Source organism: Heterodontus francisci, chromosome 7 (genome assembly GCF_036365525.1).
Source record: "Heterodontus francisci isolate sHetFra1 chromosome 7, sHetFra1.hap1, whole genome shotgun sequence".
Taxonomy (NCBI): Eukaryota; Metazoa; Chordata; class Chondrichthyes; order Heterodontiformes; family Heterodontidae; genus Heterodontus; species Heterodontus francisci.
This window is the reverse complement of record NC_090377.1, coordinates 8,949,620-9,086,353: the sequence shown is the minus strand read 5'-3', so window position 1 is coordinate 9,086,353 and position 136,734 is coordinate 8,949,620. Positions and strand designations below refer to the sequence as shown.

At 42.0% G+C, this 136,734-nt stretch overlaps 1 protein-coding gene across 1 annotated transcript; it reads left to right on the top strand.

Annotated features, from left to right (window-relative positions):
- The first annotated feature begins 36,001 nt into the window (after positions 1 to 36,001).
- Positions 36,002 to 136,422, top strand: si:ch211-67e16.11 (uncharacterized). Its single transcript, XM_068034459.1, has 7 exons — positions 36,002 to 36,669; positions 41,917 to 42,189; positions 44,569 to 44,739; positions 46,573 to 46,704; positions 118,356 to 118,528; positions 126,757 to 127,011; positions 133,676 to 136,422. The coding sequence occupies exons 1-7, from the start codon at positions 36,261 to 36,263 to the stop codon at positions 133,874 to 133,876; spliced, it is 1,614 nt and encodes a 537-aa protein (XP_067890560.1). The 5' UTR covers positions 36,002 to 36,260; the 3' UTR covers positions 133,877 to 136,422.
- The last annotated feature ends 312 nt before the right edge of the window (positions 136,423 to 136,734 follow it).

The window sequence follows — 136,734 nt, the reverse complement described above, 5'->3', positions numbered from 1 at the left end:
ATCCTTATTATTCATTCTATCCATAATCCTTATTATTCCTTCTATCCATAATCCTCAGTATGTCATTCTATCCATAATCCTTATTATTCATTCTATCCATAATCCTATTATTCATTCTATCCATAATCCTCATTATTCATGCTATCCATAATCCTATTATTCATTCTATCCATAATCCTCATTATTCATTCTATCCATAATCCTATTATTCATTCTACCATAATCCTTATTATTCATTCTATCCAGAATCCTGTATTATTCAGTCTATCCATAATCCTCATTATTCATTCTATCATAATCCTTATTATTCATTCTATCCATAATCCTCATTATTCTTCTATCCATAATCCTCATTTATTCTATCCAGAATCCTTATTATGTCATTCTATCCATAATCCTCAGTATTCATTCTATCCATAATCCTTATGATTCATTCTATCCATAATCCTTATTATTCATTCTATCCATAATCCTCATTATTCATTCTATCCATAATCCTTATTATTCATTCTATCCATAATCCTCATTATTCATTCTATCCATAATCCTTAATATTCCTTCTATCCATAATCCTCATTATTCATTCTATCCATAATCCTCAGTAGTCATTCTATCCATAATCCTTATTCCTTCTATCCTTAATCCTCATTATTCATTCTATCCATAATCCTATTATTCATTCTATCCATAATCCTATTATTCATTCTATCCATAATCCTCATGATTAGTCATCTATCCATAATCCTTAATATTCCTTCTATCCAGTAATCCTCATTATTCATTCTATCCATAATCCTCATTATTCATTCTATCCATAATCCTAGTTATTCATTCTATCCATAATCCTATTATTCATTCTATTCCATAATCCTCATTATTCATTCTATCCATAATCCTATTATTCATTCTATCCATAATCCTATTGTCATGCTATCCATAATCCTTTAGTCATCATCCAGAATCCCTATTATTCATTCTATCCATAATCCTTAATATTCCTTCTATCCATAATCCCTATTATTCATTCTATCCATAATCCTTTATTCAGTCTATCCATAATCCCTATTATTCATTCTATCCATAATCCTCAGTATTCATTCTTTCCATAAGCCTTATTAGTCATTCTATCCATAATCCTTATTATTCATTCTATCTATAATCCTTATTATTCATTCTATCCATAATCCTGAATATTCCTTCTATCCATAATCCTCATGATTCATTCTATCCATAATCCTCATTATTCATTCTATCCATAATCCTCATTCCTCATTGTTATCCATAATCCTTAGGCACACACACCCCCCCCCCCCCTGCTGCTTCTGCCCCGCTCTCTCACCCCCAACCCCCAACCCCCCCACAGCCCACAACCCCAACCCACCCACCCCCCACAACCCCCAACCCACCCTCCCCCCACAACCCCAACCCACCGACCCCCCCCAACCCCCAACCCACCCACCCCCCCAACCCCCACCCACCACCCCCCCAACCCCAACCCACCCACCGCCCCCAACCCCCATCCACCCTCCCCCCACCACCAACCCACCCACCCCCCAAACCCCAACCCACCACCCCCCCCAACCCCCTACCCACCCACCCCCCCAAACCCCCAACCCACCGACCCCCCAACCCCAACCCTCCCACCCCCCTAACCCCAACCAGCCCACCCCCCCAACCCCCAACCCACCCTCCCCCCCTAACCCCAACCACCCACCCCCCCAAACCCAACCACCAACCCCCCTCAACCCCAACCCTCCCACCCCCCAATCCACATCCCTCCCTCCCCCCCATCCCCAATCCCTCCCACCCCCTCAACCCCTACCACCCCCCCACATCACCAACCCTCCGTCCCCAACCTTCAACCTTCACTCCTTCCACCACTTCCCCATCCCACCACCACCCATTCACCATCCCACCACCCCCCCTCACCCTTCCACCCACCCCATCTACCCCTTCACTCGTCCACCACCTTCACATCCACCATCCACCATCTTCACCCATCACCCATCCCCACATCCACATTCCACCGTCCCCACCTCAACATCACTCCTCCACCACTTCAACATTCACACCCTCCACCACCATTCCACCTTCCTCCATCCCCCACATCACCATCACTCCACCCCCACCATCACACTCCTCACCACCCCCATCACCATCCCACCCACCCCCTCATCCACATTCACACCATCCACCACTTTCACCCATCACTCCCCCACCCACCATCTCAACATTCACTCCCTCCACCATCTTCAACATTCACTCCATCCACCACCTTCACAATCACTCCATCCACCATCTTCAACATTCACTCCGTCCCAACCTTCACATTCACTCCATCCACCACCTTCAACACTTACTCCATCCACCACCTTCAACATTCACTCCAACCACCACTTCAACATTCACTCCGTCCACAACCTTCACATTCACTCCATCCACCATCTTCAACATTCACTCCATCCACCACTTTCAACATTCACTCCATCCACCACCTTCAACATTCACTCCACCACCATCTTCAACATTCACTCCGTCCACAACCTTCAACATTCACTCCATCCACCACCTTCAACACTTACTCCATCCACCACCTTCAACATTCACTCCATCCACCATCTTCAACATTCACTCCATCCACCACTTTCAACATTCACTCCAACCACCATCTTCAACATTCACTCCCTCCACCATCTTCAACATTCACTCCATCCACCACCTTCAACATTCACTCCAACCACCATCTTCAACATTCACTCCGTCCACACCTCAACATTCACTCCATCCACCACCTTCAACATTCACTCCAACCACCATCTTCAACATTCACTCCGTCCACAACCTTCAACATTCACTCCAACCACCATCTTCAACATTCACTCCATCCACCATCTTCAACATTCACTCCATCCACCATCTTCAACATTCACTCCGTCCACAACCTTCAACATTCAATCCATCCACCATCTTCAACATTCACTCCCTCCACCATCTTCAACATTCACTCCATCCACCACTTGCAACATTCACTCCATCCACAACCTTCAACATTCACTCCCTCCACCACCTTCAACATTCACTCCATCCGCCATCTTCAACATTCACTCCATCCACAACCTTCAACATTCACTCCCTCCACCATCTTCAACATTCACTCCATCCACCACCTTCAACATTCACTCCATCCACAACCTTCAACATTCACTCCCTCCACCACCTTCAACATTCACTCCATCCACCATCTTCAACATTCACTCCGTCCACAACCTTCAACATTCACTCCATCCACCATCTTCAACATTCACTCCCTCCACCATCTTCAACATTCACTCCATCCACCACCTTCAACATTCACTCCCTCCACATCTTCAACATTCACCCCATCCACCAACTTCAACATTCACCCCATCCGCCACCTTCAACATTTACTCCATCCACAACCTTCAACATTCACTCCCTCCACCACCTTCAACAATCACTCCCTCCACCACCTTCAACATTCACCCCATCCACCACCTTCAACATTCACTCCATCCACCATCTTCAACATTCACTCCGTCCACAACCTTCAACATTCACTCCATCCACCATCTTCAACATTCACTCCTCCACCACCTTCAACATTCACTCCATCCACCACCTTCAACATTCACCCCATCCACAACCTTCAACATTCACTCCTCCACCACCTTCAACATTCACTCCATCCACAACCTTCAACATTCACTCCCTCCACCACCTTCAACATTCACTCCATCCACAACCTTCAACATTCACTCCCTCCACCACCTTCAACATTCTCTCCATCCACAACCTTCAACATTCACTCCCTCCACCACCTTCAACATTCACTCCATCCACCACCTTCAGCATTCACTCCATCCACCACCTTCAACATTCACTCCATCCACAACCTTCAACATTCACTCCCTCCACCATCTTCAACATTCACTCCATCCACCACCTTCAACAATCACTCCATCCACCACCTTCAACACTTACTCCATCCACCACCTTCAACATTCACTCCAACCACCATCTTCAACGTTCACTCCGTCCACAACCTTCAACATTCACTCCATCCACCACCTTCAACACTTACTCCATCCACCACCTTCAACATTCACTCCAACCACCATCTTCAACATTCACTCCATCCACCACCTTCAACAATCACTCCATCCACCACCTTCAACACTTACTCCATCCACCACCTTCAACATTCACTCCAACCACCATCTTCAACATTCACTCCGTCCACAACCTTCAACATTCACTCCAACCACCATCTTCAACATTCACTCCATCCACCATCTTCAACATTCACTCCATCCACCATCTTCAACATTCACTCCATCCACAACCTTCAACATTCACTCCATCCACCATCTTCAACATTCACTCCCTCCACCATCTTCAACATTCACTCCATCCACCACTTGCAACATTCACTCCATCCACAACCTTCAACATTCACTCCCTCCACCACCTTCAACATTCACTCCATCCGCCATCTTCAACATTCACTCCATCCACAACCTTCAACATTCACTCCCTCCACCATCTTCAACATTCACTCCATCCACCACCTTCAACATTCACTCCATCCACAACCTTCAACATTCAATCCCTCCACCACCTTCAACATTCACTCCATCCACCATCTTCAACATTCACTCCGTCCACAACCTTCAACATTCACTCCATCCACCATCTTCAACATTCACTCCCTCCACCATCTTCAACATTCACTCCATCCACCACCTTCAACATTCACTCCCTCCACATCTTCAACATTCACCTCATCCACCAACTTCAACATTCACCCATCCGCCACCTTCAACATTCACTCCATCCACCATCTTCAACATTCACTCCATCCACCACTTTCAACATTCACTCCATCCACCACCTTCAACATTCACTCCATCCACCACTTTCAACATTCACTCCGTCCACAACCTTCAACATTCACTCCATCCACCACTTTCAACATTTACTCCATCCACCACCTTCACATTCACTCCATCCACCACTTTCAACATTCACTCCATCCACCACTTTCAACATTCACTCCATCCACCATCTTCAACATTCACTCCATCCACCACTTTCAACATTCACTCCATCCACCACCTTCAACATTCACTCCATCCACCATCTTCAACATTCACTCCAACCACCATCTTCAACATTCACTCCGTCCACAACCTTCAACATTCACTCATTCCACCATCTTCAACATTCACTCCATCCACCACTTTCAACATTCACTCCATCCACCACCTTCAACATTCACTCCATCCACCATCTTCAACCTTCACTCCGTCCACAACCTTCAACATTCACTCCATCCAACATCTTCAACATTCACTCCATCCACCATCTTCAACATTCACTCCTTCCACAACCTTCAACATTCACTCCATCCACCATCTTCAACATTCACTCCATCCACCACCTTCAACACTTACTCCATCCACCATCTTCAACATTCACTCCATCCACCACCTTCAACAATCACTCCATCCACCACCTTCAACATTCACTCCATCCACCATCTTCAACATTCACTCCATCCACCACTTTCAACATTCACTCCAACCACCATCTTCAACATTCACTCCCTCCACCATCTTCAACATTCACTCCATCCACCACCTTCAACAATCACTCCATCCACCATCTTCAACATTCACTCCGTCCACAACCTTCAACATTCACTCCATCCACCACCTTCAACACTTACTCCATCCACCACCTTCAACATTCACTCCAACCACCATCTTCAACATTCACTCCGTCCACAACCTTCAACATTCACTCCATCCACCATCTTCAACATTCACTCCATCCACCACTTTCAACATTCACTCCATCCACCACCTTCAACACTTACTCCATCCACCACCTTCAACATTCACTCCAACCACCATCTTCAACAATCACTCCATCCACCACTTTCAACATTCACTCCAACCACCATCTTCAACATTCACTCCGTCCACAACCTTCAACATTCACTCCATCCACCACCTTCAACACTTACTCCATCCACCACCTTCAACATTCACTCCATCCACCATCTTCAACATTCACTCCATCCACCACTTTCAACATTCACTCCAACCACCATCTTCAACATTCACTCCGTCCACAACCTTCAACATTCACTCCATCCACCACCTTCAACATTCACTCCAACCACCATCTTCAACATTCACTCCGTCCACAACCTTCAACATTCACTCCAACCACCATCTTCAACATTCACTCCATCCACCATCTTCAACATTCACTCCATCCACCATCTTCAACATTCACTCCGTCCACAACCTTCAACATTCACTCCATCCACCATCTTCAACATTCACTCCCTCCACCATCTTCAACATTCACTCCATCCACCACTTGCAACATTCACTCCACCCACAACCTTCAACATTCACTCCCTCCACCACCTTCAACATTCACTCCATCCGCCATCTTCAACATTCACTCCATCCACAACCTTCAACATTCACTCCCTCCACCATCTTCAACATTCACTCCATCCACCACCTTCAACATTCACTCCATCCACAACCTTCAACATTCACTCCCTCCACCACCTTCAACATTCACTCCATCCACCATCTTCAACATTCACTCCGTCCACAACTTCAACATTCACTCCATCCACCATCTTCAACATTCACTCCCTCCACCATCTTCAACATTCACTCCATCCACCACCTTCAACATTCACTCCCTCCACATCTTCAACATTCACCCCATCCACCAACTTCAACATTCACCCCATCCGCCACCTTCAACATTTACTCCATCCACAACCTTCAACATTCACTCCCTCCACCACCTTCAACAATCACTCCCTCCACCACCTTCAACATTCACCCCATCCACCACCTTCAACATTCACTCCATCCACCATCTTCAACATTCACTCCGTCCACAACCTTCAACATTCACTCCATCCACCATCTTCAACATTCACTCCCTCCACCACCTTCAACATTCACTCCATCCACCACCTTCAACATTCACCCCATCCACAACCTTCAACATTCACTCCCTCCACCACCTTCAACATTCACTCCATCCACAACCTTCAACATTCACTCCCTCCACCACCTTCAACATTCACTCCATCCACAACCTTCAACATTCACTCCCTCCACCACCTTCAACATTCTCTCCATCCACAACCTTCAACATTCACTCCCTCCACCACCTTCAACATTCACTCCATCCACCACCTTCAGCATTCACTCCATCCACCACCTTCAACATTCACTCCATCCACAACCTTCAACATTCACTCCCTCCACCATCTTCAACATTCACTCCATCCACCACCTTCAACAATCACTCCATCCACCACCTTCAACACTTACTCCATCCACCACCTTCAACATTCACTCCAACCACCATCTTCAACATTCACTCCGTCCACAACCTTCAACATTCACTCCATCCACCACCTTCAACACTTACTCCATCCACCACCTTCAACATTCACTCCAACCACCATCTTCAACATTCACTCCATCCACCACCTTCAACAATCACTCCATCCACCACCTTCAACACTTACTCCATCCACCACCTTCAACATTCACTCCAACCACCATCTTCAACATTCACTCCGTCCACAACCTTCAACATTCACTCCAACCACCATCTTCAACATTCACTCCATCCACCATCTTCAACATTCACTCCATCCACCATCTTCAACATTCACTCCATCCACAACCTTCAACATTCACTCCATCCACCATCTTCAACATTCACTCCCTCCACCATCTTCAACATTCACTCCATCCACCACTTGCAACATTCACTCCATCCACAACCTTCAACATTCACTCCCTCCACCACCTTCAACATTCACGCCATCCGCCATCTTCAACATTCACTCCATCCACAACCTTCAACATTCACTCCCTCCACCATCTTCAACATTCACTCCATCCACCACCTTCAACATTCACTCCATCCACAACCTTCAACATTCACTCCCTCCACCACCTTCAACATTCACTCCATCCACCATCTTCAACATTCACTCCGTCCACAACCTTCAACATTCACTCCATCCACCATCTTCAACATTCACTCCCTCCACCATCTTCAACATTCACTCCATCCACCACCTTCAACATTCACTCCCTCCACATCTTCAACATTCACCCCATCCACCAACTTCAACATTCACCCCATCCGCCACCTTCAACATTTACTCCATCCACAACCTTCAACATTCACTCCCTCCACCACCTTCAACAATCACTCCATCCACCACCTTCAACATTCACCCCATCCACCACCTTCAACATTCACTCCATCCACCATCTTCAACATTCACTCCGTCCACAACCTTCAACATTCACCCCATCCACCACCTTCAACATTCACTCCATCCACCATCTTCAACATTCACTCCGTCCACAACCTTCAACATTCACTCCATCCACCACCTTCAACATTCACTCCATCCACAACCTTCAACATTCACTCCATCCACCACCTTCAACATTCACTCCATCCACAACCTTCAACATTCACTCCCTCCACCACCTTCAACATTCACTCCATCCACAACCTTCAACATTCACTCCCTCCACCACCTTCAACAGTCTCTCCATCCACAACCTTCAACATTCACTCCCTCCACCACCTTCAACATTCACTCCATCCACCACCTTCAGCATTCACTCCATCCACCACCTTCAACATTCACTCCATCCACAACCTTCAACATTCACTCCCTCCACCACCTTCAACATTCACTCCATCCACAACCTTCAACATTCACTCCCTCCACCACCTTCAACATTTACTCCATCCACAACCTTCAACATTCACTCCATCCACCACCTTCAACATTCACTCCCTCCACCACCGACGCACAGTGGCAGCAGTGTGTACCATCTACAAAATGCACTGGCAGCAACGCACCAAGGCTCCTTAGACAGCACCTTCCAAATCTGTGACCTCTACCAACTAGAAGGACAAGGGCAGCAGATGCACGGGAACAACACCACCTGCAAGTTCCCCTCCAAATCACACACCATCCTGACTTGCAACTACATTGCTGTTCCTTCACTGTCACTGGGGCAAAATCCTGGAAATCCCTTCCTAACAGCACTGTGGGTGTATCTACCCCACATGGACTGCAGCGATTCAAGAAGGCAGCTCACCACCACTTTCTCATGGGCAATTTGGGATGGGCAATAAATGCTGGCCTGGCCAGTGATGGCCACATCCCCCAAAAGAATAAAAAAAAGGTTCTGATGAAAGGTCACTGACCTGAAACGTTAACTCTGCTTCTCTCTCCACAGATGCTGCCAGACCTGCTGAGTATTTCCAGCATTTCTTGTTTTCTGCTCCTGCACACCCTTAGGAATTGTATCCTTTATTTTATATTGCCTCTCCTCATTCTTCCTACCAAAATATATCACTTCGCACTTCTCTACATCAAATTTCATCTGCCTGCCCATTCCACCAGCCTATGTCCTCTTGAAGTCTATCACTATCATAGAGTCATAGAGTCACTTATGGCACAGAAGGAGGCCATTTGGCCTGCTCTCAATTCACTATACTTCCAAGTTTTGTGTCATCTGCCGGTTTTTAAATTATTCCCAGTACACCCAAGTGTAAGTCACTCACCAATATAGAACAGGAACAGCAGGGATCCTACTACAGACCATTGGGAAACTCCACTATATACCATCCTCCAGTCTGAAAGATAACTCTTCACCACTACTCGCTGTTTTCTGTCACTCAGCCAACTTTATAGCCATTTGTCACAGCCCATTGGTTAGCACCGCAGCCTCACAGCTCCAGCGACCCGGGTTCAATTCTGGGTACTGCCTGTGTGGAGTTTGCAAGTTCTCCCTGTGTCTGCGTGGGTTTCCTCCGGGTGCTCCGGTTTCCTCCCACAGCCAAAAAAGACTTGCAAGTTGATAGGTAAATTGGCCATTATAAATTGCCCCTTGTATAGGTAGGTGGTAGGGGAATATAGGGACAGGTGAGGATGTGGTAGGGATATGGGATTAGTGTAGGATTAGTATAAATGGGTGGTTAATGGTCGGCACAGACTCGGTGGGCCGAAGGGCCAGTTTCAGTGCTGTATCTCTAAATCTAAATCTAAATAATTTTATTCCATGGGCTTCAACTTTGCTGACAAGCAAATGTTCTAATTCTAAAAAAAAAGCCTGTTATGTGACACTTCATCAAACGCCTTCTGGAAGTCCATGTACACCACATCAACCCCATTACCCTCATTGACCCTCTCTGTTACCTCAGCAAAAACTCAGTCAAGTTAGTTAAACATGATTTTCCTTTCACAAAATCATGCTGAATTTTCTTAGTTAATCCACAATTTTTCAAGTGACTGTTAGTTTTGCCCCGAAGTTAAACTGATTGGCCTGTAGTTGCTGGGCTTATCGTTACATCCTTTTTTCAAGGGTGTAATATTTGCAATTCTCCAGTCCTCTGGTATCAACCTCATAGCTAAGGAGGATTGAAAGATTATGGTCGGTATCTTCACAATTTCCACCCTTACTTCCCTCAGGTACATCCCATCTGCTCCTGGTTCCTTATCAACTTTAAATGCATTAAGTTACTCCCCTTGATATATTTTTAAGTTCCCTTGTACTGCTGGTATTTTGTCCTCTTCCTCCACTGTGAAAACAGATATAAAGTTTTCATTTCCTGCTATTTACTTATTCTCCATTAGTGTCGCTTGCATCTATCTTTTCATTACCACTCTCTTGCTCTTAATATGTTGAGAAAGACTTTTGGTGTTTGCTTCAGTGACCTTTGCCGGTTTTTTTTTTCAGATTCCTTTTTCTATCTATCACTTTCCTCATATTCCTTTGTTGCTTTTTATAAATCTCCCCGCCCACTGGATTTCCACTTCTGTTTGCATTTGGGGAAGTCTTTTCTTTTATCTTGATGCTGTCTCTTACCTCATTTGTTGACTGTGGTTGCTTAACTACAGAAGTGGAACTTTTTAGGTGCGTTTTCTGCTTTTGTTTTGTACCAAATAATTCTCTGAATACTTCCCATTGTTAGACTGTAGGTGTGTTCATTAACACATCAGCTCAATTAACTGCAGTCAATTCTCTCCCTCAAACCCAATATCAAGTTCACTCATATTATGACAAAAGCAAAATACTGCAGATGCTGGAAATCTGAAATAAAAACAAAAGGTGCTGAAAATACTCAGCAGGTCTGGCAGCATCCGTGGAGAGAGAAACAGAGTTCACATTTCAGTCAGTGACCTTTCATCAGAACTGGCAAAGGTTAGAAATGCAAATATTAAGCAAATTAAGTGGGGTTGGGGCAAAAGAGAACTTCTGCCCAAGGGCTTTCATTATTCTGTCATTTAGCACCCTCTCTGCACTAACGCTTTGTCTTTCACCACACCATTAACACACTCTTTGCCTTTGCCCCATGACCTCCTTGTCAGTTATTCTCTGTGACCCTCTGTCCTATCAAAACCTTCCCTTTTGTTCTCTTTTGAATTTGTCTTTGGAATTTTCTTCCTCAAAAGGTGGTTGAAGCAGAGTCTAGATAGATTCTTGATAAGCAAGAGGGTGGAAGGTTATTGGGAGTAATGTGGAGTAATCAGTTCAGCCATGAACTTATTGAATAGCGGAGCAGGCTCGAAGGGCCGAGTGGCCTACTCCTGCTCCTAATTCGTATGTTCGCATGTTCATATGTTTGCATGTTTTGCCCCTTCATATGTTTGCCCCACCCCTGCTTTGTTTGTTTAAAACCTATTCCATTTCTAACCTTTGCCAATTCTGATGAAAGGTCACAGTCCTGAAACGTTAACTCTGTTTCTCTCTCCACAGATGCTGCCAGACCTGCTGAGTATTTCCAGCACTTGTTTTGTTTTTATCACTCTTATTATGGTTGCTATTCACACGATGCTCCCTTAGTATCAGAGTGTTAACTAATTCCAGGGTTGTTACTCATCACTGAATCCAGTAAGATCTGTTTTGTCAGTTCTAAAACATATTGTTCAAGAAAACTGTCCCTAAACGTTTTCGAAACTCATTGGCTTCACTACTTAAGCTCTTCTGCTTCTCCCAGTCTATGCGAGAATTAAAATCTCCCAGGTGAAAATCCACCTTACTGGGTGTATTGTCCTCACACTACCCCTCCACCTCATTTATCTTTTCCTCAAGGATACCGATATAGAAAAATGCTCCCTCTACATTGTGTGTACAACAGTGTGTGTGTGTATCCTGTTTGTGTATATGGGTATGCGTGTGTGCCTGAGCGTGTCTGTCTATGTGAGTGTGTAAGTGAGTGATCAGGTTTGGTCTTTATGTGATGCGAGGGTTTATTAGTCCTGGATGTGCAGAACTAATTCAGTCTCAACCTTAGCATACTTTTATGTTTCCCACACCCAAACCGAACCAGTATCTATTGGTCAAACCCCACCACCAGCGCTGCCCCCCTCACCCACTCCCGGCTGCAACAATATAGCTTCCGGCTCCCTGGCCATGCCCATCTTTGCAGCCATACCCACCTTGCTCCCGGTACAATGAGGTTTAGGTTGACTTACGCAGTGATGACTCCGTTTGCCAATCCCTGCACAGTCCGATAATCTTTCCACATGTTCTCAGCTGACCTCATTGGATACTTTTCCTTGTGACGTAAAACCAGTTCTATTAAGCTGCTGTCTGCCACATTCACCATTTCTCCCGTTCTCCAAACTGTCCCAAACTTACCGAGTTCTATTATCTAATAAGACAAATGTTGACAATTAGTTTCTCAAACAGAACTTTGGCCCCTAATATTTTGCTCAACTTCATGTTACATTACTACACAACAAGGGGACCCTTGGGTACACCCTTATATTGAATCCCCTTTCCCTGCCTCAGTCTTGCATTTAGATAGCACTTTTCACGACCACTGGAGATCTCAAAGCGCTTTACAACCAATGAAGTACTTTTGAAGTGCAGTCACTGTTGTACTGTCAGAAATGTGGTAACTAATTTGTACACAGACACCTCCCACAAACAGCAAGGTTAAAATAATCAGATAATCTGTTTTGATGTTGATTGAGGGATAAATATTGGCCAAGATGCCAGGGGAATCCCCTGCTCTTCTTCAAAATAGTACCATGGGATAATTTACATCCACCCGAGCAAGCAGACGAGCCTCAGCTGAACATCCAAAAGACAGCAACTTAAACAGTGCAGCACTTCCTCATTACTGCACTGGACTGTCAGCCTTGATTTTTGGACTTAAACCTTGCAACTCAGAGGCAAGAGTGCGATCAACTGAGCCACAGGTGACATGCATAAATCCCTGAATCCCTTCACCTGTCCCAGGTAAATCCCCGAACCCCTCCACCTGCCCCGGGTAAATCCCTGATCCTCTCCACCTGCCCCGGGTAAATCCCTGATCCTCTCCACCTGCCCCAGGTAAATCCCTGAACTCCTCCACCTGCCCCAGGTAAATCCCTGATCCCCTCCACCTGCCCCGGGTAAATCCCTGATCCTCTCCACCTGCCCCGGGTAAATCCCTGATCCCCCGCCACCTGCCCCAGGTAAATCCCTGACCCCCTTCACCTGCGCCAGGTAAATCCCTGATTCCCCTCCACCTGCCCCGGGTAAATCCCTGATCTCCCTCCACCTGCCCCAGGTAAATCCCTGATCCTCTCCACCTGCCCCAGGTAAATCCCTGATCCCCTTCACCTGCCCCAGGTAAATCCCTGATCCTCTCCACCTGCCCCAGGTAAATCCCTGAACCCCTTCACCTGCCCCGGGTAAATCACTGATCCCCTCCACCTGCCCCAGGTAAATCCCTGATCCCCCTCCACCTGCCCCAGGTAAATCCCTGATCCTCTCCACCTGCCCCAGGTAAATCCCTGATCCCCTTCACCTGCCCCAGGTAAATCCCTGATCCTCTCCACCTGCCCCAGGTAAATCCCTGAACCCCTTCACCTGCCCCGGGTAAATCACTGATCCCCTCCACCTGCCCCAGGTAAATCCCTGATCCCCCTCCACCTGCCCCAGGCAAATCCCTGATCCCCTTCACCTGCCCCAGGTAAATCCCTGATCCCCCTCCATCTGCGCCAGGTAAATCCCTGATCCCCCTCCACCTGCCCCGGGTAAATCCCTGATCCCCCTGCACCAGCCCCAGGTAAATCCCTGATCCCCCTCCACCTGCCCCAGGTAAATCCCCGAACCCCTCCACCTGCCCCGGGTAAATCCCTGATCTCCCTCCACCTGCCCCGGGTAAATCCCTGATCCCCCTCCACCTGCGCCAGGTAAATCCCTGATCCCCCTCCACCTGCCCCGGGTAAATCCCTGATCCCCCTCCACCTGCCCCAGGTAAATCCCTGATCCCCTTCACCTGCCCCAGGTAAATCCCTGATCCCCCTCCACCTGCCCCGGGTAAATCCCTGATCCCCTTCACCTGCCCCAGGTATATCCCTGATCCCCTCCACCTGCCCCAGGTAAATCCCCGAACCCCTCCACCTGCCCCGGGTAAATCCCTGATCCCCCTCCACCTGCGCCAGGTAAATCCCTGATCCCCTCCACCTGCCCCAGGTAAATCCCTGGTCCCCCTCCATCTGCGCCAGGTAAATCCCTGATCTCCTCCACCAGTCCCGGGTAAATCCCTGATCCCCCTCCACCAGCCCCGGGTAAATCCCTGAACCCCTTCACCTGCCCCAGATAAATCCCTGATCCCCTCCACCTGCCCCAGATAAATCCCTGAACCCCTTCACCTGCCCCGGGTAAATCCCTGATCCCCTCCACCTGCCCCGGGTAAATCCCTGAACCCCCTCCACCTGCCTTGGATAAATCCCCGAACCCCTTCACCTGCCCCAGGTAAATCCCTGATCCCCTCCACCAGTCCCGGGTAAATCCCTGATCCCCCTCCACCTGCCTTGGATAAATCCCCAATCCTCTCCACCTGCCCCATGTAAATCCCTGACCCCCCTTCACCTGCTCCGTGAGCTTCCTTTCCCCATTTACCTGCAACAGATGCAATTTGTGGAAGTAGCCCTTTATGAAGAGCCAGTAGATTGTAGCCCAAATACTGCGTCCTGGCATTGCCTGCAAGGGTTTGTATCTGACGGCTGAGCTGTCTATGGGTTCAGGTGTATTTGAAGAGAACCTGGTGTCAGGGCAGTAAAAGATTGCAAGATGACAGCCCATTCCCCCTGCACCTTCCTTCCTCACAGGGAACACCCTTGTCAGCTGAGCTCTCATCGTGGAAAACATTTTCGAGCTTTGAAGAAAAGCAATAAAATGCTGAACCTTTCACGTGACATTAAACTTTAAGCTGATCTACACACACTGTCTGCTCCAGGGTCCTAGAGCTCAAAGGCTTAGTGTGGTTATTCAGGAATGAAGATTTGCAACCTTTTCAAGACTTTGCAAGACTTTTCTCCTTCTAAACCCTCCCCCAACCCAATATTGTCCTATGCTGGCTGCAATTGTCAGCTGTGGCTCATTGGGTAGAACTCTTGCATCTAAATCAGAAGATTGTGGGTTGAAGTCCTCCTCCAGAGTCTTGAACCCATTATCCTAGCTGACAGTACAGTACTGAGGGAGTGCTGCATTGTTAGAGGGGCAGAGGTGCTGTCTTTCTGATGAGATAATAAACTGAGGCTCTGTCTGCCATCTCATTCAATGGAACTATTTTGAAGAATAACAGCAAAGATCTGGACCAATATTTATCCCTCAATCAACAACATCACTGAGACAAAAATGTTTGTGGGAGCTTGCTGTGCGCAAATTGGCTGCTGCATCCCCTGCATTACAACAGTAATTTACAACAGCTTTAAAAGTACTTTATTAGCTGTAAACCACTTTGGGTGGTCCTGAGGTTGTGAAAGGTGCTATATAAATGCAGGTCTTTCCTTTTTAAAGGTGGACTCTTGCTGGGTTACAGTTCCATAGGTACCAGCATCTTTCTTGTGGGTCTGAACAGTGAGTGCTGACAGGATATTTAATTAATTCATGCCTGATCCTGTTACATATCCACTTTCTAGCATGGTCACCATGTAGCAACCAGGAGCAGGGATCCTGCCTGATGGTGTCCACTCCCTAAGGCCAGAGACGTTGCCCCAGCTGAGAACAAACAGCGCAGGCGAGGGGAATTAAACTTGAGACTGGATTATACAGCGGTAAAAAAAGAATGTCAACTGACACCACTTTGTTAGCCAATGACATGGAGGTTTTTTAAAATTTGTTTGTGGGCATCACTGGCTAGGTCAGCATTTATTGCTCATCCCTAATTGCCCTGAACTGAATGGCTTGTTAGACGATTTCAAAGTTGACCACATTGCTGTGAGTCTGGAGTTACATGTAAGCCAGACCAGGTAAGGATAGAAACATAGAAAATAGGAGCAGGAGTAGGCCATTCGGCCCTTCGAGCCTGCTCCGTCATTCATTATGATCATGGCTGATCATCCAACTCAGTAACCTGTTCCCACTTTCGCCCCATATCCTTTGATCCCTTTAGACCCAAGAGCCATATCTAACTCCTTCTTGAAAACATACAATGCTTTGGCCTCAACTGCTTTCTGTGGTAGTGAATTCCACAGGCTCACCACTCTCTGGGTGAAGATATTTCTCCTCATCTCAGTCCTGAAAGGTTTATCCCGTATCCTTAGACTATGACCCCTGGTTCTGGACTCCCCCACCATCGGGAACATCCTTCCTGCATCTACCCTGTCAAGTCCTGTTAGAATTTTATAGGTTTCTATGAGATTCCCCCTCACTCTTCTGAACTCCAGCAAATATAATCCTAACCAACTCAATCTCTCCTCATACGTCAGTCCCGCCATCCCAGGAATCAGTCTGGTAAATCTTCGCTGCTCTCCCTCTATAGCAAGAACATCCTTCCTCAGATAAGGAGACCATAACTGCACACAATATTCCAGGTGTGGCCTCACCAAGGTCCTGTATAATTGCAGCAAGACATCCCTGCTCCTGTACTCGAATCCTCTCGCTATGAAGGCCAACATACCATTTGCCTTTTTTACCGCCTTTTGCACCTGCATGCTTACCTTCAGCGGCTGGTGTACGAGAACACCCAGGTCTCGTCGCATACTCCCCTCTCTCAGTTTATAGCCATTCAGATAATAATCTGCCTTCCTGTTTTTGCTACCAAAGTGGATAACCTCACATTTATCTACATTATACAACAAAGTCTCCCGATAAAAGCAGGGTGATTTCACCAGCAAAATGCAGTGAGTGTAGAAAAGTTACAAAATACAAATAATGTCACTTATTGGAGTGGAGTCTCCAGGCATGATTGACAGGGAAATTATCCATTCACTTCCATTCCGGCCAGGAATAGTGGTATCATCATAAGCAGCCATTAAAGATTTGTGCCTGCCGTAGCTACATTCTAGAATCAGAGATGTAAGCCGCTCCCATACGCAGAAGTGGCTCATACGATCCAAGATCTACTTAGATGATAGCGTAACCCTGGGTATTAAAGGGCGGCACAGTGGCGCAGTGGTTAGCACTGCAGCCTCACAGCTCCAGCGACCCGGGTTCGATTCTGGGTACTGCCTGTGTGGAGTTTGCAAGTTCTCCCTGTGACCGCGTGGGTTTCCTCCGGGTGCTCCGGTTTCCTCCCACAAGCCAAAAGACTTGCAGGTTGGTAGGTAAATTGGCCATTATAAATTGCCCCTAGTATAGGTAGGTGGTAGGGAAATATAGGGACAGGTGGAATATGGGATTAGTGTACGATTAGTATAAAAAATGGGTGGTTGATGGTCGGCACAGACTCGGTGGGCCGAAGGGCCTGTTTCAGTGCTGTATCTCTAAACTAAAACTAAACTAATCAATGCATCTCAGTCAACATATGATGTGGAAATTGTATTTTTAGAAATGCCCACATGTGCTTCTCCAATATCAGTGAGGGTAGACTGAAATACCATTTGGCGAGACAATACTGGATTGGTAAGGTTCTGAATTTCTCAGCAAGTGAACTGTTATGAACCAAAACAAGAAATACTGGAAATACTCAGCAGGTCTGGCAGCATCTGTGGAGAGAGAAGCAGAGTTAACGTTTCAGTTCAGTGACCTTTCATCAGAACTGGCAAAGGTTAGAAATGTAATAGGTTTTAAGCAAATAAAGCGGGGGTGGAGCAACAGATAACAAAAGGGAAGGTGTTGATAGGACAGGGTCACAGACAATAACTGACCAGAAGGTCATGGAGCAAAGGCAAATGGTATGTTAATGGTGTGGTGAAAGACAAAGCGTTAGTGCAGAGAGGGTGTGAATTGACAGAAAAATGAACAGACCTGGCCCAAAGCAAAACATGAAAAAACACAGTGGGCAGGCACAGTAGAAACAAACTAAATAAACTAAAATAAAATAAACAAATAAAAAAGAAAAAAGAACTAACAAAAAAATATAAAGGGGAGCCCATCAAGTCTGAAATTATTGAACTCAATGTTCAGTCCGGCAGGCTGTAGTGTGCCTAATCGGTAGATGAGATGCTGTTCCTCGAGCTTGTGTTGATGCTCACTGGAACACTGCAGTAATCCCAGGACAGAGATGTGAAAATGAGAACAGGGGGGTGTGTTGAAATGGCCAGCAACGGGAAGCTCGGGGTCCTGCTTTCAGACTGAGCAGAGGTGTTCTGCAAAGTGGTCACCCAGTCTCCGTTTGGTCTGCCCAATGTAGAGGAGACCACATTGTGAGCAGCGAATACAGTATACATAATTGAAAGAAATACAAGTAAATCACTGCTTCAGCTGAAAGGAGTGTTTGGGGCCTGGGATAGTGAGGAGAGAGGAGGTAAATGGGCAGGTATTACACCTCCTGGGATTGCAGGGGAAGGTGCAGTGGGAAGGGGATGAGATGGTGGGGGTAATGGAGGAGTGGGCCAGGGTGTCGCGGAGGGAATGATCCCTTCGGAATGCTGACAGGGGAAGGGAGGGGAAGATGTGTTTGGTAGTGGCATCTCGCTGGATGTGGCAGAAATGGCGGAGGATGATCTTTTGGATGTGGAGGCTGGTGGGGTGGAAAGTGAGGACAAGGGGAACCCTGTCACAGTATGTTATGAACCAATTCATTTAGTTCAATTGCATAGTGAAACAAAATAAAGAACACACTGTGCTCCCCACATCAGTAGGTCATCTTATGTAAAACAGGAGGAGGCCATTCAGCCCTGCCAACCTGTTACATAGGAACGGATTAGGCCATTCAGCCCCTCGGGCCATTCTATTAGATCATGGTTGATCTGTATCTCGACTCCATTTATCCGCCATGATCTTTATCCTTTAATACCTTTATCCAACTATCTATCAATCTCAGTCTTGAAAGCTCCAATTGACCTGCCAGCATCCACAGCCTTTTGGAGAAGTGTAAGACTAAGAGGGTTTCAGGACTTCTATCATTTAGGCAATTAGCATAAGAGTCAACTGTGACTCAGTGGGGAGCTTGCCTGTCTCTTAGTCCAAACATTGAGGGTTCAAGTTCTAGACTGATACACCCCTGCAGTAGTGAGGGAGTGCTGCACTGTTGTAGGTGCTCTCTTTTGGATGAAACATTGAAACAAGACACCTTCTCAGGTGGATGTTAAAGATCTCATGGCACTATTTCCGAAGAAGAGCAGGGGAGTTCTCCCGGTGTCCTGGACCAATATTTATCCCTCAATCAACATCACAAAAAACAGATTATCTGGTCAATGACACATTGTTACTTGTGGGATCTTTCTGTGCACTAACTGGCTGCTGCATTACCCACAGTACAACAGTGACTACATTTTTAAAAGTTTTTCATTGGCTGTAAAGCACTTTGGGATGTCCTGAAATTGCTAAAGACAAGTCTTTTTTAAGTGATATAGGTTTGAGAATTAGATCCCATCACTATTGTTAACTGGCCCTGCGCAAGATATTGGTTTGATGTTAGATCTGTGGTCAAAATATTGTAGTTTTACCTGTTGAGCTTGTTTGCTGCCTGGACTGCAGAATTATTGGCACTAATCTTAGCCTTTCAGGTTCTGCTGATCTTCAGAAGGAGCAGTACCTTCCACTGTTCAGACAAGTCGGTCCACTTTTTCCCCTGTCACTGCCACAACATTAATAGCAAAGCAGTGACCTTAACTGTCAGACTTGGCTTAGTGGATCGTACTGTCCCCTTTGAGGCAGAAGGTGATGGGTTTGAGCCCCATTCCAGAGACTCAAGCACAAAATCCAGGCTGACGTTCCCAGTGCAATACTGGATGAATGCTGCACTGTTGGAGGGGCAGTACTGAGGGAGTGCTGCACTGTTGGGGGTGCAGTACTGAGGGAGTTCTGCACTGTTGGGGGTGCAGTACTGAGGGAGTTCTGCACTGTTGGGGGTGCAATACTGAGGGAGTGCCCCACTGTTGGGGGTGCAGTACTGAGGGAGTGCTGCACTGTTGGGGGTGCAGTACTGAGGGAGTGCTGCACTGTTGGGGGTGCAGTACTGAGGGAGTTCTGCACTGTTGGGGGTGCAATACTGAGGGAGTGCCCCACTGTTGGGGGTGCAGTACTGAGGGAGTGCTGCACTGTTGGGGGTGCAGTACTGAGGGAGTGCTGCACTGTTGGGGGTGCAGTACTGAGGGAGTGCCCCACTGTTGGGGGTGCAGTACTGAGGGAGTGCCCCAATGTTGGGGGTGCCATCCTCTGGATGAGATGTTAAATTAATGCCCACCTGCCCTTTCAGGTGGATGTAAAAGATTCCACAGCAACATTTCGAAGAAGGGTAGGGGAGTCCTTACCAATATTTATCCCTCAACCTGTTCCTATATTCCAATGGAGACTACACTTTGAAAGTACTTCATGGGCTGCAAATTGCTTTGGGATGTTGGCAAAGGAGCTACATAAATGCAAGATCTGTCTTCTCTTAAGTGTTGCTGCCTTGCGCAGATTTTCTGCTCCCTGGAAATGTGCTCTCTGGGCTGATGCTTCATGAGATGATAGCTTTACCAAACTCTGAGGCGAGGTCAGGGGAAAGCTACCTGCGAACATCCCCCTGATGCACTGTGCAACTGTTCACTTTCCCCATCATTGTGGCGTCGAATACCTTGGTTGTGGAATTTCTCATGCACTTGGACTTACTCTGACTCTGACAGATTCTCAGGAAACCCAACCTTCTCTTTGCTTTCTCTCTTTTTTAAAAAAATGGTCAAATGCCTTTTAAACAAAATTCTTGCTGCTTGCCCTCTTCCCCTTTGTTCCCTGAACCAGTTTCGAAGGATATCAAAAGCGCCTGACAAAAATGTATTGGCGTCACATTAAAGAGACAGCGTTAAATGCCATCTTTTCAACACTCACCGATTTACATGGGGGATGGGGGAAGGTCAGCATTCTTGCCAGTTAAGAAAAAGGGTAGTGCTCCTTTAACAAAGGCAATGCCAACTGGTTTACTGGCTGGGACAAGGCTCCTTTTGTCTGCTGATGTAAACGATTGTCAAAGTGAGATCGCTGAGGATGGGAGATTGACGTGGGATGTGTTTCTGCTTTTGTTTTTCAGTCTGCATCTGTCGTGAAAAGGCATCAGTGACTTCAGAGAGTGGAATTAAGTTCAAAGGGACTGGCTGGTGCTGAGATGGGAGGGGGGGGGGTCACCATTTGGGGGCAAAAGAGTGCAAGTAACCAGTGAGTGCTTCTGCATAGCCATGGAGCTGTTACTGTGAGCATTTTCATTAATAGCATGGTGGAAGTTAAGCTGCTTTCTTGACATTGGAGCAGCTATGAATAGACTCTGCTGAACTGGGGTTGTATTCCCCGGAATTTTATATCCCATTCCCCTCGCAATAAATGACAACATTCCAAATGCCTTCCTAATCACCTGCTGTACCTGCTCTCATTGCCACAGTATTTTATGTGCTGTGCATCTAGAGTCACATGTAGGCCAGACCAGGTAAGAATGGCCGATTTGCTTCCCTTAAGGGCATTAGTGAACTAGATAGGTTTTTAAGCCAATCCAAGTAGCTTCATTTCCACCATTACTGCTATTCCAGATTTAGATTCCACAAGCTGCATTGGTGAGATTATCAACTGGTATTTCTGCAGCATTAGTCCAGTCTTCTGGATTACTAGTCCCATAACATGATAATGTTGCTGCTATTAATGTTCCCATTTCTGCATCCTTTCATGCTCATTTTATGCTCCTTTGATAGTCATTACTTATTCCACAACTCTATTACCCTTTGGATGACAATGTTTTTCTGACTAACCCCCTCACTCCGATATTCCTGATTTGTAATTTATGTCCCCTGAGATTTGAATACTATGTGACAGTGGGAAAAGTTGCTCGGATCAAGTTTCTCAATTTCTTTAATCATTTTGAAAACTTCAATTGGATCTCCTCAAAGTCCCTTTTCCAACGTCTTTAACGTTTCCTCATAATTTAAATCCCTGATATCTAGAAACCGCACCCTAGTTGCACTGTTCAAATGGTTAATTAGCCATTGCGATCACTTCAACCACATGACCCAGCAATCACATGACTAATTGAACCACATGATCAATCTAATCATGTGATCAATCCATGTGCCTAATCCACTGTAAATCTGATTCAACCACATCAAGCAATACAACCAAATGTTCAATTGAACAATGTACCCAAATCAATCAGGTGTGCAATGTAACCACATGTCCAAATCAATCACATAACTAACCTAACCTAACCACATGACCTGCCCAATCATATAATCACAAAAGCAAACTACTGTAGGTGCTGGAAACACTGAAACAAAAACAGAAAATGCTGGAAATACTCAGCAGGTCAGGCAGCATCTGTGGAGAGGGAAACAGAGTTAATATTTCAGGTTGATGACCTGGAAGATGCAAGAGATTAAAAGCTTTCAAACAAATATGGAGCCATGGTAAAGGAGGGCAGGAAAAGAACACAAGGGAAGGCCTGTGAAAGAGTGGAAGGCAGGAGAGATTAAATGACAAAAGGGATGATGGTGCAAGGCAAAAGCAGATGATAATGGGACAAGCAAAGAAACAATAGATGAGTCCGGAGGAGCTGTAAGCGGTCACAACAGAATAGCAGAGGGAGAAGGAAGAATGGAAAATCTGTGGCCTGGGAATGTGGCCGAGAAAGGCTGTTCGACCTCGGAGGTGCTGACCATCCCACCAACCATGTATTGATAGGGGATCCCCATTCCATGTCTCAGCCTACACCTCCCCACTCCCAGTGCCTTTGCTGGAGCCATCCTCCAATATCAGCACCTGTTGTCTGAGAGTGGTAGTCAAGATATCAACTCTTGAGTTTGGAAGGTTGTAAAGTGCTTATTAGAAAGATGAGGTGCTGTCCCTTGGACTTGTGTTCTGATGTTTAGAAGCGCATGCAAGCTCAATTTCAGACTAAAACGTTTGATTTTTTTTATCACAGTCACATTATTAGCTCTTATATAATCGAAACTGCTACCAACCACTGAAAAACTGCACAATTGTTTAAGAAAGGTGTGAGAGAGCAAACCAGGAAATTATACTTCTGTTAGTCTAAAACCTGTGGTGAGTATGTTACTAGATTCTATAATTAAGGACAGAGTGACTGAGCACTTAGAGAAATTTGAGCTTATTGGCGAGCCAACATGAACATGTCTAAGGAACCTAATTGAATTTGTTGAGGAAGTGGCTGCAGTCATAGGCAGGGGACTGTTGACGGATGTAGTTTATATGGACAAAATAAGGTAGAATGTCTAGATTGGAAGAGGGCTAATTTCAACGTGTTGAGAAGGGATCTAGCCAGTGTATAACGCAACCACAGACTGACAGTAAGAGCTGTATCGGAACAATGTATTATCTTTAAGGAAGAGATGCTTCAGGTACAGGCTAGGTACATTCCAACAAGAGTGAATGGTAAAGGAACCAAAAACAGGGCATGTTGGATGATGAGGGAGATAGAGATGATAATGAAACAAAAAAAGAGGGTGTATGATGCATGTCAGGTGAATTCGTCCAGTGGGAACCAGGCCGTATACAATAGGTTGAGAGTGGAGGTGAAGAGGAATATTAAACTGACAAAGAGAGAATACGAGAATAGAATGGTAGTCAACATAAACGGGAACCCAAAAATCTTCCACCTGCATGTAAATAGTAAGTGGGTAGTAAGAGTGGGGCCTATTAGGAACAAAGAGGGTAAATATGCTTAGAGGCACAGGGCAAGGCTAATATAAATGAGAACTTTGTATTAGTGTTCACTGAGGATGTGGAATGTGACTGTAGAAGTGGAGAGAGTTGAGGCAATGGATAGGGTAAAAATTGAGAGGTGAGAAAGTACTAAAAAGACTGGCTATGCTTAGGGCAGATAAATCACCTGGTCCAGATGGCTTGCATCCCAGGTTGCTAAAGGAAGTGGGGGGGGAGATAGCAGAAGGGCTCGCCAAATCCTTCAATCTTCCTTGGATATGGGGGAGATACCAGAGGATTGGAGAGTGGCAAATGTGACACTCTTATTCAAGAAGGGATTTAAGGACAGTCCTAGAAACTACAGGCCAGTTAGTTTAATATCAGTGTTAGGTAAGGTTTTAGAAACAATAATCAGGGAAAAAATCAACACACATTTGGAGAGGTTCGAGTTAATGAAGGAGAGCCAGCACAGATTTGTAAAAGGCAGATCATGTTTGACTAATCTAATTGAAATTTTTGATGAAGTAACAGTGAAGGTTAATGAAGTGTTATGACCAGGTGAGAAAGGGGTCTAGGGGTTCCCTCTCAGCCTTTGCCTGGTTTGACCGTAACAGGGTTTAATTTTTAAAACACCGTGTTTTTAGCTGCCCCTTAGTGAATCCTTGTTCACTGCTCTCCAATTGTAAGGCAAAGAAATCAACCAGACAGGTTTTCTTAGATTTAAACAAGAAAGGTGGAAGTTTATTAACCTTAAAACTCTTATTCGGTTAAAACTAATATGAATACACGATGCGACCACACTAGCATGCACACGCGATAAACACACACGCAGATAGAGACAGATAAGGAGAAAGAATAAAGGGGAAAAGTTTAAAGCAATAGCTGGAGGTTATTTACTGTCCTTTGAGTTCAATGTAGAGTCTTTGATTGCAGTTAAATCTTTCCATTTTGTTGGGGCCCAGTGCACGCTTTCAAACTTGTTTCGATGTAGGAGTCTTCTCTCTTGAGGTTTAAGTGCCTTCAGTGGATTTGGAAATTCACTACAGAGAGAGACCTCCCTTCTCTGTCGTCTTCCAAGCAGTCTCTGACCTCAACCTGCCCTGTGAGCACAATACAAACCTCCAAGTTGGCCAGCAGGTTAGTCATGTGACTAGGTTTTTTCAGCAAACTCTTCTGCGTTTTTATGGATTCCTTTCATCTTAGCAAACACCCGCAGTGGGAGGGGCAGGGGGTGGGGGAATGGAATGCTGGCTTGTTCCACCTTCAATGTCTGGTGATCAAAATCCATTTGGGTTAATTGGATCATGGAGCCGTTTTATTGTCTTTCCAGGCAACTGTCTCTTAGTACGCAAATTTTTCCAGCCACTGCTGAGCTCTTTAAACAATTCTTCTCTTCAGTCCAGCAACAACTTAAAATTAATGTTTATATGACAAAATTAATATACCTCATTCTTGACAGAAGGGAATGTGGTGGATGTTGTTTATATGCTTTTTAAGAAAGCATTTGATAAGGTACCACATAAAAGGGTGGTTAACAAAATTGAGGCTCATGGAATAGGAGGGTCAGTGTCCAATTGGATAAAAAAATTGGCGTAAGGACAGAAAACAGCGAGTCATAGTAATTGGTTGTTTTTCGGACTGGGGGATGGTAGACAGTGGTGTTTCCCAAGGGTCAGTGCAGGGACCACTGCTTTTCTTTGCTATATATAAATGAATTGGATATTGGAATACAGAGTAGAATCTCAAAATTTGCTGATGACACCAAACGTCGAGGTGCAGCAGATGGTAATGACCTAGAACTCGCTGCCCACAAGGTGGTGGAAGCAGAGACAATCAATGACTTCAAAAGGAAATTGGATGGGCACTTATAGGAAATAGACTTGCAGGGCTACGGGGATCGAGCGGGGGAGTGGCACTGACTGAATAGCTCTGTGGAGAGTCCACATGGACTTGAGGGGCTGAATGGCCTCCTTCTGTGCTGTAAATGACTCTATGACTTCCAGAGAGCATTCAATAAGGTTCCACATAAGAGACTGTTAGCTAAAATTGAAGGGCATGGAATTGAAGGCAAATCATTGACCTGGTTCGGAGATTTGTTAGGCAGTAGAGGACAGAGATTGGAATAATGCATATACACTCATATTGGAAGGAAGTCGCTCGTGATTTGTCCTGAGGCCTCAACATTTCACTATATTTATTAATGAATTAGATAACGCAATAGAGAGCTATTTTCCAAGTTTGTCAATAACTTGGCAAATAGATTGGTGACACAGTAAGTAGTTGGACAGGAGTATAAAATTACGAAGAGACATTGACAGAGATTAAGTAACACTGTGGCAGATGGATTTCAATGCAGGTAAGTGTGAGGTCATCTGTTTTTGCCCATAAAAGGATTGTTCTGAGTATTGTGTGTGTGTGTAACCTGAGCTGATTAGAGAGAGCCAGCATGAATTTGAAAGGGTAACTCATGTCTAATGAACTTAATCGAATTTGATATTTTTGAGCATGTAACCAAAGTAGTAGGCAGGAAAATGTGTATTAATGTAGTCTGTGTGTATTTGTATATGTTTGTCTTTGTGTATGTGTCTCTCCATCTCTGTGTCTGTCTACATGTATATCTCTCTATCTCTCTGTGTGTGCCGCGTGCCTGTGTGTGTCTCTATCTCTGCATGTTTGTCTATTTATGTGCCTCTCTCTCTCTCTCTCTCTCTCTCTCTCTGTGTATGTGTGTGTGTGTGTGTGTGGAGCAGGATGGAACCCAGCAGTCAGAGGGTTAATTTGATAATTGGGGTCTTTAAGAAAATATGGGCTGGAGGTTTTCTTGTTTACTCAGTGGGTTTATAGTTGATAATGTAAACTGAATCGATGTTTGATGTCCAGACAAGGACTAAACAGCAGCTTGAGGATGAATGTGCCAATCTGTTCCTGTCCACAGATGTTTGTGTTTGGAATCACAGGAAGTCCTGATCTGAGTTGGTGAACTCTATGTTCAAGCCCTTTATTTATTTAGCCTTTGGATAAAAGGCTACATGTGTAACTGGAGCAACTTTGTGTTTTTAATGTTGGGACCATTTAATCTGCTTCCAAACCTCAGAGGCATTTTCTCTTTGAATAGGGCTGACTTTTTGTGCCTTACAACATGCATTTACTTAACCAAAGCCAACACCTCACAGTGAAAGAATCTTGCTGGCAGTCATGTCACTCCCTGGTAATCTGAATAGATCAAATGAGCTTCCGACCACAAGTCTGCTCCATCACCAGGACTGCCTACTTCGACCTCCCTAGCATTGCCTGACTCACCCCTACCTCAGCTCATCTGGTGCTGAAACCCTCATCCATGCCTTTGTCAACTCTAAAATTGACTATTCCAATGGTCTCCTAGCAGGCCTGCTACCTTCCGCCTTCCGTAAACTTAAAGTCATCTAAAATGCTACTGCGCCGTAGCCTAACACCAAGTCCTGTTCATCCATCACCTCTGTGTTTGCTGGCTTACAGCAGTTCCAGGTCCGCCAACACCTCAATATTAAAATTCCCATTCTTGTTTTCAAATCCCTCCATGGCCTTGCCTCTCCCTATAACCTCCTCCAGCCTACAACCCTCCAAGATCTCTGCAATCCTCTAATTTTGGCCTCTTGCACATCCCCAATTTTAATCGCTCCATCATTGGCGGCCGTGCCTTCAGCTGCTTGGGTTCTAAGTTCTGGAATTCCCTCCCTAAACCTCTCCTCCTCTCTCTCCTCCTTTAAGAAGCTCTTTAAAACCTACTTCTTTGACCAAACTTTTGGTCATCTGACCAAATATCTTCTTAGTATCAAATTATCTGATTTTCTGAAGTGCTTTGGGATGTTTTAGTATGTTGAAGGTGCTGTATAAATGCAAGTTGTTGTTGGTGTGATCATTCGTAGGGCTGAAAATTTTAATAGAGAACTTTTGCTACTGCTATGAATGCTGGGATTGCCCTGCCTCCACAGCCTCTCTTGTTTTCAGCAAGATTATTAATCAATTGCTGTGACATCATTCACAAGTATCATTTCTGCTTGATTACACTCCTAAAAGTCTGTCTGCTTTTTGCGGAAATGTTTCAATATTCTGTAGAACTGATGAGGGACGAGGTGAGAGTGGAGAAGCGGGGTTGTTTTCCTTGGAGCAGAGACGGTTAAGAGGAGATTTAATTGAGGTGTTCAAAATCATGAATGGTTTTGATTGAGTAAATAGGGAGAAATAATTTCCACTGGCATGAGGGTTGATCACCAGATGAGAAAGATTTAAGATAATGCACTGCCTGAAAGGGCGGTGGAAGCAGATTCAATAGTAACTTTCAAAAGGGAATTGGATAAATACTTGAAGGAGAAAAATTTGCAGGGTTATCGGGAAGAAGCAAGGGTGTGGGACGAATTGGATAGCTCTTTCAAAGAGCCAGCACAGGCACGATGGGCTGAATGACCTCCTCCTGTGTTGCATCATTCTATGGTTTTATGATTCCAAGTCAACACCATCCAAACTTGGACGTGTACCAGCCACTCCTTCATTGTTGCATCAAAATCTTGGAACTCCGTCCTTAACAGCACAGTGGGAGTACCATTACAACACTGGCTGCAGCAGCTCAAAAGAAAAAGCTCACCACTGCCTCCTCTAGTGGTGAGAAATAAATGGGTGGACCAATGATTCCCACGTCCTGAAAAGGAATTGTGTAAAAAAAAAGAGAAATTTAGAGGTAGAAATGGAAATACAGACAGAGAGAGAGAGAGGGAAAGAGGCAAGAGCAGACAGGAAATGAAAGACCCAATTTTGAGAATGACAGAATGAAAGATAGAGAGAAACAGCGGATCGTGTGCCAGTGAACAGACCAAGGGCCTGAGCTCTTGCAATACACTGAGTTCTTTTTTTTTCAAAAATATACTTTATTCATAAAAATTTGTAAAAAATACATTACAAAACAGTACCAAGTTGACATTCCAACAACTGCAAAGGAAATCAGTTTTCTTCAGTACGGGAGTTAGTTGCCTCACAACCCTTCCATTCCATTTTACATACAATGTACATTTTACAGCTAAACCATATTTAGTGTATACAGCCTGAGGGGTTTCCCTTGGATCCAGCCCCTCGGTTCACTATGGCATGAGGACCTTACACAGTGGTCTTTCCCCATTGAGGCTTTGCGGCAGCTGCCCCAAGCTTTAGTGCGTCCCTCAGCACGTAGTCCTGGACCTTGGAATGTGCCAGTCTGCAACATTCGGTCGTGGACAACTCTTTGCACTGGAAGACCAGCAAGTTTCGGGCAGACCAGAGAGAGTCTTTCACCGAATTGATGGTCCTCCAGCAGCAGTTGATGTCTATCTTGGTGTGCGTCCCTGGGAACAGCCCATAGAGCACAGACTCCTGTGTTACAGAGCTACTTGGGATGAACCTTATCCAAAAACAACTGCATCTCTTTTCACACCTGCTTTGCAAAGACACATTCCAGAAGGAGGTGGGCAACTGTCTCTTCCCCACCACAGCCACCTCGAGGGCAACGTGTGGAGGGGGCGAGACTTCGAGCGTGCAGGAAGGATCAGATGGGGAGGGCCCATCTCTCCAACAGCCAAGCTACATCCTGGTGTTTGTTTGAAAGTTCTGGTGATGAGGCATTCTGCCAATTGACTTTGGCGGTCTGCTCAGGGAACCATCCGACAGGATCCACCATCTCCTTTTCCCGTAGGGCCTTGAGGACATTCCGTGCAGACCACTGCCTGATAAATTGGTGGTCAAAGGTGTTTTTCCGCAAAAACATTTCCACGAAGGATAGGTGGTATGATATGGTCCAACTGGATGGAGTGTTCCGCGGCAATGTGACCAGACCCATCCTTTGCAACACCGGGGACAGATAGAACCTCAGCACGTAGTGACACTTGGTATTTGCGTACTGGGGCTCTACACACAGTTTGATGCAGCCGCGCACAAAGGTGGTCATCAGGATGAGGGCGACGTTGGGAACGTTTTTTCTGCCCTTATCCAGAGGTTTGAACATCATGTCCCTCCGGACCCGGTCCATTTTGGATCTCCAGATAAAGCGGAAAATGGCTCGGATGACCGCCACGGTGCAGGAGTGGGATATGGGCCAGACCTTTAGTTTAGTTTTAGTTTAGTTTAGAGATACAGCACTGAAACAGGCCCTTCGGCCCACCGAGTCTGTGCCGACCATCAACCACCCATTTATACTAATGCTACACTAATCCCATATTCCTACCACATCCCCACCTGTCCCTATATTCCCCTACCACCTACCTATACTAGGGGCAATTTATAATGACCAATTTACCTACCAACCTGCAAGTCGTTTGGCTGTGGGAGGAAACCGGAGCACCCAGAGAAAACCCACGCAGACACAGGGAAAACTTGCAAACTCCACACAGGCAGTACCCAGAATTGAACCCGGGTCGCTGGAGCTGTGAAGCTGCGGTGCTAACCACTGCGCCACCTGTGTCACATACAGCCACAACTTGAGCGCCTCGCACCTGATGACCAGGTTCTTACCCACAATGGAGAGAGATTGCTGCTCCCACATGCTCAGCTTATGGTGTACCATGGCTACTCACTCCTTCCAGGTTTTGGCGCACGCCCGGCCCTTCGGAACCAGATCCCCAGCACCTTCAGGTAGTCTGACCTGATGGTGAAGGGGGCAAAGGATCGGTCAGCCCAGTTCTCAAAGAGCATGGCCTCGCTCTTGCCATGATTTACTTTGGCTCCCGAGGAACTGGTCGCAGATGCTCATTAGTCTGCGAATGGACAGCGGGTCCGAGCAGAAGAGGGCGACGTCGTCCATGTACAGAGAGGCTTTGACCCGAGTGGCTCGCTGCCTGGGATTGTCACTCCTCTAATGCCCGCATCCTTCCTAATGGACTCAGAAGGTTCTATACAGCAAACAAACAAGATGGGAGAGAGGACAGCCCTGCCTGACTTCAGATTGGATCGGGAAACTCTCTGATTCCCACCCATTGATTGAGACTACACTACTGATGTAATACACTAAGTTCAACCCTCCTCTTGGTGGCGCTCGCACTCTGTCGAAGAATGAAGTTAGTGGCTGGAGAATTAAATCATTACAGACAGAGGACACATCAAGGTGATGTGATGTGAGTAAATGTACATTACCTACTATTTAACTTTCTCTCTGCAAAAATGGAACTAGTGCATTCGGACTTAACATTAGAGGGAGTTGTGTGTGAATCAATCCATGTGACTCTGTCTGTCCATATGGAAGTTTGAATCCGTCTTCAGCCTCACTACACTTCAGGAAGGATGTGAGGGTCCTTGGGAGGGTGCAGAGGAGATTTACCAGAATGGTTCCAGGGATGGAGGATTTTATTTACAAGGTTAGATTGGAAAAGCTGGGTTTGTTCTTAGAACAACGGAGTTGTAATAGAAGTGTACAAGATTATGACAGACTTAGATAAGTTAGGCAAGGAAAACCTATTCCCAAAAACTAATGATACAAGGACTAGGGGACACAGATTGAAGGTTTTGGGGCAAGAGATGCAGGGGGAATATGAGGAAGGACTTTTTTACACAGCGGGTGCTAATGAGCTGGAATTCGCTGCCCACAAGGGTGGTGGAAGTGAAGATGATCAATTACTTCAAAAGGAAGTTGGATGGCCACCTGAGAGAAATAGACTTTCAGGGCTATGCGGATCGAGCAGGGGAGTGGGACTGACTGCACAGCTCTGTGGAGAGCTGGCATGGTCTCAATAAGCTGAATGGCCTCCTTCTGTGCTGTAAAATGACTCTATGATCCTGAAGCTAGACAACTAGCTCCAGGAAGCTGAGTCTCTGGGCAAAGCTTTCTGTGTGTTTGCCTCCTCTGTTATTGCAGTTTCTAAAAGCCCTCTTGCACCTCCTTCATTATCTCTTTGCTCCTCTGCCTCCTCTTCACTCCAGTAGACTGCAGTTAAAACAGCTCCCATAATCAGATTTGCCAAAATACAGCCCAAAGCAAGCAGTGAACACAACCAACAGGGAAGTGAAGGGGCAGCTGTGAAGCAGCATGTTTACTTACACTGCAACTCCGTTACATTCAGTGCACGAATCAGTTAGCACCCAATCCAAGGGTTCCCCTGTAACCTTGCTGACCTGCACTGCACCAGTTCAGATCAGATCGGGTCCTAATTACACTCACAGATATTCATGCACCTTCCCCCTCTCAGAATGGAGACACATCAATCCTGATACCAACCACTGTTAAAATTGCAGTGCAGAACACAGTGGGACGGGGGTGGGATTACTGTTTCTGGGATATTAACTACTCGCCTAACTCATTCCTGCCCGTTGTGGTAAGGGTGAGGTTAAATCGAGGCCAGAGTATCTTGACAGGCCGAGGAGTTGTCTGTTACTCAATCCAACTGTCACTCTGACTTCCCCCCTCCACTCAGCCTAGCTGCTATTCAATCCATATTACAAACTGACTGCGTTCAACAGGTACTTTCTCAGGCTAATGCAAAAGCGAAACACTGCAGATGATGGAAAATCTGAAATCAAAACAGAAAGTGCTGGAAATACTCAGCAGGTCAGGCAGCATCTGTGCAGACAGAAACAGAGTTAACGTTTCAGGTCTGTGACCTTTCATCAGAACTGGCCTTTCTCGGGCTGAGCAACATGCACAGGTGACTGACTTTATCAAACTGTTGAACTGTATCTCGACATCTGCACCCCACACAGACATCCCACCACCCCGGTGTAACCTGTGGCCACACTGTGGGTTGCCGATGGTTAGCTAAGATGGCAATAATCCTGTGTTGTATTTCAGAAGGATGAGGTCATTCAATCCCACTGAGACACCCAGTCAAAGACTGTGAGGGGAGGGACTGAAAATCTGGGAGCAAGGATTTCCGGCAACCCAAAGGCTGGACTGTGAGATGTTGCTGTGATTTCCACACACACACCTTTATTCACATCAGAGAATCAACCGAGGCCCACTCTTGGGGGGAAATAAATGATCCCAAGGTATTATTTTAAAAAGAGAGCAGGGAAGTTCTCCCCAGTTTTCGGGACAATATTTATCCCTCACCCAATCTCAGTAAAAAAAAAAGTTTGATTATCTGTCATTTATCTCATTGTTATTTGTGAGATCTTGCTCTGTGCAAATTAGCTCCCTTGTTTTCCTACATTACACCACTGACTTTGAAAGTACTTCATTGGCTGGAAAGCACTTTGCGACCTCCTGAATTTGTGAAAGGTGCTTTGGAAATGGGGGTTCAGCATGACAGGCCCATGGAAAAACATGCATTAATCCTCTGTTCTGGGCATCTGCTTGAGCTGTTGAAGGTTTGTTCTGCTGAATCCTGGGATCCTGATAAATCCCATTGATCCTGATAAATCCTTGGTATCCTGATGACTCCCCAGTTCCTCAAAAACTCCCAGTATCCTGATAAATCCCACTCCCACATCATTACCTCTGATGTCCCCACAAGGATCTATCTTCAACCCCCCCCTCCTATTTCTCATCCACATGCTGCCCCTCGGCGACATCATTCAAAAATACGGTGTTGGTTACCACATGTATGCTAATGACAGCAAGCTCTACCTCACCACCACCTCTCTCAATACCCCACCTACACAGAAATTGTCACATTGCTGGTCTGATGTCTAACATTGAATCAGCAGAAATTTCTTCCAACTAAGAACTAAGAAGACCTTAAGAAATCGCCTTCAGTCCCCTCTACAAACTTTGTTCCCTGCCACAAACTCCATTCCTCTCCCTGGTAACTGTCCGAAGCTGAACCAGACTTGGTATCCTGATAAATCTCCAGTTCTTCATGGTTTCATTTTTGACCTCGGGATGAGCTTCCAAACATGTATCCGCACCATCACTAAGACTGCCTATTTCCACCTGTTTTTATATTCGTTCTTGGGATGTGAGTCTCACTGGCAAGGTCAGCATTTATTGTCCATCCCTAACTGCACTTGAATTGGTGGTGGTGAGCCACATACAACTGAGTGGCTGCTGGGCCATTTCAGAGGGCAATTAAGAATCAACTACATTGGTATGGGTCATGTAGGTCAGACTAGGTAAGGAGGGCAGATATCCTCCCCTGAAGGACATTAGTGAACCACATGGAACATAGGACTTAGGAGCAGGAGTAGGCCATTCGGCCCTTTGCATCTGCTCCGCCTTTTGATAAGATCATGGCTGATCTGGTTGTGGTCTCAAACTCCACTTTCCTGTCTGTTCCCCATAACCTTTGACTCCCTTGTCTATCAAAAATCTATCCAGCTCAGCCTTGAATAAATAGATTGTTACGACAATCCGGTAGTTTCATGATCACCATTACTGAGACCAGCATTTTATTCCAGATTTATTAATTAATTGAATTGAAATTCCTTCAGCTGCTGTGGTGGGATTTGAACTCGTGCCTCTGGAGCATTAGTCTGGGTCTCCAGATTACTAGTCCATTTAACATTAATGCTGTGGTACCGTACTCCTCTCGAATATCAGCTGACTCCACCCCTACCTCAGCTCATCTGCTGCTGAAACCGTCATCCAAGCCTTTGTTACCTCTAGACTCGATTATTTCAATGCTCTACTGGCTGCACCCCACCCCCCCCCCCCACCACATTCAACCCTCTGTAAACTCGAGGTCATCCAAAACTCTGCTGTCCGTGTACTAACTCCAAAGTATTGTTCATCCATCACCCCTGTGCTCACTGACCTGCATTATCTCCCAGTTCAGCAATCCTCAATTTCAAAATTCTCATCCTTGTTTTCAAATCCCTCCATGGTCTCACCCCTCCCTATCTCTGTAACCTCCTCCAGCTCCACAACCCTCCCTATCTCTGTAACCTCCTCCAGCTCCACAACCCTCCCTATCTCTGTAACCTCCTCCAGCCCCTACAACCCTCCCTATCTCTGTAACCTCCTCCAGCCCCACAACCCTCCCTATCTCTGTAACCTCCTCCAGCTCCACAACCCTCCCTATCTCTGTAACCTCCTCCAGCTCCACAACCCTCCCTATCTCTGTAACCTCCTCCAGCCCCACAACCCTCCCTATCTCTGTAACCTCCTCCAGCTCCACAACCCTCCCTATCTCTGTAATCTCCTCCAGCCCCACAACCCTCCCTGTCTGTAACCTCCTCCAGCCCCTACAACCCTCCGAGATCTCTGTAACCTTCTCCAGCCCCTACAACCCTCCCTATCTCTGAAACCTCCTCCAGCCCCACAACCCTCCCTATCTCTGTAATCTCCTCCAGGCCCACAACCCTCCCTATCTCTGTAATCTCCTCCAGCCCCACAACCCTCCCTGTCTCTGTAACCTCCTCCAGCCCCACAACCCTCCCTGTCTCTGTAATCCCCTCCAGCCCCACAACCCTCCCTGTCTCTGTAATCTCCTCCAGCCCCACAACCCTCCGAGATCTCTGTGCTCCTCTAATTCTGGCCTCTTTACAACTCCGATTTTCATTGCGTTGGCAGCTGTGCCTTCTCTTTGACACAGCTTTCCGTCACCTGTCCTAATATCTCCATGTGTGGCTCCGTGCCAAATGTTGTTCCATAACGCTCCTGTGAAGCATCTTGGGTTAAAGGCGGTATATAAATGCAAGTTGCTGTTGTTTTAAATCCTCAGAATTCTGATAAATGCCTGGGATCCTAGACTCTCTGTGTGATGACTGTGGGAATAGTTTCAGACTGGATTTGAGTGTGTATTTGTGTGTATGTATGAGGGAGCGTCTGTGTGTGTGTGTGTGTGAGGGACTCTCTCTCTCTCTCTCTCTGTGAGGGAGCCTCTGGCTGCTAGCTTCTGCCGTGGGGCTGATACTGTGAGCTGAGTTGAGAGATGAGAGGCTACCAAGTCCCGCCCAGCTGCTGGTGTCAGGCTGTGGAGGGTGGAGTCGGAACCAGTATTTTGTAGAACTGACTTCAAGCTGCTCTGGTGTCTCCCCACAGTTTGAAGCAGTCAGTTCTGCAGCCTGTTCCCTCCTAAGGTGCTGCTGAGTGTGTGTGTGTGTGTCTTCAGCTCACTGACTGAGGAGACTGCAGGGACTCTGCGTGTGTGTCTGACTCTGCATCTCTGGAAGATTGACTTTGACCAGTTTTTTTAAAGCAGTATCACCAGTGTGTGGGATTCCTCTCCCCCTCTCCCGGGGACCCTGTGCTGTCTGGTGATCCCGGTCATGAGCTGGCGCTGGGAATGGCTGCTGTCCATGGCGATTCTCGTCGAACTGTTGGGGGCCGAGGGGTCGCAGTTCAAGGCTGCCCGGCTGCATCGCTGGTCCATGGCCAGCCTAGGCTACCTTAAATCCAGCCTGTGTCAGCGGGTCTCCTTTCTGTCGGACTCTGAGTGCAAGCGACTGGCAGAGATCCCGCAGACGGCCGTGGCGGTCTATGCCGCCGAGCCCCGGGCTGGGGAGAAGCTGCTGACCATCCTTCCGGACTCCGGCCTCAGCTTGGGATCTCCCCATGACGCTGTCATCACCCTCGACCCCAGCCCAGAGCTAAGCTTTGGCCACCCGGTCACTGTCTTCTACATCGACTTCAACGTGAATGAGCGGAGGTGTGGGACCCGGGAGGGACTGTATTTAGGTAAGGATCAGAGGGGTCTTCTCTTGCATCACTACTACATCCCTTGATTTCCTTCGTTCTAACATTCGTGGCTGTGCCTTCAGCTGCCTGGGCCCTAAGCTCCAAAATTCCTTCCCTAAACCTCTCCACCTCTCTCTCCTCCTTCAAGACATTCTTTAAAAAACTACCTCTTTAGCTAAGCTTGTCACCTGTCCTAATATCTCCTATGTGTCCTCGGTGTCGATTAGTTGTCTAATAATGCTCCTGTGAAACATCTCGTGACCTTTTTTTAACTAGGTTAAAGATGCTATATTAATGTAAATTGTTGTTGTGTAATGTTGGATTAATTCTGTTGCTGTTGACTGAACTAAGGTTAGAGGTTAAGTGACTGCATGGCTGGGGACTGATTCGAGATAACCAGAGGAGAATTAGACAGTATGAGCCACAGGGAGTGGGGAGGACAGAGAGACTGAAAAATAAATGGAAAGAAAGAGCAAAACAATATTGAGAATATAGGATGAAAAGTCAAGGCTAAATGTGGAGTGATGAAAAGAGTTCTAACAGATTCAAACTCAAAATGAAATGTGAAGGTAAAATAGTCAGAACACAGACAATGATCCTGAGAACAACAACAATTCATTAATTTTTAATATTAATATTTTAATCAACTGTGGTCTGCGATTTGGTTTAACTGGATTTCTTGTATAAAGTTAGGGGTCAGAGAAAGCAAAATAAAAACATAACAGAAGAGAAATAAGATTGGAAGCGATTGGATGAGAGGCAGTGACTGTGTCCATCAGTGTGGGAGTCTGTGGGACCGTTTCTGATTGTGTGGGAGTCTGTGTCTGACTGTGTGGGAGTCTGTGTCTGACTGTGGGAGTCTATCTCTGACTGTGTGGGAGTCGGTGTCTGACTGTGTGGGAGTCTATCTCTGACTGTGTGGGAGTCTGTGTCTGACTGTGTGGGAGTCTGTGTCTGACTGTGGGAGTCTATCTCTGACTGTGTGGGAGTCTGTGTCTGACTGTGTGGGAGTCTGTGTCTGACTGTGGGAGTCTATCTCTGACTGTGGGAGTCTATCTCTGACTGTGTGGGAGTCTATGTCTGACTGTGTGGGAGTCTATCTCTGACTGTGTGGGAGTCTGTGTCTGACTGCGTGGGAGTCTGTGTCTGACTGTGGGAGTCTATCTCTGACTGTGTGGGAGTCTGTGTCTGACTGTGTGGGAGTCTGTCTCTGACTGTGTGGGGGTCTGTCTCTGACTGTGTGGGGGTCTGTCTCTGACTGCGGGAGTCTATCTCTGACTGTGTGGGAGTCTGTGTCTGACTGTGTGCGAGTCTGTGTCTGACTTTGTGCGAGTCTGTGTCTGACTGTGTGCGAGTCTGTATCTGACTATATGGGAGTTTGTGTCTGACTGTGTGGGAGTCTGTGTCTGACTTTGTAGGACTCTGTGTCTGACTGTGTGGGAGTCTGTATCTGACTGTATTGGTCTGTGTCTGACTGTGTGGGAGTCTGTATCTGACTGTGTTGGTCTGTGTCTGACTGTGTTGGTCTGTGTCTGACTGTGTGGGAGTCTGTATCTGACTGTGTGGGAGTCTGTATCTGACTGTGTTGGTCTGTGTCTGACTGTGTTGGTCTGTGTCTGACTGTGTGGGAGTCTGTATCTGACTATGTGGGAGTCTGTGTCTGACTGTGTGGGAGTCTGTATCTGACTGTGTTGGTCTGTGTCTGACTATGTGGGAGTCTGTGTCTGACTATGTGGGAGTCTGTGTCTGACTGTGTGCGAGTCTGTATCTGACTGTGTTGGTCTGTGTCTGACTATTTGGGAGTCTGTGTCTGACTGTGTGGGAGTCTGTATCTGACTGTGTTGATGTGTCTGACTATGTGGGAGTCTGTGTCTGACTGTGTGGGAGTCTGTATCTGACTGTATTGGTCTGTGTCTGACTGTGTGGGAGTCTGTATCTGACTGTGTTGGTCTGTGTCTGACTGTGTTGGTCTGTGTCTGACTGTGTGGGAGTCTGTATCTGACTGTGTGGGAGTCTGTATCTGACTGTGTGGGAGTCTGTATCTGACTGTGTTGGTCTGTGTCTGACTGTGTGGGAGTCTGTATCTGACTGTGTGGGAGTCTGTATCTGACTGTGTTGGTCTGTGTCTGACTATGTGGGAGTCTGTGTCTGACTATGTGGGAGTCTGTGTCTGACTGTGTGCGAGTCTGTATCTGACTGTGTTGGTCTGTGTCTGACTATTTGGGAGTCTGTGTCTGACTGTGTGGGAGTCTGTATCTGACTGTGTTGATGTGTCTGACTGTGTGGGAGTCTGTATCTGACTGTGTGGGAGTCTGTATCTGACTGTGTTGGTCTGTGTCTGACTATTTGGGAGTCTGTGTCTGACTGTGTGGGAGTCTGTATCTGACTGTGTTGATGTGTCTGACTATGTGGGAGTCTGTATCTGACTGTGTTGGTCTGTGTCTGACTATGTGGGAGTCTGTGTCTGACTATGTGGGAGTCTGTGTCTGACTGTGTGCGAGTCTGTATCTGACTGTGTTGGTCTGTGTCTGACTATTTGGGAGTCTGTGTCTGACTGTGTGGGAGTCTGTATCTGACTGTGTTGATGTGTCTGACTATTTGGGAGTCTGTGTCTGACTGTGTGCGAGTCTGTATCTGACTGTGTTGATGTGTCTGACTATGTGGGAGTCTGTGTCTGACTGTGTTGGTGTGTATCTGACTGTGTGGGAGTCTGTATCTGACTATGTGGGAGTCTGTGTCTGACTGTGTGGGAGTCTGTATCTGACTGTGTTGGTCTGTGTCTAGATTCAGTCCCCAGTACTGGGTTTGAGTTTGGTTCTTGTAATCGGCAGAGTTGGATTGGGTTTTTTATGTGCTTTTGGATTTCTGAAATACTTTGGGAGTTTGGGAGCTCGTAGAATTGGGCGTTTTGTGCCTATTTTTTACATGTGTGTGTCAGTGAATATTTCTGTGTTTACATACTGATGGTTATATGTTGTTGGGTTTAGTTATATATTGATAGTTATTGCTGGTTATATATGGTTATATTTTCTTGGTTAATGTTATATGTTGACAGTTATTTCTGGCCATTGTTATATAGTGTTTATTATGGTTTTATATTCCTGGTTATGGTTATAATTTTGATTTTTATTTGTACTCCTGATGTTGATGGAACCTCAGCGGGAAACAGAGAAAACTGAGTGAGAGGAAGTGACAGTATTCCGTGATGCTCTCATGTTTGATCAGGTTACATGGAGTTGAACAGATGCTGAGGGTTTAGACATCACCTCCCCTCACTCCTTCCCAGGGGCACTGACCCTCCCTGGGGCAAAGAATCCCACGGGAGCCAGCTGCTCTCTAATATCTCAGCCCTTCTAAGAGTACAGTAGCATAGTGGTTATGTTACTAGACTAGTAATCCAGAGGCCTGGACTAATGAACAGGAAACATGAGTTTAAATCCCACCACAGCAGCTGGGGAATTTAAATTAAATAAATCTGGAATAAAAAGCTAGTATCAGTAATGGTGACCATGTAACTACTGGATTGTCCTAAAATCTTATCTGCTTCCCTAATGAGATTTTGGGAAGGAAATCCACTGTCTTTATCTGGTTTATATATAACGCCAGATCCACAGCAATGTGGTTGACTCTTAATTGCCCTCTGAAATGACACAACAAGCCACTCAGTTAAGGGCAATTAGGCATGTACAGCAAATGCCGGTCTTGCCCACATCCTGTAAATAAATTTTTAAAAATTGTGAGCTTAGACATTGAGTGTTAGCTGTCTATTCCACCATGTGGGGCACCACAGCTGAGCCTAAAGAAGCCCACAACCCACATTCACACCGGCAGCCTCACTGGATACAATCAGGAGGGAAATCCTGGCTGAATTTCCATACCTGCCCACCACCCCAGCCCCTGCCAATAGCCCGAAGAAATGGAGGCCAAATACAAGAAAGTACAACCACGGGACCTCCCAAATAACCGCAGTACCTTTTGAATGCACATCAGTGCAGTACCAACGGAGTGCTGCACTGTCAGAGGTGCCGTCTTTCAGATGAGCGTTAAACCGTGGCCCCATGTGCTGTTTCAGGTGGATGTAGAAGATCCCATGACACTGTTTGGAAAGAGTAGGGGAATTCTCTCTGGTGTCCTCGTTCAATATTTACATCTCAACTAACAACACTAAAAAAACAGATCAACTGGTTACCCAATTAATTAATTTGTTGTCCGTGTGGGATCTTGCTGTGCACAAATTGATTGCCATGTTTCACATCTTCTAAAGCTGTGAAGCACTCTGGGATGTCCCGAGGATGTGAAAGAAATTAGAGAATTAGGAGATTGTTTACCTTGTAGCTAAACACAGCAGGTTACAGTTTACAGACTACAAGGTCACAGAGACAGTGAATGGTGCTTTTAAGGTTCAGGGAATCTATGTTTGCCAATATGGTCATTGGAATTGAACATTGTGGGTTTCATAAATAAGGACACGGAGCACAAGAGTAAAGAAAGAATGATTCATATGTACAACAACTCACATTTATATCGTGACTTTAAGGCCGAATGGCCTCCGTCTGCACTGTAACGATTCTGTGATAATGTGAAATGTCTCAAAGGCATTTCACAGGAGCTTTATCAAACAGAATTTTACACCAAACTACATAATGAGGAGAGGTGACCAAAAGCTTGGTCAAAGTGGCAGGTTTGAAGAGGCATCTTAAAGGAGGAGGGAGAGGTGGAGAGGTTTAGGAAGGGAATTCCAGAGCAACTAAAGGCACAGCAGCCAATGGTAGAACGATTAAAATTGGAGATGCGCAAGAGAGCAGAATTAGAGGAACGCAGAGATCTCGGAGGGTTTAGGGCTGGAAGAGATTGCAGAGATAGGGAGGGATGAGGCTATGGGGGGATTTGAAAACAAGGATGAGAATTTTAAAATCTATGTAGGGCAACGAGCACAGCCGGGGGGTGGGGGGAACGGGGGTGGTGATGGGGGAATAGACACGGCATAAATTAAAGATCATCCACCAATAGAATAAAGGCAGGAAACAGGAGCTAATTTTCTTCTGCAGAAATTGATGCTCAGCTAGAAAGAGATAACAGAATCCAAAAGGGCTTTTTAAAGGGAAGTTAATAAATACATGATGAAGATTTAAAAGGGGGTGGGAGAAGGCAGGGGTGATGGGCTGAATGGCCTCCTGTGCTGTGGATAAGGTGAGCAGTATGTTGACATGATTCAGTCTCCTTTGATGAAGATGATCTGCTCCCCAGGTAACTATGAGTGCATGACCCTGGCCCTGAAGAGCCGCTGTGAGAATCTGTTGAAAAGGAGGACCAGTCGTAACGAGCGACACAACGCCAAAGATCGAGCAAGGAAGAGACTGAAGGCCCAGGCTGCCAAGGACAGTCTGAAGAAGGAGGTCCATAATTCTGGGGGTCGGTCCCGCAGAGAGGAGCGGCTTGTGGGACTGTGCGAGATACATTTTATACCTCTGGTGGTGGGGCAGAAGGACGGGCACAAAGAGCAGAGACTCCGGTGTGTAGGTTGGTGTTTTCCTTAACTCTTACCTTCATCGTCTTTAGCGCACAATCCCCAGGGTAGGTACAGCATGGGTTAGATACAGAATAAAGCTCCCTCTACAATGACCCATCAGAAGCTCCCTTTACACTATCCCATCAATAAAGCTCTCTTATGGTTGAGGCTCTGCACTGAGAATTTGTAAGATGTTTCCATTTGACTCATTTCCTTTCGCCCTGGTTCCTTTGTTAACTTTGAAATAATAATTAGGATTCACCTGGTCTAACCCATTGAATGTTTTATAGTCATTGACAAATTCTTTTTTTGAATGAAGTTTGCCAGAAAAAGAATGGGAGTAATTTTAACCCAAGTTGCTGGGCAGCAATGGAACACCTGATATTGTCCTCAATGGAGAAGATTCCTGGGAGGAGAGGGATGACTTATGAGGAGAAATTGAGTAGAATAGGCCTATATTGTCTGGAGTTTATAAGAATGATACGGAGGGGTGGGGGGGGGGAGGTGGGGGGGAGATGGTGGCCTAGTGATAATGTCACTGGGCTAGTAATCCAGAACTCCAGGCTAATGCCCTGGGAACATGGGTTCAAATACCACCAGGGTAATTAATTAAATAAAAATCTGGAATTGAAATCTAGTCTCAGTAATTGTGCCATGAAACTATCATCGTTTGTTGTAGAAACTCATCTGGTTCACTAATGTCCTTTAGGGAAGGAAATCTGCTGTCCGTACCTGGTCTGGCCTACATGTGACTCCAGACCCACAGCAATGTGGTTAACTGTTAACGCCCCTCTGAAATGGCCAAGCAAGTTACTCAGTTGTCAAGGGCAATTAGGGATGGGCAACAAATGCTGGCCTTGCCAGTGACGCCCACATCCCATGAAAGAATAAAAAAAACTAATGGAAAAGTATAAAATTCTGAGAGGGTTTGAAAAGACTGTTTCTCCACATCACTGCCCTGACTCTCAATCTCCTTTGCTCCAAGGAGAACAACCCCAGCTTCGCAACCTAACCTTGTAGGTAAAATCCCCCATCCCTGGAACCATTCTGGTAATTCTCCTCTCTAACCTCTCAAGGACCCTCACATCCTTCCTAAAGTGTGTTGACCAGAACTGCATGCAATACTCCAGTTGTGGCCTAACCAGAGCTTTTTAAAGGTTCAGCACAACTTCCCTGCTTTTGTACTCAAAACAACCATTTATGAAGCCCAGGATCCTATACGCGCAGTGGTTAGCACCGCAGCCTCACAGCTCCAGGGACCCGGGTTCGCTTCCGGGTACTGCCTGTGTGGAGTTTGCAAGTTCTCCCTGTGTCTGCGTGGGTTTTCTCCGGGTGCTCCGGTTTCCTCCCACAAGCCAAAAGACTTGCAGGTTGATAGGTAAATTGGCCATTATAAATTGTCACCAGTATAGGTAGGTGGTAGGGAAATATAGGGACAGGTGGGGATGTTTGTTGGGAATATGGGATTAGTATAGGATTAGTATAAATGGGTGGTTGATGTTCGGCACAGACTCGGTGGGCCGAAGGGCCTGTTTCAGTGCTGTATCTCTAATCAAAATCTAATCAATATGTCCTGCCACCTTTAAAGATCTATGTACATAATCCCAGGTCCCTTTGTTCCTGCACTCTAGAATTGTGCAATTTAGTCTATGTTGCCTCTCCTTATCCCTTCTGCCAAAATGCATCACATCACACTTTTCTGTATGAAATTCCATTGTCCACTTGTCTGCCCATTCTGCTAGCCTATATCCTGTTGCAGTTGATTGGTATTATCTTCACTGTCTGCCACACCTCCAAGTTTGGTATTATTGACAAATTTTGAAATTTCACACTGTATTCCAATATTCAAGTCATTTATAAATATCAAAACTATATATTCTAACTGGGGGGGTCAGTCTCAGGATAAGGGGTGGCCATTTAGGACTGAGATGAATAGAAATGTCTTCACAGAGGGTTGTGAATCTTTGGAATTCTCTACCCTAGACAGCAGCGAATGCTCAGCCATTCAGTATATTTGAGACTAGGATTGCTAGATTTTGGAGACTAAGGGAAGTAAGAGATGTGAGAATAGTACGGGAAGGTGGAGTTGGGGTTAAGGGGCCATACAGCCTACCCTGCTCCTATTTCTTATGTAAAATCAGGAGGGTTGTGAAAATAGCACTGCATCCAATCCCAATAGTTCCCGATGGTTGGGTTAGGGTAAAATTAACCACAGAATATTTTGGGGGAGGCAGAATTTGATTGTTGATTCCCAGGTTTCAATCTAGGATTAAATCTCAGTCACAACCTTGAAGATTTGCTTTAAAGAACCTTCCCCTGTCCCCCTGCATCAGACTTGATCTTGGTTTGAAGGATTTGCCCCAAAGTAACATTGTGTTTTCTTGCTTCAGAACAGAAGGGTTTTGCCGCTTGTCCTCGGCTTCTCACCATCACCAGCCCCAATCCTGCCGCTGCCAACTGTGAGTTAAATAAAAACACACGCCGATGTCATCGGCAACAACTGTCGTCACAGAAATCCTGCCGCATGTATCAGACATGTGACCATGGAGTGCTGCTCTCTGGTGAGATATGTGTGTGTGTATGTATGAGAGAGAGAGTGTGAGAGAAAGATATGGAGACAGAGCACGTGAGAGTGTGAAGGAAGAGGAGGGAGGGATGGATGGAAAGGGGAGAGAGCGAGAAGAAAAAGGAGACAGGGAAGGAAAGAGTGAGAGCGGACAGTGAGGGAGAGGACAAGAGAGGGTACAGGAAGGGAGTGGTAGAGAGGGAGTGGGAAAGGGGAGAATGGGAGAGAGAGAAGGGGAGAGATGGAGGAGCAGAAAGGGATAATGAGAGAGGAGATAAAAAGTGAGAGAGGTGGGGGAGGGAGAGGGAGATAGAGGGAAGAAGAGGGAGGGAGGAAGAGAGACAGGGAGAGAGGGGAGGCAAAGAGTAACAGTAAGTGGCTAAGAGGAATCGAGGTGAAATAGCAATGTGATAATGATCAAAATAATTTTTTCGTGATGCTGGTTAAAGGATTGATATTGGCCCAGCTCTTCTTCAAATATAGCCATGGGACCTTTAACATTCACCTAAGAGGATAGACAGGGCCTCGGTTTAATGTCTCATTCAAAAGACAACACCTCTGACGGTGCAGCACTCCTCAGTACTGCACTGGAGTGTCAGCCTGGATTATGGGCTCAAGTCTCTGGGTCATTTTCTGGTTGACAAGATGTAACGAGTGGTGTGCCACAGGGATCAGTGCTGGGGCCTCAACTTTTTACAATTTAAAGAATGACTTGGATGAAGGGACTGAAGGTATGGTTGCTAACTTTTCTGATGACACAAAGATAGGTAGGAAAGTAAGTTGTGAAGAGGACTTACGGAGGCTTCAAAGGGATATAGATAGGTTAAGTGAGTGGGCAAAGATCTGGCAAATGGAGTATAATGTGGGAAAATGTGAAATTGTCAATTTTGGCAGAAAGAATAAAAAAGAATCATATTATTTAAATGGTGAGAGATTGCAGATACGGAGGGATCTGGGTGTCCTCGTGCATGAATCACAAAAGGTTAGCATGCAGGTACAGCAAGTAATTAGGAAAGTTAATAGATTGTTATTGTTTATTGCAAGGGGAATTGAATACAAAAGTAGGGAGGTTATGCTTCAGTTATACAGGGCATTGGTGAGACCACATCTGGAGTACTGTGTACAGTATTGGTCTCCTTATTTAAGGAAGGATGTAAATGCTGGAAGCAGTTCAGAGAAGGTTTACTAGACTGATACCTGGAATGGGTGGGTTGCCTTTTGAGGAAAGATTGGACAGGCTAGGCTTGTATCAACTGGAATTTAGAAGAGTAAGAGGCGACTTGATTGAAACACATAAGATCCTGACGGGTTTTGACAGGCTGGATGTGGAAAGGATGTTTCTTCTTGTGGAATAATCTCGAACTAGGGGTCACTGTTTAAAGATAAGAGGTCGCCCATTTAAGGCAGAGATGAGGAGAAATTATTTCTCTCAGAGGGTCGTGAGTCTTTGGAATTCTCTTCCTCAAAAGGCAGTGGAAGCAGAGTCTTTGAATATTTTAAAGGCAGAAATAGCTAGATTCTTGATGAACTAGAGGGTGAAAGGTTATTGGGGGGAGGTGGGAATTTGGAGTTGAGATTACAATCAGATCAGCCATGATCTTGCTGAATGGTTCGGCAGGCTCGAGGGGCCGAGTGGCCTACTCCTGCTCCTAATTCATATGTTCATATGAAACCCACAACCGTCTGACTTAGGCAAGAATGCTGCTCCCTCTGCAAAGGCTGACAGCTTGTGTCCAGGTCTCTCTGTGTTAGACGAGTGTTTCAGGAATGAGATTGGTTGCTGCCGACAGATTTGTCTCCTTCATCCTGCTATCTCATTGATTTTCAGGAGGATGGAAGGAGCACCTCACATATCAGCGGCACGTGTATAATGTGTTACGCTTTTACCGAATGCTGCGGAGGAATGGCTTCCGGACAGAGAACATGAAAACATTCTTCGCAGGAGACGGACAGATCTCAGGTAGGTACAGGCACAGCACACTTTATACTGGCAAATATAACCATTCCCCAGTAAATATAGTAACACCACACTCTATACCAGCAAATACAACCATTCACCAGTAAATATAGTTACACCACACTCAAAACCAGCAAATACAACCATTCACCAGTAAATATAGTCACACCACACTCTAAAGCAGCAAATAGAACCATTCTCCAGGAAATATAGTTGCACCACACTCTATACCAGCAAATAGAACTATTCTCCAGTAAATATAGTTAAACCACACTCTATACCAGCAAATAGAACTATTCTCCAGTAAATATAGTTACACCACACTCTAATCCAGCAAATAGAACCATTCACCAGTAAATATAGTTACACCACACTCGAAACCAGCAAATATAAACATTCACCAGAAAATATAGTTACACCACACTCTATACCAGCAAATATAACCATTCCCCAGAAAATATAGTTACACCACACTCTATACCAGCAAATAGAACCATTCCCCAGTAAATATAGTTACACCACACTCTATACCAGCAAATAGAACTATTCTCCAGTAAATATAGTTACACCACACACTGTACCAGAAAATATATCCATTCTCCAGTAAATATAGTTACACCACACTCTATACCAGCAAATATAACCATTCCCCAGTAAATATAGTTACACCGCACACTGTACCAGAAAATATATCCATTCTCCAGTAAATATAGTTACACCACACTCTATACCAGCAAATATAACCATTCCCCAGTAAATATAGTTACACCACACTCTATACCAGCAAATAGAACTATTCTCCAGTAAATATAGTGACACCACACTCTAATCCAGCAAATAGAACCATTCCCCAGTAAATATAGTTACACCGCACACTATACCAGCAAATAGAACCATTCCCCAGTAAATATAGTTACACCACACTCTATACCAGCAAATAGAACTATTCTGCAGTAAATATAGTGACACCACACTCTAATCCAGCAAATAGAACCATTCACCAGTAAATATAGTTACACCACACTCCATACCAGCAAATAGAACTATTCTCCAGTAAATATAGTTACACCACACTCTAATCCAGCAAATAGAACCATTCACCAGTAAATATAGTTACACCACACTCGAAACCAGCAAATAGAACTATTCTCCAGTAAATATAGTTACACCACACTCTAATCCAGCAAATAGAACCATTCACCAGTAAATATAGTTACACCACACTCGAAACCAGCAAATAGAACTATTCTCCAGTAAATATAGTTACACCACACTCTAATCCAGCAAATAGAACCATTCACCAGTAAATATAGTTACACCACACTCAAAACCAGCAAATATAAAAATTCACCAGAAAATATAGTTACACCACACTCTATACCAGCAAATATAACCATTCCCCAGTAAATATAGTTACACCACACTCGAAACCAGCAAATATAACCATTCCCCAGTAAATATAGTTACACCACACTCTAAACCAGCAAATAGAACCATTCTCCAGGAAATATAATTACACCACACTCTACACCAGCAAATAGAACCATTCCCCAGTAAATATAGTTACACCGCACACTATACCAGCAAATATATCCATTCCCCAGTAAATATAGTAACACCACACTCTAAACCAGCAAATATAACCATTCCCCAGTAAATATAGTTACACCACACTCTATACCAGCAAATAGAACCATTCCCCAGTAAATATAGTAACACCACACTCGAGACCAGCAAAGAGAACCATTCCCCAGTAAATATAGTTACACCACACTCCAAACCAGCAAATAGAACCATTCACCAGGAAATATAGTCACACCACACTCAAAACCAGCAATTATAACCATTCCCCAGTAAATATAGTTACACCACACTCTATACCAGCAAATAGAACCATTCACCAGGAAATATAGTCACACCACACTCAAAACCAGCAATTATAACCATTCCCCAGTAAATATAGTTACACCACACTCCAAACCAGCAAATAGAACCATTCCCCGGTAAATATAGTTACACCACACTCTATACCAGCAAATACAACCATTCACCAGTAAATATAGTTACACCACACTCGAAACCAGCAAATATAAACATTCACCAGAAAATATAGTTACACCACACTCTATACCAGCAAATATAACCATTCCCCAGTAAATATAGTTACACCACACTCTAAACCAGCAAATAGAACCATTCCCCAGTAAATATAGTTACACCACACTCTATACCAGCAAATAGAACTATTCTCCAGTAAATATAGTTACACCACACTCCAATCCAGCAAATAGAACCTTTCTTTTGGGCCTCCTTATCTCGAGAGACAATGGATACGCGCCTGGAGGTGGTCAGTGGTTTGTGAAGCAGCGCCTGGAGTGGCTATAAAGGCCAATTCTGGAGTGACAGGCTCTTCCACAGGTGCTGCAGAGAAATTTGTTTGTTGGGGCTGTTGCACAGTTGGCTCTCCCCTTGCGCCTCTGTCTTTTTTCCTGCCAACTACTAAGTCTCTTCGACTCGCCACAATTTAGCCCTGTCTTTATGGCTGCCCGCCAGCTCTGGCGAATGCTGGCAACTGACTCCCACGACTTGTGATCAATGTCACACGATTTCATGTCGCGTTTGCAGACGTCTTTATAACGGAGACATGGACGGCCGGTGGGTCTGATACCAGTGGCGAGCTCGCTGTACAATGTGTCTTTGGGGATCCTGCCATCTTCCATGCGGCTCACATGGCCAAGCCATCTCAAGCGCCGCTGACTCAGTAGTGTGTATAAGCTGGGGATGTTGGCCGCTTCAAGGACTTCTGTGTTGGAGATATAGTCCTGCCACCTGATGCCAAGTATTCTCCGAAGGCAGCGAAGATGGAATGAATTGAGACGTCGCTCTTGGCTGGCATACGTTGTCCAGGCCTCGCTGCCGTAGAGCAAGGTACTGAGGACACAGGCCTGATACACTCGGACTTTTGTGTTCCGTGTCAGTGCGCCATTTTCCCACACTCTCTTGGCCAGTCTGAACATAGCAGTGGAAGCCTTACCCATGCGCTTGTTGATTTCTGCATCTAGAGACAGGTTACTGGTGATAGTTGAGCCTAGGTAGGTGAACTCTTGAACCACTTCCAGAGCGTGGTCGCCAATATTGATGGATGGAGCATTTCTGACATCCTGCCCCATGATGTTCGTTTTCTTGAGGCTGATGGTTAGGCCAAATTCATTGCAGGCAGACGCAAACCTGTCGATGAGACTCTGCAGGCATTCTTCAGTGTGAGATTTTAAAGCAGCATCGTCAGCAAAGAGGAGTTCTCTGATGAGGACTTTCCGTACTTTGGACTTCGCTCTTAGACGGGCAAGGTTGAACAACCTGCCCCCTGATCTTGTGTGGAGGAAAATTCCTTCTTCAGAGGATTTGAACGCATGTGAAAGCAGCAGGGAGAAGAAAATCCCAAAAAGTGTGGGTGCGAGAACCATTCACCAGTAAATATAGTTACACCGCACACTGTACCAGAAAATATATCCATTCTCCAGTAAATATAGTTACACCACACTCTACACCAGCAAATATAACCATTCCCCAGTAAATATAGTTACACCACACTCTATACCAGCAAATAGAACTATTCTCCAGTAAATATAGTGACACCACATTCTAATCCAGCAAATAGAACCATTCCCCAGTAAATATAGTTACACCGCACACTATACCAGCAAATAGAACCATTCCCCAGTAAATATAGTTACACCACACTCTATACCAGCAAATAGAACTATTCTCCAGTAAATATAGTGACACTACACTCTAATCCAGCAAATAGAACCATTCACCAGTAAATATAGTTACACCACACTCTAATCCAGCAAATAGAACCATTCACCAGTAAATATAGTTACACCACACTCGAAACCAGCAAATAGAACTATTCTCCAGTAAATATAGTTACACCACACTCTAATCCAGCAAATAGAACCATTCACCAGTAAATATAGTTACACCACACTCGAAACCAGCAAATAGAACTATTCTCCAGTAAATATAGTTACACCACACTCTAATCCAGCAAATAGAACCATTCACAAGTAAATATAGTTACACCACACTCAAAACCAGCAAATATAAAAATTCACCAGAAAATATAGTTACACCACACTCTATACCAGCAAATATAACCATTCCCCAGTAAATATAGTTACACCACACTCGAAACCAGCAAATATAACCATTCCACAGTAAATATAGTTACACCACACTATATACCAGCAAATACAACCATTCACCAGTAAATATAGTTACACCACACTCTATACCAGCAAATATAACCATTCCCCAGTAAATATAGTTACACCGCACACTATACCAGCAAATAGAACCATTCCCCAGTAAATATAGTTACACCACACTCGAAACCAGCAAATATAAACATTCACCAGTAAATATAGTTACACCACACTCTATACCAGCAAATAGAACCATTCCCCAGTAAATATAGTTACACCGCACACTGTACCAGCAAATATATCCATTCTCCAGTAAATATAGTTGCACCACAATCTATACCACCAAATATAACCATTCCCCAGTAAATATAGTTACACCACACTCTATACCAGCAAATAGAACCATTCCCCAGTAAATATAGTTACACCACACTCTATACCAGCAAATAGAACTATTCTGCAGTAAATATAGTGACACCACATTCTAATCCAGCAAATAGAACCATTCACCAGTAAATATAGTTACACCACACTCCATACCAGCAAATAGAACTATTCTCCAGGAAATATAGTTACACCACACTCTAATCCAGCAAATAGAACCATTCACCAGTAAATATAGTTACACCACACTCGAAACCAGCAAATAGAACTATTCTCCAGTAAATATAGTTACACCACACTCTAATCCAGCAAATAGAACCATTCACCAGTAAATATAGTTACACCACACTCGAAACCAGCAAATAGAACTATTCTCCAGTAAATATAGTTACACCACACTCTAATCCAGCAAATAGAACCATTCACCAGTAAATATAGTTACACCACACTCAAAACCAGCAAATATAAAAATTCACCAGAAAATATAGTTACACCACACTCTATACCAGCAAATATAACCATTCCCCAGTAAATATAGTTACACCACACTCTATACCAGCAAATAGAACTATTCTCCAGTAAATATAGTGACACCACACTCTAATCCAGCAAATAGAACCATTCCCCAGTAAATATAGTTACACCGCACACTATACCAGCAAATAGAACCATTCCCCAGTAAATATAGTTACACCACACTCTATACCAGCAAATAGAACTATTCTGCAGTAAATATAGTGACACCACACTCTAATCCAGCAAATAGAACCATTCACCAGTAAATATAGTTACACCACACTCCATACCAGCAAATAGAACTATTCTCCAGTAAATATAGTTACACCACACTCTAATCCAGCAAATAGAACCATTCACCAGTAAATATAGTTACACCACACTCGAAACCAGCAAATAGAACTATTCTCCAGTAAATATAGTTACACCACACTCTAATCCAGCAAATAGAACCATTCACCAGTAAATATAGTTACACCACACTCGAAACCAGCAAATAGAACTATTCTCCAGTAAATATAGTTACACCACACTCTAATCCAGCAAATAGAACCATTCACCAGTAAATATAGTTACACCACACTCAAAACCAGCAAATATAAAAATTCACCAGAAAATATAGTTACACCACACTCTATACCAGCAAATATAACCATTCCCCAGTAAATATAGTTACACCACACTCGAAACCAGCAAATATAACCATTCCCCAGTAAATATAGTTACACCACACTCTAAACCAGCAAATAGAACCATTCTCCAGGAAATATAATTACACCACACTCTACACCAGCAAATAGAACCATTCCCCAGTAAATATAGTTACACCGCACACTATACCAGCAAATATATCCATTCCCCAGTAAATATAGTAACACCACACTCTAAACCAGCAAATATAACCATTCCCCAGTAAATATAGTTACACCACACTCTATACCAGCAAATAGAACCATTCCCCAGTAAATATAGTAACACCACACTCGAGACCAGCAAAGAGAACCATTCCCCAGTAAATATAGTTACACCACACTCCAAACCAGCAAATAGAACCATTCACCAGGAAATATAGTCACACCACACTCAAAACCAGCAATTATAACCATTCCCCAGTAAATATAGTTACACCACACTCTATACCAGCAAATGGAACCATTCCCCAGTAAATATAGTTACACCACACTCCAAACCAGCAAATAGAACCATTCCCCGGTAAATATAGTTACACCACACTCTATACCAGCAAATACAACCATTCACCAGTAAATATAGTTACACCACACTCGAAACCAGCAAATATAAACATTCACCAGAAAATATAGTTACACCACACTCTATACCAGCAAATATAACCATTCCCCAGTAAATATAGTTACACCACACTCTAAACCAGCAAATAGAACCATTCCCCAGTAAATATAGTTACACCACACTCTATACCAGCAAATAGAACTATTCTCCAGTAAATATAGTTACACCACACTCCAATCCAGCAAATAGAACCATTCACCAGTAAATATAGTTACACCGCACACTGTACCAGAAAATATATCCATTCTCCAGTAAATATAGTTACACCACACTCTACACCAGCAAATATAACCATTCCCCAGTAAATATAGTTACACCACACTCTATACCAGCAAATAGAACTATTCTCCAGTAAATATAGTGACACCACACTCTAATCCAGCAAATAGAACCATTCCCCAGTAAATATAGTTACACCGCACACTATACCAGCAAATAGAACCATTCCCCAGTAAATATAGTTACACCACACTCTATACCAGCAAATAGAACTATTCTCCAGTAAATATAGTGACACTACACTCTAATCCAGCAAATAGAACCATTCACCAGTAAATATAGTTACACCACACTCCATACCAGCAAATAGAACTATTCTCCAGTTAATATAGTTACACCACACTCTAATCCAGCAAATAGAACCATTCACCAGTAAATATAGTTACACCACACTCGAAACCAGCAAATAGAACTATTCTCCAGTAAATATAGTTACACCACACTCTAATCCAGCAAATAGAACCATTCACCAGTAAATATAGTTACACCACACTCGAAACCAGCAAATAGAACTATTCTCCAGTAAATATAGTTACACCACACTCTAATCCAGCAAATAGAACCATTCACCAGTAAATATAGTTACACCACACTCAAAACCAGCAAATATAAAAATTCACCAGAAAATATAGTTACACCACACTCTATACCAGCAAATATAACCATTCCCCAGTAAATATAGTTACACCACACTCGAAACCAGCAAATATAACCATTCCACAGTAAATATAGTTACACCACACTATATACCAGCAAATACAACCATTCACCAGTAAATATAGTTACACCACACTCTATACCAGCAAATATAACCATTCCCCAGTAAATATAGTTACACCGCACACTATACCAGCAAATAGAACCATTCCCCAGTAAATATAGTTACACCACACTCGAAACCAGCAAATATAAACATTCACCAGTAAATATAGTTACACCACACTCTATACCAGCAAATAGAACCATTCCCCAGTAAATATAGTTACACCGCACACTGTACCAGCAAATATATCCATTCTCCAGTAAATATAGTTGCACCACAATCTATACCACCAAATATAACCATTCCCCAGTAAATATAGTTACACCACACTCTATACCAGCAAATAGAACCATTCCCCAGTAAATATAGTTACACCACACTCTATACCAGCAAATAGAACTATTCTGCAGTAAATATAGTGACACCACACTCTAATCCAGCAAATAGAACCATTCACCAGTAAATATAGTTACACCACACTCCATACCAGCAAATAGAACTATTCTCCAGGAAATATAGTTACACCACACTCTAATCCAGCAAATAGAACCATTCACCAGTAAATATAGTTACACCACACTCGAAACCAGCAAATAGAACTATTCTCCAGTAAATATAGTTACACCACACTCTAATCCAGCAAATAGAACCATTCACCAGTAAATATAGTTACACCACACTCGAAACCAGCAAATAGAACTATTCTCCAGTAAATATAGTTACACCACACTCTAATCCAGCAAATAGAACCATTCACCAGTAAATATAGTTACACCACACTCAAAACCAGCAAATATAAAAATTCACCAGAAAATATAGTTACACCACACTCTATACCAGCAAATATAACCATTCCCCAGTAAATATAGTTACACCACACTCGAAACCAGCAAATAGAACCATTCCCCAGTAAATATAGTTACACCACACTCTAAACCAGCAAATAGAACCATTCTCCAGGAAATATAATTACACCACACTCTACACCAGCAAATAGAACCATTCCCCAGTAAATATAGTTACACCGCACACTATACCAGCAAATATATCCATTCCCCAGTAAATATAGTAACACCACACTCTAAACCAGCAAATATAACCATTCCCCAGTAAATATAGTTACACCACACTCTATACCAGCAAATAGAACCATTCCCCAGTAAATATAGTAACACCACACTCGAAACCAGCAAATAGAACCATTCCCCAGTAAATATAGTAACACCACACTCGAGACCAGCAAAGAGAACCATTCCCCAGTAAATATAGTTACACCACACTCCAAACCAGCAAATAGAACCATTCACCAGGAAATATAGTCACACCATACTCAAAACCAGCAATTATAACCATTCCCCAGTAAATATAGTTACACCACACTCTATACCAGCAAATGGAACCATTCCCCAGTAAATATAGTTACACCACACTCCAAACCAGCAAATAGAACCATTCCCCGGTAAATATAGTTACACCACACTCTATACCAGCAAATACAACCATTCACCAGTAAATATAGTTACACCACACTCGAAACCAGCAAATATAAACATTCACCAGAAAATATAGTTACACCACACTCTATACCAGCAAATATAACCATTCCTCAGTAAATATAGTTACACCACACTCTAAACCAGCAAATAGAACCATTCCCCAGTAAATATAGTTACACCACACTCTATACCAGCAAATAGAACTATTCTCCAGTAAATATAGTTACACCACACTCCAATCCAGCAAATAGAACCATTCACCAGTAAATATAGTTACACCGCACACTGTACCAGAAAATATATCCATTCTCCAGTAAATATAGTTACACCACACTCTACACCAGCAAATATAACCATTCCCCAGTAAATATAGTTACACCACACTCTATACCAGCAAATAGAACTATTCTCCAGTAAATATAGTGACACCACACTCTAATCCAGCAAATAGAACCATTCCCCAGTAAATATAGTTACACCGCACACTATACCAGCAAATAGAACCATTCCCCAGTAAATATAGTTACACCACACTCTATACCAGCAAATAGAACTATTCTCCAGTAAATATAGTGACACCACACTCTCATCCAGCAAATAGAACCATTCACCAGTAAATATAGTTACACCACACTCCATACCAGCAAATAGAACTATTCTCCAGTTAATATAGTTACACCACACTCTAATCCAGCAAATAGAACCATTCACCAGTAAATATAGTTACACCACACTCGAAACCAGCAAATAGAACTATTCTCCAGTAAATATAGTTACACCACACTCTAATCCAGCAAATAGAACCATTCACCAGGAAATATAGTTACACCACACTCGAAACCAGCAAATAGAACTATTCTCCAGTAAATATAGTTACACCACACTCTAATCCAGCAAATAGAACCATTCACCAGTAAATATAGTTACACCACACTCAAAACCAGCAAATATAAAAATTCACCAGAAAATATAGTTACACCACACTCTATACCAGCAAATATAACCATTCCCCAGTAAATATAGTTACACCACACTCGAAACCAGCAAATATAACCATTCCCCAGTAAATATAGTTACACCACACTATATACCAGCAAATACAACCATTCACCAGTAAATATAGTTACACCACACTCTATACCAGCAAATATAACCATTCCCCAGTAAATATAGTTACACCGCACACTATACCAGCAAATAGAACCATTCCCCAGTAAATATAGTTACACCACACTCGAAACCAGCAAATATAAACATTCACCAGTAAATATAGTTACACCACACTCTATACCAGCAAATAGAACCATTCCCCAGTAAATATAGTTACACCGCACACTGTACCAGCAAATATATCCATTCTCCAGTAAATATAGTTACACCACACTCTATACCACCAAATATAACCATTCCCCAGTAAATATAGTTACACCACACTCTAAACCAGAAAATAGAACCATTCCCCAGTAAATATAGTAACACCACACACTAAACCAGCAAATATAACCATTCCCCAGTAAATATAGTTACACCACACTCTAAACCAGCAAATAGAACCATTCCCCAGTAAATATAGTAACACCACACTCTAAACCAGCAAATATAACCATTCCCCAGTAAATATAGTAACACCACACTCTATACCAGCAAATAGAACAATTCCCCAGTAAATATAGTTACACCACACTCGAAAACAGCAAATATAAACATTCACCAGTAAATATAGTAACACCACACTCTATACCAGCAAATGTAACCATTCCTCAGTAAATATAGGAACACCAAACTCTAAACCAGCAAATATAACCATTCCCCAGTAAATATAGTAACACCACACTCTATACCAGCAAATGTAACCATTCCTCAGTAAATATAGGAACACCAAACTCTAAACCAGCAAATAGAACCATTCCCCAGTAAATATAGTTACACCACACTCGAAAACAGCAAATATAAACATTCACCAGTAAATATAGTTACACCACACTCTAAACCAGCAAATAGAACCATTCTCCAGGAAATATAATTACACCACACTCTACACCAGCAAATAGAACCATTCCCCAGTAAATATAGTTACACCGCACACTATACCAGCAAATATATCCATTCCCCAGTAAATATAGTTACACCACACTCTATACCAGCAAATAGAACCATTCCCCAGTAAATATAGTAACACCACACTCTAAACTAGCAAATATAACCATTCCCCAGTAAATATAGTTACACCACACTCTATACCAGCAAATAGAACCATTCCCCAGTAAATATAGTAACACCACACTCGAAACCAGCAAATAGAACCATTCCCCAGTAAATATAGTAACACCACACTCGAGACCAGCAAAGAGAACCATTCCCCAGTAAATATAGTTACACCACACTCCAAACCAGCAAATAGAACCATTCACCAGGAAATATAGTCACACCACACTCAAAACCAGCAATTATAACCATTCCCCAGTAAATATAGTTACACCACACTCTATACCAGCAAATGGAACCATTCCCCAGTAAATATAGTTACACCACACTCCAAACCAGCAAATAGAACCATTCCCCGGTAAATATAGTTGCACCACACTCTAAACCAGCAAATATAACCATTCCCCAGTAAATATAGTAACACCACACTCTAAACCAGCAAATAGAACCATTCCCCAGTAAATAAAGTTACACCACACTCCATACCAGCAAATAGAACTATTCTCCAGTAAATATAGTTAAACCACACTCTATACCAGCAAATAGAACTATTCTCCAGTAAATATAGTTACACCACACTCTAATCCAGCAAATAGAACCATTCACCAGTAAATATAGTTACACCACACTCGAAACCAGCAAATATAAACATTCACCAGAAAATATAGTTACACCACACTCTATACCAGCAAATATAACCATTCCCCAGTAAATATAGTTACACCACACTCTAATCCAGCAAATAGAACCATTCCCCAGTAAATATAGTTACACCACACTCGAAACCAGCAAATAGAACCATTCCCCAGTAAATATAGTTACACCACACTCTATACCAGCAAATAGAACCATTCACCAGGAAATATAGTTACACCGCACACTGTGCCAGCAAATATATCCATTCTCCAGTAAATATAGTTACACCACATTCTATACCAGCAAATATAACCATTCCCCAGTAAATATAGTTACACCACACTCTATACCAGCAAATAGAACCATTCCCCAGTAAATATAGTAACACCACACTCTAAACCAGCAAATATAACCATTCCCCAGTAAATATAGTTACACCACACTCTATACCAGCAAATAGAACCATTCCCCAGTAAATATAGTAACACCACAATCGAAACCAGCAAATAGAACCATTCCCCGGTAAATATAGTTACACCACACTCTATACCAGCAAATAGAACCATTCCCCAGTAAATATAGTTACACCACACTCGAGACCAGCAAAGAGAACCATTCCCCAGTAAATATAGTTACACCACACTCCAAACCAGCAAATAGAACCATTCACCAGGAAATATAGTCACACCACACTCAAAACCAGCAATTATAACCATTCCCCAGTAAATATAGTTACACCACACTCTATACCAGCAAATGGAACCATTCCCCAGTAAATATAGTTACACCACACTCCAAACCAGCAAATAGAACCATTCCCCGGTAAATATAGTTACACCACACTCTATACCAGCAAATACAACCATTCACCAGTAAATATAGTTACACCACACTCGAAACCAGCAAATATAAACATTCACCAGAAAATATAGTTACACCACACTCTATACCAGCAAATAGAACCATTCCCCAGAAAATATAGTTACACCACACTCGAAACCAGCAAATAGAACCATTCCCCAGTAAATATAGTTACACCACACTCTATACCAGCAAATAGAACTATTCTCCAGTAAATATAGTTACACCACACTCCAATCCAGCAAATAGAACCATTCACCAGTAAATATAGTTACACCGCACACTGTACCAGAAAATATATCCATTCTCCAGTAAATATAGTTACACCACACTCTACACCAGCAAATATAACCATTCCCCAGTAAATATAGTTACACCACACTCTATACCAGCAAATAGAACTATTCTCCAGTAAATATAGTGACACCACACTCTAATCCAGCAAATAGAACCATTCCCCAGTAAATATAGTTACACCGCACACTATACCAGCAAATAGAACCATTCCCCAGTAAATATAGTTACACCACACTCTATACCAGCAAATAGAACTATTCTCCAGTAAATATAGTGACACCACACTCTAATCCAGCAAATAGAACCATTCACCAGTACATATAGTTACACCACACTCCATACCAGCAAATAGAACTATTCTCCAGTTAATATAGTTACACCACACTCTAATCCAGCAAATAGAACCATTCACCAGTAAATATAGTTACACCACACTCGAAACCAGCAAATAGAACTATTCTCCAGTAAATATAGTTACACCACACTCTAATCCAGCAAATAGAACCATTCACCAGTAAATATAGTTACACCACAGTCGAAACCAGCAAATAGAACTATTCTCCAGTAAATATAGTTACACCACACTCTAATCCAGCAAATAGAACCATTCACCAGTAAATATAGTTACACCACACTCAAAACCAGCAAATATAAAAATTCACCAGAAAATATAGTTACACCACACTCTATACCAGCAAATATAACCATTCCCCAGTAAATATAGTTACACCACACTCGAAACCAGCAAATATAACCATTCCCCAGTAAATATAGTTACACCACACTATATACCAGCAAATACAACCATTCACCAGTAAATATAGTTACACCACACTCTATACCAGCAAATATAACCATTCCCCAGTAAATATAGTTACACCGCACACTATACCAGCAAATAGAACCATTCCCCAGTAAATATAGTTACACCACACTCGAAACCAGCAAATATAAACATTCACCAGTAAATATAGTTACACCACACTCTATACCAGCAAATAGAACCATTCCCCAGTAAATATAGTTACACCGCACACTGTACCAGCAAATATATCCATTCTCCAGTAAATATAGTTACACCACACTCTATACCACCAAATATAACCATTCCCCAGTAAATATAGTTACACCACACTCTAAACCAGAAAATAGAACCATTCCCCAGTAAATATAGTAACACCACACACTAAACCAGCAAATATAACCATTCCCCAGTAAATATAGTTACACCACACTCTAAACCAGCAAATAGAACCATTCCCCAGTAAATATAGTAACACCACACTCTAAACCAGCAAATATAACCATTCCCCAGTAAATATAGTAACACCACACTCTATACCAGCAAATAGAACAATTCCCCAGTAAATATAGTTACACCACACTCTATACCAGCAAATGTAACCATTCCTCAGTAAATATAGGAACACCAAACTCTAAACCAGCAAATAGAACCATTCCCCAGTAAATATAGTTACACCACACTCGAAAACAGCAAATATAAACATTCACCAGTAAATATAGTTACACCACACTCCAAACCAGCAAATAGAACCATTCTCCAGGAAATATAATTACACCACACTCTACACCAGCAAATAGAACCATTCCCCAGTAAATATAGTTACACCGCACACTATACCAGCAAATATATCCATTCCCCAGTAAATATAGTTACACCACACTCTATACCAGCAAATAGAACCATTCCCCAGTAAATATAGTAACACCACACTCGAAACCAGCAAATAGAACCATTCCCCAGTAAATATAGTAACACCACACTCGAGACCAGCAAAGAGAACCATTCCCCAGTAAATATAGTTACACCACACTCCAAACCAGCAAATAGAACCATTCACCAGGAAATATAGTCACACCACACTCAAAACCAGCAGTTATAACCATTCCCCAGTAAATATAGTTACACCACACTCTATACCAGCAAATGGAACCATTCCCCAGTAAATATAGTTACACCACACTCCAAACCAGCAAATAGAACCATTCCCCGGGAAATATAGTTGCACCACACTCTAAACCAGCAAATATAACCATTCCCCAGTAAATATAGTAACACCACACTCTAAACCAGCAAATAGAACCATTCCCCAGTAAATAAAGTTACACCACACTCCATACCAGCAAATAGAACTATTCTCCAGTAAATATAGTTAAACCACACTCTATACCAGCAAATAGAACTATTCTCCAGTAAATATAGTTACACCACACTCTAATCCAGCAAATAGAACCATTCACCAGTAAATATAGTTACACCACACTCGAAACCAGCAAATATAAACATTCACCAGAAAATATAGTTACACCACACTCTATACCAGCAAATATAACCATTCCCCAGTAAATATAGTTACACCACACTCTAATCCAGCAAATAGAACCATTCCCCAGTAAATATAGTTACACCACACTCGAAACCAGCAAATAGAACCATTCCCCAGTAAATATAGTTACACCACACTCTATACCAGCAAATAGAACTATTCTCCAGTAAATATAGTTACACCACACTCTAATCCAGCAAATAGAACCATTCACCAGGAAATATAGTTACACCGCACACTGTACCAGCAAATATATCCATTCTCCAGTAAATATAGTTACACCACATTCTATACCAGCAAATAGAACCATTCCCCAGTAAATATAGTAACACCACACTCTAAACCAGCAAATATAACCATTCCCCAGTAAATATAGTTACACCACACTCTATACCAGCAAATAGAACCATTCCCCAGTAAATATAGTAACACCACAATCGAAACCAGCAAATAGAACCATTCCCCAGTAAATATAGTAACACCACACTCGAGACCAGCAAAGAGAACCATTCCCCAGTAAATATAGTTACACCACACTCCAAACCAGCAAATAGAACCATTCACCAGGAAATATAGTCACACCACACTCAAAACCAGCAATTATAACCATTCCCCAGTAAATATAGTTACACCACACTCTATACCAGCAAATGGAACCATTCCCCAGTAAATATAGTTACACCACACTCCAAACCAGCAAATAGAACCATTCCCCGGTAAATATAGTTACACCACACTCTATACCAGCAAATACAACCATTCACCAGTAAATATAGTTACACCACACTCGAAACCAGCAAATATAAACATTCACCAGAAAATATAGTTACACCACACTCTATACCAGCAAATATAACCATTCCCCAGTAAATATAGTTACACCACACTGTATACCAGCAAATAGAACGATTCCCCAGAAAATATAGTTACACCACACTCGAAACCAGCAAATAGAACCATTCCCCAGTACATATAGTTACACCACACTCTATACCAGCAAATAGAACTATTCTCCAGTAAATATAGTTACACCACACTCTAATCCAGCAAATAGAACCATTCACCAGTAAATATAGTTACACCACACTCTATACCAGCCAATAGAACTATTCTCCAGTAAATATAGTTACACCACACTCTAATCCAGCAAATAGAACCATTCCCCAGTAAATATAGTTACACCACACTCTAATCCAGCAAATAGAACCATTCACCAGTAAATATAGTTACACCGCACACTGTACCAGAAAATATATCCATTCTCCAGTAAATATAGTTACAGCACACTCTATACCAGCAAATATAACCATTCCCCAGTAAATATAGTTACACCACACTCTATACCAGCAAATAGAACTATTCTCCAGTAAATATAGTGACACCACACTCTAATCCAGCAAATAGAACCATTCCCCAGTAAATATAGTTACACCGCACACTATACCAGCAAATAGAACCATTCCCCAGTAAAGATAGTTACACCACACTCTATACCAGCAAATAGAACTATTCTCCAGTAAATATAGTGACACCACACTCTAATCCAGCAAACAGAACCATTCACCAGTAAATATAGTTACACCACACTCCATACCAGCAAATAGAACTATTCTCCAGTTAATATAGTTACACCACACTCTAATCCAGCAAGTAGAACCATTCACCAGTAAATATAGTTACACCACACTCGAAACCAGCAAATAGAACTATTCTCCAGTAAATATAGTTACACCACACTCTAATCCAGCAAATAGAACCATTCACCAGTAAATATAGTTACACCACACTCGAAACCAGCAAATAGAACTATTCTCCAGTAAATATAGTTACACCACACTCTAATCCAGCAAATAGAACCATTCACCAGTAAATATAGTTACACCACACTCAAAACCAGCAAATATAAAAATTCACCAGAAAATATAGTTACACCACACTCTATACCAGCAAATATAACCATTCCCCAGTAAATATAGTTACACCACACTCGAAACCAGCAAATATAACCATTCCCCAGTAAATATAGTTACACCACACTATATACCAGCAAATAGAACCATTCCCCAGTAAATATAGTTACACCACACTCTATACCAGCAAATATAACCATTCCCCAGTAAATATAGTTACACCACACTCGAAACCAGAAAATATAACCATTCCCCAGTAAATATAGTTACACCACACACTATACCAGCAAATAGAACCATTCCCCAGTAAATATAGTTACACCACACTCGAAACCAGCAAATATAAACATTCACCAGTAAATATAGTTACACCACACTCGAGACCAGCAAATAGAACCATTCCCCAGTAAATATAGTAACACCACACTCTATACCAGCAAATACAACCATTCACCAGTAAATATAGTTACACCACACTCTATACCAGCAAATATAACCATTCCCCAGTAAATATAGTTACACCGCACACTATACCAGCAAATAGAACCATTCCCCAGTAAATATAGTTACACCACACTCGAAACCAGCAAATATAAACATTCACCAGTAAATATAGTTACACCACACTCTATACCAGCAAATAGAACCATTCCCCAGTAAATATAGTTACACCGCACACTGTACCAGCAAATATATCCATTCTCCAGTAAATATAGTTACACCACACTCTATACCACCAAATATAACCATTCCCCAGTAAATATAGTTACACCACACTCTAAACCAGAAAATAGAACCTTTCCCCAGTAAATATAGTAACACCACACACTAAACCAGCAAATATAACCATTCCCCAGTAAATATAGTTACACCACACTCTAAACCAGCAAATAGAACCATTCCCCAGTAAATATAGTAACACCACACTCTAAACCAGCAAATATAACCATTCCCCAGTAAATATAGTTACACCACACTCTATACCAGCAAATAGAACAATTCCCCAGTAAATATAGTTACACCACACTCTATACCAGCAAATGTAACCATTCCTCAGTAAATATAGGAACACCAAACTCTAAACCAGCAAATAGAACCATTCCCCAGTAAATATAGTTACACCACACTCGAAAACAGCAAATATAAACATTCACCAGTAAATATAGTTACACCACACTCTAAACCAGCAAATAGAACCATTCTCCAGGAAATATAATTACACCACACTCTACACCAGCAAATAGAACCATTCCCCAGTAAATATAGTTACACCGCACACTCTCCCAGCAAATATATCCATTCCCCAGTAAATATAGTTACACCACACTCTATACCAGCAAATAGAACCATTCCCCAGTAAATATAGTAACACCACACTCTAAACCAGCAAATATAACCATTCCCCAGTAAATATAGTTACACCACACTCTATACCAGCAAATAGAACCATTCCCCAGTAAATATAGTAACACCACACTCGAAACCAGCAAATAGAACCATTCCCCAGTAAATATAGTTACACCACACTCCAAACCAGCAAATAGAACCATTCACCAGGAAATATAGTCACACCACACTCAAAACCAGCAATTATAACCATTCCCCAGTAAATATAGTTACACCACACTCTATACCAGCAAATGGAACCATTCCCCAGTAAATATAGTTACACCACACTCCAAACCAGCAAATAGAACCATTCCCCGGTAAATATAGTTACACCACACTCTATACCAGCAAATACAACCATTCCCCAGTAAATATAGTTGCACCACACTCTAAACCAGCAAATATAACCATTCCCCAGTAAATATAGTAACACCACACTCTAAACCAGCAAATAGAACCATTCCCCAGTAAATATAGTTACACCACACTCCATACCAGCAAATAGAACTATTCTCCAGTAAATATAGTTAAACCACACTCTATACCAGCAAATAGAACTATTCTCCAGTAAATATAGTTACACCACACTCTAATCCAGCAAATAGAACCATTCACCAGAAAATATAGTTACACCACACTCTATACCAGCAAATATAACCATTCCCCAGTAAATATAGTTACACCACACTCTAATCCAGCAAATAGAACCATTCACCAGTAAATATAGTTACACCACACTCTATACCAGCAAATAGAACCATTCCCCAGTAAATATAGTTACACCACACTCGAAACCAGCAAATAGAACCATTCCCCAGTAAATATAGTTACACCACACTCTATACCAGCAAATAGAACTATTCTCCAGTAAATATAGTTACACCACACTCTAATCCAGCAAATAGAACCATTCACCAGTAAATATAGTTACACCGCACACTGTACCAGCAAATATATCCATTCTCCAGTAAATATAGTTACACCACACTCTATACCAGCAAATATAACCATTCCCCAGTAAATATAGTTACACCACACTCTAATCCAGCAAATAGAACCATTCACCAGTCAATATAGTTACACCACACTCTAATCCAGCAAATAGAACCATTCCCCAGTAAATATAGTTACACCACACTCTAATCCAGCAAATAGAACCATTCACCAGTAAATATAGTTACACTACACTCGAAACCAGCAAATAGAACTATTCTCCAGTAAATATAGTTACACCACACTCTAATCCAGCAAATAGAACCATTCACCAGTAAATATAGTTACACCACACTCAAAACCAGCAAATATAAACATTCACCAGAAAATATAGTTACACCACACTCTATACCAGCAAATATAACCATTCCCCAGTAAATATAGTTACACCGCACACTATACCAGCCAATAGAACCATTCCCCAGTAAATATAGTTACACCACACTCTATACCAGCAAATAGAACCATTCCCCAGTAAATATAGTAACACCACACTCTATACCAGCAAATACAACCATTCACCAGTAAATATAGTTACACCACACTCTATACCAGCAAATATAACCATTCCCCAGTAAATATAGTTACACCACACTCTATACCAGCAAATAGAACCATTCCCCAGTAAATATAGTTACACCACACTCGAAACCAGCAAATATAAACATTCACCAGTAAATATAGTTACACCACACTCTATACCAGCAAATAGAACCATTCCCCAGTAAATATAGTTACACCACACTCGAAACCAGCAAACAGAACCATTCCCCAGTAAATATAGTTACACCACACTCTATACCAGCAAATAGAACCATTCCCCAGTAAATATAGTTACACCACACTCGAAACCAGCAAATATAAACATTCACCAGTAAATATAGTTACACCACACTCTATACCAGCAAATATAACCATTCCCCAGTAAATATAGTTACACCGCACACTGTACCAGCAAATATATCCATTCTCCAGTAAATATAGTTACACCACACTCTATACCAGCAAATAGAACTATTCTCCAGTAAATATAGTTACACCACACTCTAATCCAGCAAATAGAACCATTCACCAGTAAATATAGTTACACCACACTCGAAACCAGCAAATATAAACATTCACCAGTAAATATAGTTACACCACACTCTATACCAGCAAATATAACCATTCCCCAGTAAATATAGTTACACCACACTCTATACCAGCAAATATAACCATTCCCCAGTAAATATAGTTACACCGCACACTATACCAGCAAATAGAACCATTCCCCAGTAAATATAGTTACACCACACTCGAAACCAGCAAATATAAACATTCACCAGTAAATATAGTTACACCACACTCTATACCAGCAAATAGAACCATTCCCCAGTAAATATAGTTACACCACTCTCGAAACCAGCAAATATAAACATTCACCAGTAAATATAGTTACACCACACTCTATACCAGCAAATAGAACCATTCCCCAGTAAATATAGTTACACCACACTCGAAACCAGCAAATATAAACATTCACCAGTAAATATAGTTACACCACACTTTATACCAGCAAATAGAACCATTCCCCAGTAAATATAGTTACACCACACTCGAAACCAGCAAATATAAACATTCACCAGTAAATATAGTTACACCACACTCTATACCAGCAAATAGAACAATTCCCCAGTAAATATAGTTACACCACACTCTATACCAGCAAATAGAACAATTCCCCAGTAAATATAGTTACACCACACTCGAAACCAGCAAATATAAACAGTCACCAGTAAATATAGTTACACCACACTCTAAATCAGCAAATATATCCATTCTCCAGTAAATATAGTTACACCACACTCTATACCACCAAATATAACCATTCCCCAGTAAATATAGTTACACCACACTCTAAACCAGAAAATAGAACCATTCCCCAGTAAATATAGTTACACCACACTCTAAACCAGCAAATAGAACCATTCCCCAGTAACTATAGTAACACCACACTCTATACCAGCAAATAGAACAATTCCCCAGTAAATATAGTTACACCACACTCTATACCAGCAAATAGAACCATTCCCCAGTAACTATAGTAACACCACACTCTATACCAGCAAATAGAACAATTCCCCAGTAAATATAGTTACACCACACCCTATACCAGCAAATAGAACAATTCCCCAGTAAATATAGTTACACCACACTCTATACCAGCAAATGTAACCATTCCTCAGTAAATATAGGAACACGAAACTCTACACCAGCAAATAGAACCATTCCCCAGTAAATATAGTTACACCGCACACTATACCAGCAAATATAACCATTCTCCAGTAAATATAGTAACACCACACTCTATACCAGCAAATAGAACAATTCCCCAGTAAATATAGTTACACCACACTCTATACCAGCAAATGTAACCATTCCTCAGTAAATATAGGAACACCAAACTCTACACCAGCAAATAGAACCATTCCCCAGTAAATATAGTTACACCGCACACTATACCAGCAAATAGAACCATTCCCCAGTAAATATAGTAACACCACACTCGATACCAGCAAAGAGAACCATTCCCCAGTAAATATAGTTACACCGCACACTATACCAGCAAATAGAACCATTCCCCAGTAAATATAGTAACACCACACTCGAAACCAGCAAATAGAACCATTCCCCAGTAAATATAGTAACACCACACTCGATACCAGCAAAGAGAACCATTCCCCAGTAAATATAGTTACACCGCACACTATACCAGCAAATAGAACCATTCCCCAGTAAATATAGTAACACCACACTCAAAACCAGCAAATAGAACCATTCCCCAGTAAATATAGTAACACCACACTCGATACCAGCAAAGAGAACCATTCCCCAGTAAATATAGTTACACCACACTCTATACCAGCAAATAGAACCATTCCCCAGTAAATATAGTAACACCACACTCGAAACCAGCAAATAGAACCATTCCCCAGTAAATATAGTAACACCACACTCGAAACCAGCAAATATAAACATTCACCAGTTAATATAGTTACACCACACTCTATACCAGCAAATATAACCATTCCCCAGTAAATATAGTTACACCACACTCTATACCAGCAAATATAACCATTCCCCAGTAAATATAGTTACACCGCACACTATACCAGCAAATAGAACCATTCCCCAGTAAATATAGTTACACCACACTCGAAACCAGCAAATATAAACATTCACCAGTAAATATAGTTACACCACACTTTATACCAGCAAATAGAACCATTCCCCAGTAAATATAGTTACACCACTCTCGAAACCAGCAAATATAAACATTCACCAGTAAATATAGTTACACCACACTCTATACCAGCAAATATAAACATTCACCAGTAAATATAGTTACACCACACTCTATACCAGCAAATAGAACCATTCCCCAGTAAATATAGTTACACCACACTCGAAACCAGCAAATATAAACATTCACCAGTAAATATAGTTACACCACACTCTATACCAGCAAATAGAACCATTCCCCAGTAAATATAGTTACACCACACTCGAAACCAGCAAATATAAACATTCACCAGTAAATATAGTTACACCACACTCTATACCAGCAAATAGAACAATTCCCCAGTAAATATAGTTACACCACACTCTATACCAGCAAATAGAACAATTCCCCAGTAAATATAGTTACACCACACTCGAAACCAGCAAATATAAACATTCACCAGTAAATATAGTTACACCACACTCTAAATCAGCAAATATATCCATTCTCCAGTAAATATAGTTACACCACACTCTATACCACCAAATATAACCATTCCCCAGTAAATATAGTTACACCACACTCTAAACCAGAAAATAGAACCATTCCCCAGTAAATATAGTTACACCACACTCTAAACCAGCAAATAGAACCATTCCCCAGTAACTATAGTAACACCACACTCTATACCAGCAAATAGAACAATTCCCCAGTAAAAATAGTTACACCACACTCTATACCAGCAAATAGAACCATTCCCCAGTAACTATAGTAACACCACACTCTATACCAGCAAATAGAACAATTCCCCAGTAAATATAGTTACACCACACCCTATACCAGCAAATAGAACAATTCCCCAGTAAATATAGTTACACCACACTCTATACCAGCAAATGTAACCATTCCTCAGTAAATATAGTTACACCACACTCTATACCAGCAAATAGAACAATTCCCCAGTAAATATAGTTACACCACACTCTATACCAGCAAATAGAACAATTCCCCAGTAAATATAGTTACACCACACTCGAAACCAGCAAATATAAACATTCACCAGTAAATATAGTTACACCACACTCTAAATCAGCAAATATATCCATTCTCCAGTAAATATAGTTACACCACACTCTATACCACCAAATATAACCATTCCCCAGTAAATATAGTTACACCACACTCTAAACCAGAAAATAGAACCATTCCCCAGTAAATATAGTTACACCACACTCTAAACCAGCAAATAGAACCATTCCCCAGTAACTATAGTAACACCACACTCTATACCAGCAAATAGAACAATTCCCCAGTAAATATAGTTACACCACACTCTATACCAGCAAATAGAACCATTCCCCAGTAACTATAGTAACACCACACTCTATACCAGCAAATAGAACAATTCCCCAGTAAATATAGTTACACCACACCCTATACCAGCAAATAGAACAATTCCCCAGTAAATATAGTTACACCACACTCTATACCAGCAAATGTAACCATTCCTCAGTAAATATAGGAACACGAAACTCTACACCAGCAAATAGAACCATTCCCCCGTAAATATAGTTACACCGCACACTATACCAGCAAATATAACCATTCCCCAGTAAATATAGCAACACCACACTCTATACCAGCAAATAGAACCATTCCCCAGTAAATATAGTTACACCGCACACTATACCAGCAAATATAACCATTCCCCAGTAAATATAGGAACACCAAACTCTACACCAGCAAATAGAACCATTCCCCAGTAAATATAGTTACACCGCACACTATACCAGCAAATAGAACCATTCCCCAGTAAATATAGTAACACCACACTCGATACCAGCAAAGAGAACCATTCCCCAGTAAATATAGTTACACCGCACACTATACCAGCAATTAGAACCATTCCCCAGTAAATATAGTAACACCACACTCGAAACCAGCAAATAGAACCATTCCCCAGTAAATATAGTAACACCACACTCGATACCAGCAAAGAGAACCATTCCCCAGTAAATATAGTTACACCGCACACTATACCAGCAAATAGAACCATTCCCCAGTAAATATAGTAACACCACACTCGAAACCAGCAAATAGAACCATTCCCCAGTAAATATAGTAACACCACACTCGATACCAGCAAAGAGAACCATTCCCCAGTAAATATAGTTACACCACACTCTATACCAGCAAATAGAACCATTCCCCAGTAAATATAGTAACACCACACTCGAAACCAGCAAATAGAACCATTCCCCAGTAAATATAGTAACACCACACTCGATACCAGCAAAGAGAACCATTCCCCAGTAAATATAGTTACACCGCACACTATACCAGCAATTATAACCATTCCCCAGTAAATATAGTTAAACCACACCCTATACCAGCAAATGGAACCATTCCCCAGTAAATATAGTTACACCACACTCCAAACCAGCAAATAGAACCATTCCCCGGTAAATATAGTTACACCACACTCTATACCAGCAAATACAACCATTCACCAGTAAATATAGTTACACCACACTCTATACCAGCAAATATAACCATTCCCCAGTAAATATAATAACACCACACTCTATACCAGCAAATACAACCATTCACCAGTAAATATAGTTACACGACACTCTATACCAGCAAATATAACCATTCCCCAGTAAATATAGTTACACCACACTCTATACCAGCAAATAGAACCATTCCCCAGTAAATATAGTTACACCACACTCGAAACCAGCAAATATAAACATTCACCAGTAAATATAGTTACACCACACTCTATACCAGCAAATAGAACCATTCCCCAGTAAATATAGTTACACCACACTCGAAACCAGCAAACAGAACCATTCCCCAGTAAATATAGTTACACCACACTCTATACCAGCAAATAGAACTATTCTCCAGTAAATATAGTTACACCACACTCTAATCCAGCAAATAGAACCATTCGCCAGTAAATCTAGTTACACCACACTCGAAACCAGCAAATATAAACATTCACCAGTAAATATAGTTACACCACACTCTATACCAGCAAATATAACCATTCCCCAGTAAATATAGTTACACCGCACACTGTACCAGCAAATATATCCATTCTCCAGTAAATATAGTTACACCACACTCTATACCAGCAAATAGAACTATTCTCCAGTAAATATAGTTACACCACACTCTAATCCAGCAAATAGAACCATTCACCAGTAAATATAGTTACACCACACTCGAAACCAGCAAATATAAACATTCACCAGTAAATATAGTTACACCACACTCTCCCAGCAAATATAACCATTCCCCAGTAAATATAGTTACACCGCACACTGTACCAGCAAATATAACCATTCCCCAGTAAATATAGTTACACCGCACACTATACCAGCAAATAGAACCATTCCCCAGTAAATATAGTTACACCACACTCGAAACCAGCAAATATAAACATTCACCAGTAAATATAGTTACACCACACTCTATACCAGCAAATAGAACCATTCCCCAGTAAATATAGTTACACCACACTCGAAACCAGCAAATATAAACATTCACCAGTAAATATAGTTACACCACACTCTATACCAGCAAATATAAACATTCACGAGTAAATATAGTTACACCACACTCTATACCAGCAAATAGAACCATTCCCCAGTAAATATAGTTACACCACACTCGAAACCAGCAAATATCAACATTCACCAGTAAATATAGTTACACCACACTCTATACCAGCAAATAGAACCATTCCCCAGTAAATATAGTTACACCACACTCGAAACCAGCAAATATAAACATTCACCAGTAAATATAGTTACACCACACTCGAAACCAGCAAATATTTCCATTCTCCAGTAAATATAGTTACACCACACTCTATACCACCAAATATAACCATTCCCCAGTAAATATAGTTACACCACACTCTAAACCAGAAAATAGAACCATTCCCCAGTAAATATAGTAACACCACACACTAAACCAGCAAATATAACCATTCCCCAGTAAATATAGTTACACCACACTCTGTACCAGCAAATAGAACAATTCCCCAGTAAATATAGTTGCACCACACCCTATACCAGCAAATAGAACAATTCCCCAGTAAATATAGTTACACCACACTCTATACCAGCAAATGTAACCATTCCTCAGTAAATATAGGAACACCAAACTCTACACCAGCAAATAGAACCATTCCCCAGTAAATATAGTTACACCGCACACTATACCAGCAAATATAACCATTCCCCAGTAAATATAGTTACACCACACTCTATACCAGCAAATAGAACAATTCCCCAGTAAATATAGTTACACCACACTCTATACCAGCAAATGTAACCATTCCTCAGTAAATATAGGAACACCAAACTCTACACCAGCAAATAGAACCATTCCCCAGTAAATATAGTTACACCACACTCTATACCAGCAAATAGAACCATTCCCCAGTAAATATAGTAACACCACACTCTAAACCAGCAAATATAACCATTCCCCAGTAAATATAGTTACACCACACTCTATACCAGCAAATAGAACCATTCCCCAGTAAATATAGTAACACCACACTCGAAACCAGCAAATAGAACCATTCCCCAGTAAATATAGTAACACCACACTCGATACCAGCAAAGAGAACCATTCCCCAGTAAATATAGTTACACCGCACACTATACCAGCAAATATATCCATTCCCCAGTAAATATAGTTACACCACACTCAAAACCAGCAAATAGAACCATTCACCAGGAAATATAGTCACACCACACTCAAAACCAGCAATTATAACCATTCCCCAGTAAATATAGTTAAACCACACTCTATACCAGCAAATGGAACCATTCCCCAGTAAATATAGTTACACCACACTCCAAACCAGCAAATAGAACCATTCCCCGGTAAATATAGTTACACCACACTCTATACCAGCAAATAAAACCATTCCCCAGTAAATATAGTTGCACCACACTCTAAACCAGCAAATATAACCATTCCCCAGTAAATATAGTAACACCACACTCCATACCAGCAAATATAACCATTCCCCAGTAAATATAGTTACACCACACTCTATACCAGCAAATATAACCATTCCCCAGTAAATATAGTAAAACTACACTCGAAACCAGCAAATATAACCATTCCCCAGTAAATATAGTAACACCACACTCTAAACCAGCAAATATAACCATTCCCCAGTAAATATAGTTACACCACACTATATACCAGCAAATAGAACCATTCCCCAGTAAATATAGTAAAGCCACACTCGAAACCAGCAAATATAACCATTCCCCAGTAAATATAGTTACACCACACTATATACCAGCAAATAGAACCATTCCCCAGTAAATATAGTAAAGCCACACTCTAAACCAGCAAATATAACCATTCCCCAGTAAATATAGTTACACCACACTATATACCAGCAAATAGAACTATTCCCCAGTAAATATAGTAAAACCACACTCGAAACCAGCAAATATAACCATTCCCCAGTAAATATAGTAACACCACACTCTAAACCAGCAAATATAACCATTCCCCAGTAAATATAGTAAAAATACACTCGAAACCAGCAAATATAACCATTCCCCAGTAAATATAGTAAAACTACACTCGAAACCAGCAAATAGAACCATTCCCCAGTAAATATAGTAACACCACACTCCAAACCAGCAAATAGAACCATTCCCCAGTAAATATAGTAACACCACACTCTAAACCAGCAAATATAACCATTCCCCAGTAAATATAGTTACACCACACTATATACCAGCAAATAGAACCATTCCCCAGTAAATATAGTAAAACCACACTCTAAACCAGCAAATCTAACTATTCCCCAGTAAATATAGTTACACCACACTCTATACCACCAAATACAACCATTCCCAAGTAAATATAGTCACACAACACTCGAAACCAGCAAATATAACCATTCCCCAGTAAAAATAGTTACACCACACTCTGTCCCAGCAAATAGAACCATTCCCCAGTAAATATAGTAACACCACACTCTAAACCAGCAAATATAACCATTCCCCAGTAAATATAGTTGCACCACACTCTAAACCAGCAAATATAACTATTCCCCATTAAATATAGTTACACCACACTCTGAACCAGCAAATCTAACTATTCCCCAGTAAATATAGTTACACCACACTCTATACCACCAAATACAACCATTCCCAAGTAAATATAGTTACACCACACGCTAAACCAGCAAATATAACGATTCTCCAGGAAATATAGTTACACCACACTCTAAACCAGCAAATATAACCATTCCCCAGTAAATATAGTTACACCACATTCGATAACAGCAAATATAACCATTCCCCAGTAAATATAGTTACACCACACTCTATACCAGCAAATAGAACCATTCACCAGTAAATATAGTTACACCACACTCTAAACCAGCAAACATAACCATTCACCAGGAAATATAGTTACACCACCCTCTGCACCAGCAAATAGAACCATTCGCCAGTAAATATAGTAACACCACACTCGAAACCAGCAAATGGAACAATTCCCCAGTAAATAAAGTAACACCACTGACGATACCAGCCAATATAACCATTCCCCAGTAAATATAGTAACACCACCATCGAGACCAGCAAATAGAACAATTCCCCAGTAAATATAGTAACACCACACTCGAAACCAGCAAAAATAACAATTCCCCAGTAAATCTAGTTGCACCACCCTCTATACCAGCAAATATAACCATTCCCCAGTAAATATAGTTGCACCACACTCCAAACCAGCAAATACAACCATTCCCCAGTAAGTATAGTTCCACCACACTCTATACCAGCAAATATAACCATTCTCCTGTAAATATAGTAACATCACAGTCCAAACCAGCAAATAGAACCATTCCCCAGTAAATATAGTTACACCACACTCTGTACCAGCAAATAGAAACATTCCCCAGTAAATATAGTTACACCGCACTCTCTACCAGCAAATATAACCATTCCCCAGTAAATATAGTTACACCACACTCTAAACCAGCAAACGTATCCATTCCCCAGTAAATATAGTTACACCACACTCTTTACCAGCAAATAGAACCATTCCCCAGTAAATATAGTTACACCACACTCTAAACCAGCAAATATAACCATTCCACAGTAAATATAGTAACACCACACTCTAAACCAGCAAATATAACCATTCCCCAGTAAATATAGTTACATCACACTCCATCCCACCAAATATAACCATTCCCCAGTAAATATAGTTACACCACACTCTTCCAGCAAATAGAACCATTCCCCAGTAAATATAGTTACACCACACTCGAAACCAGCAAATATAACCATTCCCCAGTAAATATGGTAACACCAAACTCTAAACCAGCAAATATAACCATTCCACAGTAAATATAGTTACACCACACTCTAAACCAGCAAATATAAACATTCTCCAGTAAATATAGTCACACAACACTCGAAACCAGCAAATATAACCGTTCCCCTGCAAATATAGTTGCACCACACTCTATACCAGCAAAGAGAACCATTCCCCAGTAAATATAGTAACACCACACTCTAAACCAGCAAATATAACCATTCCCCAGTAAATATAGTTACACCACACTCTAAACCAGCAAATAGAACAATTCCCCAGTAAATATAGTAACACCACACTCTAAACCAGCAAATATAACCATTCCCCTGTAAATATAGTAACACTACACTCTAAACGAGCAAATATAACAATTCCCCAGTAAATATAGTCACACAACACTCGAAACCAGCAAATATAACCATTCCCCTGTAAATATAGCTGCACCACACTCTATACCAGCAAATAGAACCATTCCCCAGTAAATATAGTAACACCACACTCTAAACCAGCAAATACAACCATTCCCCAGTAAAAATAGTTACACCACACTCTGTCCCAGCAAATAGAACCATTCCCCAGTAAATATAGTAACACCACACTCTAAACCAGCAAATATAACCATTCCCCAGTAAATATAGTTGCACCACACTCTAAACCAGCAAATATAACTATCCCCCAGTAAATATAGTTACACCACACTCTGAATCAGCAAATCTAACTATTCCCCAGTAAATATAGTTACACCACACTCTATACCACTAAATACAAACATTCCCAAGTAAATATAGTTACACCACACTCTAAACCAGCAAATATAACGATTCTCCAGGAAATATAGTTACACCACACTCTTCCAGCAAATAGAACCATTCACCAGTAAATATAGTTACATCACACTCCACACCACCAAATATAACCATTCCCCAGTAAATATAGTTACACCACACTCTTCCAGCAAATAGAACCATTCACCAGTAAATCTAGTTGCACCACACTCTAAACCAGCAAATATAACTATGCCCCAGTAAATATAGTTACACCACACTCTAAACCAGCAAATATAACTATTCCCCAGTAAATATAGTTACACCACACTCTAAACCAGCAAATATAACTATTCTCCAGTAAATATAGTTACACCACACTCTATACCAGCAAATATAACTATTCCCCAGTAAATATAGTAACACCACACTCGAAACCAGCAAATAGAACCATTCCCCAGTAAATATAGTAACACCACACTCGAGACCAGCAAAGAGAACCATTCCCCAGTAAATATAGTTAAACCGCACTCGAAACCAGCAAATATAACCATTCCCCAGTAAATATTGTTACACCACACTCTGTACCACCAAATACAACCATTCCCAAGTAAATATAGTTACACCACACTCCATACCAGCAAATAGAAGCATTCCCCAGTAAATATAGTTAAACCACACTCTATACCAGCAAATAGAACCATTCCCCAGTAAATATAGTTACACCAAACTCTAAACCAGCAAATGTAACCATTCCCCAGTAAATATAGTAACACCACACTCTAAACCAGCAAATACAACCATTCCCCAGTAAAAATAGTTACACCACACTCTGTCCCAGCAAATAGAACCATTCCCCAGTAAATATAGTAACACCACACTCTAAACCAGCAAATATAACCATTCCCCAGTAAATATAGTTGCACCACACTCTAAACCAGCAAATATAACTATCCCCCAGTAAATATAGTTACACCACACTCTGAATCAGCAAATCTAACTATTCCCCAGTAAATATAGTTACACCACACTCTATACCACTAAATACAAACATTCCCAAGTAAATATAGTTACACCACACTCTAAACCAGCAAATATAACGATTCTCCAGGAAATATAGTTACACCACACTCTTCCAGCAAATAGAACCATTCACCAGTAAATATAGTTACATCACACTCCACACCACCAAATATAACCATTCCCCAGTAAATATAGTTACACCACACTCTTCCAGCAAATAGAACCATTCACCAGTAAATCTAGTTGCACCACACTCTAAACCAGCAAATATAACTATGCCCCAGTAAATATAGTTACACCACACTCTAAACCAGCAAATATAACTATTCCCCAGTAAATATAGTTACACCACACTCTAAACCAGCAAATATAACTATTCTCCAGTAAATATAGTTACACCACACTCTATACCAGCAAATATAACTATTCCCCAGTAAATATAGTAACACCACACTCGAAACCAGCAAATAGAACCATTCCCCAGTAAATATAGTAACACCACACTCGAGACCAGCAAAGAGAACCATTCCCCAGTAAATATAGTTAAACCGCACTCGAAACCAGCAAATATAACCATTCCCCAGTAAATATTGTTACACCACACTCTGTACCACCAAATACAACCATTCCCAAGTAAATATAGTTACACCACACTCCATACCAGCAAATAGAAGCATTCCCCAGTAAATATAGTTAAACCACACTCTATACCAGCAAATAGAACCATTCCCCAGTAAATATAGTTACACCAAACTCTAAACCAGCAAATGTAACCATTCCCCAGTAAATATAGTAACACCACACTCGAAACCAGCAAATATAACCATTCCCCAGTAAATATAGTTACACCACACTCTAAACCAGCAAATATAACCATTCCCCAGTAAATATTGTTACACCACACTGTATACCAGCAAATAGAACCATTCGCCAGTAAATATAGTTACACCACACTCTAAACGAGCAAACATAACCATTCACCGGTAAATATAGTTATACCACACTCTGTACCAGCAAATAGAACCATTCGCCAGTAAATATAGTAACACCACACTCGAAACCAGCAAATGGAACCATTCCCCAGTAAATAAAGTAACACCACAGACTATACCAGCCAATATAACCATTCCCAGTAAATATAGTAACACCACCTTCGAGACCAGCAAATAGAACCATTCCCCAGTAAATCTAGTTGCACCACACTCCATACCAGCAAATATAACCATTCCCCAGTAAATCTAGTTGCACCACACTCTAAACCAGCAAACATAACCATTCACCAGGAAATATAGTTACACCACCCTCCGCACCAGCAAATAGAACCATTCGCCAGTAAATATAGTAACACCACACTCGAAACCAGCAAATGGAACAATTCCCCAGTAAATAAAGTAACACCACTGACGATACCAGCCAATATAACCATTCCCCAGTAAATATAGTAACACCACCATCGAGACCAGCAAACAGAACAATTCCCCAGTAAATATAGTAACACCACACTCGAAACCAGCAAATATAACCATTCCCCAGTAAATATAGTTGCACCACACTCCAAACCAGCAAATACAACCATTCCCCAGTAAATATAGTTCCACCACACTCTATACCAGCAAATATAACCATTCTCCTGTAAATATAGTAACATCACAGTCCAAACCAGCAAATAGAACCATTCCCCAGTAAATATAGTTACACCACACTCTGCACCAGCAAATAGAAACATTCCCCAGTAAATATAGTTACACCGCACTCTCTACCAGCAAATATAACCATTCCCCAGTAAATATAGTTACACCACACTCTAAACCAGCAAACATATCCATTCCCCAGTAAATATAGTTACACCACACTCTTTACCAGCAAATAGAACCATTCCCCAGTAAATATAGTTACACCACACTCTAAACCAGCAAATCTAACTATTCCCCAGTAAATATAGTGACACCACACTCTGCACCACCAAATATAACCATTCCCCACTAAATATAGTTACACCACACTCTTCCAGCAAATAGAACCATTCACCAGTAAATATAGTTACATCACACTCCACACCACCAAATATAACCATTCCCCAGTAAATATAGTTACACCACACTCTTCCAGCAAATAGAACCATTCACCAGTAAATCTAGTTGCACCACACTCTAAACCAGCAAATATAACTATGCCCCAGTAAATATAGTTACACCACACTCTAAACCAGCAAATATAACTATTCCCCAGTAAATATAGTTACACCACACTCTAAACCAGCAAATATAACTATTCCCCAGTAAATATAGTTACACCACACTCCATGCAAGCAAATATAACTATTCTCCAGTAAATATCGTTACACCACACTCTATACCAGCAAATATAACTATTCTCCAGTAAATATAGTTACACCACACTCTATACCAGCAAATGTAACCATTCCCCAGTAAATATAGTTACACCACACTCGATACAAGCAAATATAACTATTCTCCAGTAAATATAGTTACACCACACTCTATACCAGCAAATTTAACCATTCCCCAGTAAATATAGTTACACCACACTCTATACCAGCAAATTTAACCATTCCCCAGTAAATATAGTTACACCACACGCGATACAAGCAAATATAACTATTCTCCAGTAAATATAGTTACACCACACTCTTCTTTCTTTTGGGCCTCCTTATCTCGAGAGACAATGGATACGCGCCTGGAGGTGGTCAGTGGTTTGTGAAGCAGCGCCTGGAGTGGCTATAAAGGCCAATTCTGGAGTGACAGGCTCTTCCACATGTGCTGCAGAGAAATTTGTTTGTTGGGGCTGTTGCACAGTTGGCTCTCCCCTTGCGCCTCTGTCTTTTTTCCTGCCAACTACTAAGTCTCTTCGACTCGCCACAATTTAGCCCTGTCTTTATGGCTGCCCGCCAGCTCTGGCGAATGCTGGCAACTGACTCCCACGACTTGTGATCAATGTCACACGATTTCATGTCGCGTTTGCAGACGTCTTTATAACGGAGACATGGACGGCCGGTGGGTCTGATACCAGTGGCGAGCTCGCTGTACAATGTGTCTTTGGGGATCCTGCCATCTTCCATGCGGCTCACATGGCCAAGTCATCTCAAGCGCTGCTGACTCAGTAGTGTGTATAAGCTGGGGGTGTTGGCCGCTTCAAGGACTTCTGTGTTGGAGATATAGTCCTGCCACCTGATGCCAAGTATTCTCCGAAGGCAGCGAAGATGTAATGAATTGAGACGTCGCTCTTGGCTGGCATACGTTGTCCAGGCCTCGCTGCCGTAGAGCAAGGTACTGAGGACACAGGCCTGATACACTCGGACTTTTGTGTTCCGTGTCAGTGCGCCATTTTCCCACACTCTCTTGGCCAGTCTGGACATAGCAGTGGAAGCCTTACCCATGCGCTTGTTGATTTCTGCATCTAGAGACAGGTTACTGGTGATAGTTGAGCCTAGGTAGGTGAACTCTTGAACCACTTCCAGAGCGTGGTCGCCAATATTGATGGATGGAGCATTTCTGACATCCTGCCCCATGATGTTCGTTTTCTTGAGGCTGATGGTTAGGCCAAATTCATTGCAGGCAGACGCAAACCTGTCGATGAGACTCTGCAGGCATTCTTCAGTGTGAGATGTTAAAGCAGCATCGTCAGCAAAGAGGAGTTCTCTGATGAGGACTTTCCGTACTTTGGACTTCGCTCTTAGACGGGCAAGGTTGAACAACCTGCCCCCTGATCTTGTGTGGAGGAAAATTCCTTCTTCAGAGGATTTGAACGCATGTGAAAGCAGCAGGGAGAAGAAAATCCCAAAAAGTGTGGGTGCGAGAACACAGCCCTGTTTCACACCACTCAGGATAGGAAAGGGCTCTGATGAGGAGCCACCATGTTGAATTGTGCCTTTCATATTGTCATGGAATGAGGTGATGATACTTAGTAGCTTTGGTGGACATCCGATCTTTTCTAGTAGTCTGAAGAGACCACGTCTGCTGACGAGGTCAAAGGCTTTGGTGAGATCAATGAAAGCAATGTAGAGGGGCATCTGTTGTTCACGGCATTTCTCCTGTATCTGACGAAGGGAGAACAGCATGTCAATAGTCGATCTCTCTGCACGAAAGCCACACTGTGCCTCAGGGTAGACGCGCTCGGCCAGCTTCTGGAGCCTGTTCAGAGCGACTCGAGCAAAGACTTTCCCCACTATGCTGAGCAGGGAGATTCCACGGTAGTTGTTGCAGTCACCGCGGTCACCTTTGTTTTTATAGATGGTACATTCTATACCACCAAATATAACCATTCCCCAGTAAATATAGTTACACCACACTCTAAACCAGCAAGTTTAATCATTCCGCAGTAAATATAGTTACACCACACTCGATACCAGCAAATTTAACCATTTCCCAGTAAATATAGTTACACCACACTCTATACCAGCAAATAGAACCATTCCCCAGTAAATATAGTTACACCACACCCTCAACCAGCAAATAGAACCATTCCCCAGTAAATATAGTTACACCACACTCTAAACCAGCAAATATAACTATTCCCCAGTAAATATAGTTACACCACACTCTATACCAGCAAATAGAACCATTCCCCAGTAAATATAGTTACACCACACTCTATACCAGCAAATATAACTATTCCCCAGTAAATATAGTTACACCACACTCTATACCAGCAAATAGAACCATTCCCCAGTAAATATAGTCACACCACACTCTATACAAGCAAATCTAACTATTCTCCAGTAAATATAGTTACACCACACTCTATAACAGCAAATTTAACCATTCCCCAGTAAATATAGTTACACCACACTCGATACAAGCAAATATAACCATTCCCCAGTAAATATAGTTACACCACACGCGATCCAAGCAAATATAACTATTCTCCAGTAAATATAGTTACACCACACTCTATACAAGCAAATATAACTATTCTCCAGTAAATATAGTTCCACCACACTCTATACCAGCAAATTTAACCATTCCCCAGTAAATATAGTTACACCACACTCTATACCAGCAAATCTAACCATTCCCCAGTAAATATAGTTACACCACACTCTATACCAGCAAATTTAACCATTCCCCAGTAACTATAGTTACACCACACTCTATACAAGCAAATATAACTATTCTCCTGTAAATATAGTTACACCACACTCTATACCAGCAAATGTAACCATTCCCCAGTAAATATAGTTACACCACACTCTATGCCAGCAAATCTAACCATTCCCCAGTAAATATAGTTACACCACACTCTATACAAGCAAATATAACTATTCTCCAGTAAATATAGTTACACCACACTCTATACCAGCAAATGTAACCATTCCCCAGTAAATATAGTTACACCACACTCTATGCCAGCAAATCTAACCATTCCCCAGTAAATATAGTTACACCACACTCTATACAAGCAAATATAACTATTCTCCAGGAAATATAGTTACACCACACTCTATGCCAGCAAATCTAACCATTCCCCAGTAAACATAGTTACACCACACTCTGTACCAGCAAAAATAACTATTCTCCAGTAAATATAGTTACACCACACTCTATACAAGCAAATTTAAGCATTCCCCAGTAAATATAGTTACACCACACTCTGTACCAGCAAAAATAACTATTCTCCAGTAAATATAGTTACACCACACTCTATACCAGCAAATTTAAGCATTCCCCAGTAAACATAGTTACACCACACTCTGTACCAGCAAAAATAACTATTCTCCAGTAAATATAGTTACACCACACTCTATACCAGCAAATTTAAGCATTCCCCAGTAAACATAGTTGCACCACACTCTGTACCAGCAAAAATAACTATTCTCCAGTAAATATAGTTACACCACACTCTATACCAGCAAATGTAACCATTCCCCAGTAAATATAGTTACACCACACTCTATGCCAGCAAATCTAACCATTCCCCAGTAAATATAGTTACACCACACTCTATGCAAGCAAATATAACTATTCTCCAGTAAATATAGTTACACCACACTCTATACCAGCAAATGTAACCATTCCCCAGTAAATATAGTTACACCACACTCTATGCCAGCAAATCTAACCATTCCCCAGTAAATATAGTTACACCACACTCTATACAAGCAAATATAACTATTCTCCAGGAAATATAGTTACACCACACTCTATACCAGCAAATTTAAGCATTCCCCAGTAAACATAGTTACACCACACTCTGTACCAGCAAAAATAACTATTCTCCAGTAAATATAGTTACACCACACTCTATACCAGCAAATTTAAGCATTCCCCAGTAAACATAGTTGCACCACACTCTGTACCAGCAAAAATAACTATTCTCCAGTAAATATAGTTACACCACACTCTATACCAGCAAATTTAAGCATTCCCCAGTAGATATAGTTGCACCACAATCTCTACCAACAAATATAACTATTCTCCACTAAATATAGTTACACCACACTCTGTACCAGCAAAAATAACTATTCTCCAGTAAATATAGTTACACCACATTCGATACCAGCAAATTTAACCATTCCCCAGGAAACATATTTACAGCACACTCTATACCAGCCAATAGAACCATTCACCAGTAAATATAGTTACACCACACTCTATACAAGCAAATATAACTATTCTCCAGTAAATATAGTTACACCACACTCTATACAAGCAAATATAACTATTCTCCAGTAAATATAGTTACACCACACTCGATACAAGCAAATATAACCATTCCCCAGTAAATATAGTTACACCACACTCGATACAAGCAAATATAACAATTCTCCAGTCAATATAGTTACACCACACTTGATACAACCAAATATAACTATTCCCCAGTAAATATAGTTACACCACACTCTATACCAGCAAATTTAAACATTCCCCAGTAAATATAGTTACACCACACTCTATACCAGCAAATTTAAACATTCCCCAGTAAATATAGTTACACCACACTCTATACCAGCAAATCTAACCATTCCCCAGTAAATATAGTTACACCACACTCTATACCAGCAAATCTAACCATTCCCCAGTAAATATAGTTACACCACACTCTATACCAGCAAATCTAACCATTCCCCAGTAAATATAGTTACACCACACTCTATACCAGCAAATTTAAACATTCCCCAGTAAATATAGTTACACCACACTCTATACCAGCAAATCTAACCATTCCCCAGTAAATATAGTTACACCACACTCGATACAAGCAAATATAACTATTCTCCAGTAAATATAGTTACACCACACTCTATACCAGCAAATTTAACCATTCCCCAGTAAATATAGTTACACCACACTCTATACAAGCAAAAATAACTATTCCCCAGTAAATATAGTTACACCACACTCTATACCAGCAAATTTAACCATTCCCCAGTAAATATAGTTACACCACACTCTATACCAGCAAATCTAACCATTCCCCAGTAAATATAGTTACACCACACTCTATACCAGCAAATTTAAACATTCCCCAGTAAATATAGTTACACCACACTCTATACCAGCAAATCTAACCATTCCCCAGTAAATATAGTTACACCACACTCGATACAAGCAAAAATAACTATTCCCCAGTAAATATAGTTACACCACACTCTATACCAGCAAATTTAACCATTCCCCAGTAAATATAGTTACACCACACTCTATACAAGCAAATATAACTATTCTCCAGGAAATATAGTTACACCACACTCTATACCAGCAAATATAACCATTCCCCAGTAAGTATAGTAACACCACACTCTAAACAAGCAAATATAACCATTCCCCAGTAAATATAGTTACACCACCCTCCATACCAGCAAATATAACCATTCCCCAGTAAACATAGTTACACCACACTCTGTACCAGCAAAAATAACTATTCTCCAGTAAATATAGTTACACCACACTCTATACCAGCAAATTTAAGCATTCCCCAGTAAATATAGTTACACCACACTCTGTACCAGCAAAAATAACTATTCTCCAGTAAATATAGTTACACCACACTCTATACCAGCAAATTTAAGCATTCCCCAGTAAACATAGTTACACCACACTCTGTACCAGCAAAAATAACTATTCTCCAGTAAATATAGTTACACCACACTCTATACCAGCAAATTTAAGCATTCCCCAGTAAACATAGTTGCACCACACTCTGTACCAGCAAAAATAACTATTCTCCAGTAAATATAGTTACACCACACTCTATACCAGCAAATTTAAGCATTCCCCAGTAAATATAGTTACACCACACTCTATACAAGCAAATATAACTATTCTCCAGTAAATATAGTTACACCACACTCGATACAAGCAAATATAACCATTCCCCAGTAAATATAGTTACACCACACTCGATACAAGCAAATATAACAATTCTCCAGTAAATATAGTTACACCACACTCTATACCAGCAAATGTAACCATTCCCCAGTAAATATAGTTACACCACACTCTATACCAGCAAATTTAACCATTCCCCAGTAAATATAGTTACACCACACTCTAATCCAGCAAATATAACCATTCCCCAGTGAATATAGTTACACCACACTCTATCCCAGCAAATATAACCATTCCCCAGTAAATATAGTTACACCACACTCAATACCAGCAAATATAACTATTCCCCACTAAATATAGTTCCACCACACTCTTGACCACCAAATATAACCATTCCCCACTAAATATAGTTACACCACACTCTATACCAGCAAATATAACTATTCCCCACTAAATATAGTTACACCACACTCTATACCAGCAAATATAACTATTCCCCACTAAATATAGTTACACCACACTCTATACCAGCAAATATAACTATTCCCCACTAAATATAGTTCCACCACACTCTTGACCACCAAATATAACCATTCCCCACTAAATATAGTTACACCACACTCTATACCAGCAAATATAACTATTCCCCACTAAATATAGTTCCACCACACTCTAGACCACCAAATATAACCATTCCCCACTAAATATAGTTACACCACACTCTAAACCAGCAAAGGAAACCATTCCCCAGTAAATATAGTTACACCACACTCTATACCAGCAAATATAACTATTCCCCACTAAATATAGTTCCACCACACTCTAGACCACCAAATATAACCATTCCCCACTAAATATAGTTACACCACACTCTATACCAGCAAATATAACTTTTCCCCACTAAATATAGTTCCACCACACTCAAAACCAGCAAATATAACTATTCCCCACTAAATATAGTTCCACCACACTCTAGACCACCAAATATAACCATTCCCCACTAAATATAGTTACACCACACTCTAAACCAGCAAAGGAAACCATTCCCCACTAAATATAGTTACACCACACTCTATACCAGCAAATATAACTATTCCCCACTAAATATAGTTCCACCACACTCTATACCAGCAAATATAACTATTCCCCAGTAAATATAGTTACACCACACTGTAGACCACCAAATATAACCATTCCCCACTAAATATAGTTCCACCACACTCTAGACCACCAAATATAACCATTCCCCACTAAATATAGTTACACCACACTCTAGACCACCAAATATTACCATTCCCCAGTAAATATAGTTACACCACACTCTGGTCCACCAAATATAACCATTTCCCACTAAATATAGTTACACCACACTCTATACCAGAAAATATAACTATTCTCCAGTAAATATAGTTACACCACACTCTGGACCACCAAATATAACCATTTCCCACTAAATATAGTTACACCACACTCTATACCAGCAAATATAACTATTCTCCAGTAAATATAGTTACACCACACTCTGGACCACCAAATATAACCATTTCCCACTAAATATAGTTACACCACACTCTATACCAGAAAATATAACTATTCTCCAGTAAATATAGTTACACCACACTCTGGACCACCAAATATAACCATTTCCCACTAAATATAGTTACACCACACTCTATACCAGCAAATATAACTATTCTCCAGTAAATATAGCTACACCACACTCTATACCAGCAAATATAACTATTCTCCAGTAAATATAGTTACACCACACTCTAGACCACCAAATATAACCATTCCCCACTCAATATAGTTACACCACACTCTAAACCAGCAAATATAACTATTCTCCAGTAAATATAGTTACACCACACTCTAGACCACCAAATATAACCATTCCCCACTCAATATAGTTACACCACACTCTATACCAGCAAATATAACTATTCTCCAGTAAATATAGTTACACCACACTCTAGACCACCAAATATAACCATTCCCCACTAAATATAGTTACACCACACTCTAGACCACCAAATATTACCATTCCCCAGTAAATATAGTTACACCACACTCTGGTCCACCAAATATAACCATTTCCCACTAAATATAGTTACACCACACTCTATACCAGAAAATATAACTATTCTCCAGTAAATATAGTTACACCACACTCTGGACCACCAAATATAACCATTTCCCACTAAATATAGTTACACCACACTCTATACCAGCAAATATAACTATTCTCCAGTAAATATAGCTACACCACACTCTATACCAGCAAATATAACTATTCTCCAGTAAATATAGTTACACCACACTCTAGACCACCAAATATAACCATTCCCCACTAAATATAGTTACACCACACTCTAGACCACCAAATATTACCATTCCCCAGTAAATATAGTTACACCACACTCTGGTCCACCAAATATAACCATTTCCCACTAAATATAGTTACACCACACTCTATACCAGAAAATATAACTATTCTCCAGTAAATATAGTTACACCACACTCTGGACCACCAAATATAACCATTTCCCACTAAATATAGTTACGCCACACTCTATTCCAGCAAATATAACTATTCTCCAGTAAATATAGTTACGCCACACTCTGTCCCAGCAAATATAACTATTCTCCAGTAAATATAGTTACACCACACACTAAAACAGCAATTATAACCATTCTCCATTAAATATAGTTGCACCACACTCGAGACCAGCAAATAGAACCATTCCCCAGTAAATATAGTTGCACCACACTCTAAACCAGCAAATGAAACCATTCCCCAGTAAATATAGTTACACCACACTCTATACCAGCAAATATAACTATTCCCCACTAAATATAGTTCCACCACACTCTATACCAGCAAATATAACTATTCCCCAGTAAATATAGTTACACCACACTGTAGACCACCAAATATAACCATTCCCCACTAAATATAGTTCCACCACACTCTAGACCACCAAATATAACCATTCCCCACTAAATATAGTTACACCACACTCTAGACCACCAAATATTACCATTCCCCAGTAAATATAGTTACACCACACTCTGGTCCACCAAATATAACCATTTCCCACTAAATATAGTTACACCACACTCTATACCAGAAAATATAACTATTCTCCAGTAAATATAGTTACACCACACTCTGGACCACCAAATATAACCATTTCCCACTAAATATAGTTACACCACACTCTATACCAGCAAATATAACTATTCTCCAGTAAATATAGCTACACCACACTCTATACCAGCAAATATAACTATTCTCCAGTAAATATAGTTACACCACACTCTAGACCACCAAATATAACCATTCCCCACTAAATATAGTTACACCACACTCTAGACCACCAAATATTACCATTCCCCAGTAAATATAGTTACACCACACTCTGGTCCACCAAATATAACCATTTCCCACTAAATATAGTTACACCACACTCTATACCAGAAAATATAACTATTCTCCAGTAAATATAGTTGCACCACAATCTATCCCAACAAAAATAACGATTCTCCAGTAAATATAGTTGCACCACACTCTAGACCACCAAATATAACCATGCCCCAGTAAATATAGTTGCGCCACACACTGAACCAGCAAATATAACTATTCCCCAGTAAACATCGTTACACCACACTCTAAACCAGCAAATGAAACCATTCCCCAGTAAATATAGTTACACCACACTCTATACCACCAAATATAACCATTCTCCAGTAAATATAATGGCACCACACTCGAGACCAGCAAATAGAACCATTCCCCAGTAAATATAGTTACACCACACTCTAATCCAGCAAATACAACCATTCTCCTGTAAATATAGTTACACCACCCTCTCTACCAGCAAATATAACCATTCCCCAGTAAATATAGTTACGCCACACACTGAACCAGCAAATATAACTATTCCCCAGTAAACATCGTTACACCACACTCTAAACCAGCAAATGAAACCATTCCCCAGTAATTATAGTTACACCACACTCCAAACCAGCAAATTTAACCATTCCCCAGTAAATATAGTTACACCACACTGTGTCCCAGCAAATATAACTATTCTCCAGTAAATATAGTTATACCACACACTAAAACAGCAATTATAACCATTCTCCATTAAATATAGTTGCACCACACTCGAGACCAGCAAATAGAACCATTCCCCAGTAAATATAGTTGCACCACACTGTGTCCCAACAAAAATAACGATTCTCCAGTAAATATAGTTACACCACACTCTAAACCAGGAAATATAACTATTCCCCAGTAAATATAGTTACACCACATTCTAAACCAGGAAATATAACTATTCCCCAGTAAATATAGTTACACCACATTCTATATCACCAAATATAACCATTCTCCTGTAAATATAGTTACACCACACTCTATACCAGCAAATAGAACCATTCCCCAGTAAATATAGTTACACCACACTCTAATCCAGCAAATATAACCATTCCCCAGTGAATATAGTTACACCACACTCTATCCCAGCAAATATAACCATTCCCCAGTAAATATAGTTACACCACACTCAATACCAGCAAATATAACTATTCCCCACTAAATATAGTTACACCACACTCTATACCAGCAAATATAACTAGTCCCCACTAAATATAGTTCCACCACACTCTTGACCACCAAATATAACCATTCCCCACTAAATATAGTTACACCACACTCTATACCAGCAAATATAACTATTCCCCACTAAATATAGTTCCACCACACTCTAGACCACCAAATATAACCATTCCCCACTAAATATAGTTACACCACACTCTAAACCAGCAAAGGAAACCATTCCCCAGTAAATATAGTTACACCACACTCTATACCAGCAAATATAACTATTCCCCACTAAATATAGTTACACCACACTCTATACCAGCAAATATAACTATTCCCCACTAAATATAGTTACACCACACTCTATACCACCAAATATAACCATTCCCCACTAAATATAGTTCCACCACACTCTATTCCAGCAAATATAACTATTCTCCAGTAAATATAGTTACGCCACACTCTGTCCCAGCAAATATAACTATTCTCCAGTAAATATAGTTACACCACACACTAAAACAGCAATTATAACCATTCTCCATTAAATATAGTTGCACCACACTCGAGACCAGCAAATATAACCATTCCCCAGTAAATATAGTTACACCACAGTCTATACCAGCAAATATAACCATTCCCCAGTAAATATAGTAGCACCACACTCTAAGCAGCAAAAATAACCATTCCCCAGTAAATATAGTTACACCACACTCTAATCCAGCAAATATAACCATTCCCCAGTGAATATAGTTACACCACACTCTATCCCAGCAAATATAACCATTCCCCAGTAAATATAGTTCCACCACACTCTTGACCACCAAATATAACCATTCCCCACTAAATATAGTTACACCACACTCTATACCAGCAAATATAACTATTCCCCACTAAATATAGTTACACCACACTCTATACCAGCAAATATAACTATTCCCCACTAAATATAGTTACACCACACTCTATACCAGCAAATATAACTATTCCCCACTAAATATAGTTCCACCACACTCTTGACCACCAAATATAACCATTCCCCACTAAATCTAGTTACACCACACTCTATACCAGCAAATATAACTATTCCCCACTAGATATAGTTACACCACACCCTATACCAGCAAATATAACTATTCCCCACTAAATATAGTTCCACCACACTCTAGACCACCAAATATAACCATTCCCCACTAAATATAGTTACACCACACTCTAAACCAGCAAAGGAAACCATTCCCCAGTAAATATAGTTACACCACACTCTATACCAGCAAATATAACTATTCCCCACTAAATATAGTTCCACCACACTCTAGACCACCAAATATAACCATTCCCCACTAAATATAGTTACACCACACTCTATACCAGCAAATATAACTATTCCCCACTAAATATAGTTCCACCACACTCAAAACCAGCAAATATAACTATTCCCCACTAAATATAGTTCCACCACACTCTAGACCACCAAATATAACCATTCCCCACTAAATATAGTTACACCACACTCTAAACCAGCAAAGGAAACCATTCCCCACTAAATATAGTTACACCACACTCTATACCAGCAAATATAACTATTCCCCAGTAAATATAGTTACACCACACTGTAGACCACCAAATATAACCATTCCCCACTAAATATAGTTCCACCACACTCTAGACCACCAAATATAACCATTCCCCACTAAATATAGTTACACCACACTCTAGACCACCAAATATTACCATTCCCCAGTAAATATAGTTACACCACACTCTATACCAGCAAATATAACTATCCTCCAGTAAATATAGTTACACCACACTCTGGACCACCAAATATAACCATTTCCCACTAAATATAGTTACACCACACTCTATACCAGCAAATATAACTATTCTCCAGTAAATATAGCTACACCACACTCTATACCAGCAAATATAACTATTCTCCAGTAAATATAGTTACACCACACTCTGGACCACCAAATATAACCATTTCCCACTAAATATAGTTACACCACACTCTATACCAGCAAATATAACTATTCTCCAGTAAATATAGCTACACCACACTCTATACCAGCAAATATAACTATTCTCCAGTAAATATAGTTACACCACACTCTAGACCACCAAATATAACCATTCCCCACTAAATATAGTTCCACCACACTCTATTCCAGCAAATATAACTATTCTCCAGTAAATATAGTTACGCCACACTCTGTCCCAGCAAATATAACTATTCTCCAGTAAATATAGTTACACCACACACTAAAACAGCAATTATAACCATTCTCCATTAAATATAGTTGCACCACACTCGAGACCAGCAAATAGAACCATTCCCCAGTAAATATAGTTACACCACTCTATACCAGCAAATTTAACTATTCCGCAGTAAATATAGTTACACCACACTCTAAACCAGCAAATATAACCATTCCCCAGTAAATATAGTTACACCACACTCTAAACCAGCAAATATAACCATTTCCCAGTAAATATAGTTACACCACACTCTATACCAGCAAATTTAACTATTCCGCAGTAAATATAGTTACACCACACTCTAAACCAGCAAATATAACCATTCCACGGTAAATATAGTTACACCACAATCTATGCCAGCAAATAGAACCATTCAGCAGTAAATATAGTAACACCACACTCTAAACCAGCAATTATAACCATTCTCCAGTAAATATAGTTACACCACACTCTATGACAGCAAATATAACCATTCCCCACTAAATATAGTTACACCACACTCTAAACCAGCAAATATAACCATTCCCCAGTAAATATAGTTCCACCACACTCTAAACCAGCAATTATAACCATTCTCCAGTAAATATAGTTACACCACACTCTATACCAACAAAAATAACTATTCCCCAGTAAATATAGTTACACCACACTCTGGACCACCAAATATAACCATTCCCCAGTAAATACAGTTACACCACACTCTGGACCACCAATTAGAACCATTCCCCAGTAAATATAGTTGCACCACCCTCCATACCAGGAAATATAACTATTCCCCAGTAAATATAGTTACACCACACTCTATACCTGCAAATGAAACCATTCCCCAGTAAATATCGTTACACCACACTCTCTACCAGCAAATATAACTATTCCCCAGTAAATATAGTTACACCACACTCTTTACCTGCAAATGAAACCATTCCCCAGTAAATATAGTTGCACCACACTCTATACCAGCAAATTAAACCATTCCCCAGTAAATATAGTTACACCACACTCTATAACAGCAAAAATAACTATTCTCCAGTAAATATAGTTACACCACAATCTATACCAACAAAAATAACTATTCTCCAGTAAACATAGTTACACCACACTCTATACCAGCAAATATAACTATTCTCCAGTAAATATAGTTACACCACACTCTAAACCAGCAAGTTTAACCATTCCGCAGTAAATATAGTTACACCACACTCTATGCCAGCAAATAGAACCATTCACCAGTAAATATAGTTACACCACACCCTCAACCAGCAAATATAACCATTCTCCTGGAAATATAGTTACACCACACTATATACCAGCAAATAGAACCATGCCCCAGTAAATATCGTAACACCGCACTCTAAACCAGCAAGTTTAACCATTTCCCAGTAAATATAGTTACACCACACTCTATACCAGCAAATATAACCATTCCCCAGTAAATATAGTGACACCACACTCTATACCAGCAAATAGAAACATTCCCCAGTAAATATAGTTACACCACACTCTAAACCAGCTAATTTAACCATTCCCCAGTAAATATAGTTACACCACACGCTATGCCAGCAGATATATCCATTCCCCAGTAAATATAGTTACACCACACTGGATACCAGCAATTAGAACTATTCCCCAGTAAATATAGTTACACCACACTCTGTACCAGCAAATATAACTATTCTCCAGTAAATATAGTTACACCACACTCTGAACCAGCAAATATAACTATTCTCCAGTAAATATAGTTACACCACACTCTAAACCACCAAATATAACCATTCCACAGTAAATATAGTTGCACCACACTCTATACCAGCAAATTTAACCATTCCCCAGTAAATATAGTTACACCACACTCTATACCAGCAAATATAACCATTCCCCACTAAATATAGTTACGCCACACTCTATACCAGCAAATATAACTATTCTCCAGTAAATATAGTTACACCACACTCTAGACCACCAAATATAACCATTCCCCACTAAATATAGTTCCACCACACTCTATTCCAGCAAATATAACTATTCTCCAGTAAATATAGTTACGCCACACTCTGTCCCAGCAAATATAACTATTCTCCAGTAAATATAGTTACACCACACACTAAAACAGCAATTATAACCATTCTCCATTAAATATAGTTGCACCACACTCGAGACCAGCAAATAGAACCATTCCCCAGTAAATATAGTTACACCACTCTATACCAGCAAATTTAACTATTCCGCAGTAAATATAGTTACACCACACTCTAAACCAGCAAATATAACCATTCCCCAGTAAATATAGTTACACCACACTCTAAACCAGCAAATATAACCATTTCCCAGTAAATATAGTTACACCACACTCTATACCAGCAAATTTAACTATTCCGCAGTAAATATAGTTACACCACACTCTAAACCAGCAAATATAACCATTCCACGGTAAATATAGTTACACCACAATCTATGCCAGCAAATAGAACCATTCAGCAGTAAATATAGTAACACCACACTCTAAACCAGCAATTATAACCATTCTCCAGTAAATATAGTTACACCACACTCTATGACAGCAAATATAACCATTCCCCACTAAATATAGTTACACCACACTCTAAACCAGCAAATATAACCATTCCCCAGTAAATATAGTTCCACCACACTCTAAACCAGCAATTATAACCATTCTCCAGTAAATATAGTTACACCACACTCTATACCAACAAAAATAACTATTCCCCAGTAAATATAGTTACACCACACTCTGGACCACCAAATATAACCATTCCCCAGTAAATACAGTTACACCACACTCTGGACCACCAATTAGAACCATTCCCCAGTAAATATAGTTGCACCACCCTCCATACCAGGAAATATAACTATTCCCCAGTAAATATAGTTACACCACACTCTATACCTGCAAATGAAACCATTCCCCAGTAAATATCGTTACACCACACTCTCTACCAGCAAATATAACTATTCCCCAGTAAATATAGTTACACCACACTCTTTACCTGCAAATGAAACCATTCCCCAGTAAATATAGTTGCACCACACTCTATACCAGCAAATTAAACCATTCCCCAGTAAATATAGTTACACCACACTCTATAACAGCAAAAATAACTATTCTCCAGTAAATATAGTTACACCACAATCTATACCAACAAAAATAACTATTCTCCAGTAAACATAGTTACACCACACTCTATACCAGCAAATATAACTATTCTCCAGTAAATATAGTTACACCACACTCTAAACCAGCAAGTTTAACCATTCCGCAGTAAATATAGTTACACCACACTCTATGCCAGCAAATAGAACCATTCACCAGTAAATATAGTTACACCACACCCTCAACCAGCAAATATAACCATTCTCCTGGAAATATAGTTACACCACACTATATACCAGCAAATAGAACCATGCCCCAGTAAATATCGTAACACCGCACTCTAAACCAGCAAGTTTAACCATTTCCCAGTAAATATAGTTACACCACACTCTATACCAGCAAATATAACCATTCCCCAGTAAATATAGTTACACCACACTCTGAACCAGCAAATATAACCATTCCCCACTAAATATAGTTACGCCACGCTCTATACCAGCAAATATAACTATTCTCCAGTAAATATAGTTACACCACACTCTATACCAGCAAATTTAACCATTCCACAGTAAATATAGTTACACCACACTCTAAACCACCAAATATAACCATTCCCCAGTAAATATAGTTACACCACACTCTGAACCAGCAAATATAACCATTCCCCACTAAATATAGTTACGCCACACTCTATACCAGCAAATATAACTATTCTCCAGTAAATATAGTTACACCACACTCTATACCAGCAAATTTAACCATTCCCCAGTAAATATAGTTACACCACACTCTATACCAGCAAATATAACTATTCCCCACTAAATATAGTTCCACCACACTCTATACCAGCAAATATAACTATTCCCCAGTAAATATAGTTACACCACACTCTATACCAGCAAATATAACTATTCTCCAGTAAATATAGTTACACCACACTCTGGACCACCAAATATAACCATTTCCCACTAAATATAGTTACACCACACTCTAGACCATCAAATATAACCATTCCCCAGTAAATATAGTTACACCACACTCTGGACCACCAAATATAACCATTTCCCACTAAATATAGTTACACCACACTCTATACCAGCAAATATAACTATTCTCCAGTAAATATAGTTACACCACACTCTGGACCACCAAATATAACCATTTCCCACTAAATATAGTTACACCACACTCTAGACCATCAAATATAACCATTCCCCAGTAAATATAGTTACACCACACTCTGGACCACCAAATATAACCATTTCCCACTAAATATAGTTACACCACACTCTATACCAGCAAATATAACTATTCTCCAGTAAATATAGTTACACCACACTCTAGACCATCAAATATAACCATTCCCCAGTAAATATAGTTACACCACACTCTGGACCACCAAATATAACCATTTCCCACTAAATATAGTTACACCACACTCTATACCAGCAAATATAACTATTCTCCAGTAAATATAGCTACACCACACTCTATACCAGCAAATATAACTATTCTCCAGTAAATATAGTTACACCACACTCTAGACCACCAAATATAACCATTCCCCACTAAATATAGTTCCACCACACTCTATTCCAGCAAATATAACTATTCTCCAGTAAATATAGTTACGCCACACTCTGTCCCAGCAAATATAACTATTCTCCAGTAAATATAGTTACACCACACACTAAAACAGCAATTATAACCATTCTCCATTAAATATAGTTGCACCACACTCGAGACCAGCAAATAGAACCATTCCCCAGTAAATATAGTTGCACCACAATCTATCCCAACAAAAATAACGAGTCTCCAGTAAATATAGTTACACCACACTCCTGACCACCAAATATAACCATTCCCCAGTAAATATAGTTACACCACACTCTGAACCAGCAAATATAACTATTCTCCAGTAAATATAGTTACACCACACTCTAAACCACCAAATATAACCATTCCACAGTAAATATAGTTGCACCACACTCTGAACCAGCAAATATAACCATTCCCCACTAAATATAGTTACGCCACACTCTATACCAGCAAATAGAACTATTCTCCAGTAAATATAGTTACACCACACTCTATATCAGCAAATTTAACCATTCCACAGTAAATATAGTTACACCACACTCGAGACCAGCAAATTTAACCATTCCCCAGTAAATATAGTTACACCACACTCTATACCAGCAAATTTAACCATTCCCCAGTAAATATAGTTACACCACACTCTAAACCACCAAATATAACCATTCCACAGTAAATATAGTTACACCACACTCTATACCAGCAAATTTAACCATTCCACAGTAAATATAGTTACACCACACTCTATACCAGCAAATTTAACCATTCCACAGTACATATAGTTACACCACACTCTAAACCACCAAATCTAACCATTCCACAGTAAATATAGTTACACCACACTCTAAACCAGCAAAAATAACAATTCCCCAATAAATATTGTTGCACCACACTCTAAACCAGCAAAAATAACGATTCCCCAAGAAATATCGTTTCACCACACTCTAAACCAGCAAAAATAACGATTCCCCAATAAATATAGTTTCACCACACTCTAATCCAGCAAATATACTATTCCCCAGTAAATATAGTTACACCACACTCTATACCAGCAAATAGAACCATTCCCCAGTAAATATAGTTACACTACACTCTATACCAGCAAATATAACTATTCCCCAGTAAATATAGTTACACCACACTCTATACCAGCAAATAGAACCATTCCCCAGTAAATATAGTTGCACCACACTCGATACCAGCAAATGAAACCATTCCCCAGTAAATATAGTTACGCCACACTCTGAACCAGCAAATATAACCATTCTCCAGTAAATATAGTTACATCACACTCTCAACTAGCAAACATAACCATTCTCCAGGAAATATAGTTTCACCACACTCTGCCCCAGCAAATAGAACCATTCCCCAGTAAATATAGTAACACCACACTGTAAACAAGCAAATATAACCATTCTCCAGTAAATATAGTTACACCACACTCTATACCAGCAAATTTAACCATTCCCCAGTAAATATAGTTGCACCACAATCTATACCAGCAAATATAACTATTCTCCAGTAAATATAGTTACACCACACTCTATACCAGCAAATATAACTATTCTCCAGTAAATATAGTTACACCACACTCTGCCCCAGCAAATAGAACCATTCCCCAGTAAATATAGTAACACCACACTCTATACCAGCAAATAGAACCACTCCCCAGTAAATATAGTTGCACCACACTCTATACCAGCAAATAGAACCATTCCCCAGTATATATGGTTACACCACACTCTAAACCAGCAAATAGAACCATTCCCCAGTAAATATAGTTACACCACACTCTATACCAGCAAATAGAACCATTCCCCAGTATATATAGTTACACCACACTCTAAACCAGCAAGTAGAACCAATCCCCAGTAAATATAGTTACACCACACTCTATAACAGCAAATATCACCATTCCCCAGTAAATATAGTTACACCACACTCGATACCAGCAAATAGAACCATTCCCCAGTATATATAGTTACACCACACTCTAAACCAGCAAATAGAACCATTCCCTAGTAAATATAGTTACACCACACTCTATGCCAGCAAATATCACCATTCCCCAGTAAATATAGTTACACCACACTCTATACCAGCAAATACAACCATTCCCCAGTAAATATAGTTACACCACACTCTATACCAGCAAATAGAACCATTCCCCAGTAAATATAGTTGCACCACACTCTAAACCAGCAATCTTAACCATTCTCCAGTAAATATAGTTACACCACACTCTGGACCACCAAATATAACCATCCCCCACTAAATATAGTTACACCACACTCTATACCAGCAAATTTAACCATTGCCCAGTAAATATAGTTACACCACACTCTATACCAGAAAATATAACTATTCTCCAGTAAATATAGTTACACCACACTCTATACCAGCAAATTAAACCATTCCCCAGTGAATATAGTTACACCACACTCTATAACAGCAAATATAACCATTCTCCAGTAAATATAGTTGCACCACACTCTAAACCAGCAAAAATAACGATTCCCCAATAAATATAGTTACACCACAGTCTATACCAGCAAATATAACCTTTCCCCAGTAAATATAGTTGCACCACAGTCTATACCTGCAAATGAAACCATTCCCCAGTAAATATAGTTACACCATTCTCTAGACCACCATATATAACTATTCCCCAGTAAATATACTTACACCACACTCTCAACCAGCAAATGAAACCATTCCCCAGTAAATATAGTTACACCACACTCTCTACCAGCAAATATAACTATTCCCCAGTAAATATAGTGACACCACACTCTATACCAGCAAATTTAACCATTCCCCAGTAAACATAGTTACACCACACTCCATACCAGCAAATATAACTATTCTCCAGTAAATATAGTTACACCACATTCTATACCAGCAAATACAACCATTCCCTAGTAAATATAGTTACACCACACTCTATACCACCAAATACAACCATTCCGCAGTAAATATAGTTACCCTACACTCTATGCCAGAAAATAGAACCATTCACCAGTAAATATAGTTACACCGCACTCTATACCACCAAATATAACCATTCCACGGTAAATATAGTTACACCACACTCTAAACCAGCAAAAATAACGATTCCCCAATAAATATAGTTACACCACAGTCTATACCAGCAAATGAAACCTTTCCCCAGTAAATATAGTTACACCACTCTCTAGACCACCAAATATAACTATTCCCCAGTAAATATAGTTACACCACACTCAATACCTGCAAATGAAACCATTCCCCAGTAAATATAGTTACACCACACTCTCTACCAGCAAATACAACCATTCCCCAGTAAATATAGTTACACCACACTCTATACCTGCAAATGAAACCATTCCCCAGTAAATATAGTTACACCACATTCTATACCACCAAATATAACCATTCCCCAGTAAATATAGTTACACCACACTCTATACCAGCAAATATAACTATTCTCCAGTAAATATAGTTACACCACATTCTTTTCTTTCTTTTGGGCCTCCTTATCTCGAGAGACAATGGATATGCGCCTGGAGGTGGTCAGTGGTTTGTGAAGCAGCGCCTGGAGTGGCTATAAAGGCCAATTCTGGAGTGACAGGCTCTTCCACAGGTGCTGCAGAGAAATTTGTTTGTTGGGGCTGTTGCACAGTTGGCTCTCCCCTTGCGCCTCTGTCTTTTTTCCTGCCAACTACTAAGTCTCTTCGACTCGCCACAATTTAGCCCTGTCTTTATGGCTGCCCGCCAGCTCTGGCGAATGCTGGCAACTGACTCCCACGACTTGTGATCAATGTCACACGATTTCATGTCGCGTTTGCAGACGTCTTTATAACGGAGACATGGACGGCCGGTGGGTCTGATACCAGTGGCGAGCTCGCTGTACAATGTGTCTTTGGGGATCCTGCCATCTTCCATGCGGCTCACATGGCCAAGCCATCTCAAGCGCCGCTGACTCAGTAGTGTGTATAAGCTGGGGGTGTTGGCCGCTTCGAGGACTTCTGTGTTGGAGATATAGTCCTGCCACCTGATGCCAAGTATTCTCCGAAGGCAGCGAAGATGGAATGAATTGAGACGTCGCTCTTGGCTGGCATACGTTGTCCAGGCCTCGCTGCCGTAGAGCAAGGTACTGAGGACACAGGCCTGATACACTCGGACTTTTGTGTTCCGTGTCAGTGCGCCATTTTCCCACACTCTCTTGGCCAGTCTGAACATAGCAGTGGAAGCCTTACCCATGCGCTTGTTGATTTCTGCATCTAGGGACAGGTTACTGGTGATAGTTGAGCCTAGGTAGGTGAACTCTTGAACCACTTCCAGAGCGTGGTCGCCAATATTGATGGATGGAGCATTTCTGACATCCTGCCCCATGATGTTCGTTTTCTTGAGGCTGATGGTTAGGCCAAATTCATTGCAGGCAGACGCAAACCTGTCGATGAGACTCTGCAGGCATTCTTCAGTGTGAGATGTTAAAGCAGCATCGTCAGCAAAGAGGAGTTCTCTGATGAGGACTTTCCGTACTTTGGACTTCGCTCTTAGACGGGCAAGGTTGAACAACCTGCCCCCTGATCTTGTGTGGAGGAAAATTCCTTCTTCAGAGGATTTGAACGCATGTGAAAGCAGCAGGGAGAAGAAAATCCCAAAAAGTGTGGGTGCGAGAACACAGCCCTGTTTCACACCACTCAGGATAGGAAAGGGCTCTGATGAGGAGCCACCATGTTGAATTGTGCCTTTCATATTGTCATGGAATGAGGTGATGATACTTAGTAGCTTTGGTGGACATCCGATCTTTTCTAGTAGTCTGAAGAGACCACGTCTGCTGACGAGGTCAAAGGCTTTGGTGAGATCAATGAAAGCAATGTAGAGGGGCATCTGTTGTTCACGGCATTTCTCCTGTATCTGACGAAGGGAGAACAGCATGTCAATAGTCGATCTCTCTGCACGAAAGCCACACTGTGCCTCAGGGTAGACGCGCTCGGCCAGCTTCTGGAGCCTGTTCAGAGCGACTCGAGCAAAGACTTTCCCCACTATGCTGAGCAGGGAGATTCCACGGTAGTTGTTGCAGTCACCGCGGTCACCTTTGTTTTTATAGATGGTACATTCTATACCACCAAATATAACCATTCCCCAGTAAATATAGTTACACCACACTCTAAACCAGCAAGTTTAATCATTCCGCAGTAAATATAGTTACACCACACTCGATACCAGCAAATTTAACCATTTCCCAGTAAATATAGTTACACCACACTCTATACCAGCAAATAGAACCATTCCCCAGTAAATATAGTTACACCACACCCTCAACCAGCAAATAGAACCATTCCCCAGTAAATATAGTTACACCACACTCTAAACCAGCAAATATAACTATTCCCCAGTAAATATAGTTACACCACACTCTATACCAGCAAATAGAACCATTCCCCAGTAAATATAGTTACACCACACTCTATACCAGCAAATATAACTATTCCCCAGTAAATATAGTTACACCACACTCTATACCAGCAAATAGAACCATTCCCCAGTAAATATAGTTACACCACACTCTAAACCAGCAAATATAACCATTTCCCAGTAAATATAGTTACACCACACTCTATACCAGCAAATAGAACCATTCCCCAGTAAATATAGTTGCACCACACTCGATACCAGCAAATGAAACCATTCCCCAGTAAATATAGTTACGCCACACTCTGAACCAGCAAATATAACCATTCTCCAGTAAATATAGTTACATCACACTCTCAACTAGCAAACATAACCATTCTCCAGGAAATATAGTTTCACCACACTCTGCCCCAGCAAATAGAACCATTCCCCAGTAAATATAGTAACACCACACTGTAAACAAGCAAATATAACCATTCTCCAGTAAATATAGTTACACCACACTCTATACCAGCAAATTTAACCATTCCCCAGTAAATATAGTTGCACCACAATCTATACCAGCAAATATAACTATTCTCCAGTAAATATAGTTACACCACACTCTATACCAGCAAATATAACTATTCTCCAGTAAATATAGTTACACCACACTCTGCCCCAGCAAATAGAACCATTCCCCAGTAAATATAGTAACACCACACTCTATACCAGCAAATAGAACCACTCCCCAGTAAATATAGTTGCACCACACTCTATACCAGCAAATAGAACCATTCCCCAGTATATATGGTTACACCACACTCTAAACCAGCAAATAGAACCATTCCCCAGTAAATATAGTTACACCACACTCTATACCAGCAAATAGAACCATTCCCCAGTATATATAGTTACACCACACTCTAAACCAGCAAGTAGAACCAATCCCCAGTAAATATAGTTACACCACACTCTATAACAGCAAATATCACCATTCCCCAGTAAATATAGTTACACCACACTCGATACCAGCAAATAGAACCATTCCCCAGTATATATAGTTACACCACACTCTAAACCAGCAAATAGAACCATTCCCTAGTAAATATAGTTACACCACACTCTATGCCAGCAAATATCACCATTCCCCAGTAAATATAGTTACACCACACTCTATACCAGCAAATACAACCATTCCCCAGTAAATATAGTTACACCACACTCTATACCAGCAAATAGAACCATTCCCCAGTAAATATAGTTGCACCACACTCTAAACCAGCAATCTTAACCATTCTCCAGTAAATATAGTTACACCACACTCTGGACCACCAAATATAACCATCCCCCACTAAATATAGTTACACCACACTCTATACCAGCAAATTTAACCATTGCCCAGTAAATATAGTTACACCACACTCTATACCAGAAAATATAACTATTCTCCAGTAAATATAGTTACACCACACTCTATACCAGCAAATTAAACCATTCCCCAGTGAATATAGTTACACCACACTCTATAACAGCAAATATAACCATTCTCCAGTAAATATAGTTGCACCACACTCTAAACCAGCAAAAATAACGATTCCCCAATAAATATAGTTACACCACAGTCTATACCAGCAAATATAACCTTTCCCCAGTAAATATAGTTGCACCACAGTCTATACCTGCAAATGAAACCATTCCCCAGTAAATATAGTTACACCATTCTCTAGACCACCATATATAACTATTCCCCAGTAAATATACTTACACCACACTCTCAACCAGCAAATGAAACCATTCCCCAGTAAATATAGTTACACCACACTCTCTACCAGCAAATATAACTATTCCCCAGTAAATATAGTGACACCACACTCTATACCAGCAAATTTAACCATTCCCCAGTAAACATAGTTACACCACACTCCATACCAGCAAATATAACTATTCTCCAGTAAATATAGTTACACCACATTCTATACCAGCAAATACAACCATTCCCTAGTAAATATAGTTACACCACACTCTATACCACCAAATACAACCATTCCGCAGTAAATATAGTTACCCTACACTCTATGCCAGAAAATAGAACCATTCACCAGTAAATATAGTTACACCGCACTCTATACCACCAAATATAACCATTCCACGGTAAATATAGTTACACCACACTCTAAACCAGCAAAAATAACGATTCCCCAATAAATATAGTTACACCACAGTCTATACCAGCAAATGAAACCTTTCCCCAGTAAATATAGTTACACCACTCTCTAGACCACCAAATATAACTATTCCCCAGTAAATATAGTTACACCACACTCAATACCTGCAAATGAAACCATTCCCCAGTAAATATAGTTACACCACACTCTCTACCAGCAAATACAACCATTCCCCAGTAAATATAGTTACACCACACTCTATACCTGCAAATGAAACCATTCCCCAGTAAATATAGTTACACCACATTCTATACCACCAAATATAACCATTCCCCAGTAAATATAGTTACACCACACTCTATACCAGCAAATATAACTATTCTCCAGTAAATATAGTTACACCACATTCTTTTCTTTCTTTTGGGCCTCCTTATCTCGAGAGACAATGGATATGCGCCTGGAGGTGGTCAGTGGTTTGTGAAGCAGCGCCTGGAGTGGCTATAAAGGCCAATTCTGGAGTGACAGGCTCTTCCACAGGTGCTGCAGAGAAATTTGTTTGTTGGGGCTGTTGCACAGTTGGCTCTCCCCTTGCGCCTCTGTCTTTTTTCCTGCCAACTACTAAGTCTCTTCGACTCGCCACAATTTAGCCCTGTCTTTATGGCTGCCCGCCAGCTCTGGCGAATGCTGGCAACTGACTCCCACGACTTGTGATCAATGTCACACGATTTCATGTCGCGTTTGCAGACGTCTTTATAACGGAGACATGGACGGCCGGTGGGTCTGATACCAGTGGCGAGCTCGCTGTACAATGTGTCTTTGGGGATCCTGCCATCTTCCATGCGGCTCACATGGCCAAGCCATCTCAAGCGCCGCTGACTCAGTAGTGTGTATAAGCTGGGGGTGTTGGCCGCTTCGAGGACTTCTGTGTTGGAGATATAGTCCTGCCACCTGATGCCAAGTATTCTCCGAAGGCAGCGAAGATGGAATGAATTGAGACGTCGCTCTTGGCTGGCATACGTTGTCCAGGCCTCGCTGCCGTAGAGCAAGGTACTGAGGACACAGGCCTGATACACTCGGACTTTTGTGTTCCGTGTCAGTGCGCCATTTTCCCACACTCTCTTGGCCAGTCTGAACATAGCAGTGGAAGCCTTACCCATGCGCTTGTTGATTTCTGCATCTAGGGACAGGTTACTGGTGATAGTTGAGCCTAGGTAGGTGAACTCTTGAACCACTTCCAGAGCGTGGTCGCCAATATTGATGGATGGAGCATTTCTGACATCCTGCCCCATGATGTTCGTTTTCTTGAGGCTGATGGTTAGGCCAAATTCATTGCAGGCAGACGCAAACCTGTCGATGAGACTCTGCAGGCATTCTTCAGTGTGAGATGTTAAAGCAGCATCGTCAGCAAAGAGGAGTTCTCTGATGAGGACTTTCCGTACTTTGGACTTCGCTCTTAGACGGGCAAGGTTGAACAACCTGCCCCCTGATCTTGTGTGGAGGAAAATTCCTTCTTCAGAGGATTTGAACGCATGTGAAAGCAGCAGGGAGAAGAAAATCCCAAAAAGTGTGGGTGCGAGAACACAGCCCTGTTTCACACCACTCAGGATAGGAAAGGGCTCTGATGAGGAGCCACCATGTTGAATTGTGCCTTTCATATTGTCATGGAATGAGGTGATGATACTTAGTAGCTTTGGTGGACATCCGATCTTTTCTAGTAGTCTGAAGAGACCACGTCTGCTGACGAGGTCAAAGGCTTTGGTGAGATCAATGAAAGCAATGTAGAGGGGCATCTGTTGTTCACGGCATTTCTCCTGTATCTGACGAAGGGAGAACAGCATGTCAATAGTCGATCTCTCTGCACGAAAGCCACACTGTGCCTCAGGGTAGACGCGCTCGGCCAGCTTCTGGAGCCTGTTCAGAGCGACTCGAGCAAAGACTTTCCCCACTATGCTGAGCAGGGAGATTCCACGGTAGTTGTTGCAGTCACCGCGGTCACCTTTGTTTTTATAGATGGTACATTCTATACCACCAAATATAACCATTCCCAGTAAATATAGTTACACCACACTCTAAACCAGCAAGTTTAATCATTCCGCAGTAAATATAGTTACACCACACTCGATACCAGCAAATTTAACCATTTCCCAGTAAATATAGTTACACCACACTCTATACCAGCAAATAGAACCATTCCCCAGTAAATATAGTTACACCACACCCTCAACCAGCAAATAGAACCATTCCCCAGTAAATATAGTTACACCACACTCTAAACCAGCAAATATAACTATTCCCCAGTAAATATAGTTACACCACACTCTATACCAGCAAATAGAACCATTCCCCAGTAAATATAGTTACACCACACTCTATACCAGCAAATATAACTATTCCCCAGTAAATATAGTTACACCACACTCTATACCAGCAAATAGAACCATTCCCAGTAAATATAGTTACACCACACTCTAAACCAGCAAATATAACCATTTCCCAGTAAATATAGTTACACCACACTCTATACCAGCAAATAGAACCATTCCCCAGTAAATATAGTTGCACCACACTCGATACCAGCAAATGAAACCATTCCCCAGTAAATATAGTTACGCCACACTCTGAACCAGCAAATGTAACCATTCTCCAGTAAATATAGTTACATCACACTCTCAACTAGCAAATATAACCATTCTCCAGGAAATATAGTTACACCACACTCTGCCCCAGCAAATAGAACCATTCCCCAGTAAATATAGTAACACCACACTGTAAACAAGCAAATATAACCATTCTCCAGTAAATATAGTTACACCACACTCTATACCAGCAAATTTAACCATTCCCCAGTAAATATAGTTGCACCACAATCTATACCAACAAATATAACTATTCTCCAGTAAATATAGTTACACCACACTCTATACCAGCAAATATAACTATTCTCCAGTAAATATAGTTACACCACACTCTGCCCCAGCAAATAGAACCATTCCCCAGTAAATATAGTAACACCACACTCTATACCAGCAAATAGAACCATTCCCCAGTAAATATAGTTGCACCACACTCTATACCAGCAAATAGAACCATTCCCCAGTATATATGGTTACACCACACTCTAAACCAGCAAATAGAACCATTCCCCAGTAAATATAGTTACACCACACACTATACCAGCAAATAGAACCATTCCCCAGTATATATAGTTACACCACACTCTAAACCAGCAAGTAGAACCATTCCCCAGTAAATATAGTTACACCACACTCTATAACAGCAAATATCATCATTCCCCAGTAAATATAGTTACACCACACTCTATACCAGCAAATAGAACCATTCCCCAGTATATATAGTTACACCACACTCTAAACCAGCAAATAGAACCATTCCCCAGTAAATATAGTTACACCACACTCTATGCCAGCAAATATCACCATTCCCCAGTAAATATAGTTACACCACACTCTATACCAGCAAATACAACCATTCCCCAGTAAATATAGTTACACCACACTCTATACCAGCAAATAGAACCATTCCCCAGTAAATATAGTTGCACCACACTCTAAACCAGCAATTTTAACCATTCTCCAGTAAATATAGTTACACCACACTCTATACCAGAAAATATAACTATTCTCCAGTAAATATAGTTACACCACACTCTATACCAGCAAATAAAACCATTCCCCAGTGAATATAGTTACACCACACTCTATAACAGCAAATATAACCATTCTCCAGTAAATATAGTTACACCACACTCTAAACCAGCAAAAATAACGATTCCCCAATAAATATAGTTACACCACAGTCTATACCAGCAAATATAACCTTTCCCCAGTAAATATAGTTGCACCACAGTCTATACCTGCAAATGAAACCATTCCCCAGTAAATATAGTTACACCATTCTCTAGACCACCATATATAACTATTCCCCAGTAAATATACTTACACCACACTCTCAACCAGCAAATGAAACCATTCCCCAGTAAATATAGTTACACCACACTCTCTACCAGCAAATATAACTATTCCCCAGTAAATATAGTTACACCACACTCAAAACCAGCAAATTTAACCATTCCCCAGTAAACATAGTTACACCACACTCCATACCAGCAAATATAACTATTCTCCAGTAAATATAGTTACACCACATTCTATACCAGCAAATACAACCATTCCCTAGTAAATATAGTTACACCACACTCTATACCACCAAATACAACCATTCCCCAGTAAACATAGTTACACCACACTCCATACCAGCAAATATAACTATTCTCCAGTAAATATAGTTACACCACACTCTAAACCAGCAAATATAACCATTTCCCAGTAAATATAGTTACACCACACTCTATACCACCAAATATAACCATTCCACGGTAAATATAGTTACACCACACTCTAAACCAGCAAAAATAACGATTCCCCAATAAATATAGTTACACCACAGTCTATACCAGCAAATTAAACCATTCCCCAGTAAATATAGTTACACCACACTCTATAACAGCAAATATAACCATTCTCCAGTAAATATAGTTACACCACACTCTAAACCAGCAAAAATAACGATTCCCCAATAAATATAGTTACACCACAGTCTATACCAGCAAATATAACCTTTCCCCAGTAAATATAGTTGCACCACAGTCTATACCTGCAAATGAAACCATTCCCCAGTAAATATAGTTACACCACTCTCTAGACCACCAAATATAACTATTCCCCAGTAAATATAGTTACACCACACTCAATACCTGCAAATGAAACCATTCCCCAGTAAATATAGTAATACCACACTCTCTACCAGCAAATATAACTATTCCCCAGTAAATATAGTTACACCACACTCTATACCTGCAAATGAAACCATTCCCCAGTAAATATAGTTACACCACATTCTATACCACCAAATATAACCATTCCCCAGTAAATATAGTTACACCACACTCTATACCAGCAAATATAACTATTCTCCAGTAAATATAGTTACACCACATTCTATACCACCAAATATAACCATTCCCCAGTAAATATAGTTACACCACACTCTAAACCAGCAAGTTTAACCATTCCGCAGTAAATATAGTTACACCACACTCTATACCACCAAATATAACCATTCCACGGTAAATATAGTTACACCACACTCTATAACAGCAAATTTAACCATTCCCCAGTAAATATAGTTACACCACAATCTATGCCAGCAAATAGAACCATTCAGCAGTAAATATAGTAACACCACACTCTAAACAAGCAAATATAACCATTCTCCAGTAAATATAGTTACACCACACTCTATAACAGCAAATATAACCATTCCCAACTAAATATAGTTACACCACACTCTATACCACCAAATATAACCATTCCACGGTAAATATAGTTACACCACACTCTATAACAGCAAATTTAACCATTCCCCAGTAAATATAGTTACACCACACTCTATACCAGCAAATATAACCATTCCCCAGTAAATATAGTAACACCACACTCTAAACGAGCAAATATAACCATTCCCCAGTAAATATAGTTGCACCACACTCTAAACCAGCAATTATAACCATTCTCCAGTAAATATAGTTACACCACACTCTATAAGAGCAAATATAACCATTCCCCACTAAATATAGTTACACCACACTCTATACCAGCAAATATAACCATTCCCCAGTAAATATAGTTCCACCACACTCTAAACCAGCAATTATAACCATTCTCCAGTAAATATAGTTACACCACACTCTATACCAACAAAAATAACTATTCCCCAGTAAATATAGTTACACCACACTCTGGACCACCAATTATAACCATTCCCCAGTAAATATAGTTGCACCACCCTCCATACCAGGAAATATAACTATTCCCCAGTAAATATAGTTACACCACACTCTATACCTGCAAATGAAACCATTCCCCAGTAAATATCGTTACACCACACTCTCTACCAGCAAATATAACTATTCCCCAGTAAATATAGTTACACCACACTCTTTACCTGCAAATGAAACCATTCCCCAGTAAATATAGTTGCACCACACTCTATCCCAGCAAATTAAACCATTCCCCAGTAAATATAGTTACACCACACTCTGGACCACCAAATATAACCATTCCCCAGTAAATATCGTTGCACCACACTCTATAACAGCAAATATAACCATTCTCCAGTAAATATAGTTACACCACACTCTATACCAGCAAATATAACCATTCCCCTGTAAATATAGTTACACCACACTCTATACCACCAAATACAACCATTCCCCAGTAAATATAGTTACACCACACTCTAAACCAGCAAGTTTAACCATTCCGCAGTAAATATAGTTACACCACACTCTATGCCAGCAAATAGAACCATTCACCAGTAAATATAGTTACACCACACCCTCAACCAGCAAATATAACCATTCTCCTGGAAATATAGTTACACCACACTATATACCAGCAAATAGAACCATGCCCCAGTAAATATCGTAACACCGCACTCTAAACCAGCAAGTTTAACCATTTCCCAGTAAATATAGTTACACCACACTCTATACCAGCAAATATAACCATTCCCCAGTAAATATAGTGACACCACACTCTATACCAGCAAATAGAAACATTCCCCAGTAAATATAGTTACACCACACTCTAAACCAGCTAATTTAACCATTCCCCAGTAAATATAGTTACACCACACGCTATGCCAGCAGATATATCCATTCCCCAGTAAATATAAAAGCAAAATACTGCGGATGCTGGAAATCTGAAACAAAAACAAGAAATGCTGGATTCACTCAGCAGGTCTGGCAGCATCTGTGGAAAGAGAAGCAGAGTTAACGTTTCGGGTCAGTGACCCTTCTTCGGAACTCCGGGTTCCGAAGAAGGGTCACTGACCCGAAACGTTAACTCTGCTTCTCTTTCCACAGATGCTGCCAGACCTGCTGAGTGAATCCAGCATTTCTTGTTTTTGCCCCAGTAAATATAGTTACACCACACTGGATACCAGCAATTAGAACTATTCCCCAGTAAATATAGTTACACCACACTCTATACCAGCAAATACAACAATTCCCCAGTAAATATTGTTACACCACACTCTATACCAGCAAATAGAACCATTCACCAGTAAATATAGTTACACCACACTCTATACCACCAAATATAACTATTCCACGGTAAATATAGTTACACCACAATCTATGCCAGCAAATAGAACCATTCAGCAGTAAATATAGTTGCACCACACTCTAAACCAGCAAATATAAGTATTCTCCAGTAAATATAGTTACACCACACTCTATACCAGCAAATATAAGTATTCTCCAGTAAATATAGTTACACCACACTCGATACCAGCAAATATAAGTATTCTCCAGTAAATATAGTTACACCACACTCTATACCAGCAAATATAACTATTCTCCAGTAAATATAGTTACACCACACTCTAAACCAGCAACTATAACCATTCCCCAGTAAATATAGTTACACCACACTCTAAACCTGCAATTATAACCATTCCCCAATAAATATAGTTACACCACACTCTGGACCACCAAATATAACTATTCCCCACTAAATATAGTTACACCACACTCTATACCAACAAAAATAACTATTCTCCAGTAAATATAGTTACACCACACTCTATACCTGCAAATGAAACCATTCCCCAGTAAATATAGTTACACCACACTCTGGACCACCAAATATAACCATTCCCCACTAAATATAGTTACACCACACTCTGGACCACCAAATATAACTATTCCCCACTAAATATAGTTACACCACACTCTATACCAACAAAAATAACTATTCTCCAGTAAATATAGTTACACCACACTCTATACCTGCAAATGAAACCATTCCCCAGTAAATATAGTTACACCACACTCTGGACCACCAAATATAACCATTCCCCACTAAATATAGTTACACCACACTCTATGCCAGCAAATATAACCATTCCCCAGTAAATATTGTTACACCACACTCTATACCAGCAAATGGAACCATTTCCCAGTAAATATAGTTACACCACACTCTGGACCACCAAATATAACCATTCCCCACTAAATATAGTTACACCACACTCTATACCACCAAATATAACTATTCCACGGTAAATATAGTTACACCACAATCTATGCCAGCAAATAGAACCATTCAGCAGTAAATATAGTTGCACCACACTCTAAACCAGCAAATATAAGTATTCTCCAGTAAATATAGTTACACCACACTCTATACCAGCAAATATAAGTATTCTCCAGTAAATATAGTTACACCACACTCGATACCAGCAAATATAAGTATTCTCCAGTAAATATAGTTACACCACACTCTATACCAGCAAATATAACTATTCTCCAGTAAATATAGTTACACCACACTCTATACCTGCAAATGAAACCATTCCCCAGTAAATATAGTTACACCACACTCTGGACCACCAAATATAACCATTCCCCACTAAATATAGTTACACCACACTCTATGCCTATGTTCAGACTGGCCAAGAGAGTGTGGGAAAATGGCGCACTGACACGGAACACAAAAGTCCGAGTGTATCAGGCCTGTGTCCTCAGTACCTTGCTCTACGGCAGCGAGGCCTGGACAACGTATGCCAGCCAAGAGCGACGTCTCAATTCATTCCATCTTCGCTGCCTTCGGAGAATACTTGGCATCAGGTGGCAGGACTATATCTCCAACACAGAAGTCCTTGAAGCGGCCAACATCCCCAGCTTATACACACTACTGAGTCAGCGGCGCTTGAGATGGCTTGGCCATGTGAGCCGCATGGAAGATGGCAGGATCCCCAAAGACACATTGTACAGCGAGCTCGCCACTGGTATCAGATCCACCGGCCGTCCATGTCTCCGTTATAAAGACGTCTGCAAACGCGACATGAAATCGTGTGACATTGATCACAAGTCGTGGGAGTCAGTTGCCAGCATTCGCCAGAGCTGGCGGGCAGCCATAAAGACAGGGCTAAATTGTGGCGAGTCGAAGAGACTTAGTAGTTGGCAGGAAAAAAGACAGAGGCGCAAGGGGAGAGCCAACTGTGCAACAGCCCCAACAAACAAATTTCTCTGCAGCACCTGTGGAAGAGCCTGTCACTCCAGAATTGGCCTTTATAGCCACTCCAGGCGCTGCTTCACAAACCACTGACCACCTCCAGGCGCGTATCCATTGTCTCTCGAGATAAGGAGGCCCAAAAGAACACTCTATGCCAGCAAATATAACCATTCCCCAGTAAATATTGTTACACCACACTCTATACCAGCAAATGGAACCATTTCCCAGTAAATATAGTTACACCACACTCTGTACCACCAAATATAACTATTCCACGGTAAATATAGTTACACCACAATCTATGCCAGCAAATAGAACCATTCCGCAGTAAATATAGTTGCACCACACTCTAAACCAGCAAATATAAGTATTCTCCAGTAAATATAGTTACACCACACTCGATACCAGCAAATATAAGTATTCTCCAGTAAATATAGTTACACCACACTCTATACCAGCAAATATAACTATTCTCCAGTAAATATAGTTACACCACACTCTGGACCACCAAATATAACCATTCCCCACTCAATATAGTTACACCACACTCTATGCCAGCAAATATAACCATTCCCCAGTAAATATAGTTACACCACACTCTGGACCACCAAATATAACCATTCCCCACTAAATATAGTTACACCACATTCTATAACAGCAAATATAACCATTCCCCAATAAATATAGTTACACCACACTCTATGCCAGCAAATATAACCATTCCCCAGTAAATATAGTTACACCACACTCTGGACCACCAAATATAACCATTCCCCACTAAATATAGTTACACCACACTCTATACCAACAAAAATAACTATTCTCCAGTAAATATAGTTACACCACACTCTCTACCAGCAAATATAACTATTCCCCAGTAAATATAGTTACACCACACTCTATACCTGCAAATGAAACCATTCCCCAGTAAATATAGTTACACCACACTCTGGACCACCAAATATAACCATTCCCCACTAAATATAGTTACACCACACTCTATACCAACAAAAATAACTATTCTCCAGTAAATATAGTTACACCACACTCTCAACCAGCAAATGAAACCATTCCCCAGTAAATATCGTTACACCACACTCTCTACCAGCAAATATAACTGTTCCCCAGTAAATATAGTTACACCACACTCTAAACCAGCAAGTTTAACCATTCCGCAGTAAATATAGTTACACCACACTCTAAACCAGCAAATATAACCATTCCCCAGTAAATATAGTGACACCACACTCTATGCCAGCAAATAGAACCATTCACCAGTAAATATAGTTACACCACACCCTCAACCAGCAAATATAACCATTCTCCTGGAAATATAGTTACACCACACTATATACCAGCAAATAGAACCATGCCCCAGTAAATATCGTCACACCACACTCTAAACCAGCAAATTTAACCATTTCCCAGTAAATATAGTTACACCACACTCTATACCAGCAAATAGAAACATTCCCCAGTAAATATAGTTACACCACACTCTGAACCAGCTAATATAACTATTCCCCAGTAAATATAGTTACACCACACTCTGAACCAGCTAATATAACCATTCCCCAGTAAATATAGTTACACCACACGCTGTAGCAGCAAATATATCCATTCCCCAGTAAATATCGTTCCACCACACGCTATGCCAGCAGATATATCCATTCCCCAGTAAATATAGTTACACCACACTGGATACCAGCAATTAGAACCATTCCCCAGTAAATATAGTTACACCACACTCTATACCAGCAAATATAAGTATTCTCCAGTAAATATAGTTACACCACACTCTATACCAGCAAATATAACTATTCTCCACTAAATATAGTTACACCACACTCTAAACCAGCAATTAGAACTATTCCCCAGTAAATATAGTTACACCACACTCTGTACCAGCAAATAGAACCATTTCCCAGTAAATATAGTTACACCACACTCTGTACCAGCAAATAGAACCATTCCCCAGTAAATATAGTTACACCACACTCTATACCAGCAAATATATCCATTCCCCAGTAAATATAGTTACACCACACTCTATACCAGCAAATATATCCATTCCCCAGTAAATATAGTTACACCACACTCTATACCAGCAAATAGAACCATTCCCCAGTAAATATAGTTACACCACACTCTATACCAGCAAATATATCCATTCCCCAGTAAATATAGTTACACCACACTCTAAACCAGCAAATACAACCATTCCCCAGTAAATATAGTTACACCACACTCTAAACCGGCAAATATATCCATTCCCCGGTAAATATAGTTACACCACACTCTATCCCTGCCAATATATCCATTCCCCAGTAAATATAGTTACACCACACTCTAAATCAGCAAATATAACCATTCTCGAGTCAATCTGGTTACACCACACTCTCTACCAGCAAATATAACCATTCTCCAGTAAATCTAGTTGCACCACACTCTATACCATCAAATATAACCATTCACCTGTAAATCTAGTTGCACCACACTCTATACCAGCAAATATAACCATTCTCGAGTAAATCTAGTTACACCACACTCTGTACCAGCAAATATAACCATTCCCCAGTAAATCTAGTTACACCACACTCTATACCAGCAAATAGAACCATTCCCCAGTCAATACAGGAACACCGCGGTTCTATCCCGAATGCAAACAATTCTCTGGTAATACAGTCATACCACACTCGATACTGGCAAATATAACCAGATTCCTTGTAAATGCAGGCATATCGAGCTCTATCCTGACAAATATAATCAGTGGAGGCAGTGGAAGCAGATTCAGTGGTAAATTTCAAAAGGGAATTAGATAAATACTTGAAGGGGAGAAAGGGAGAGTGAGGGAAATAGGGGAAGTTAAATCAGAAAGACTTGTATGTCTAAAACCTTTCACGACCTCAGGGCGTCTCAAACAGCCAATTAAGTACTTCTGAAGTGTAGTCACTGTTTTAATGTAGCACAGCCGTGTTGCATACAGCAGGATCCCACAAACAGCAATATGATAACGATCAGATAATCTGTTTTAGTGATCTTCATTGAGGGATAAATATTGGACACTTTCACTGTTTTACATGAGGCTCCTGATAATTTTATTGCTTTCATTTTTTCTAGTGGATGAAGAGACTGAGGACATCTACCCGGCCACAGAGAAGGTGATGATTCGCAGCCACATCTCCTATATCTGTCGTGCCATCAACTGCGCTGATTCTCTGGTTCTGTATCTCAACAGCCCCACAAGAAATGATGGGACCATGTTACTCTGGGACGTCAATAAAAATGGAATTGTAGGTATTTAAACAAACCCTGAGATTCTAGTTCCTTGTCACGACACTCTAGATTCAAGATCCACTTCAAGGTTTCTGTTTAAAAAGGGAGCGAGGGATAGACCGAATAATTACAGGCCAGTCAGTCTAACCTCAGTAGTGGGCAAGTTATTGGAATCTATTCTGACAGGATAAACTGTCACTTAGAAAGGCACAGGTTAATCAAGGATAGTCAGCTTGGATTTGTTGAGGGAAGGTCTTGTTTGACCAAGTTGATCAAATTTTTTGAAGAAGTAACAAGGAAGATAGATGAGGGTAGTGCAGTTGATGTGGTCTACATGGACTTTACCAAGGCTTTTGACAAGGTCCCACATGGCAGACATGTAATAAAATCCAGAAATGCTGGGACCACTCAGCAGGTCTGGCAGCATCTGTGAAAAGAGAAGCAGAGTTAACGTTTCGGGTCACTGACCCGAAACGTTAACTCCGCTTCTTTTTTTTCGGAGATACAGCACTGAAACAGGCCCTTTGGCCCACCGAGTCTGTGCCAACCATCAGCCACCCATTTATACTAATCCTGCACTGATCCCATATTGCTACCACATCCACACCTGTCCCTATATTTCCCTACCACCTCCCTACACTAGGGGCAATTGCTAATGGCCAATTTACCTATCAACCTGCAAGTCTTTGGCTGTGGGAGGAAACCGGAGCACCTGGAGGAAACCCACGCAGACACAGGGAGAACTTGCAAACTCCACACAGGCAGTACCCAGAATTGAACCCGGGTCGCTGGAGCTGTGAGGCTGCAGTGCTAACCACTGCGCCACTGTGCCGCCCATCTTTTCACAGATGCTGCCAGACCTGCTGAGTGGTTCCAGCATTTCTTGTTTTTATTTCAGATTTCCAACATCCGCAGTATTTTGCTTTTATTATGTAATAAAATCCCTTGGGATCCAGGGAAATGCAGCAAGGTGGATACAGAATTGGCTCAGTGGCAGGAAACAAACGGTAATTGTTGACAGCTGTTTAAAGTGACTGGAGGGCTGTTTCCAGTGGTGTTCCGCAGGGCTCAGTACTGGGTCCCCTGCTTTTTGTGGTGTTTATTAAGGACTTGGACGTAAATATAGGTGGCATGATCAAGAAGTTTGCAGACGACAAAAAGATTGACCGTGTGGTAGATAGCGAGGAGGATAGCTGTAGGCTGCAGGAAGATATTGATGTTCTGGTCAGATGGGCAGAAAAGTGGCAAATGGAATTCAACTTGGAGAAGTGTGAGGTGATGCATTTGAGGAGGTCAAACAAGGCAAAGGAATACACGATAAATGGGAAAATATTGAGAAGTGTAGAGGAAGTAAGGGACCTTGGAGTGAATGTCCACAGATCCCTGAAGGTAGCAGGATAGGTCGATAAGGTGATTAAGAAGGCATATGGAATCCTTTCCTTTATTAGCCGAGGTATAGAATACAAGAGCAGGGAGGTTATGTTGGAACTGTATAACTCATTGGCGAGGCCACAACTTGAGTACTGTGTGCAGTTCTGGTCACCTCATTACAGAAAGGATGTAATTGCACTCGAGAGGGTACAGAGGAGATTTATGAGGATGTTGCCAGGACTGGAAAAATGCAGCTATGAGGAAAGATTGGATAGGCTGCGGTTGTTCTCCTTGGAACAGAGAAGGCTGAGGGGAGATCTGATTGAAATGTACAAAATTTTGAGGGGCCTGGATAGAGTGGAGGTGAAGGGTCTATTCACCTTAGCAGAGAGATCAGTGATGAGGGGCATAGATTTAGAGTGTTTGGTAGAAAAAGTAAAGGGGAGATGAGGCAAATCTTTCTCACCCAGAGAGTGGTGGGGGTCTGGAACTCACTGCCTGAAAGGGTAGTTTAGGCAGAGACCCTCAACTCACTCAAAAGGAGTCTGGATATACACCTCAAGTGCTGTAAGGTGCAGGGCTACGGACCAAATGCTGGAAGGTGGGATTAGAATAGGTGGATCGTTTTTCGGCCGGCTCAGACACGATGGGCCGAGTGGCCTCTTTCTGTGCCGTAAACTTTCTACGATTCTTTGATTCTAAGGACTTGAGCCCATAACCCAGGCTGACACTAGTAGTGCAGTAAAAACAGTACAGTTCTGTTGAAAAGTTATCAACCTGAAACGTTATCTCTGTTTCTCTGTCTACAGATGCTACCAGACCTGCTGAGTATATCCAACACTTTCTGTTTTTATGCCAGATTTCCAGCATCTGCAGAATTTTGCTTTTGCTCCCAGAGACGTACTGAGGGAGTGCTACACTGTCAGAGATGCCTTTTTTTAATATAGGATATACAGCACAAGAACAGGCCATTCAGCCCAACCAGTCCATGCTGGATTTATGCTGACCTTCATCCACCACCGATCTTTTCTCATTCAATAGCTTAACCCTTCTCCCTCATATGTTTATCTATCTTTCCCTTAAGTCTATCTATACTATTCACTTCAACCACTCCCTGTGGTAGCAGGTTTCACATCTCACCACCCTCTGGGTAAAGCATTTTCTTCTGAATTCCCCATTTGATTTCTTGATGACTATCATATTAATGGCCTCTAGTTTTACTCTTCCCCACAAATGGAAACATACTCTCTGTGTCTTGTCTATCAAAAACTTTCATAATTTTAAGACTTCCATTAGGTCTTCCCTCAGGCTTCTCTTTTCAGGAGAGGAGACTCACTTTGTTCCCCCTCTCCTGATAGGTATACTCCCACATTTCTGGTATCATCCATATGAATATTTTTTGCACCCTTTCCAGTGCCTCTATATCTATTTTAGAATATGGCAACCAGAATTGTATGCAGTGCTCTAGTTGTAGGTCGAACCAAGGTTTGATATAAATTTAGCATAATTTCCTTACTTTTCAATTCTATCCCTCTAGAAATAAACCCTGGTGCTTTTTTATGGCCTTGTTAACCTGCGTCACTACGTTTGATGATTTATGTATTCCCAGATTGCTTTGTTCTTCGACCCCATTTAGATTCTTATTCTCCAAGTAATATGCAACCTCCTTATATTTCTTGCCAAAAAGTCTTCTTTCTTCTTTGGCCTCCTTATCTCGAGAGACAATGGGTAAGCGCCTGGAGGTGGTCAGTGGTTTGTGAAGCAGCGCCTGGAGTGGCTATAAAGGCCCATTCTAGAGTGACAGACTCTTCCACAGGTGCTGCAGATAAAATTTGTTTGTCGGGGCTGTTACAAGGGCTCTCCCCTTGCGCTTCTGTCTTTTCTTCCTGCCAACTGCTAAGTCTCTTCGACTCGCCACACTTTAGCCCCGCCTTTATGGCTGCCCGCCAGCTCTGGCGATCGCTGGCAACTGACTCCCACGACTTGTGATCAATGTCACAAGACTTCATGTCGCGTTTGCAGACGTCTTTAAAGCGGAGACATGGACGGCCGGTGGGTCTGATACCAGTGGCGAGCTCGCTGTACAATGTGTCTTTGGAGATCCTGCCATCTTCCATGCGGCTCACATGGCCAAGCCATCTCAAGCGCCGCTGACTCAGTAGTGTGTATAAGCTGGGGATGTTGGCCGCCTTGAGGACTTCTGTGTTGGAGATACGGTCCTGCCACCTGATGCCAAGTATTCTCCGGAGGCAGCGAAGATGGAATGAATTGAGACGTCGCTCTTGGCTGACATACGTTGTCCAGGCCTCGCTGCCATAGAGCAAGGTACTGAGGACACAGGCTTAATACACTCGGACTTTTGTGTTCCGTGTCAGTGCGCCATTTTCCCACACTCTCTTGGCCAGTCTGGACATAGCAGTGGAAGCCTTTCCCATGCGCTTGTTGATTTCTGCATCTAGAGACAGGTTACTGGTGATAGTTGAGCCTAGGTAGGTGAACTCTTGAACCACTTCCAGAGCGTGGTCGCCGATATTGATGGATGCAGCATTTCTGACGTCCTGTCCCATGATGTTCGTTTTCTTGAGGCTGATGGTTAGGCCAAATTCAATGCAGGCAGCCGCAAAACTGTCGATGAGACTCTGCAGACACTCTTCAGTGTGAGATGTTAAAGCAGCATCGTCAGCAAAGAGGAGTTCCCTGATGAGGACTTTCCGTACTTTGGACTTCGCTCTTAGACAGGCAAGGTTGAACAACCTGCCCCCTGATCTTGTGTGGAGGAAAATTCCTTCTTCTGAAGACTTGAACACATGTGAGAGCAGCAGGGAGAAGAAAATCCCAAACAGTGTGGGTGCGGGAACACAGCCCTGTTTCACGCCACTCAGGATAGGAAAGGGGTCTGATGAGGCGCTGCTATGCTGAATTGTGCCTTTCATATTGTCATGGAATGAGGTGATGATACTTAGTAGCTTTGGTGGACATCTGATCTTTTCTAGTAGTCTGAAGAGACCACGTCTGCTGACGAGGTCAAAGGCTTTGGTGAGATCAATGAAAGCAATGTAGAGGGGCATCTGTTGTTCGCGGCATTTCTCCTGTATCTGACGAAGGGAGAACAGCATGTCAATGGTCGATCTCTCTGCACGAAAGCCACACTGTGCCTCAGGGTCGACGCGCTCGGCCAGCTTCTGGAGCCTGTTTAAAGCGACTCAAGCAAAGACTTTCCCCACTATGCTGAGCAGGGAGATTCCACGGTAGTTGTTGCAGTCACCGCTGTCACCTTTGTTTTTATGGAGGGCGATGATATTGGCATCACGCATGTCCTGAGGTACTGCTCCCTCGTACCAGCACAGGCAAAGCAGTTCATATAGTGCTGAGAGTATAGCAGGCTTGGCACTCTTGATTATTTCAGGGGTAATGCTGTCCTTCCCAGGGGCTTTTCCACTGGCTAGAGAATCAATGGCATCACTGAGTTCTGATTTTGTTGGCTGTACGTCCAGCTCATCCATGACTGGTAGAGACTGGGCTGCATTGAGGGCGGTCTCAGTGACAACATTCTCCCTGGAGTACAGTTCTAGGTAGTGCTCAACCCAGCGGTCCATTTGCTTGCATTGGTCAGTGATTGTGTCCCCTGATTTAGATTTGAGGGGGGCGATCTTCTTGATGGTTGGCCCAAAAGCTCTCTTAATGCCATCATACATTCCTCTGTTGTTTCCGGTGTCGGAGGCCAGCTGAATATGACTGCATAGGTGTTGCCAGTAGTCATTTGTGCAGCGCCTGGCTGTTCTTTGTGCAGCTCTTCTGGCTGCTTTAACTGCTATGGATGTCAACTCGCTGGGGGCTTTCTTGTAGTTCAACAGTGCACTGCGCTTAGCGGCTATGACAGGTTCCAGCTCTTCAAAGTGAGATTGAAACCAGTCTACATTCCGCTTCACATGTTTGCCATGGGTGGTCATTGCTGAGTCATAGATGGCGTCTCTGATGTGGGCCCACTTGGTCTCTGCATCCCCTGTGGGAGTGTTTTGAAGGGCTGTTACAAGTGAATTTAGAAATTTTTATAACAGCTGTGGATGAGAAATTCTGCTCGTGTTGATGCGCGGGTGGCCCTTCTGCTTGGAGTGATGCAGCTTCTTTGGTTTGAGTCTAACCTTGCTGCACACCAGGGAGTGGTCGGTGTCGCAGTCCGCACTGTGGAAGCTGCGTGTGATTTGACCACTGTTTAAGGAGGCTCGCCTTGTGACGATGAGGTCCAGCTGGTGCCAATGATGCGATCTTGGGTGCCTCCAAGAAACCTGGTGACAGGATTTAGTATGAAAGAACGAGTTGGTGATGCAGAGGTTATGAGAGATATACAACTCAAGCAGTCTCTGTCCATTCTCATTCATCCTTCCAACGCCAAAAAGTACCACATCACATTTATCTGTGTTGAACTTTGCTTTCCAATTATTTGCCTATTCTGCAATTTTATTAATGCCCTCTTGTAATTTGTTGTAGTCCTCCTCAGTATTGACTATCCCCCCAATTTGGTGTCATGTGCAAATTTAGAATTTGTGTTTTTGATTCCAAAGTCCGTGTCGTTAATGTAAATTGTGAACAGCAGTGATTCCAGCACTGATCCTTGTGGAACATCACTTCTCATCTTCTCCCACTCTGAATAACTACCCTGTACCCCTACTCTCTGCTTCCTGTCTTGCAGCCAGCTAGTGAGTCATTCTGCTACTTGTCCCCTGACTCCGCATTCTCTGACATTCATTAGTCTTATGTGGTACCTTATCAAAGGGCCTTTGGAAATCTGGATAAATTGCATCTACTTCATTGCCATGTCTACTCTCTCTGTTACCTCTTCAAAAATTCAACAAGGTTGGTCAAGAAAGACCTCCCCTTTCATCCTGACTATTCATTATTATATCTTTAGTTTCTAAATGAGACATTAAACCAATGCCCTGTCTGCCCTCTCTGGTGGACATAAAAGATCCCACATCCACTATTCATTGAACAGCAGGGGCATTCTCCCCCATGTCCTGGCCAATATTTATCCCTCCATCTGGACAGATTATCTGCTCATTATCACATAACTCTTTGTGGGATCTTGCTGTGCACAAATCAGCTGCCACATTTCCTACTTTACAACAGTGACTACATTTCATTGGGCTGGATTCTACTGCATTCAACCACTGGGGGCCCTCCTACTGAGTTCCAGTACAGATAGAGTTCAGATTTGAATTGGTACAGGCAGACCTTGAGGTGAATCAGTATAGGTACCCCCCAGGTTGTTTCCCAGAGTCTCTCTTTTGCTGACTGAAAGAGAAAAGTGGATAACATCATTCCTTCTCTCAGTCTCTACTGCCCAGCCTACACCCCTCGGTAATGAAAAGTTTTTTTTAATGTGGGCCTGTTCTGCGTGAGGGCCACCAAAGACAACCAGAGCATGAAAGGACAATTGTTAAGTGTTTATTGTCAATCTGAGTGACGAGTGGAGAAAGCTGAATAATGATCCATCTAGTGCACCTTTTCAGGGGCAGGATAACGTGGATCACAAAAGAGAATGGCTATAAGGGCTGAGTTCCAATGAGGTTGGACAAGCGACACATTCATCTCATCTTAATTCCTGTTTTTTTTTAATGTCTTGGCATCTAATCCACGGAACAGATCATTGGCAAATTCATTACAGCCTGGCAATCAGCTCTCATTTTTTAAAAAATTCTTTAAGATAAATAGCATGCCTGGAATTTAATTTCTCAGTAATCTCCCTCAGTAATTCATTGTGGTTTGTGCAGGTGTGTTCACAAGATATTGATTTTCTGCCAGGCATGGCTTAACTTTACAAAGCACCGAGCAGACTCATTTCTGCCCAGAAATGAATGTTTTAATTAATCACCTTTCAGGTGGTTTATACTGTATTTTGTTTCCTTGAATTAATGACTCATCAATCTTGCCTCAGTGCCTTTGGAAAAGAAAGAACTCCCATTTATACAGGGCCTTCCACCACCTCAGGATGTCTCAAAGTGATTTACAGCCAATGGAGCAGTATTGAAGTGTAATCACTGTTGGAAAGTAGAAAACACAGCAGCCAATTTGGGTATAGCAAGATCCCACAAACAACAATGTGATAATGACTCGATGTTGGTTGAGGAAAAACATATTGGCCCAGGACACTGGGGAGAACTCCCCTGTTCTTCTTTGAACAGTGCAATGGGACCTTTTACACCCACCCGAGAGGACAGACAAGGTTTAACATCTCATCCAAAATAAGACACCTTTGACAGTGCCGCTCTCCCTCAGTTTGGCCCCTCCGACAGTGCAGGGTTCCCTCAGCACTGCCCCTCTGACAGTGACAAGGTACGGTAACAGGATACAGGTATTGGATATGGTAACAGGGTACAGTAATAGAATACAGAGTAGTAATCCAGAGAACCTAAGCTCAATTCCCACCATCATGGCAGTTTACAAATTTGTATTCAGTTAAAAAATATAGAAATAAAAAGCTGGTATAGTAAAAGCGGCCTTGAAGCTTTTGGACTTTCATAAAAACCCAACTACTTCACTGATGTCCTTTAGGGAAAGAAATTTGCTGTGCTTACCAGTTTGGGCCTATCTATGATTCCAGCCCATTCCAGCGTGATTGGCTCTTAACTGCCCTCCAAAGTGGCCCAGCAAGTCACTCAAGTTCTATCAAATTTTCTCAGGGCAATAAAGGTCAGGCTTGTCAACAGCCTGAGAGTGAATTTTAAAAGACCATGATTTGAACATAGTACTTTCTGATTTGTATGGTTGAAGCATCAGGAGAACTGAGATGTTGTACTGGCAAGTGGGGTCTTAATGCTGTGTGTTAATTCCGTTTTAATGATTGTGTGACTCTGTGCATGGTTTAAACTCTCAGGCTGATCAGAAGGAGAAGTACACCGTGGGAGAGTTGATGATGGATCTGGAAGGGTGCAATGCGCACAGGGTGGTAATATTCGTCGATCAAAGTTACCCTGGGACGCTGGCAAAAAAACTGCTATCTTCCAAGAAGCATCCAAATGTCATCCTTGTCAGTAACAGCAGGGGGTCAGATTTCACCTGGGCCTCTAGCTTTGCTGAATTTTGGGCAGAGCTTCGATCTGATCAGTGTCTCATCGATTACCTCTTCAAGGTCAGTTAAAGTTATTTAAGAATGTATGTGGCATGTAAAACAGGAATAAAACACTGCCCCTTGACCTCTCCAGCCACATGCTGCATGGCTAAATGCTGCCTCTCATGGGACTGATCTCTATAATAGGGAAGGTTCTGACACTAATGTCTGTCATAGGCTCAGTGTTAAAGTTACAAATATGGTTCATTGACACTCTCCCAGTAAGTCGCAAAACTAAGAGTTATGTTGGGTTTTTTGTTTACAAACTGGTAGCGTGAGAATTAAATGCTTCTTTCCCCTATGTATTGGATTTATCTTCCATTTGTGTTGTTATGTTATTCCCTGACAGGCAAGTGTCCCCACTGCACATCATCCTTACACTGAAGGGAAATGGGTGCACTGTTTATCATACTGTGTTAGATTTAGATTTAGAGATACAGCACTGAAACAGGCCCTTCGGCCCACCAACTCTGTGCCAACCATTAACCACCCATTTATACTAATCCTATACTAATCCCATATTCCTACCACATCCTCACCTGTCCCTATATTCTCCTACCACCTACCTATACTAGGGGCAATTTATAATGGCCAATTTACCTATCAACCTGCAAGTCTTTTGGCTGTGGGAGGAAACTGGAGCACCCGGAGGAAACCCACGCAGACACAGGGAGAACTTGCAAACTCCACACAGGCAGTACCCAGAATTGAACCCGGGTCGCTGGAGCTGTGAGGCTGCAGTGCTAACCACTGCGTCACTGTGCCGCCCTCTCCCCACACTGGGGAGCAGCCCGCTCATTTTCTCTCACCACATGGAGGACAGGCCTCTCTTTCTCCGTCAGTATACTGGGAGACAGGGCTCTCTTTCTCCCTCACTATTAAGGGGAATTGCCCCCTCTTTCACCATGTTGTAAGCACAAGCACCTCTCATGTTGCCAATCTCTTTCTGCTCATCACACTTCCTAGTTAGAGCACAAGATTGCTCTTTCATCATGCAGGGTATGTTATGTGCCCAATTGACAAGGGGAGATTCTGGTGTCAAGGGGCATTACAGACCTTGGGATCTGTTTGCTGTCTGGTAGACTTCGGATCAAATGGAGGGAAAAATCAGCAAAGGGGATTGGACTAAAACCTCAGTCATACTTGAGAGAACAAAATGCTGATTAGCTGAGAGGCTTCCATGGTTTGTGACTGAAGTCAATCATTAGTGAATTCAACTGGGAGTGGACATCAAGGTATAAGCAGTAATACAATTGCTTTTACTGTAAAGTTATGAAGATGTGGAATGTTTTTGCTGAGGAATGGGACATCAGTTATATCAGGTCAATTAAAGTCTCCTTAAATCTCTCACCTCTAAGTCTGCCAAATGATGCTTCACCTCCCGAAGGACGTGGATGAGCTTTCCGGACGTCGATGGTGGGCACTGAGGAAATGGCTTATTACCTGCACCAGCTTCTCCCCCCCCCCTCCCCCTCACTTTACCCCCCTTCCACCCCCCCCCCACCCCCGTCCCCTTCCCTGCTCCACCCTCTCAGCTCACCCCTTCACAACCCCGTCCCAGCCCGCCCCCCCCCCTCGCACCATCTTCACCCCGCACCCCCTTCCCCTGCACCCCCCCCCCACCCCCTCCTTCTACCCCTCCCCCTTGCATCCCCTCCCACCGGCACCATCCTACACCTGTGTAGGGGCCCCAACAACCCCACTGCCTTGTGGGCGTCTCGGGAGAGACCAAGGCTAAGGGAGTAAACCCTAATGGAAAATCCGGAGCGGAACCCCGTAGGCAGTCATGTGTCACCTTTGGCATGTTTCCGGCAGTTCCTGCAGCCATGCTGGTGCCAAACGTCGTGTCCTGCACTCCTTTGGACCCCACCAGAAAGGCCGAGAGGGGGGTTTTGACGACTGGGCAACTCTCAACCTCCATAAATTTGCCCAGGCATGCGCCATGGAGAGGTCACTCCATAGTTGCCTCACAGCGACTAAAACAACACGGAAGGCAGCAGTTACGGGTTATAAGTCCAGATAAATTGGCGTAGAAACTGGGCGCCTCGGGTTGCCTTTGTCGGTGGGAGAGGTCATTGCACCTCACTGGACAGCTACCGCCCGCCTCAAACCGGGCAGCCCCCGGTCAATAAGGTTCTGTCCCGCCACAGTCTGCCTGCTTCAATGGGTGCTTGGAGCTCAGGGTCATTGCCCGAAAGGTGGACTGATACACCGCACCAAACAACATGAAAAAAGGAAAGAAGGTACCAGCCCTTCGCTTTGCAAGCTGGAACGTCAGAACTATGTGTCCTGGCCTGTCGGAAGACCTTACACAAATCAACGATTCTCGGAAGACCGCCATCATTAACAACGAGCTCAGTAGATTCAATGTGGACATTGCAGCACTTCAGGAGACTCGCCTCCCCGCGAGTGGCTCTCTAGCAGAGCAAGACTGCACCTTCTTCTGGCAGGGCAGGGATCCTGAAGAACCAAGCCAGCATGGAGTGGGCTTCGCCATCAGAAACTCCTTGCTCAGCATGATAGAGCCTCCCTCAAATGGCTCGGAACGCATACTGTCCATCTGACTGCTCACCACCTCTGGTCCAGTACACCTGCTCAGCATCTATGCTCCAACACTCTGCTCCCCACCTGAAGCTAAAGACCAGTTCTATGAACAACTCCATAACATCATTAGCAGCATCCCCAACACCGAACACCTATTCCTGCTGGGGGACTTTAATACCAGGGTTGGGGCCGACCATGACTCATGGCCCTCCTGCCTTGGGCGCTATGGCGTTGGAAGGATGAATGAGAATGGGCAGAGACTGCTTGAGTTGTGTACCTATCATAACCTCTGCATCACCAACTCGTTCTTTCACACTAAACCCTGTCACCAGGTTTCATGGAGGCACCCAAGATCACGTCGTTGGCACCAGCTAGACCTCATTGTCACAAGGCGAGCCGCCTTAAACAGTGTTCAAATCACACACAGCTTCCACAGTGCGGACTGCGACACCGACCACTCCCTGGTGTGCAGCAAGGTTAGACTCAGACCAAAGAAGTTGCATCACTCCAAGCAGAAGGGCCACCCGCGCATCAACACGAGCAGAATTTCTCACCCACAGCTGTTACAAAAATTTCTAAATTCACTTGTAACAGCCCTTCAAAACACTCCCACAGGGGATGCTGAGACTAAGTGGGCCCACATCAGAGACGCCATCTATGAGTCAGCTTTGACCACCAACGGCAAAAGTGCGAAGAGAAATGCAGACTGGTTTCAATCTCATAATGAAGAGCTGGAACCTGTCATGGCCGCTAAGCGCATTGCACTGTTGAACTACAAGAAAGCCCCCAGCGATTTAACATCCGCAGCACTTAAAGCAGCCAGAAGTACTGCACAAAGAACAGCTAGGCGTTGCGCAAACGACTACTGGCAACACCTATGCAGTCATATTCAGCTGGCCTCAGACACCGGAAACATCAGAGAAATGTATGATGGCATTAAGAGAGCTCTTGGGTCAACCATCAAGAAGATCGCCCCCCTCAAATCTAAATCGGGGGTCATAATCACTGACCAACGCAAACAGATGGACCGCTGTGTTGAGCACTACCTAGAACTGTACTCCAGGGAGAATGCTGTCACTGAGACTGCCCTCAATGCAGCCCAGCCTCTACCAGTCATGGATGAGCTGGACATACAGCCAACCAAATCGGAACTCAGTGATGCCATTGATTCCCGAGCCAGCGGAAAAGCCCCTGGGAAGGACAGCATTACCCCTGAAATAATCAAGAGTGCCAAGCCTGCTATACTCTCAGCACTACATGAACTGCTATGCCTGTGCTGGGACGAGGGAGCAGTACCTCAGGACATGCACGATGCCAATATCATCACCCTCTATAAAAACAAAGGTGACCGTGGTGACTGCAACAACTACCGTGGAATCTCCCTGCTCAGCATAGTGGGGAAAGTCTTTGCTCGAGTCGCTCTGAACAGGCTCCAGAAGCTGGCCGAGCGCGTCTACCCTGAGGCACAGTGTGGCTTTCGTGCAGAGAGATCGACTATTGACATGCTGTTCTCCCTTCGTCAGATACAAGAGAAATGCCGTGAACAACAGATGCCCCTCTACATTGCTTTCATTGATCTCACCAAAGCCTTTGACCTCGTCAGCAGACGTGGTCTCTTCAGACTACTAGAAAAGATCGGATGTCCACCAAAGCTACTAAGTATCATCACCTCATTCCATGACAATATGAAAGGCACAATTCAACATGGTGGCTCCTCATCAGAGCCCTTTCCTATCCTGAGTGGTGTGAAACAGGGCTGTGTTTTCGCACCCACACTTTTTGGGATTTTCTTCTCCCTGCTGCTTTCACATGCGTTCAAATCCTCTGAAGAAGGAATTTTCCTCCACACAAGATCAGGGGGCAGGTTGTTCAACCTTGCCCGTCTGAGAGCGAAGTCCAAAGTACGGAAAGTCCTCATCAGAGAACTCCTCTTTGCTGACAATGCTGCTTTAACATCTCACACTGAAGAGTGGCTGCAGAGTCTCATCGGCAGGTTTGCGTCTGCCTGCAATGAATTTGGCCTAACCATCAGCCTCAAGAAAACGAACATCATGGGGCAGGACGTCAGAAATGCTCCATCCATCAATATTGGCGACCACGCTCTGGAAGTGGTTCAAGAGTTCACCTACCTAGGCCCAACTATCACCAGTAACCTGTCTCTAGATGCAGAAATCAACAAGTGCATGGGTAAGGCTTCCACTGCTATGTCCAGACTGGCCAAGAGAGTGTGGGAAAATGGCGCACTGACACGGAACACAAAAGTCCGAGTGTATCAGGCCTGTGTCCTCAGTACCTTGCTCTACGGCAGCGAGGCCTGGACAACGTATGCCAGCCAAGAGCAACGTCTCAATTCATTCCACCTTCGCTGCCTTCGGAGAATACTTGGCATCAGGTGGCAGGACTATATCTCCAACACAGAAGTCCTTGAAGCGGCCAACACCCCCAGCTTATACACACTACTGAGTCAGCGGTGCTTGAGATGGCTTGGCCATGTGAGCCGCATGGAAGATGGCAGGATCCCCAAAGACACATTGTACAGCGAGCTCGCCACTGGTATCAGACCCACCGGCCGTCCATGTCTCCGCTATAAAGACGTCTGCAAACGCGACATGAAATCGTGTGACATTGATCACAAGTCGTGGGAGTCAGTTGCCAGCATTCGCCAGAGCTGGCGGGCAGCCATAAAGACAGGGCTAAATTGTGGCGAGTCGAAGAGACTTAGTGGTTGGCAGGAAAAAAGACAGAGGCGCAAGGGGAGAGCCAACTGTGCAACAGCCCCGACAAACAAATTTCTCTGCAGCACCTGTGGAAGAGCCTGTCACTCCAGAATTGGCCTTTATAGCCACTCCAGGCGCTGCTTCACAAACCACTGACCACCTCCAGGTGCATATCCATTGTCTCTCGAGATAAGGAGGCCCAAAAGAAAGAAAGAAAAAAGAAAATCTCTCTCTTTGTGCTTTCAGTCCCCTCTCTAATTCCCTTCTTGGAGCCCTGAACTATGAAGAACATTGGGATGTTTTGCTACATTAAACAAATGCTCTCTTCCTCTACTGTGCCTCAAAAAGGTGTATTTTTTGCCATTGCCCACCTCCCCCCCCCCCCCCCCCCCATTAGCCATCATGTGTTTCTCTGAGTAGTGACAAACTAGTGATAGCTTTAGGCTGTAAACCTAAACTCAAGACTCAGATTAGTAGATTTTTGTTGGGTAAGGTGTCAAGGGATATGGAGTAAATGAGTTGAGGTACAGATTAGCCATAATCTAAGCAGCCCTGAGGTGTAAATGGCCTCCTCTAGTTCTTATGTAACAGGCTCGAGCTGCTGAATACCCTCGTTCTGTTCTTATGCAACAGGTCTGAGGAGCTAAATGCCCTCCTCCTATTCCTGCTCAGTAGAAATAGGATTAAGATTTACCCCAATTAATTTCATGTGAAGCCTTATAGACAGAGCAGACTTGAATGCATCATTCGATGGATTAAAACTAAATTCCAGAGGTACAAGGCCAATGCCTAATTCGCTGTTCCATCCAGTCTTTCCATCATCATCATTTCTAATCCACAAGGAATTTGAACTTTGCTGGAAAAATAGTCTTTTAGGGCCTTGAGCTGCTCATTGGCTGTCTTGAATTTTAGGCCCTCCCTATCTCAGCGACCTCCTCCAACTCTGGCCTCTTGTGCATCCTCCACCTTTAGCTCTTAAACTCCCTCTCTAAATCTTTCCTTCTCTGTAACACTCCTCCTTTAAAATGCTTCTTAAAACTTACCTTTTAAAACCAAACTTTTGTTCACCTGTCCTAATGTGTCCTTCTTTGGCTCTGTGTCAACTTATGTCTGATTTTTAAAAATTCATTCACAGGATTTGGGCATTGTTGGCAAGGCCAGCATTTACTGCCCATCCCCAATTGTCTTTAATTAGGTGGTGATGTGCTGATTTCTTGAACCACTGTAGTCTGTGGTACACCTGCAATGATGTTAAGGAGGGACTAATGAGGAGTGGATTATGCTCCTACAAAGCGCCTTGGGGTATCTTATTAAGTTAAAGGTGTTTTACATAAATACATGCTGTTGTTGCATTATTGGACTTCATCCTGGAGCTCAGACACTCTGAAAAGTTGAACACTTTTTGATTTCTCTGTTTTTTCCAGAACGTTGCGTGGGCTGCCCCCTCGACTCTTGGAGTAATTGAGTCCACTCCCGGACTCTTGAATAGCACAATCTACGGAGGACCCTGCTGTAACAACCCACCTCTGACTCCAGAAGAAGTAAAGCGGGAGTACATGGGCTGCCAAAATCTTCCCACTGCAGTGTGGTACCAGACAATCCAGCGAAAGGATCTCCCGCACTAACTGCTCCAGCTTGTTTTAACATGGACTCTACTCTTAATGGGACTGGAAACTATGCAAAGTGCAGATTTAAAATTTAACATCTACCTTGTGCAAGATTTTAATTTTGTCATTGTTTTAACTACTTCTGCTGGAAAGTAACTGTTCTAAGAGATCTGATTTACTTTAAATGGATTGACCAGCACTAGGTCTAGCTGTGCAGGAATGGTGGTTATTCTGGCCTCTTGCCCACCCTGACTTATATGTGGGATGTGGGCGTCGCTGGCAAGGCCAGCATTTTTATTGCCCATCCCTAATTGCCCTTGAACTGAGTGGCTTGCTGGGCCATTTCAGAGGGCATTTTAAGAATCACCCTATGCTCCACCATTGGCGGCCGTGCCTTCAGCTGCCTGGGTCCCAAACGCTGAAATTCCATCCCTAAACCTCTCCACCTCTCTCTCCTCCTTTAAGATGCTCCTTAAAACTTAACTCTTTGACCAAGCTTTTGGTCACCTGACCTAAGGTCTCATTCTTTGGCTTTGTGCCAATGCTTGTCTGGTTACGTTCCTGCAAAGTGCCTTGGGTGAGGACAATACATTGTATAAATGCAAGTTGTAAAGGTAAGTTCTGCTTCAAAAAAAGAAAAATCACAAGTTCCCCTGATGATTTCCAGGCTGAGGCAGCACTCAGTGTTAGACCGAGGTCTCGGGTTGAATTCCTAGGCTGTGCTGAGTTAGCTGAATGTAGAAGTAGGGATGCTACACTTGACCTCAATGAGGGAGGGCAAAAGTCAGCCAGGGGTCCTGACTGCTATCTAGCATTCCCTGATGGATACTGCATTGGGTGAGGACAGGATTAGCCTTAACAGTGATGACCCCCGCCAGCACTTGCTGTCGAGGCTTACACTAAGGCTTACACTAAGGCTCACCTCGGCACTGTAACAAAAACTTTGAGATTGAGGAAAAAACTGAGCAATACTTAAACAAGAACACTTTGGTCAGCATATATCATCTTTCATAATATCAGGATCTTCCAAAGTACTTCACAGCCAATCAGGTATTTTTTGAAGTTAGTTCCAGTTGCACTATATGGAGCTGAGTGACTCCAAAATTAACCTGGGCTGAAAGAAAATGACTAGTGGGTCATAACTGTACTATCACAACCCACTCCTCTCCTATTGCCAGGTGCATCGATCTTCTCAATCCCACCTGTGCAGTTCCAGTGGGGAGAGTGACCACTTTTCCATTCAAGATTCTAAGGGGTGTGGATAAAGTGAGATTATCCTGATTGATCTGGCGTTAGGTTAAGAAAGGAGAACTGACCGTGATTCCCACTGCTGATACCTGGCCAACATTTATCCCTCACTCAACACCTAGAAATATTTATCTTGTTGCTATTTGTGGGCCCTTGCTGTGGGCAAATTGGCTGCTATGCTTCCTACAACAGTGACTACACTTCAAAAGTACGTAATTGGCTGAAAAGCATTTTGGAACGTTCTGAGGTTGTGAGAGAGACTATATGTGTAATCAGTGATTAAAAATTCTTCAAACTGGCTAGGTCCTGCGGTATTTTCCCTACTCATGAAAAATGTGTGCACTGATTGACTGTATTCAACAGGTATGGTCAACTTCAAAGGCTCAATTTCAGTGATCCCGCCCTGTGCTGGGAGGGAGCAAGAGTTGGAGAGTTTGGATTATAGTGTTGTAGCCTGGTCTCTGTCCTCGTGTTCCCTTTGTGGATTATTGAATTTACCTCCCAATCCTGAGAATATATGCTGGGGTGCTCCAGTACTCTATTCAGGCCATACCTGGAATATTGTGTACAGCTCTGGTCAATATGACATAACTGGGGGACCCAGGCTTAGAGATAGTGCAGAGGAGTGTAACAAGACTGACCTTCACTGTTAGAGAAATGACTTGGCAACATAGCAGCCTCAAAAATGCCACAGCAAGGACCTTATGAAGCGTAACAGCATAGAGAAAGCAAGCCATGATGAATCCTTCTTGATACAGCTTGGTAGGAAGGCATGGGGTCAGGCCTACTTTAGAGCACAGAAGAGATATCAGTTCTTTAGACAAAGGGTGATCAATAGCCAGATCTAGTTGGCAGAAAAGGCCAGGACATTAGATTCATTTAAGCTAAGGTTGGATGCTATAACGGGGAGAAGATAGAGTTGGTATTCAGCAAGCATGAGATAAAATAAGACAAAAGGGTTGTCTTCATCTTGTATGTGCTTAATATAGTTGCAATAATGGAAACTATTTCAGTACTGTCAGATTTATAAGGAAACTTGCATTCCTGATATAACCACACACAGCATCCCTCCCCTCACTCATCTCCAGAATGTTCTTATCGGGAAGCACAAACTATGCATACAAAGCTGTCAATGAAAACAATTGTAGTATTTGTGTGTTAGGGACTGTAAATAATTGTAGGATTGTGTATGGTTATGGTACCTGGGCAGGAATCGTGTGCAGGAACCCCATGTTCACAATGCAACCAGGCTGTCCTATTTATGCTAACTGTAGATGCTATTCATTGGATTGTAAGTTGACTGTATATATTTGTAATAAAGTAACTTTTGTATAAAAATAACAGTGAAAAGTATAATTTAAAAGGTGGTTCCTTTTCTTTGAGGTGGTTGGTCTCAGTGGTTCATAGGAACATAGAAACATAGGAGCATGAGTAGGCCATTGAGCCCATTGAGCCTGCCTCGCCATTCAATACGATCATGGTTGATCATCCACTTCAATGCCTTTTTCCCACACTATCCTCCTATCCCTTTATGTCATTGGGATTTAGAAATCTGTCAATCCCTGCTTTAAATATACTCAATGACTGAGCTTCCACAGCCCTCTGGGGTAGAGAATTCCAAAGATTCA

Bases quoted from the DNA above. Each gene is read 5' to 3' on its own strand.
- si:ch211-67e16.11 (XM_068034459.1), top strand. From the start codon at position 36,261: ATGAGCTGGCGCTGGGAATGGCTGCTGTCCATGGCGATTCTCGTCGAA. The intron at 42,190-44,568 runs GTTGGTGTTTTC...TTCTTGCTTCAG, and splicing joins GCAGAGACTCCGGTGTGTAG to AACAGAAGGGTTTTGCCGCT. The intron at 46,705-118,355 runs GTAGGTACAGGC...CATTTTTTCTAG, and splicing joins AGGAGACGGACAGATCTCAG to TGGATGAAGAGACTGAGGAC.